Source organism: Rhipicephalus sanguineus, chromosome 8 (assembly GCF_013339695.2).
Source record: "Rhipicephalus sanguineus isolate Rsan-2018 chromosome 8, BIME_Rsan_1.4, whole genome shotgun sequence".
In the NCBI taxonomy this organism is placed as follows: domain Eukaryota; kingdom Metazoa; phylum Arthropoda; class Arachnida; order Ixodida; family Ixodidae; genus Rhipicephalus; species Rhipicephalus sanguineus.
The window spans coordinates 74,400,305-74,544,483 of NC_051183.1; the positions used below are offsets into that span (position 1 = coordinate 74,400,305).

Here is a 144,179-nt window from a genome sequence, read left to right on the forward strand (position 1 = left end):
AATGTGCTGACAGACCAAGTCGCCATTTCTTGCTCCAGCGTCACCATTGCGTCGGCCCAGAATTCAGTAGAACTGGAAGGTGTCGCTGAAGGCGACCAGCACCTGTTGATCAAGCGCGAGAGGAATAGCCGTCTGCGTGGAGGGAAAGCAACAGTGATGCTCACTAATTTCAGCAACGAGTACGAGCACGTGAACAACGGCACGACGGTGACCTACATCGAAGAAATTATGGAAGCCATCATGGCTTTCGCCCTCACCGATTCTACTGAGCCTTCTCCGACGAACGAAGCTCCTAAACTTGCTTTCAACGTCAATCCAAGACTTTCGTACGCATCTGCATCCATTCGTGGGAGAGGGCACACGAGGCAGGACGTCTATCCGACGGATAGACGACACCCTGGATCGACTCCGCAACGCGAGGTACCTTTCGTCGATGGACCTCACGACCGGCTATTGGCAAATAAAAGTCGATGAGAAAAATCGAGAGAACTGACTTTATAACACATACGGCGTCTTCGAGTCACAAGGTCATTCCCTTTAGTTTTTCCTCTGCACGTGCGACTTTCCAACTTATTATGGATACAATACTGTCAGGAATTAAGTGGCAGACTTGCTTTGTGTACCTGGACGACGTCACTGTGTTTGCCTTAAACTTCGATGAATACATTCAGCGCCTTGACGCTGTACTTCAAGTAGTTGTAGCGAAGCCTTGGTACACTGTAAGGGGTCTCCCTTTCTAGCGCCTTCTAGTTGGTCGTCCTCTTAGGAATGCTGCCAGTACTGGGAGTCCATGCTCTGCCTACTGTCGCCTGTACGCATCGGTGACAGAGGCGTAGGTGGGTCGGTTTATGGGCCGCTCTACTGGCTGGTAACGGGCGACGAGAATCGGGGCGGCTGCATGCGATTGCAATAACACGCCACGTGTCCGGTGTAACCGCATGCGAAGCATATGGGGCGGTTGTCAGATGTGCGCCATAAATTAGATGGGGCAGGGTCCACCATATCGCAGGACGCGATTGACGGGGCAGCCGCTGATAGCACTGCATGGTGGGCTGCAGTCAGGGCCTACGGATGACGTCGGCGTAGGTAGCCGGCACACCCTCTTCGAAGAATGGAGGTCTAGCGGCGGCTTCGGAACTGAGCGGGGCAGCTGCAGCAATTACTGGGGCCGCCCTTGCGGCAACTGAGCCTAACTCAGTGGTCCAGCAGCTGGAGGGCGCTGGTGGTTCTCAGGCATTGCGTGCGCGCTTTTCTTGCTCAGTCACTAGGTGGGGGGAGACAGAAGTGTGGTTGGCGACCTTTGAACGTGCTCCAGCGAAGTACGTCCAGGGGAGAAAACTGGCACGCGCCTTCCTCGCGCACAGCTGTCTTCGCCTCCGCTAGCACCGCGAAGTAGTCAGATATGGCCTCTGCCGGCGCAGCGCAACGTAGATTAGGCACATCATTATGACATCTGCCACTGTACTGGGGTTTTTGGCAAGCAGCATAGTGAAGGCATTATAGTCGATGCCTTTCATAATATGCCTGATCTTATCAGATTACGACATGGTGGCGTTGCCTTTCTTGCACAAGTCGAGGATGTCTTCGATGTAGCTCGCGAAGGATTCACCGACCGGCTGCGCTCGTTCACGTAAACGCTGTTCGGCATGCAGCTTACGGATGGCAGGGCGGCCAAACACGTTAATAATGGCGGTTTTGAAGTCGGACCACATTGTGAAATCTGATGCGTGGTTGGTCTACCACTGGCTTCCCACACCCACGAGGTAGAAAACCAAGTTGGCCGGTGTTCCAGCCTTGTCGCATTTATTGGGGACGCTCACGCGCTCATAAATTGCGAGCCAGTTCTCCAGGTCGGAAACATCCGCGCCAGTGAATACAGGTGGGTCGCTGACGCGAGCGAAACCGGGACACAAGTTCTACGCGGGAGGAAAGGTTTGCTGGGCGGAGTCTTGAGGCATGGTAGATGGCAGGGTACGGGATTGAAGCGCCAGGGGCATTTATTGGTGACCGAAATTGTGGTGAGGCCACAACACTCTCCACCATTTTGTAACGGGTTTATTTGATAGCACTCGGCGACGACTTGCCCAGGCGATAGTCAAGGCGGATGGAGAACAGCTTCGCTGAAAAACACACTTCATTAGGCCTAGAACCTCGATGACACGTCAAAACTGCTTAAATGGCAGCACTCGTGATAATTCGTGCTCAGATTTGCAGAGTCGATCGCCTTCCACAGTGGCTTACATTTTTACAGAAGTGGCACACAAGTAAAACAATGAATACTATAGATGTTGCATCAGTACTGCGAATAGCGACCTCAAGCTTTACTTGTTTTGATCGCACAATTGTCCTCTTGTCCTTAGTGAGTCCGAAAGATCCAGAAGGACACGTCGGTATTGCGTGTTTACACATTGTCCTAAAATATGCTACGAATTTCTTATTTGAAGAATAACATCGCGACATTTTTTTCCTATAGCAATACCTTCGCGAATGTAATTTTCTTCACAGACTGAGACACCTACAAAGTTTAATTCTTACCCCTCCAAAATAGCTTAGGTGTTCATACACCGTGAGGTCTTCAAAAAAGGCGTCGAACTGAGGGCAAAATCCCATATGCTCGAAGCCGGCCGTTCTGATATCTCTACCAGAAAGAAGCACTGATCCGCTGTTCGGCTTAAGGAAACCTAGAAAAGGAAAATATTACTACAACTCCGAACATCACTGCAACGATATTACAGTACAAATAACAATTAATCAAAGCGACAAGCTATATATACCAAAAATACCGAAAATTTATACGCTGCTACTGCATTCGAAGTCAACTGTCTTTCAAGATACTCAGCAAACGTTATATAAATCTCTTCGCCGAAATAGTATAATAACGCCCAATTATTAAAGTGTCTGCACAGCTTGACCAATTTACATGTCTGCATCCTTTGAAATGAGTTTGCTGTCGCAATTTCTAGTGAATATGAAAGGAGCAAAGGAGTATGAAGGATTGAAAGAATTGATTATGTGTGGTTTATGTTTTAGAAAACGGCACTTAATGACGCGCAAAGGCTGGTTTTCTTTTCGGGGACCCTATTTTCCTTCTATTCACAGGTCTAAGTTGTCAAAACACAAATAGCATCACTGGAGTCTTAGCGCGTGTCTTATTTTCGGTCTATCACAGGTTGTAATTCAACTTACATGCATAGCAGCATTTGAGAAACGTTCTTGACGTTCTGCTCACGTCACATTCGGATAGTTTCTCTTGTCTTTCTCCTATTGGTGTCCTTAGTAATCACACCAGTATTCATACTGCGCTTCTTTGAGAAATGCTTACCAAAAACTAAACTTTTAAAATAAATATTGACTCTTTATGACAGACTCGGTCTCGCCACCATGAATGACGATTTCACAACTTGTAGCGAGCTTTCTTTACTTACGATCAATGGTCGACCGACTCAAATTGGTATCTATTCAGATTCAGGATGAGGGACTTCAGAAAATTTCACAATGCTGCAATCACCGTGAATAAAATATCTAATTCTCGGTGATTTTTCTCCATAATAAAACAAAGTAAGAATACAAATAAACGACTGTTTAGCACCTCCATGCAATTCAACTAACACGTAGCTTGGGGCAAGCATAAGTGTAAAGCCAAGGCATAGGCGGCGTTATTAGCAAAAGCAATGCGGAAATACGTTTCTACTACCTTACTGAACACGCTCCGAGGCAACCGACGTCACCTTAAAAAATTGTGAAACCTGACGACAAATCTACGTTTTATTTTGGATCAACATTGTCGAATGCAGTGTTCCGTCTGCTTTCAACTGTACATTTCATTGAATTTTTCCCAAGAAGCCTAAGCTTTCCAAATGAAGTAGAGCCAAATTTTCATTTTTTTGTAGGTTTTTTTGTGTTTTCTTTTTCTGTTTCAGTCTTATATATGTGGTTTGTGAAAAATAAACCTTCAGTTGATAGTCTGCGCTTGTCCTTGTGTCTTCTTGTCGTCCGTGTTTACCACTGCGCAGTATACTTACGTCGATCATGAATCACCAACTCGCCCAATCGTCCACCTTGATTAGTATATGTTATGGCAGGTCGCACACACAGTGCGAATCTGTTTCATGCCAAGCACTCCCACTGAACAAGTCTTCAGAGGTCGTTGTGCATTTTGAGTAATATGCATATTTTGCTCTTTGCGTTGAATGTAACAGCATTTAAATGGTAGCTCATTTTCGTCACTCACGCTACAGCACCGACGACAATTGTATTTAAACGAAGTGTAAGGAGCGTTTTTTCGCGTTCTTCTGCGGGAACGAGCAACACTAGAACATAGCTTGCTCATCATTAAAAGTACATATGTAACCTTCTGCGTGCTAAACTAAGACGGCCAGCTATGACAAACCGCAGGTTTTCCACTTGCATAATACACGAGGTGAATGGCAACGTTTCAGGCGTCAATTTTCGCCGTGTTGTGTATTGCAACGTTTGTCTTGCATTCTGCAGCGATCCTAATGTGGATGTGCGCGCATCAATAGAACGCTGTAGCACCTTGCGCAGCGCAGCACCTTTTTGATATTATCAGGCGTAATATAATGAGACTGTTTGTTCATATTTATTTATTTATTTATTTATTCATTCATTTGTTTATCTTTTATTATTTATTTATTCTAAATACCTTACAGGTCCAACGGGGCATTGTGTAAGGGAAACATCAAACGATGATGTACATGGCTATACAGGACTTAAAGATAATAAAAAGATGTCGATGATTACATAATCTAGAATAGTTACAACGGTACAGAAAATGCAATGGAAACTTAATAGAGAATATGAAACATGCGATATAGTGACTATAAAACAACACGCTAGAAAAAAGAAATACAAATTCTAAAAAGGCATGGAGTTACACAAGTCATAAAAACGAAAAACACTGCTCTAGATTATACATGAAATATGAAGTGCATGGTAGTAGTCAAACTTAATCAAAATCACGAATAAAATGAAAGAAGAAAGCATTGATAGTTAACTGCATAATTACCAAACGAGATATGAAAAAAGCGAAAAGTTAATTCTGAAAACGCCTGTTGAGTTGGTGTCGAAATTTATCTTTGTTGCGTTCACCTACCATGTCGTCTGGAAGGTCGTTCCACATGCCGATGGCCCGTCGTAGGGCAGATGAGTTGAAGAAGTTTGTTTTGCCGTAGATGCGCCTGAAGGAAAGATGATTATTCATTTATTCATAATAAATGTATATTCATCTTTCCTTCAAGCGCATCTACGGTAGAACAGACATCTTCAAAACAGACGTCTTTCTGACGTGAATGCAGATACTTTCAACATTATTGGTGATGGCCTTGCTGTGTGCACGTATTTATGAAACAATGATAGGAGTATCATGTCACGACGACTGCTCAAAGGGAAAATTGACAAGTTCTTCTTAATTTGGGTTATGCTTGCGCTATGATCGTAATTTTGAGAGATAAATCTAGTGGCTCTATTCTGAATTGGTTCAAGCATGTTAGTGCCATTACTGATCAATGTTGGTTTTTAGAATATTGGTTGAACAGTATTAAGCGTTCCTTTCCAGCTGTGACATTTGAAATGTTTCTTTTTTTCGTGATACAATAACAAATGTCACCTTGCAGTAAAGAAAACATTGTTTAAAGAGCAATGGTACCTGCGAGTATGTTCATCAACGTTGTCTTCCCGGCTCCGTTGTGTCCTAAAAGTATGGTTACTTGGGAATTGTAGATCGTCATGTTCACGTTATGCAGAGCAACAGTGTCCCCGAAGACCTAGAGTCAGGAAACAGTACAAGAAAATGTGTCATTGGCACTGTCAAAGCGCTCACCAGCGTTGCAGAAATTTCGGAAAACAGTGACAACATCGAGAACATTGAAATTCGCTTTTATGAGGAGGGTAGTATCTTGCCGAAGTCGTGTCAATGGAGCAAACTGATTTAAGAAGAGCTTTGAGTGAGTGAGTGAATAAACTTTATTAAAAGTCCGGACGAGGCGGGGGGAAGAGGGGATTAACCCCTGTCCCGTCCCACTCTCCGTCGATGATGGCGTCAGGTGACGGCTTGAAGCCCTTGCACCCGGGCGGCATCCTCGGCTTGCCGGACGGCCCAAAGTTGGTCGGTCAGCTTGTCGCTGGTGAGTGCCGCCTCCCAGCGGCAGCGACGCCGACGCAGCCGATCCTCAGCAGTGACCACAGCCGCGGCGGCGGTCGGCCCCTGCCCTCGCGCGGTGGTAGCAATTCGCCCCTGTCTAACATGCGTCGCGAAGTGAGCGGCGGCAGCGACATTAACTCTCCCGGCACATTCCCAAAGCATGTGCCGCAGAGCTTTGAGGCGAGTTTTATAGTTGAGTTATTTTGGGCGTCAGAGCTGTTTAAGCTTGGAGTGAGACTGATGTTTTAGACATAACCATGTATTATATAGTCTAGCAAGTGGGTTAGAAAGAGAAGTGAGGGTGATAAGGAGTGATGTTAGGGTGACGAACAAGAATAGAGGAGGAAAGGGTAAAGCATGACACAGCCTTGTATTGTGTAGTTAGGACTCCGCGTTTTCAGAGTATGTTTCTAGAAATTCGAAAGGTGCCTTTCGGAGTTTTTTTTCGAGGAAATTCCGCGTTTATTAATTTTATTTCCAATGAAAATGCGTTGCGTTGTTGCTGATAATCGCCTTTCTCCATCCTTTCATTTTTTTCTGACTTCCTGTTAATTTATCCTGTTATTTAGGCTGTTGATGTTCACTGCTGTAAACTCGCCAATGTGTATTTTGGGGGAAGTGGGGGGCAGAAGATAGTCAAGCTGCTTCCCAGCTTTTTCTCGCCCCCCCCCCCCTCTCCCTCATCTTCCTCATAAAAAATGAAGGACCTGTCTTTGTTCTCGATTCTCCGAAATCTTAAATGAAATGATATCGGAAACGAAAACATGCGAAGACAGTGTATTTTAGATGTCTGGGAGGTTTGAACGCCCAAACACATACATAAAAGCACAAATACTTGAATACAAAACACCATCATACGGTTGTTCGTATTACAACCTTAAAGCTTGTTGTAATAGACACGCATATTTTACGAGGTTGCTGCCGCTCGTGGAGGTGTGCTCATTTCGGTTGACGATTCTCAACTTTGAAAATGCCCTTTGAACGTTCAAAATTCCTTTTTAAAATCGGAGTTTATTGGATAAATCCGAATTGTCAAACATTTTACCGGCTAGTGTTTATCTGATTTCTTCAGATTTATCCGAAAACACGGAGCCCAAAGTATATTTTAGTAAAGGGGTTGTAAACGGAAGTGAGGATGAGGACTGATGCTAGGGTGAGGAGAAAGACATAGGAGGCGAGAGGGTAAATCGTACTATACTCATGCACAATATCCAATAGCCAGGGTTGGGAGAGAGGTGATGTGAGGGATATGAGGAGGAACACGAGGGGAGAGGGCAACATGTAAAGAGATATATAAAGAAAGATGAAAGAAAAGAGAAAGTTGAAAATGTAGAAAGAGATCAAGAAAAAAATTAAAATGATGAAGTCCAAGACAGGTGAAGTGAGAACTCCATCTGCCTTCGCGAATTGGTGGCGCACGCTTTCCAGCTCCGCTCTTACGTTTCACAGGCCTGGAACTGGCTTCATTTCTTATTGTCAAATAACATGTTTTACTTTCTCATCTCACCTACCTCTCCGTGTTGCCAATTTCTGTTTCGCTTTTTTTTTTAACACGAAAGTGTTTTATGCCGGGGTCCACCAAGTACATCCGTCACGGATATGACGTTGATAAAATGGACGCCAACGGGTGAGAAAGACCCCGCTGGGAATCGAACCCACGACGCTGCGGCCGCGACGGCAAGCGCCCGACGCCCTACCAACTAAGCTAACTCGGGAGATGCTAGACACGGCGCGAACGCGCCTTATATCTTTCACACATTCTCTTTCGCGGCTGGCGGAGCGGGGCGGTGCCGCCGCCTGTGAGATGTGAAAAGAAGTAATGCTCACGATCGACACTTACTAGCGCTTACTCCGAGATTACACGCGATATCGGAGGTCATTGTTAAAGCGTCTCGATACCAGAGAGGTAGACTGGCCGCGCTGGCGTCGCCGAGGCACCCTTGACGCAGTTACGTTCTTTGCCTTTGGCTTCGTGTTAGCGTGCGTCGGCTCATCGGAGTAGTGCAGCTTCCACGTGCACCAACGGGATTTCTCCGCCGCCGACTGCTTGAATTACGAGAGCACCGACTAACAAAACTGCTGCAATATGCGTTGCAGAATGGACGCGATTTAGACAGGCGAATGTCGTGCCTTGGTGGAGCGACAGCAGCGCCTGCGAGACAGAGGCCAGCGGGACGCACGCGTTTGCGGCTTAGGCTACGAGCCTCTACCTCCCATGTTGCTGAAGCGTAGTGTGTGCTATGTATGCATGAGCACAGGCGTCGGCTACCCATTACTAGAAAGCGCACACCGTGCCGTTTCTCTCCTTAATTGACGACGCTTTGAAGAAGTTCATACCGGGTACCAGTGTTGATTATGAGCTTGTTGATATCATCCTTATGCGGGATTCACGATTCGCTGTGTCCAAATATATGTTCACACCGTCAGCTACCACAACGGTTTAATCATAATCATGGGCGTTAGTCGTCACGATAGAGACATGCTGTCAACATGGGTGCATCCACGTCAAACGGTGCTATAGCTGCCAAACACGAATAGACATTGTACAAGCTCTCATATATCACTACACAATAAGCACTACTTCTGTGAAGACACGTTTCACTTTCGTGTTATACCGATTCCTATGACGGAGGGATCAGCCATGTTTTTTCGTGCATGCGCGTTCTAGTATATTCCTCAATTTTTCTGTTTCGTATTTCTACAGCAATCAATACATTCGCCTTTACAGTATCACTCGCTATTTCGGTATCTTGCGTGTCTGTATTGTTTTTGTCGTGCCCTTAGTAAGCGCTTTCTGTATATATTGTGACGCTATTATACAAGGTAAGTTTTCTTGTGGTATTAGTGCGAATACTTCTGAAGTCATTCTCCACTTTCGTCAGCGCTGCACAAAATAAATTTATGTTCTCCGTGATGTACAGATGTAGTGGCTTACGTTAACGAGGGCTTAAGAAAATTCGAGATTCCACGAGGCTTTCCACTGCCAGCAGGAATCCTTGATCGATGTTCGACCTTCATTTGGATCTTGCTATTTACGTACATGTTTGTAGCGTGCCTCAATTATATAATAAGCCTGACCTTAATGATACATTCATTGTGTGCCTTGGAAGAATAATAATGTAGTCATTTGTTTTTCCTTGTGTCCCGATGCGCTCCCTGGGTGCTTGTCAACCAACACTTTCTCAAATGTGCATGCACCCTTACTGCACCTAAACAAATCGATGAGCCAATAGCTTAACGGAAGATGCAGCAGCATCTGTATAAACGGTTTTCATAAGATAGTACCAATCTCAATTAGCCAAGATTCTTTGACCTAAGGCGCATCTAAACTTTTCATTTTGGTGCCACTCTTGACGCTTTCTAAAGTCAGTCGATTTCTTTTCACTTCGTCAAAAGTTTGGGTACACTGCCAATCTTAGAAGTCATTGTTTTTATCATTGCTGTATGTGATAAAGAATATAACTATTCTTCGAGTTATTGCGCAACATATAATGCTATAGACACTTGAACGGTGTAGCATGCCCCGATAAACAACCCAATTGAGAATACCAGGCATGCTATTGAGAATGGACATTTTCAGAGTTTGTCATGCGCCTAAACTTACCTTGACGAGATTCTTGCACTCAATTACAACATCCAGCTCTGGCGAAGGCTCGAAACGCGATGCGTTGATATTTTCCTTCGTTTCAGTATCAGTCACGGTAAGGGTAGGTGGAAACCAGTAACCGGGCTGCAAAAAAAAAGTACACTCGACTCACTAGAATACGCTTGGTTAGCCGGAAAGGGAGCCAATGTGAAATACAGGTGGCGAAGCTGTTTCAAACATTCCACACAAAGTCACCGTGGCGTCAGCAATTTTAAAAGCATATGAGAACACTACGCGATACATGAGCTGTCTGTTTTGTATAAGGGAGGCAGAGACATGATGTGACAACTTTTTGGGGTGGTATTGACTGAATGAATTGGAAAACGACGCCAACTTCTTGAAAATTGCTAACGTAACCCTTGTCAGTTTGACAATTGTTCCAATGTTCGAAGAATGAACCAACTTGTCTAGTAGAATTGCCCGCAAAATAGAATATCACACTTTTTGGGAATTATTGCTCAATTTCAACGCTTTACTGTCTCACATTTACGTCATTTCAAGCCTATAGCAAGCACAACCTTCCGTGTCCTGCCAGAGCATTCGGATCGTTTTATTCTTGTACAGCCAATTTAACCGAGTGGTAAAACTTTATTTTGACAATTATTGCGTGTTCTAAATACTTCATCTGGCAAGATCACATGAGAGCGGGGAAATTGAGACCTCGCAAACTGCAATGTACTACTCGTAATGTGTATTGCACTACTGATATTCATTTGGTAATACACGGCAGCCTGAGAGACTGCGCACCTAAGAGCGAGGCTTGGGCTAAAGACACCACCTCGCGCTCTAAAGCTTTGGCAAAATTACACTTCTTTCAGAAACGCGCCGAATGGGATGGCCGCAGCAACGTTGTGACGGCACGTTACCGGAGGTAATCGCATAGGTCATGCATTATTCATTCTTCCGCTCCCAATTGCGACACCGCCCCGCGAACCAAGAGCACTGTAAGAAGAAAGTGTGAGAGATAAAAGGCGCGTTCATTATAAAAGGCATGAGGTAGAAGGCGCGCACTAACTGCGTCACCGTGGTGCACTCGTTAGAGCGTTCGTTACTTATCAGCGCGGACCATGATCTCGTGGGTTTGACTCCATCTGAAGAGCTTCTTGCTTTTAGTTTTGTTTTCTTCGCCGTCTCATCATGCGCATTTTGCTGGCGTATTTCCGTGACGGAAATACGTCATGAAAGTCTTTGGTGGATCCGGCATAGGACAATTTCATGTGAAAGAACGAATTAAGGCTTTGTTATTGCGCTCAAGCTGTAAAATTGCCACAGCCACATCCGCAACATCTTTACTGCCTCCCAGTACACTAACCAGGCATTTTGATGGACGCCCAGGCCCTCGAGGACATATTCTGTAGCTGCCGCGAATCCCGCTTAACTACGTGCCAGCCGCGAATTTGAATTTCAGTGTCGTGATGAGCGCTGCCTTGTGGAGATAGGTTTGCACTAGGCTTACCTACAAGCGCGACCGTGTAGGGACACAACGTTCTCCACTGCCGCTGCGTGCGGCGACGCTGCGGCCGGGTTCGTCGTTTTCTCCGACACGGCGCAGAAACCACGCACGAGGCAGGGTAACAACAACAACGGGTTTATTAACCCAAGATGCAGCACAGTGCGACACTCACGGGCTTGCAGGCCGTATAAGGAACTCCGCAAGACCGAGCAAGTACGCTTGCCTACGGCGCGACGACTCACGCACGAGGGCCGAAGTCGAACGCACGAACGAGAAGCCGCCTGCTCAGCAGCGCGTCAACCTCTCGTCAAGGCCTGAGAGCATCTGACGCGGGCAAGCCCGCGCCAGACAGAAGCGAGCTCAAGGGGAAAGGGGGTTGTCACTGGCGGCTAATGAGGAGAGGCGTTGCGCAGTGACGTAAGCTAGCTTGGTGGCGTGAGCATGTGAGCATGCCGAGGCATGCGCGGACGTGTGCCTGCGCGCCGGGAAGCCGACGCATGGCTCGCACCAGACAAAGAGGCCGGGCGCTGCCGCCGTGGTCGCCATATTGCCGATTAACGGCGGTCTCCGGCGCTCGAGCCGCGCGGGGCCCACACACGCGCTAGGTGGGGAACGAGGCGCCAAAGGGGAGGGCGCGCTCAATTCCCACATTCACCCCTCCTAAAGACCGAGGCCAGCCTGTGAAAGAGGCTGTCCGAGGCCAAGTGGCAAGGTCAGCTCAGCCGCAAGGGGGCTGGCCAACGGGGCAAAGTCCAACAGGGTGTGTCGTCTTCCTGAAGGTACAAGTCCAAAAGTTGGCCAAGGACACACAAAAGCTCCACCACAAGTTCCACCAACGGGGAGAGCCCGCCGCCGGGAAGAAGGTCCACAGCCCAGGAGGAACGGGGGCAAGACTGCACAAGGGCGGGCAGCCAGCCCGCTTGAAGTTCGCCGGACTGGAGAGGATGGCAGCCGGGAACGTACGAGGCGTGGCTGCAAGTTGCGTGCGGCAGCCAACCGCCCAAAGTCGCTGGGACGGGGGCCTCACAGGAACAGCAGGCCGGAACAGGAGGCAGCCAGGAACGGAGGCCGGAGCGACCACGCTCGGGCCTGGGCCAAAGCTTGAGTGGGCGAACCAGTCGCCGAGGGCGGCTGCCGAAGCTGCCAGGTGGGTAAGGCTGGGTGGAGGTGGTGGCTGCAGGCCAGAAGGCAGGAACCAGGCCACAGCTGGGAGGACCAGGGAACAACAGGCCATCAGGCCTGGAACAGGCTGGTGGCACGGTAGAGCCAGGCGCAGGGAGCCGACAGGGCGACGCAGGGGTGGACAGAAATGTCCCCGGCATAGCCGGCTTGCCAAAAAGGGGTGCCTGCCTGACAGTGCTGCCCAACAAAAGGGGGCGCTTGCCAGGTTATGGCTTGGACAACACGTCAGAGGGTATTTTCGGCCAAGAGGCCCTTCTACCACTTCCATACGTGTGCCGCCGCACCTTAGCGCTTATTCTCCATTCACTGTCATGGTATCGAAGAAAGTCCAGCTACCTGTTAGTGGGAGAAAGGTTGCTTAAGTGCGTTTCCACAGGTTCTACCGGTGGCGTGACTTGGGGCCAGCCTTACGGTTTTCCTGCGGTTGTGTGACCGCCTCCCCCCCTCCCAAGTCGCTACTGCGGGCAACGAAAGGGTTTGAGGGCGGCTGCATGAGCCCGGGGGGCTTGCCCGCACGAGACTGCACGCATTGTCACACGAGGAGTGAAGAGAGTCACGTTTATGCCTGGCCAGGCAGCAGAGCGGCGCAACTTTTAGAAAGTCTTACGGCCCCTCGCATGTCCGGCCAACCGCGAGTCGTGGAACTAGCCGAGGGTGGCTTTCCTTAGACTGCGCGGTACCCCCACCTTAAAAGACTCCTTGGGAGCTTCTTCCGGTGGGATGTGGAGCGCAGGAGAACTCCGCCGGCGACAAACAGATGCGAATCCAACGTGCCCGCAGCAATACCAGACTGCGTAAACGGCACACGGCGCCGACAGCAATACCAGACTGTCAATACGCGCCCGCTCCTTGGGAGCACGGCTCTTGGAGCCCAAAACGGATCGCACTGCTGTGCCTTTGGTGTCTCTTCTCTGCTTAAGAGGATACCAGCTGACGTTACGTGCTCACCCGAGGCGATCGACTCGAACAGTCACTTCGCCGTCGGGGTTCGCGCCTTTCGACCCATTGGAGCCAGAGGCCCCGGAGTCTACTCGATGCGATTGCTCTCGGGAGTGGCGAACACAAGTGTCACACCGAAACGGGGGCACGCGGCAAGGCGTGAGCCACGACGTTTGAACTCCCTTTCCGGTAGCGCACAACGAAGTTGTACCGCTGCAAAGTCAAAGCCCAGCGCGCGAGGCGGCCCGAGGGCTCGCGCAAGCGCTTAAGCCAGACGAGCGCCATGGGGTTCGTTTCCTCCACCAATGGCACTCCATTGACATAGCAGACAAGCTTCCGGCGAGCGAAATCTCGTGTGGCGTGCCGTGCTTAAAGGCAGCGGTAGCCACTACGAGGGTTGCAAATGGTTGTAGGGCGCCGAAAGGGACGACCCTGTAGCCACCGCTTGGGAAGTCAATCGCGATACCCGTGCGCGCGAGAAAGACGCGACCGAGAATCACGGGCAGCGAAAGACCCGGGAGATGCACAAAGCGCTGTCGGCGCGCGCGATTCTCCCAGCGCACAACCAACCGCGAAGCGCCGCACGAAACAGCGGTGCTGCTCACGAGATGGAAGGCAATGTTTTGCCTGGAGCTGTGCCGCAATTGTGTGCAGCGGCTCCGAGGCAGGCGCCGCCGTTCGAGGGTCGCGCGCCTGTTCTCCGCCATGCACGCTAGACCTAAAGGGTCAATCAACGGCACAGCGAAGAGTAAGGTTTCCGCACCGACGGATGCATGATGCCTCATGCGACAGGCAAACGAATCGACAACGGAGCACGGTGGCTCACATTTGCCGAAGGCGTCGCCAAGGCGCGCATGAGGAAAATGATCGTCGGAAAACGCGGACGACGGTGTCGCCTATGCGAGCTGGCTCGCGGACGACACCGTCAACCCTTCACGCTCGTGACAACGACGGGCCAGCGAGCGTGTGAACGCCAGCACCATGTGGCCTAGGAAGGGACGCTCCGGTGCGGCGGTTTGGTCACTCAGCTGCGCTGCTAACATTAGAAGGCCAGCGAGCAGAGACGACGCATTGGAGGGGCCCGAAAGCACGTGCTCCGCGTGTGTCTCGACCAGCTGAGAAAACCCGAAACTGGCGAGGCAAGGACTGTAGTCCACATTCGAGCGGTTATCACCAAAGGAGGCCCCGAAGACGGGATCTCTCCCGGTGGCCGAAAGCCGAGGGCCGCGAAGGCGAGCTTACCTCGTGCTGCCGATCAGGATCGAGCAGGAACGAGCGCCTCGAGAGGGACTGCTCCGCTGCCATGCCGAAACCAAGTTGGGCGCCAGTTATGTGGAGATAGGTTTGCACTAGGCTTACCTACAAGCGCGACCGTGTAGGGACGCGACATTCTCCACTGCCGCTGCGTGCGGCGACGCTGCGGCCGGGTTCGTCGTTTTCTCCGACACGGCGCAGAAACCACGCACGAGGCAGGGTAACAACAACAACGGGTTTATTAACCCAAGATGCAGCACAGTGCGACACTCACGGGCTTGCAGGCCGTATAGGGAACTCCGCAAGACCGAGCAAGCACGCTTGCCTACGGCGCGACGACTCACGCACGAGGGCCGAAGTCGAACGCACGAACGAGAAACCGCCTGCTCAGCAGCGCGTCAACCTCTCGTCAAGGCCTGAGAGCATCTGACTTGAGAAAATCTTGAGGAAAATATTACTGCTGCGCAAAAGATTACTGCTACGGTCTTTCTGCTGCGATAGACAAATATTTTTCAGATCATATCTACTCACTGCTCAAATCTAACCCAAAGAATTTCTGGCAAATCTTGCGTCCTGAGAGAGAGAGAGCTCTTTATTGAAAGGCAGAGAATTTAGCCGGCGTGTGTAAATTCGCTGACTTGCTGCTCTGCGTGGGGAAGGGGATTGGGGACTGAAAGACACAAAGAGAGAGGGATAAAAAATATTAAAAATTTAAAATGGAATAAAAAAGAGGTAAAACACAAACTGAGTTTTTTTGTCTCGTGGGCGAGGACGTGTGCTGACAGTGACTTATTACGTGCTTTCAATGTTCCATTAAAGTTTCTCGAGCAGGTCGATGCTCTCTAAATATCTGAATAGTAGTTTCATCGCATCCCCCCCCTCCTGATGATCACTTTATTCGCATTGTGTTACGCGATGGTAACGGTGCTCCTCTTCAGGACAATGAGTCCTCATCAGCATTCAGTCGTTTCTTTTCATTCATATTCACGAAAGAAAGCCTAGATGATCTGCCCGCTGGTCACGGATCGTGACTACTAGTTCATAACACCCATATCTCAATCGAAGGTATCGCGTGCCTAATTGATAATCTGAAGCTATCCACTACAGCAGGTATCGATAACATTTACTTCAAATTTCTAAAAAAAACGCGGTGGCCGTTTCTAGCAAGATTTTATTCCACATTTTCCAGCGATCTCTGAACACTAATAAGATTCCCACCAATATTGAAAACTGAAAGGCCATTGGCTGAGCTGGCAGGTCATGTGATCTCCCTTTCACCAATCAGGCGTCGGCGCGTATTTCAAATATAGCAGCGTATTTGCGATATATATCGGTAGCCAATCATATAGGCTCACGCGATTTCCTAACCGAACGTGACCTCGCTAGCCAATCGTATATTCTCGCACGTATAGGCATCGCCGTGCGGAAGGAGCGGTGTTGCAAGCTTGCGAAGCGGAGGCGGGCGTAAGCGGATAGGCGACGCCATGGAACTGCGATTTCACGAAGCCGAGACAACTGGGCACTGGAATACTTGCCGTCACTACTGAGCGTAGTAAGGGTCACAAGAAAGAATTCCGCAAGGGAGATCACCACAGATAGACAGCTTGGCTATACAACCATCTCTCAAGCAGATGAGCTGTAGATTTATCGCTATGCACGCAGATCCATGCAGCTAAAAAGTTCTAATTCGATCAGCATTATATGTGCTCAGCAAACAGATTTCACTTTTTAAGCATAACTGACATCTGGGATTGTTAATGCATGGTCACCGAAAATCTTTAAAACGCCAGTTCTATTTTTACCTTTTCTAGCAGTTTCGCTACTTCAGAACTAAAATTATGGGGCGATACTCGAGTTAACTTTGTGCAAAATATGCGTCAATTTAGAAATTTAAACGAGCTACCAATACTACTTTCTCAACTCACCATTACAGGAAACAGAAGTGGTTGCGGTCGTGATGTAGTCCAAGGCAAAACATTTGACAGGTAAGCAATCAATATGGCTAGTATAAAAGTTGTGGCTATTAGGATGATCAACATTTCAGAAATGGTCACGTTGTCCAGGTTCAGTGCGTGCTTGTCGATGATGTCCCAGCCGGCCATTTCTTAAACGAGACATTTAGAATATGGCATGTTATAAGTAGTGTGCTGAAACCGAAGAAAGGCGCACTAGACCTAATGAGTAACATAGTGCACACATATTTTGTGTGCAAACTTGGGACTTGGAGCAAATCACGAGCTGAAGAGATGAAAAAATTAAGACAGCTTCGCAGTAGTGATGCCAAGACTGAAGGAAGAGCGCAGCTGGGTGACCTTACTCGTTTCTCTGTATTTTGTTTTCTTTGTTTTCATTCGCACTCTATTTTCTTCCAATGTTTTTTTTTCTTTCTTCCTTTCTTTCTTTGTCTTTCCTTTTTATTGCGATAGCAATTATATGGACAGTCTCGGCTGGATTTTGCCGTTAACGTCGCCGTCATGCACCGTATATGTATAAGTATGTATATATATATATATATATATATATATATATATATATTTATATATATATATATATATATAAGCCCCAAAGAAAAATAGTTCAGAAAAATGCTTCCGAAGCGCGGAATCGAACCAGGGACCTCTTGCTCCGCAGCGAGTGGCGCTAACCACTACGCCACGGAAGGCAGGTCCTCCACGTAGCTAACGGCGAGCGTTATATACACACCCTTTACCGCTGGACGGACTCAGAGACGGCCGGCGCTTATAAGCGCTTCTTCATTACCAGCGAGACGGCGCTAGGAGCGCGACGGGCGCATTTAAAAGTCGTCGGCGAGCTCGCTCGCTTCTTCGTCTATTTGCGCAGGGAGAACCTTGCCCTTCCGCTGTCTGCTCGCACGGTTTTCTCGTGGTGAGCGGAAGAGGGATGTTTCAAGCTTTCACCGTGATGTCCGCGCTCATGTTACAGAGCGTACGAAAGTCACTCGAGTTCAAGAGACGCCGCTAAACGAACAAACAGAAGATGAGCGCGAACTATCAAGTGTCACAGCTCGAGTCTTGAAGCATTCTCGTTTCCTTCGCTGCTACGGCCGCCTTTGCATCAGATGCGCTGTTCAAGCTGAGAGTATCCATTGGGGAGCCTCGCTTCGTATAGCATTGGTTTCTTGCCATCGCATCTTGGCCCTTGCGGCGAAACTGTGACTTTTTTCTCTTTTCTCTGTTTTTGTGTTACGTCTTTTTTATCGCTGTTTATTTCTGCTTCTTTCTATCTTTCTCTCCATCTATGCATTTATTTCACTTTCTAGATCATTTTGTATTTCTTTCTATTTCCTTTCTCTCCGCAATAATAACGTTGGAGCTTAACGTCCGAAAACCACCTTATGATTGAGAGATGTCGCAGTGGAGGGCTCTGAAAACTTCGAACACTCGGGGTTCTTTAACGTGCACCTAAATCTATGTACACGGGTCTCAAGCATTTTCGTCTCCCTCAAAAATGCGGCCGCCGCGGCCGGGATTCGATCCCGCGACCTGCGGGTCAGCAGTCGAGCGCCTTAACCACTACACCACCGTGGCGGATCGTCCTCTGTGCAAGACAGCTGAAAAATTTCCTGCAAGCTGAGCAGTTAAACGCATTAGGGAACGAAAAGTGTAGTTTACTCATCTTGTTATTGAACAGCATAAAGATAAAGAAGTCACAGTTTCGCCACAAAGGCAGCAAATGAGAATGTCACACGAAGAACGGCAAGTAGCCGGAAACTTGCAACGCGAGGCTCAAGCACAAAGAACGCACAAAACAACACACACAATTCGAGCGCGAACTGACAACTCTCACAGCTCAGCACTTGCAGCGCGCTGCGGAAACACACAGAAGGAAGCACGAAAGGAACGCATAGCTGTACAAAGGACGAGTGCGAACTAATCAGTGTCACTGTTGTTACTTCTTTGCCTTTGAGCAGCGCGCAGCAAGTGTCCGCGATGCACAACTAATTAGCCTCTACTTTGGTTGTTCTGGCAACCAGCTCACTCCTTCGCAACCGCGGCCGCTGCAGCGAGTGAAGTGACCGTTCTGCGCCCTCTACCTTCAACGCAAACTTTGCGGTGAAAACACGACATACAGGCCACCCCCCTCACGAGATAAGCACACGCGCGGCCACGCCCTGTAAGGCAATGTACAGCTGGTAAAGGCAGAAGGCGAGCGTGCATATGAATTTCGGCGAAAAACGAGCGGGGAGACGACCTTTGAAGCGCGCCCTTAGCGCCACCTCGAGGGTTTTAAAGAAGACAGTGAAGCACCTGCACGATCTGCGTACTGCCAGCGGTAAATGTATGAAATAGCTCGCCGTTGGCAGGTTGTTAGACTGTTAGACGTATGCTGCGTTGCAGAGTTGTTTATTGCGGCGCGCTGCCGAGGGATGGGTCGCAGGGTCAAAGACCGGGTGGCGCGCTTCAAAAAATAGCACCGCAACGTCGACACCGACGGCAAAAAGTCGCGAGTATTCCAGATAATTGCTATTGGAAGAGAACAAACAATACCACGCCTTGGTTAAAAGTAGAGACCTGACTAAAGGCACGTTCACACCAAGCGCGGATCCGGAAAGCGGAGACGAAGATCCGGAAAGCGGACGCGGATTTTCTGCAAAAGCGGAAAATCCGCGGCGGCTTCCCTGGATTGCGCCCGCACAGATTTTCTCCGTGCAGAAATGTTGGCCGCTTTGGCCGCAGCTAATCAGGGCTGAGATTCGCGCTCCCAGTATTGCGTAGTGCCGCAAGATGGCGATACGTCCAACATCGATGGGTGAATTGCTCCGCCCGCGCGGCGGAGCATGCAGAAGGCAGCGCGGTCGGTCTGTAACAGCCGCGCGCCATCGCTGCCTCTCCGCTTTGAAAATCTGCTTTCCCGCTTGTGTGCTCCACATTCGGTGTGAACGTGGCCTCAATTTCCTCAGTTTAACGATTAACGGGGTAGGCTAAACACTGATTCAAAACGCGCACAACTACACTGCTATGAAAATTTGTTTCATCTTATTTGAGATAAGCGAAACACCATAAATTCAATGTGAGCTCAGTGATGAATCAGCTGCAAGAGCACTAAGTGGTCATGTTACGAGCATTTCTTAGCAATCTAGGAAATACTATGCACTACATGCTTACTAAGACGTGTGTCAAGTTCCTGCTACTTGACTCTTACACTGCCCACCATTAAAATGTGCTGTAACGAATACAGCCCTAATGTTTTCTAGTTGTGAATTACGACCTGAAATCTGTAACATTTATTGCATATGGATTTCGGCCTGCGTAATATATTCACAATTTTGGGATTTTCTTTTATGTGCTCATATTGCGAGTACCTAACACAGTAAGTGCTTCTAAAATTTTCAAGGACGCAATTACATTGACTACTAGCGCCCACTGATGTAATGTTTCAATTAAAATATAGTATTCCTTGTTGTATTGTGAAACGACGTTGTTTAGGTTACGTTTGTGCTGTACCGTGCGTAGCCAGGAAGAGGGGAGGGTGGAGTGAGAGGGCTCAAATCTCCGCCCCCCTCCTCCCGAAATTTTTCAGTTTTGCATGCGTATGGACGGCCACGCGCGCTCCATTAATTTTTTTATCTAACCGGCCCGTTAAACGTATCACCCCCCGCCACGGTGGTCTAGTGGTTATGGCGCTCGACTGCTGACCCGACGATCGCGGGATCGAATCCCGGCCGCGGCGGCTGCATTTTCGATGGAGGCGACAATGTTTGAGGCCCGTGTACCTAGATTTAGGTGCACGTTAAACAACCCCAGGTGGTCGAAATTTCCGGAGCCCTCCACTACGGCGTCTGTAATAATCATATCGTGGTTTTGGGACGTTAAACCCCAGATGTTATTTAACGTATCACCACTGCCTTGCGCGAACCGCGCTCGTGTGTCTTGGAACCTTCCAGATTATTTTGGAATCTTCTGGTAAGCTTGAGCGCGCAACGCGAGCAGTATAGCTTTTTGAGAACTAACGCGGACATCAACGATAAGCCTGGGGTCATCGATGCCACATGAATAAATGCCGACGCGCCTTAGCCCTGGCCACATTATTCGACGACCGACGACTGTCTATCGTTGCCCTTTCAGCGACGTTCTCTTTCTCGCACAAGTTCGCCCAAAGGAAGTGTCATCTTTATCGGTTACGATTGCTTTGCTGAGCGTCACAGCACGTGACAATATACATGCCCAAATAAAAATGCATTAACGACCATACATAAATTATGGTTGAAACCTCGCCCGAAAAAAATTCTGGCTATGCTGCTGGTGTTAGATATGAGCTACTTACTATTGCCAATATTTTGAACGGACCAGGAGCCTCTGTCAGGCATCGATGGCTTTAGTCCTCGCCATAATCTATGAAGATATACAGAAAAATAAAAATTATTTCTTACCTTCGAAGTCGTCGAATATGCCGATGATCTTTATGATTCTGCTGAAGGCCACATTTGGGTAAAAGGCAGTGCGCAGTTTGTCTTGCCTTGTGTCGGTGAGGTATCGGAAGAGACTTGCACCATAAAGAAAACTCAATTTCTCAGCATCACACATAGGAAGGATGAAAAACAATACGAATGCCACGACCATCGCCCACCAACCTGAAATGCGTACAAATAAAAACAAACGTACTTCATGAGCGTTCTAAAAAAATTCAGAGACCCCTAAGCTTCGCCTTTATGAGTTGAACGCGATAGCGAAATCCGGCTCCTAGAGCGCACTTGAACCACTAAGTGCCTACTCATTATTGTGTGTTGTTACACACACACGCATGCCCACACAGACACACAAACGCGCGCGCGCGACGTGGTTAGGCCAGGAAAGCGGAGGTCAAACGCCAACAACGCCATGAAGAGGCCTGAGAGCCAGGGAAGCTGAAATGAAGCGTCGTCGCCGTGATATAGAATCCCCAACTACGAGCGCGGGAAGCCGAGCACAAGCGTCAACGACGCCAAAATGACGCAGAACTTCGAGCTCGAGAAGCGGAGGCCAAGCGTCAGCCTCGCCAAGTGTCATGAGTAAAGGGGGCACGGGGCGCGTGCCGGACGGTGGAATGCGTCGATGGTGTGCGGGGAATGGAAAAGTACCCGATGGTGTGCACCCCCGGCACGTCCACGCAGGCCATTCACCGGAGAAAGGCGCATGCCACGCGACCCGAGCTGAGGTGAGAGATTCCGGAAGAACAAGCAGTCATTGTTCGGTATAGTTGGCCAATAGAAAGGCGGAGCAAGCCAGCGTCGTGCCCGCGACGAGAGCAGCAGGGCCGAGTTCTGGAGGCAGCGTTGCGTGAGTCCCGGGAGGGCGGCCGTCGACCTTGGTGTCTACCGAGCGAGGCTTCCCGGGCTTGCGCCCTCATCACGCAGTTTCATGGCCTCTGCGGCACTACCCCAGCTCGACGAGACGGCAACCCACCGACAATCACCGGAGCCACGTCGGTAGTTAGACCCCGTGGCACTGAGGAGAGGCCGACAGTTAGGCCTAGCTGGGAGGGACCGGTGTTCTCCGAGAGGAAGGAAGCATCGGCGAGGAAGAGGATCAGCGAGGCGTCTGATCGACGACGACGGCCCTGAGTCGTCGACAGGAGCTGCGACGAGGGGACTGGGCGTTCGACTTTGGAACTGGATCGAGTCAGCGGACTCCACGAACGAAGTAAGAACGTTCGATGCGTAGCGCGACTGACGGAGACGGCCGTAGTGGCCGGACTCTCGAGCCAAGAAGAGCTAAGCGTAGCTCGAATGTTGTCTAATGTTAGTGAGTGCGCACTAACTTATCATTTTTGCACTTATTACCCTTTGGTGTAAATTTTGAGTGCGTGTTAGCGTTTGGTTTGCCGTGGTGTGTGACATAAAAGTGTGTTTGCTGTGTCACCACGGTCTCTCCCGAGTCTCTCGTCTATCTCTCTCGCAACTGCACTCCGCACTGCAAGCGCTCCCGAGATACGTGACACCAGGACTACTTGACGTGAATTTCCCGCCGGCACTCATAGATGAGCAAACTGTGCAGTGTGGCCACTTCCCTGTGCTAGAACGGCGGAACCATACAGGCTATGGTGTAGTCGAGACAGACTCTGCTGTAGTCGAGACGCTCGCCATCTCGGAAGCCATGGTCGAGACAGCACATTGTCACAATGTCTCACAGATGGCAGCACATTATCTAATGTTTGCTGTTTTTTATATGTTTTCCGCTAGATGGACATCGTTGTCCCTTCTTGGAGCTGTTTATAAGTTGTGTTTTAGTGGCGATGCCTGCACTATACCGGCTTTTTTGAAGCATGGCGTCGCGCAAAAAACGTAGTTTGAGAGCCTGGCATATGCGCCTACAAATCGCCGAATGGGCTCAATTTTGCCGTCACACCTGTCGAACAAAATAAATAATCCCTCAACGTTGTGCTTACTTTGCAAGGCACAAGACAAGAAGTCCGAGAGCCGATGGGAGTGCGAAAGATGTAAAATTGGTCGTCATATGCCTATGTACTTTAATGTTTTTCACACACAAAAATCGCACAGAAACAGTTGATGCAGTTAAGCGTCGCCTTGCGCGATTGTGCACTTGTGTTAAGGAGACTCCTTCCACTACATGGCATTTATGTAGTGTTTTTTTTCTTAAGCAGTTGCAAATAACATCGTGTGGTAGGACACCTGCTTGCGAGGTTAACGGCCCGGGTTCGATCCTCAATGTGACCGAAGATTTTTATTCTTTATTTGCGTCCTTTTCGATTTTTCGGTCACCGACGATTGTTTCCTCACAACCAGCGACACCGACACCGGAATTTCTGCGACACGAGCTCTCTATTGCTACCGCGTTAAAAGTGCGTATAATCTGTGTGCCATTAATGTGTCATATAAATGTACCCCTTAGCCTAATTGCGAAATCGGAGAGTGAGACCAAAATTTTGCGGTCTCGTGGCCGTTTCGTTACCATAATATATACGAAAAATGACACGACTTTATATGGGTGTATGACGAACACAAATAACAGGTCCTAGATTGAAAATCGTGGAATGCCTGTCATACGCATCATGATTTACATGGTAAGTGTTTGGGAAGCGCGAAGAAAACGGGGACGTAGCAGGATTTTTAAATCGGAAAATTCAGACATTTTTCCCTACAGAACTGCACAAAGCATTTCTGGTAGCACATCAGTGCCCATAGCGAAACCACATGAGAAGTCAATCATGAAAATGCAGAAAGTAGCGATATTTCTTTGTCTAATAGGGCAATTCAAGGACGACTTACACAATCATCTTTGTGCTGTGAAATGAAAGATGATTCATTAATTTCTCTTCGATGTTTGGTTATTATGTGTAAAAAGCGTGACAGTGTTATATAGGCTGCGGGTACACTCACATTTCTTCCAGTGAACGGCTTGGTTTGTGCTAGAACGTCCTTCTCAGCTCGTCATCTGTTCTCTTAATCTTATGTTCACACACCTGCCAGTCTGTCCTACACACACGCGCCCACACTTCGCAAATACCCTATACACAACCTTATCCATGCACTCAACAAACTGGTTTTTGTTCATTAGAGTGCACTGTTTACCACTTTTTTCGGTTTTCAAATTTTCGTTTCCCCATAGAGCACACACTGTCGATCTTGCAGTTAGCTCAAAAGACCAATTTGACACCATAATTACTTGCAACCTTTTTTGAACCTATGAGATGGGCCATGTACATAGGAATCTTAGACACCTTTGAAAATGAATCATTTTGCCCGCTCATTTCACTTGCTGGTTCCTTGCCATGTTTAAGCTTCTTCCGAAGCCTCCCGCACGGGGTCTGCAAAACAGAGTGGGGGTATCGAGGATCCTTCAAGTGTTCAACATGTGAGGCGAATGTACAGTGCAAGAAGTGAAAACCAGATTTTATTAAGGCAGACTGAAAGCAGGAAACCGCAATAGGATTCTTCGCAATCAATGAATGACTAGAAGCATAGTTTAAAAGTGGTTTCCCGGTATGTGGCGAATATGACCAACAAATGTGACCCTGCTGGAAATTTAAGTTCACGTCAAGGTGCTGCAGCTTATTATCAAGCGGATTTTCTCAAGTGGAACATCAACCCTTTGCCCATAGAATTCAACTTGTATAAAACTCTGTTTCTGAAAAACAGTTATCCATTTGAAGCAAAAATAAATAATCATCATCATATCGGAACACCTTGGTGACCGCACCATCCTAATTTTATTTCTAGTTCCCTATCAACACTGCCATAACGCTGTAAACACTGACACAATTCCTTGTCTTCTACATTTCGGTTCAAATGTAAAAGAAGAGTTTTTGTCACACATTTTCAAAGGTGTCTAAGATTTCCTATGTACATGGTCCATCTCATCGATTGAAAAATGTTGCAAGTTGTTATCGTGTTAAAGTGCTCTTTCCGGCTAACAACAAAATTGGCAGTGTGTGCTGTACAGTGAATCGGAAATCCGGAGATCGGTTTCGGCCCATACTCCGATATACCGCCTCGTAAGACGGCACTGGCAGACGGCCCCGAAGCGCCGCCATTACCGGACGCCAGCATTGTTATCGGAGACATGCTGCGCCCCTGCCTCGGTCGGTCGTGAGAACGTGCCGACGATGCAGTTCCCAGCTGACGAGGCAACACTCGAACAGCTGCCACTCTCAACGGCAACCGGCGATGGTCAAAAGCACAGAAATATTCACGTTTTCGGCACTGCGTATGGCGAAGAAAACGGAACCACGTAACTACGAGCAGACGAGCTGTCGGTGAGACCGGAAGTGCTAATATTAATGTTTGTTCGGTGTTTTTAACGCGATAACAGAATATAAACATACATATTATCTACCTATTGAACTCAAAATTAACAACAAAAGTAATAATGAGGGTGTTATCATGATTACAACATCAGCCAATGATGGAACTGCCGACAATCGCGTCATATTTTGCGGACTAATACATCATTTGTCGAGAGAAGAGGGAGCGATTTTCAGCTGATTTTGAGAATTTATTGTAAATTCCAGGCCGTGCGCATCGCTATAATATTTGGCTCGCGTGTTCTCGGGAGCCTCGACTGCCGATCGGCATCACATTTTGAGCATGCTCGAAAAGTGTTGCAGGGCCCCTTTAACGAAGAAAGCGTAATCAGAGAACGAGGTGTGATAGCCAGAACAGGGTCGCATATTGGACGCAGAACTTGGTCGCCATCCCGCGGCATGATAAAATGTGATTGACCACCACGGCCGGACTAAAGGGAAACGCAAAGCGCGTCGTGCAGCCCCGGTAGCCCGGCCGCGATTTTTCTCGGGGCGAGCGCGTGAGCGTGGAACGCGGTGTTACAGCCAGATGAGGCAGGCGCGCGTCGCAGTGGATTAGCGTGATGCTATGAGTGAGGCCGACGCTTTTATGACGCTTGCGCTAAGGTCCCCACCTCGCGGTGTGTTAAGGCATTCACAAAATTGAACTTCTATTGAAAACGCGCCGAATGGGACGGACGTGTGACCCGTTGCAGGTGCTAATCGCGGAGGCCACAGTAATGACGAGTTACTTTACCTTACCGCTCCCAGAGGGCAACACCACCCCGCCGACCGGGAGAGCGAGTGGTAGGTATAAAAGGCGTGTTTGTAAAGCCTCTAGAGTCTGTGGCGCAGTGGATAGCGTGCCCGGCATCTCTTGTAGCGGACCGAGCGGTCGTGGGTTCGACGCCCGTTGACGGAACCTTTTTTTCTTTGCCATCTGATAGTGTAAATTTTTTCGACGTCATTTCCGTGACGGAAATACGTCACTGAAGTCTTGGTGGACCCCTGCATAAAGCACTTGCGTGTTAAAAAAGAGGGGAGTAGGTGGGCATTGTGGCAACTAAAACATATTCTTCTATTGATGCATGAAATTTTGCCAATTTAGCACAGGTCTGTAATCCTGTGTGCTGATGTCAATACTTGTTATGAAGTTTTATTGCATTCCAGTATTCATAACAATAAACGTATTTCTTAAACTAATCGGATCTAACTTCTCGCTATAAAGATTCAAAATTTTTATATTTTCGCACACCCCTAATCTATGCCGAGATTAGTGTCATTTCGTGAGTGCATGCCGAATCTAAATGACAAGTTTTGAGACGAAAGTAATGGTATGGTTCGGTTACAACAAATTCATATTGCCACACGCGCTTTTTCTGTCTTCATGTGACCGACTCGTTGCAGGTATAATCACTGTCTTGCGCGCGCCGCGGCGGAATGTCAGAAATTCCCGTTTGTTTTGGCCAGTCCTGATAAGCTTGAGCGCGCAACGCGAACATAAGTTTGTGGATTGACTACTCGACTGCCGACGACTGCTTGAGGCCCGTGTACTAAGATTTAGGTGCACGTTAAGGAACCCCACGTGGTCGAAATTTTCAGAGCCCTCAACTAAGGCGTCACGCAGAGTCATATCGTGGTTTTGGAACGTTATACCTCAGATATTATTATTATTATTATTATTACTATTATTATTATTATTATTATTATTATTATTATTATTATTATTATTATTATTATTATGTTCTCGCCGCTACAGCGCACAGCATGTATCGCCCGTGTTTTGAGTTTTCATTTTCCTGGCACAAGTTCGCCCAAATAAAGAGTTGTATATTACCCAGCTGTGCTGCTGCTTTCTTCACCGTCACAATCCCGCCACAATGCAAATGATTATTGGTCGGTCCCGTCATGAGTGTATCAGGAACTTAAACACAGCAAACACCAATAAAAGGTCACGCATGCTTCATACCCGAATGTACATGCGACACTGAACGAAGTGTGGTGAGCCGGGCGATCCGCTCATTTTCTTCAATTATTTATTTTTATTTAAAAGTACCTTACAGGACCCGTGGGGAGTAATAAGTAAGGGGAGCATCACAGAACAAAAGAAAACAAAAGAAACCGATGCATGAGTGCGAAAAAAGTCTGCAATATTAATGTGCTGGCAAAAGAAGCAAATGGAATTTAATGGCGAAGCAATACTAAGAACACCCAGAAAAAAAAAGTAATACTCATGGTTGCGAACGGAGCGGAGCATTGGCCGCGTAAACAGAAAAGAGCAGTAAAAAAATGCACATTGCTTCAGCACACATACAAACAACAAAGCATAAACTACAAAAGACTGTTCGCGAAGCAGTGCTAAAATTAGGAGAAATACAACAGAGATAATGAGAAACATCCAGCAAAAAAAAGATAAGAAAGAAAGACATTTTCATGGTAACACACAACTTGGCACATTTCTCCCAAGAGGGAAGGAAAGGTAAAAAAAACAACAAAGTTTGCATTACACATTACAACGAAATGTATAACTTGATGAATGTGAATATTTGTTACGATGAGAACTGTAGGAGCAGGAGTTTCCTAAATTTATGTTTACGTGCTTGCGCGACAGTACTGTTCAGCAGCGAATTCCATAACCGAATAGCTCGTGGCAATGCCGAGAAGTTAAATGCGTCAGTGTTCCCATAGATGGCAGACGTTCCCATAGACGTCAGTGTTTCCATAGTGTTCCCAGTGCTGTGTCACGTCGACTACTTAGCGTTAGAATTATTGACTCCGCCTTGGCTGTATTACACAAGGAGCATGGTAAACATTATGAACTTGCAAAAAAAGGTAATACATACATATTTTACAAGCATTTACATTTCATCATACTACCGCAGATATACACAATTTTGATCTCTTATGCACGCATAAGAACATACAAGCTCATAAGTACACACATGTAACACAGAGAGCAGAAATAGACAGAGGCTATTGAGTTGAACATGGTCAGTTTCGTGGTGCGCAAAGCATTTGTATGTTATGCCGGCCATGCCAGAAGGGAGGCTGTTCCATTCTAACACCGTACGAAGAAAGAATGATGCTGAAAATGTTTTTTTCACGAGCCCGTGTTCGTGACACATGCCACCTGTGTCTTTTCCTGGGTGGTATCCACGATGCGGGTTTGGTATAAGGTGGGTAATGCAGTGTAAACTTGTGAATAAATTATGTAAAAACAGAGGGAAGACATGCGCCAACCCCGAGGGACTGTTGCAAGAATTAATAGCATGTTTAGTGACGTGACGCTAAAGCCGTGAGATTGCGTGGTTTTTAACTGATCGCATGCTGTATGGTTTTGAACTAATTCATAGGCGATGTACTTGACATCGATTACGGGCAGGTGCTGCGTATTCTATGTCAGGAATGCCTTGATTTCTCTCAGAAAGTGGTATATGCAGCCGCTCGCTGATAGTTTCGCATTACGTCGATTCCTGCAGTTCTCGGGATCTTCCTGATTTTTCAGAAGATAAGGAAAAAGTGTACAAACGTCTTTCAAAAGCCCTAGGTGTGGAATGGACACAGGGGCACACAATATTCCGTTACCAGAGTTCTTTATATTCGCTTCTGAACGTTTCCAATTAGTGAAAAAGCGCCTTGGCGAGAAAAGGTTTCCAAAGTTGAAAATAATTAGTCACTATGGGGTAGCGGCCACAATCGAAGAATTCGACATGCGTCTTCTAGCGCCCCTCAGACTGTTAGAAAGAGGACACCATAAAGCTTGATTTTATGGGCCATTGGCTTCCATGAGAAAACTAGCGACACAGTCAGGTCTTAACGCTCCAAGGGTGGTAAGACAAGCCATATCAAATTTTTATGGGAAATGTGTCATCAAAATTATATGTCGGAAGATACCTCTTCGTGTATCCCATTTAGGAGTATTGGTGTCACACATGTCTTTGAAGTACCTTAAAGGATTCTAACATTTCTCTCTATGATAGCTGAGCTGATCCCCAACAGACCATTTTAAGGTATCTGGTTGAAGTGCGCAAAAAAATATAATTTTTTTCATGGCGTAAAAAGCGATAGATCGCAGCGCTGATGCGTTTCATAGGCAAGCGACTTCACACAGGGGATCAATATGGCTGTATATTCCATATACGTTTTTGGAAGATTGTTTCAACTTAATTGCGAACGAATATTGTTATTAATAGTTTAAACAATATAAAGCTAGTTGTAGTGAGAGAGCTAACCGCAAGATCACATTTTAACAGTCCCAATATTCTCCTACAATCGGGCACTTCCGTAGCACAGCGAACGTAGTCTGCCTGTTTTGGAACTAGATACATGTTGAAGTAGGCTGCACTGCCAGTCCTGGTCTCAATATTTTTACAGCGAAAGCTGTTATGAGCTAGTTGTCCGCGTTGTTGTCCGCCACCGCTGCGCTGTCTGTAATCGCTATCGAAAGAAATAAGAATAAATAAAATGTGAAAAAAAATCACGCCATCTCCGCTAAAGGGGACCATGAGGCGATGCGAAGCAGCGTTTCGGAATGTCGAGCCCGCGTTTCAGAGGGGAAGGGGAGAGGGGGAGGGGAAGTGGACAGGGAGAAAGTGGGAGAGGGGAAGGGGAGAGAGGGGAGGGGGAGGGGAGAGGGGATGTGATAGAGGGTAAGGGGAATGAGAGAGGGGGGAAAGTGGGAGAGGAGGTGTGCGGATAGGGTTCGCGCATGCGCAGCAAGGGTGGTCACGCCGCACACCACCACCACCGGTTTGAACTCCGCCATAAGATGCTTCGCATCTAAAAATGTCGAGGCTTGAATGGAATTTCAACCCGGGCCCTGTGCATGGAAGTCAAGTATTTTATCACAGAACCACGCTGGTGCTGGAAACGCCTTCGCGAAATACCCTATATAAGTGTCATGTTGGGCCAGGAATCGCGTTAACACACGTAATAGCCTGGTAAAAGAGTAAAATAACACCTAGTTGTCACACAATGCGCATTGCGCAACCAATCGGTCGTTAAAGGCTTCCGTCCCCTTGCAAAGGGCTCAGCCGTAATTCTTTATCTTCATCAGTCACAGCACAAACACAGTGCAGATAATGTCTTGCAGATGCGTAGCCGGTACCACCGACATCCGCAGAATGACGAAAAATGGCATAGTGGGTGCCTCCCTACTTCGCGAAAATACGGTGATTTATGGGGTACTGAGTACCTTGAATGCGAACTTGTAGTAGGTGTCCCAAGGGAGTTCTAAAATGCCGCTCAACGAGCTCTAAAAATGCCGTGCTTCCAGCTTTCGCTGTGGCTGTGCTGCACGTTCTGCTCAGCCCTGGGGTGCAACGCAAGATAGCGCGAGTTTGGCGAAACTCCAAATCTCTTCGAGCTCTTGCAACACACCCTTTTGAACGAGCTAACAGAACACAAAGATCACATTCAGCCATCAGCGCGCGCTGCATTGCATTGGCTACGATGGAACGCGGCAACACGTCAAGGCCGGCCGAAAAAGTTGGGTGGCGTCTTCAAGCCAGAGTCACCTTCTATCGTTTGTTTCCGTTGCACTGAGTGCAGAAGTGCATCTATGCAAGGAACGTGTCAGAAACTTTTACAAACGATATTTCGTGGAGGTGCGTGCTGTTTAAATTCATTTTGAAGCGTTTAATACCTGTACTAAGCATGCTATTGAATAATCAGCACCGTCGCCTCAGTGATCAGCTATGACCGAGCGCCTTAAAAAAGAGCGGCCAGAGCTAATCGCCGAGGCCACGCGTGTAACCATCACGCCTGTGCTTTCTAGCGCGTTGCTCGGCCGGCGCGCGTCCTCTTCGTCCTCTTCATTGTCTGCTCGCTCCCCGAGCACATGCGCTCGGCAGGATATGCTAAAACCGAGATAATGAAGCCGCATCTTACTAAGTCCATACCAATGAAGCCGTGGCCAGCTGAGACCGAGTTACTTAAGGCCACACTAAATAACACGACGCTAATTAGCATCGTGTAAACTAGCTCCATACTAATTAACGCATTGCTAATTCAAGCGGAGGCAATCAATATCGTGTTAATTGTAAATTTACCAATTAGAATAGAACTATTCAATATTATGTTAATTCTCACCTAGCTAATTATTACCATAATAATTGAGACCGAAATGACGCGATCTCCACTCCGAAGCAGAACGAGCAGGCTGAGTAGACGTTAAGCCAGGTAAAAAATCACGCCATATCCACGAGAGAGAGAGAATAAACTTTATTACAGAATTAGAGTACGTGGCTAATCCCGGCGGAGCCCTCTAGTAGAGCCCCAATGGCCACGGCGGCTTGCCGGGCCTGCTGTATGGTCACCAGTTGGCTCCCCAGTGCCAGCTCAGAAAGCCATGTCTCCCAAGACCACGTTGTGAGTATTTGTAGTGAGCACACCAACCTAGATACTGCATTGGCTGGCCGCTCGGTACATTGGTAAGTCATGTGTGTAAGTGTGGCTGTGTGGTCACTACACCAGGGGCATACCCCTGCTGTGTATACCTGTGGAAAAGTTGCGTGTAGTTTTGATATGTGGGGGTATGTGTTCGTGTGGAGGCAGCGCTAATCCCAGGCTTGCTGGCTGCTTAAGTTGGGATGTGGAGGCGCGTACTGGCGTCTTGTAAGGCGTTGGTTTTCCAATATCTGCCTCCTTGTTACACTTTGCTCTTCATGGTGCCCTATGAGATGTCCTGAGGAGGGTGCTGCGTCTCAGCTAGTAAGTCCGCGAGCTACGCAGTTTACCTCCTCGTTCTCCCTCAGGCCGCCATGCCCTGGGCACCAAGTTACGAAGTGAATGATGATTGAGGAGTTAGCTCAGATATAATCGCGTAAACCGTGAATGCTCCGTACAATTGCTCTACTGTCATATAAAGACGTGACACGTCGTTATAGTAGCGACTGTGGGGAGGTTGTTGTCGAACCACAAGCGGTCGCAGACCTTGCAGCTGTGGCTGAACGTGGGGTCGAGGAAACTGCGCTTGAAGCGTCCGTCGGCGCCACCAGCTTCAGGTAGCGACCGCTTTCGGTGCTTGGCCGCTGCATGCCGCGCCCGTACCTCTTCGAGGTTCTCTTGCGCGCCACGCGCGCACATCGCGCCATCTGTGTAGCGAAAAAGAAAGCATGCTGAAGGAAATGGTATATATAAATAGGTCGCCGTTAGCAGGCTGAAAGACGGTACTGTTTGTGGCGTAACCGTCTAACGCCGCTCCCTGGAAAGCGTCGGAAAGTTTTTCCGAATTATTTTTCTTTGTGGCTTTTATATATATATATATATATATATATATATATATATATATATATATATATATATATATATATATATATATATATATATATATATATATATATATGTCTTTGGTTCCTCCATTGCTGACGACCTTACACCGGTCCAGCGTTCCCAGCTTCTGGGCCTCTTGAACGAATTTCGCTCTTCTTTCGATGTCGCTCAAACTTCTCTCGGCCGCACTTCCGCCGTTAAGCATTGCATCGACACTGGCGCCCAGCCGCCACTGCGGCAACGTCCATATCGCGTATCTCCCACAGAACGCCGTGTAATCAACGAGCAAGTCGACGACATGCTTCGACGAGATGTTATTCGACCTTCTAACAGCCCCTGGGCGTCTCCTGTCGTTCTTGTTGCGAAGAAGGACGGTTCTGTGCGGTTCTGTGTGGACTACCGACGACTCAACAAGGTCACTCGTAAGGACGTGTATCCACTACCGCGAATAGATGACGCGATTGACAGCCTGCAAGGAGCAGAATTCTTTTCATCTCTCGATTTGCGCTCAGGTACTGGCAAGTACCCATGGCTGATGACGCTCGACCGAAGACCCCCTTTGTCACGCCCGACGGCTTGTACGAATTCAACGTCATGCCGTTTGGGCTGTGTAATGCGCCCGCCACTTTTGAGCGCTGATGGATGCCGTTCTGCGCAACCTGAAATGGCACACATGCTTGTGCTACCTCGACGACGTCGTTGTTGTTTTCGCTCCGGACTTCTCCACGCATCTTCAACGCCTGCGGCATGCTTTGACGCGTTTGAGCGACGCCGGTCTACAAGTGAATCTAAAGAAGTGCCGATTTGCAGCACGGCAGCTGACAATACTCGGTTACGTCGGGTCCAAGGACGGTATTCTTCCCGATCAAGCCAAGCTTCGGGCCGTGACCGAGTTCCCCAAACCTACGTCCGTCAAAGAACTGTGCAGTTTCGTAGGACTGTGTTCCTATTTTCGGCGCTTCATTCGAAACTTCGCGACCGTCATATCGCCGCTGACGAAGCTCCTCGAAAGTAACGGGTCCCTCAATTCATGGTCGTCAGAGTGCGACGACGCTTTCGCGAAGCTCCGTCGTCTGTTGACGTCGCCTCCCATACTACGACTCTACGACCCTACGGCCCCTACAGAGGTACACACAGACGCCAGCGGTGTTGGCCTTGGCGCTGTCCTTGCGCAGCGCAAACCAGGGTTCCCTGAATATGTCGTGGCATATGCAAGTCGTACGCTCACCAAAGCCGAGACCAATTACACCGTCACCGAAAAGGAATGCCTGGCGATCATCTGGGCCCTTACGAAGTTCCGACCTTATTTGTATGGTCGCTCATTTGATGTCGTCACCGACCCATGCACTCTGCTGGTTGTCATCATTGAAGGATCCATCAGGCCGCCTCGCCCGCTGGGCACTTCGCCTACAGGACTACGATATCCGCGTGCTGTACCGCAACGGACGCCAGCATGCTGACGCCGACGCACTCTCGCGCTCCCCCTTGCCTGACGACAATACCTACAGCTCAATGTCTCACAATGCCGTTTCTTCCATCGACGTTCACACTATCGCTACCGAACAGTTCAAGGATTAATGGATCGCTTCACTACTAGACTTGCTCACTGATCCTTCGGCAACACCATCCACTCGCGCGTTGCGTCGTCAAGCCCACCATTTCGCCATTCGCGACGACCTCCTCCACCGACGCAATTACAACGCCGACGGCCGCCAGTGGCTACTAGTGATACCCCGCAGTTTGCGTTCTGAAATATGTGAAGCGTTCCACGCTGATCCGCAGTGTGCGCACTCTGGGGTATCGAAAACATACCACCGCATTCGCCAACGGTACTTTTGGCGAGGCATGTACCGCTACGTGCAGAAGTTCGTTCGTTCCTGCATCGATTGTCAGCGCCGCAAAACTTAAACGCACCAGTCACCAGCAGGTCTGCAACCTTTACCTTGTCCTGACCGGCCGTTTGGGCGCGTTGGCATCGATTTGTATGGGCCACTCCCTCTGACTTCGGCTGGTAACCGCTGGGCCATCGTCGCTGTAGACCACCTTACGCGATACGCCGAAACTGCCGCCCTCCCAGCGGCTACAGCGCGCGATGTAGCCTCCTTTCTGCTCCGCCGGTTCATGCTGCGCCACGGTCCACCCCAGGAGCTGCTCAGCATTCGAGGCCGTGTCTTCCTGTCGGAAGTCGTCGAAGCCATCCTCAAAGAGTGCAACGTTGTTCACCGCAAAACTACTGCTTACCACCCGCAGACGAATGGGCTCACGGAACGCTTTAACCGCACGGTCGGCGACATGCTCTCGATGTATGTCGCCGCCGCTCACTCAAATTGGGATTCCATTCTATCTTTCGTCACCTACGCCTACAATACCGCCCCTCAAAGCACCACTGGTTTCTCACCATTTTTCCTATTGTACGGCAGGCACCCGTCGCACACAATCGACACAATCCTTCCACACAAGCCGGATCGATCTGAGTGTGCGCCTATTTCTGCCACATTCAGACTTGCTGAGGAGTGTCGCGAGCTTGCGAAGACCTTTACTACGCAGGACCAAGAGCGGCAGAAAAGCATCCGCGGTGAGACCAACACTTCTGCACCCACGTGCCTACCTGGAGCACTCGTATGGCTCTTGGTCCCTACTACTGCAACTGGCCTCTCTTCCAAACTGCTGCCCAAATACGAAGGCCCCTACCGTGTCGTCGAAGGCACATCCCCGGTCAACTACTTGAGTGAACCCATCGACCCATCTTCCGACATGCGCCGTCGAGGGCGTGACATTGTCAACGTGGAGCGCCTCAAGCCCTACCATGACCCGCTCATAGTGACCAGCTGCTAAGTCGCCAGACGGCTCCCTTTTCGTACCCGGGGTAATTGTAGAGAAGCATTGGAACGTTGTAATGGGCCGTCCTCTCCAGCGCCTTCTAGTAGGTCGCCCTCTTCGCCTCTTCTCGGAGAGCACGCCCCTCGTGCTCGTGAGATTATGCGCTCCGTCGTGACTGTTGTGCATCGTCGCCGTCAATCCAGCCGTCAATAAACGCCTTTACAATATATATATACACATATACATATACGGTGAATGACGGCGGACGGCGACGGCAAAAATCAGCCGAGAATGTCCATATAATTGCTATCGCAATAAAAGTACGTAGCCCACACTGGCCATTGTTACAATGATCGATCGAGACAGCCCCGCCTCAGTGTCAAGAATATCTTCGGCAGCATGATGGCAGCACAATGTAAATTGTGCGGGTGCTATGCGAAATTGACTGCGACGAGGTTTAATGACAGGGCGAAAGAGAAAACTGCGATGCAAATGATCGAGGCATTCTCCATCAAGCAAAGTGGTGTTAGCTCTGTCAGCACACCATCCTTATCCCTTCAGCATAAGGAGCTTGGCTATCTCTGCAGGGCTCGAAAGATTTAACAGCGAAGTTGTTAATGCTCGCAGAGAAACGTCCTTGCTGCGCAAAACATTATCATTATGAACGGGGTATGTGCCGCAAAACTTAGGCAAATCCTATCTACTCACCACCGGGCGAGGTATGTAATAACCCTGAGAAGTGAGAAAACGACTACAGGGAGAGAGCGAAAGATATAAAACAAGAGAAAGATAAATTTTTACGAAAAAAAGTCACAGTTTCGCCTCAAGGGAGAAGCAGTGAATGCGATAGCAAGTAATTGGAATGTCACAGGCAGAACGGCAAGCAGCTAAAAACTTACTGCGCGCTCCTCAAGCACAAAGGACGCAGGAAAAGAAAAAAAAACACAAGGCGAGTGCGAACTAACAACTGTCACAGCTCAACACTTCCAGCGCGCTGCTCAAACACAAAGAAGCAGGCACGAAAACGAAAAGAACGCATAGGTATACACAGGGCGAGCCTGAACTGTCACAGTTATTACTTCAACTAACCCTTAATTTGTCTCTTCTAGCTAGCAGATCACACGTTTCGCAAACGCGGCCACTGCAGCGAGCAAAGTAGCCTTCGAGTGGTCTATAGCTTCAACGCAAACTTTGCGGTGAAAGCACAAGACGTACAAAACTTCTCCTCAAGAAATAACCGCGAGCACTGTCGACCACGCCCTGTATGCCAAAGCAAAAATCGAAGGCGCATGTCCCAACTTCGGCGAAACACTAGGCCGTTTTATAATTCGGAACCAAAGAAATTTACGAGCCGCAAAGACGCATGCGCAGAGCTACTCTCGGACTCGCGCTCGCATTGTCTGCAGCGCCTTTCTTTGGGCGGCAAACAAGACCACAGAACGTGCGACCTCAAGAGAAGAAAATAAAGACAGCGCTTGGCAGTGGCACATGAAGCCATGGCTAACGTTCCCTGAAAGCGTCGATTCTGGTCCCTAAGATAAAACTTCATTTGCCTCTAGTTGGTACATATTCCTGAGGCTAAACCTACAGCGCAAATGCACTTCTTTGTACTTCTTACTTCTTCTTTAGTTCTTTGTCCCTGTCCCATCTAAATATAATTTCATGTGTTCGCGTGTCTAATACACTATCATCATTGTTACACGTTTTGGTTTAGAGCTAGTGTGTGCGCATATGCGGTAAGTTTGCTTTGAGCTTATATATGCATCGGCGTATGAAAGAATGAAGCAGTTGTTAGTCAGCGCTTGTGTCGTACGTTTCTTATCTTTGTGGGTGTCTTGTGCGCTGGCGCTGTAATTCTAGCCTCAGGATCCTGGTCGCGGTGCAACATATGTACAGTGATTCTGGTTCAGCCGTCTTGTTTCTTCCGTACTGAGGCATAAGTCAATGAGAGCCAAAGCGTTCCTACTAGCTGGCGCCACCATGAGCCACGGGACGCTCTGCTTTTAGGGGCGTAGCTCCTCTTAGTCTAACCTTGTCCCATGTCAGGCGTAACCAGCAGTATCTCCCTAACAGTATAATAGATGGCGCTGTCTCATAGAAGTACATACAAACTGCAGTTGACTGATGATATTCTAGATGGCGCTGTACACAATCTGTGTTGGTCCAATAGAAGTGTGTCCAATAGTGCGCTTGTGTGAATCGCCACTAGATGGCGGTGGAAGTGCCGCTACTCTCCGATCTGCTGCTGCGCGGGCTGTGCCTGGGTTGCGGGGAACGAGTGCCTCTCTCAGTCTCCTGGATCGTCGCCGTACGTGTCGGATCGTTGGTGGGGCATGGACGACGCGGAGCGGCGGGCGCGGAGGGACGCGGCGGCTCGTGCTCGTCGCCAGGATCCCGCGGTGCGAGCCCGAGAAGCGGCGGCGAAGCGAGCGCGGCGCCTGGCAGACCTTGATGGTGCTCGTGCGCGGGAAGCGGCGCCAGCGGTCTCACATTCAAGGAGCCGACGCGCGGTTCGAGGGGGAATTTCTCGCTCATTCGTTTGGCCAAAGTTGCCACGTGTGTGATCGACTTTGGTTCGATAATAACCTCACCACGGTGTTTAACACTTTATATGATGTACTGGGCAAATTTCACGGAAGAGTTTCACGGTTTACCGATGATTTCCTCCGGAGCTTCGCCCGACTCATCATCATTCACCCCGTGGATATGCCGTGGTTTTTTTCCCTGACCGACAGGCCACGAGTGGCGTGGAGCTACAATACCAGAATGGAAAACTAGCGTGGGTCACAAGCGATGCGAGGCAGCCTGGGCAACGATGCAGCATGGCCCGCGTCTCGCATAATAATAATTTTGCCATGTGTGGCTTCCTATGCGTTTCACCCGCCACCGCGTGCGTTTGTATTCTGCCGTTAATATGCTCGAGAACGAATGAGGCATGGCGTAATTGTTTAAGGCAGCGAACTGCGAAGCGAGGGGTCGCAGGTTCAAAACCCCGGCCGAGTGGTTCAGAATTTTTTTGTTTTGTGTTTTTTTATACATACATGCATACACATATCCGGGACATGGCGGCTACGGCGAAGGCGACGGCAAAAATCCGCCTAGAGTGTCCATATAATTTCTATCGCAATAAAATACAGGATGTTCGCACTATGCCGCGCAAAGGTTGGCACAGCCAAGCACAGGCCTGTCGCCACACGCTGGGCAACCTGTTTATCTATATTTCTCTATAGAGCCCTTCTTTGTTTTTACATTTTCTCTCCCTCTATTTTTCTCTTTTTTTCAGTTGTTTTTGGGGTCTATTTATTGCTATTTCTTTCTTTCTCTCTCTTTTGTTTTCTATTTCTTTTTCTTTCTATCTGTCTTTCTCTTTGTTTCTTTTCTTCGTATCACTCTCTCTCTCTCTATTTCTCGCTTGCTTAGTCTTTCTATCTTTTTCTCTCTATTTCTTTCTCTCTCGTTTTCTCTTCCTCTCTTTCTCTGGATTTCTTATCTTTATGTCTCTTTTCTCCTTCCTTATGTGCTATGCTTTGCTCTCTCCCCTCCTCTTTTCTCTCCTCCTCACTCTCACATGTCTCCTCTTCAACCTCACTTCACTTTTCAACTGCCTTGCTATACGACACTATGGGCACACTGCGCTTTGGCAGGTGGCACCACCGGCACGGCGGGTTTCAGCGCCGCCGCGGCCGCTTCCGCGTCACCGGTGTGATAACATTCCCCCCCATATAGTTCGTAAAGTGTGCTTGAGCACAAACCATCTGCACGCGTTACGCTACAACTGCTCGCTGGGTTTAGCCATGTTGAAGCCTTGCTTGGTCATCGTTCAATGGTTTGCATGAGCATCGTTAAAGGCAGCCTACTCAAGAAAACACGCCCTGTCCACAATGTTAAGGAATTTACTCCATGGACGGATGCAAGAGCATTGAAACCGATTTGTCTGCCAAACGCAGATCAACGTCCCGTCGAAAATCGTAAACGTTAATAGTAACGAAGTGTTGTAATTTCCTAGATTTGTTAAGCTACATCCTGATTTCTTTTACGGAATCTCTCTGAAAACAAATGCATCATTAACGCGACTTACCAGACCAGACAAAGCGGGCAAGTGCGAACACACCGTGGCATTTGCCAGTCGTAAGCAAGCCATCCGAGGTATGACGATTGTAAGGAAAGAATATTCGAAAAGCTCAAATATAGCCAGCTTTAAAAAAAAAAAAGCCGGGAAAGGCGAGGCTTGCATTCATTATGCAGCTAACCTGCACACTTAGAATAACAGAGAGCTGAGCTAGTTAGTAAGTATTCATTCTAAAAGACAGGGCCTGCAAACACGGACACAAGAAAGAAGTCAGGACACCACCATTAGCATTAACCAGAGATTGTTGGAACATAAGATATCGCTAACAGGAGGCTCACCTTCGAATCTATCTTTACATTGTCGAGATTGTAAGTGTACGCCAAAATTCGATGAATGCGCAATGTTGTACCGGCATAGAAATGAAGAAACGCGCCTGATGTTGAAGCATGGCATATTGAGAATAGGGAACCCAAGCTCAAGTTTGCGCCGCGTCGACAGCGCCGCGCCAGCCGCGCTGCGGCTCTGTCGGAAAACTCTGAACCGTCGCGCGGCCGACTCAGCCCCTTTCACGGTAGCGGTAGCGCACGTGCGCTCGCGTTCTTCTCTCGGTGCGGGTAACTGTGGGGCCGTCAGCTCGGCACGTTGAACCGAGAGGCTTGCTGTGCGAAGCTGCGCATTTCCACGATGGCAGAAGCGACCCCGCGGAAGCGCAAGCGTGGTCCGAAGTATTGCGGTTTAGTGGCCAGCCACAACAGTGCAGACAAGGCACACGATTCACGTGTTAAACTGTATCGGTTCCCGGGCGTGTCGCACGAGAAATAAAGGCGGCAAGCGTGGATAGCTGACAGCGCTGTCTCGCCTTCTATTTTGGCTGTCTGAGTTCATCGCTTTCGTTCGTTCCGACTACCTGAATCGGTAAGTAACGGGGCGCATGCACGCAGCGACTACAGTAATGATTACTCGCTGTCTTCTCGCATTGTTAAAGTCCAGTTACGGTTGTAGGTGAAGCAACTTTGTGTTTTGATTCCCCGTGCTCGTGAGACCTACCCGTCGTTGTTGAACGTTCACATTCGCGTTATACCGTTAGCGTTGCGCGGTTGGTTGAATTCAACTGAACTCCGCACATTGTCAGAAGTTCGGCGCCTGCATTTCACGCGTCGGGAAGGCTGCTTTATCACGCCGGAACGGACGTCTGTGCATTTTCAGCAAGCTTTGACATCGTTCCGCAGGTTTGCTTTGTTTTTGTCACTTTATTGGGGTGATATATATTTAAGCCGCTAAATATAACTGGCACTTGATACATGCTTTGCAATTGCAACCTTGAATTAACCACCTTCTGACTTTGTGCGATTTTCTAGCCGCGTTCACGCAACAGGTTTTATACGCCTGTCAAGTCGGTATCATAAAAAGAGACTGTAAGCATGACGCGAGAGCCGAAAAAACGAGGCGAGCAGTTCATCTTGCTTCACAGTGGTTGAAGCTCAGCTAGCTGCCTCGCGTCTTAATCGGCGGGTGATTCTCCAGCGGCACGGAGGACTTGACTCTAACCTTCTCAGGAAGCAGTGCCATGGCCGTATAATCTTTTTTTCGCACGCCGCAAACGTTTGTTCACGAAAGTACACGGCTGCTAGTAAGCATGCCATATCAAAACAACAATCATATGATTCGTAGTCCACGCCGCAGAACATCGATAGCGTGTACGGCTTCATTTCGGAGCGCATGTGGACCATTATTCATCTTTAACGTGACAGAATGAGACTTACCTCGAGGTATACGTCCTACACGGTGTAATCGCGACTTGGGAAATGCATTTCGCTTTGAGTCGGGCGTGGTTGTCGTCGATCGTCTGCTCGTCACCGTTAACGTGATTGACGAGCCTTCCTCATTTTATCAAGTTCGCTTTGCGGAAGTGCCAGTCAAGCTTGAAGATTCTTTTGAAGCCGCACTGCACGCGGTACATTGTGAGACGCCGCAAGTGCACCGCGAGAGCTCTGCACGTGCACGGAAGCGAGCGGCAACGCGGTGGCGAGAAGGGAAAACGCTCGCTGATCACGCCCCAGTTTCTCTTTTTCTGCCAGAGATGGCGCTGCCTGTCAAGAGCAGCAGCGCCGCTAAGCGTTGCTTGGGAAGCCTATAGGGGTAGCGCATGCGTGAGCCAACCGTCGATTAACATGCATAAAGATGAAATCAAATGCCTTAACAGTTATCTTCCACGTAGACCACCACGCGTGCCGGATCGATAGGTTCGCCTGTTGCATGGGCATGCGCAGATAAGTTTTCGTGGCTTCTTTCTTTTCCGCTGTTGTGCGTCTCTTCAGCTGTTAGTTGGCGTTTGTGGTGTCCTGACTTCTTTCTTGTGTCCGTGTTTGCCCGCCCTGTCTTTTTAGAATGAATAACTTGCACACATATTAGACATGCTTTTGTGCATTCTGGAAATGTAAGCGGTGCAAATTCAGTGGAATTCAAAAAATTCACTGAAGCGTCTAAGCCGCTAACCCAGTGGTTGCAAAAGAGACGCGAGCCAGCTGTTACAGCCTCCTCGTAAATAAACGAAAATATTGAAAAAAATGTTTCAGCAAGCAGACTATGTGCTCATCAGTAATGGTCCGTGGGTGCTGCATGGCCCACGAAATGCTGCTCTGGATTCCTTGTATGCTCTAGACTGTTATATGAAGGTTGCGCACGAAAAATAAGAACGATAATGCAAAAATATTCCCGCAGCTCTTGGTCGGTGAGACGTCACACCGCGTTTTAGAGGCTATGCGGCGATTAACAAGTGCATCGAAAGTATGGCTGATCTGGCACAACGCTCTAAGTACTGACCAGCTGACCCTACAATAACACTACCTGTCTAATTAAAAGAATTCCGCGACAAACATCTTGAATCCAACGTTGACGTCTCTTCTCGGAACGAGCCTTAAAAAGCGGTAAAGCATAGTTCCAGGTGAATTATTGTAAATGTTATGGAACCCCTGAGCGCAAATATTTATGCTCCTTCATCACGGGTCCGTAAAATGATCGCGGAAACAGGTTCGCTTAGCAAAAAGTGAGCAAAGACGCACGCATGCTGCCGCGCAGATTGCCGCCGGCCCGTGTGCCCAAAGCTGCTATCACCCCAGCGATCTGCGCGCCACCGCTAGAGGCGCTCTCATCAGCGAAGAGTTAGACGCGCCGTCAGCGTGCTTGGATAGCCGAGTGGTTAAGACGCTCGCTTTCGGATCGTTGGTGCGAGGGTTTGAATACCACTGCCTCGTCAGGAATTCGTTATTTAAATGCGAATGCATTTCTTAGTCGGGGGTTGTCCTACGTTCCTGGCCGGCGTGCGCACAGGTGTAATCTCTCCGCGTGCGCTCCTCCTCGCCCCTAGCAACAGCTGCGCCGCGCCTAGCAACCGGAGCAGGTGGTGAGCGGCGCAGGGTAAGGGAGAGGAGGAGCGCGTGGGCGTGTGATGGCGCTCGCATCGCGGAGCAGCGGAGGGTAAGGGAGAGGAGGAGTGTACCCGGTGAGGGCGCTCGCATCGCGAAGCTCGCTTGGCGGAGAGAGAGCTCGGGCGCTCCTCCTCTCCGCGCTCGGACCTATATATATTGTTACGGGGATGATTTATTCAGTTAATACTGATCGAGTTAATGCTGCACAGAGAGGACAGGATCGTAGGACAACAGGGCAGCCTCAGACTCAAACCCACAACAACAACGTTGTCGTCTTCCTCCATTGGGTGTCATTTCAGCACCCGTGCCTGAGTCACCTTTGCATACCCGTGACATTACCCCGGCCGGCAAAGCACCGTCCCGGTGCCTGTTATGGTTAGAAGGGCGTGTCACCGTTGTAGGGCTTCAGGCGAGAAACGTGCACGATGTCAGTTCTAGGTGTAGCAGTCGATGAGTTTGTGGTCGGGGAAATCTCATAGGTGACAGGTGTCAGCTGGCGCAAGACTCGGTAGGGCCCGACGTATCGCGCCAGAAGCTTCTCGCAGAGGCCAACACGACGGGATGGGAGCCAGAGTAGAACGAGAGAGCCCGGAGGGAAATCGGCATCCCTATGTCGGCTATCACAGAGGGACTTCTGTGCAGTCTGGGACGACGAGAACCGAGCGCGGGCTACTGTACGTGCGATGAGAGCACGGGTGATGGCATCTTCAGCGTACTAAGTGGTGGAAGGTGGGTCAGACGGAAGCAGGGAGTCGAAAGGTAGTAACGGATCACGGCCAAAAAGAAGATAAAACGGTGAGTAGCCGGCTGTGTCATGACGCGACGAGTTGTAGGCAAAGGTGACGAACGGGAGGGCAATGTCCCAATCGGTGTGGTCGTCAGATACATACATGGAAAGCATGTCTGTCAGGGTGCGGTTGAGGCGTTCCGTTAGTCTGGGGTTGGTAAGACGTGGTGAAGTTGTGACGAGTAGCACAAGATCGAAGTAGGTCATCAACCACACGAGACAGGAAGCAGCGACCACGGTCTGTGAGTAGGTGACGAGGAGCGCCATGCTGGAGAATAATGTCGTAGAGGAGGAAATCTGCAACGTCAGTCGCACAGCTGGTCGGTATCGCTCGAGTGATTGCATACCGAGTGGCATAATCCGTGGCTACTGCAACCCATTTATTTCCATTTGTCGAAGTTGGAAAGAGACCTAACAAGTCCAACCCCACTCGATAAAACGGCTCGGCTGGGACTTCAATAGGCTGAAGGCGACCGGCAGGGGGAACCGTAGGTTTCTTTCGGCGCTGGCACAGGTCGCAAGCTGCAACGTAGCGGCGAACGGAGCGATAAAGACCCTTCCAGAATACCCGTCGTCGAACGCGGTCGTAGGTTCTAGAGACGCCTAAATGTCCGGAAGTTAGAGCATCGTGAAATTGTTGCAGAACATCCTTGCGCAGATGGCTTGGGACGACGAGTAAAAGTTCCGCGCCGGCGGGATGCAGGTTGCGGCGGTACAAAACGTTGTCTTGAAGCAAGAGCATGCTCAGTGAAGGGTCGGTATTGCCGGATTGAAGGCTGTCAATGATGGAGAGTAACGATGGATCTCGACGTTGTTCATCCGCCACGTGTAGAAAGTCAGTGATGGCAAAGACGCAGGCATCGGCTTCCAAATCGATGGAGTTGGGTGGATCAACAGGGTGTCGGGATAAGCAGTCGGCATCGCTATGGAGCTTGCCAGATTTGTACACTACCGAGAACGTGTACTCCTGTAATCGCAATGCCCAACGGCCGAGTCTTCCTGTAGGGTCCTTAAGTGTTGACAGCCAGCAGAGCGCATGATGGTCTGTGATGACTGCGAAGGGGCGTCCGTATAAGTACGGACGGAACTTCGCGACCGCCCAGACGAGAGCTAGACATTCTCGCTCAGTAATGGAATAATTTTTTTCCGACTGCGGCAGAAGGCGGCTAGCGTAGGCTATTACACGGTTTGTGCCATTCTGTATCTGAGCGAGTATAGCACCAATGCCATGGCCACTTGCATCAGTGGGAAGCTCTGTTCGAGCGGCTGGGTCAAAATGAGCCAACACAGGTGGTGATGTAAGGGCGGTAATCAGCGACGCAAAGGACTGTTCTTGGTCCTCACCCCAGGAAAAAGCCACGTTCTTTTTGAGGAGATCAGTGAGGGGCCGAGCAATGTCCGCGAAGTTGATGACAAAGCGGCGGAATTATGAGCAGAGCCCAAGAAAGCTGCGAACTTCTTGCGTGGAACGCGGAACCGGGAATTCGCGGACAGCGCGGACTTTGTCAGGATCAGGTTGGGCACCAGTAGCGTCTACAAGGTGGCCAAGTAGTTTAATCTGCCGGCGTCCAAACGTGCACTTCGACGAATTGAGCTGAAGGCCAGCAGAGCGAAAAACGTCAAGAATGGCCGAGAGACGAGGAAGGTGGCTTGCAAAAGTGGGCGAGAAAGCGATGACGTCGTCCAGATGACAAGGCAGGTCGACCATTTGAAACCGCGTAGGAGAGAGTCCATCATGCGTTCAAAAGTGGCAGGAGCATTGCACAACCCAAAAGGCATGACCTTAAATTGGTAAAGTCCGTCGGGTGTGATGAATGCCGTCTTCTCACGGTCGCGGTCATCGACTGAAATTTGCCAGTATCCAGATCGAAGATCAAGCGATGAGAAATACTTGGCACCATGGAGGCAGTCGAGCGCATCATCGATTCGAGGTAGAGGATAGACGTCCTTCTTGGTGATCCGATTGAGATGGCGATAGTCGACGCAAAAGCGCCAGCTGTTGTCCTTCTTTTTAACTAACACGACAGGTGATGCCCAAGGACTAGAGGAAGGCTCGATAACGTCTTTGCTGAGCATTTTCTCGACCTCCTTCTGTATAACTTGGCGCTCAGCGTGAGACACACGGTAAGGGCGTTAGTGAAGTGGACCGGCGTCACCGGTGTCGATGCGGTGGGCTACGACGCTTGTGCGCCCCAGGGGACGGTCGTCGATGTCAAAAATATCCAGGTAAGAAAACAGAACACCGCGGAGTGCTTCAACTTGGGAAGGTAACAGGTCGTCGGATATCATTTTGTCCAGGAATGCCTTATTTTGCGGAGCTATGACAGGTTTGGCTACGGTCTTGGAGTCAGGGGTGAAAGATGAAATCGTACATTCCTCCAGAGTTGAAAGGTCGGCTAAGGTGATCCCTTGAGGAAGAACCTGGGTTGACGTGGAGAAGTTGAGAACAGGAAGAAGCGTCCTGTTGTTGGCAACAACTACTATCGTATGTGGAATTGCGATGTTGTGGGTAAAGGGGGGCGTCCAAAATAAGCCGGCGATGGAGAGCGACGGCGCTGAGGGGAGCGTGATTGGCGATCCTGAGGCGACGGCGAGCGGCTCGACCAATTTCTGTGGGCGACGACGTCTGCGTAGGATCGTGCAGGGCGCGGAGACGAACGGCGAGGTGAAGGGTCCTGAAGGTGGTCATCCGGAAAAGTGGGCTGAGAATACTGTCTACGATCCTGGCGGCGGTCATTTGAAAAACTGGGTCGAGAATACCACTTGTTTCGGCAATGGCGGGAAATGTGCCCAACACGAGAGCAAGAAAAGCAGATCGGTCTATCGTCTGGTGTGCGCCACTCAGATGGATTGCGGTAGCGTGGGGTGAACCGAGGACCGGAAGTAGCAGCAGCAGCAACAAGTGGAGCGCCGTGGTGGTCAGCGTTATGGGTTGGCGTGTAGATAGGCTGAGGCGTGTGGCTGTTGGTTTGGACGCCCATGTTGGCAAACTCTTGGCGCACGACGGCTTGAATGAGCGAGATTGTTGCCAAGTTCTCTTGCGCAGGGGACTGATAGGTAGCGGGGGCCATGGCTTCCAGCTCCTGGCGAACAATCCGTGCGATGTTGGTAGAAGCCGCGAGTGGACGTGGCGTCACAGGATCTTCGCACGAGGAAGTCGCAGCGGTGTTCGGAAGTCGGTTGAAGCGGTGGGTAATCCGCCTGCTTTTAGCCTGTTCGAACCGCCGACATTCAGATATGATGGAGTCGACGGTGGTGCAGTTCTTACACATTAGGATGTTAAAGGCGTCGTCAGCGATGCCCTTCAGCACATTGCTGACCTTGTCCACCTCTGTCATGTCTTTGTCAGTCTTACGGCAGAGGGCTAGCACGTCTTGGATATATGCGACGTACGACTCCGTGGACGATTGAACTCGCGACGCGAGTTCATGCCTGGCAGCCATCTGACGGGCAACTGACCGACCGAACAAGTCGCGAAGCTTCTGCTTGCACACGTCCCAGCTCGTTAGGTCTTCCTCATGCGTCTCATACCATGCACGTGCTGTACCCCTTAGGTAGAAAATAAGATTTGCCAGCATAAGCGTCGGATCCCACCTGTAGTGCTTGCTGACGCGCTCGTATAATACGAGCCATTCTTCGACGTCAGTGCTGTCGGTGCCGCAAAATGTGCCAGGGTCGAGAAGATGGGGAGGGATGACAGGGGATGGAGCTGGCGCGGACTGCGAGGACTGCGCGCCGTCTTCAGGCATCGTGGCTGGGCTAAGGTGGCGGCCGCTGCGGAGATCCAGAGCCGGTTGTTGGAAGACCCGCAACCTCCACCAAAAAGATGTTACGGGGATGATTTATTCAGTTAATACTGATCGAGTTAATGCTGCACAGAGAGGACAGGATCGTAGGACAACAGGGCAGCCTCAGACTCAAACCCACAACAACAACGTTGTCGTCTTCCTCCATTGGGTGTCATTTCAGCGCCCGTGCCTGAGTCACCTTTGCATACCCGTGACAATATCATGCAGGGAGCGCGCGCTTTGGTGTCTTGATAGCGATGGAAGTAGGTGAAGTCGAATCTCGCGCGGCAACGATACCACTAGGGCGAAGTGTAACACAATGCAACTCGAGCATTACGCCTCTACGTGCACACTCTCGTCTCTCTTCATTAATTAATCGCACAGTCATCGGTTGCACCCAAATGCATTCGCATTTCCGCACGATCCCTTTCGGGGAGGTGCGGGGTTTTTTCGCCAAGATCTTCTCTTTCTCTTTTTCTGTCTCTTTGTTTCTTTCTCTCTTTCTTCCATCTCCTTCCTCCTCACCCTCACATCTCTCCTTCGCTTAGTCCTTCCCCCTTGCTATACACCGGACAAATCGGCGCAAGTGTTCTGAGAGCGAAGCAGAAGAGAAAGAAAAGAGAACGCGCCGGTTCATGACGACGAGAATTTTGGGTCACGACATCCAGCTTCGCAGTTAAAAAGCTATTCACGAGGGGCGACTTGAACTCGCGTACCCTCGATCCGAAAGGTAGCGTCCCGTAACCACTCTGCTATCCATGCACGCGAGCAGTGTATCCCCCCCCCTTGTAAAGTGTCGCAAGACGGGGGGAGGAGAGGAGCCAGTGTGAGGAGGAAAAATGTGATGGTGAGGAGAAAGGAAAGGACCAGGGGTGAGGGCAAAGTGTAGCACAGAAATAATGAGAAGAGTGAAATAAAATGAAATGCAGAAAGAGAAGATCAATGAAAGAGAAAGAAATAGAGAGGGAGAGAAAATAAGACAGACAGGAAGCAAGGTTCGCCTCGTGTAGCCACCAGATACCGCGCCACCTGGCGAAGCTGCGCATGCGGATTACCTAAGCCACAAGAGAGGAAGCAAAGTTCGCCTCGTGTAGCGACCAGATACCGCACCACCTGGCGAAGCTGCACATGCGGATTACCTAAGCCACGCCCAACAATCGAGACAATGCGCTAAACCTTCGCTCCACAGTGCATAGCCTGGCTGCACCCGATCGTGCCGAGACAGTCATGGGTCGTCCTAAGAGAGTGCGTACTCCCTAGTAGGTAGCCGCGTCTCTCAAAGCTAGACGTGTCGATCGACGGGGAATACGAGTGGCGACGGGCCTGTGCTTCACTGTGCCAAGCTTTTCGCGAGTCAGTGCAAGCTTCGCGCATTTCACTTCGACTACCACACGCAGATAGTTGAACAGTTTGACGCACATGCACACAGTGGTCACGCGTCTTGAAATATGCTTGAAAAGCGTTTTGTCGATTCGAAGTAAGCTCGTTCAAAGTTGGCACCAGTCCTGTTCTTTGTGTTCCATTCTGTCCGTGTTTCAGGTTGAGCCGAAAAATTCCGCGAAAGATGAAGGGAACGCTGCGGGGGTGGAGCATATGCACATGTACGCCAACGCGAACTATTGCAGTTTGGTTGGCGTTTCCTACCGCTGTGGAAAGAGATGACTGCGCGCAATTAGCGTTGCATTTCGGGAAAGACGCCCTCTAGCGTTTTAGGTATGGGTAAGAGACACGACTTTTTTCAGGCCCGCAAGAACGCAAAGCGAACGAGTATAAAGTAAAATAAACACAAATATTTCACTGGTGTGCGCTGCGTCCTGCCTAACAGAGCTACATGTAGAAAATGAAGTATTTCAGGTGGACGAAACTTCCGGAGCCCTCTGCTACGGCACGCCTAGATCACAGTCTAATCGTGACTTTGCCACCCAAATATTGTTACTAGCATTTGTTCCAAGCACCGCTTTGAGAGAAAAATTGCATTTGGCTGTTGCGGACGTTGCGAGCTGACGGCCCATTGCTCCAATCGAAGCACACCTTTCGCCTTCCATTCTTTTTCGTGTTTTCACTCACATAGACTTTCCTGGAAGAGGCGAGCATGGGAGCCGCTCTGCGTTTCTCTAAAGTGTACTCGGGATAAGGCAGAAGCTCAAATCATTTGGCTGAATTTTATCGGCTAAGAGTTCACAGGCAGCACAGAGTTCACGAACTGTTCGCAATCAACAGGCATAGGGGAGTTCGGAGAAGTCTTATCTTGCATGAAGACCGCGCGACGTGTCAGCTCGTTGCGCAGGAAATAAACCACACCGGGATGGGAGACGACGACTCTGGCCTGCTGCTTAACACCTACGGAATGCACGTTACTAAGACACTGATTCAAGTCTCGCAGCGGTCACATATGGTCGCACAAGAACAAAATTTCCTCCAGTGCGTCGAGAAGAACGCGGCGCCAGAGACAGGCAACGCGCGAACAAGGTCACGTGGAGGGCCACGAGGGACGCTGTCTGCTTTCGCGGGGTGCGTAGGCAGTGCTGGTGGACGTGAAAGCGGACGACAGTGGTCTATGATCCGTAAGGATGTGAAAGGCACGTCCCTCGAGGACATGTCGAAAGTGCTTCACAGCCAAGTGGATGGCGAGTAGCTCTCGGCCGAAGGTGCTGTAGCGGCGCTCGGGAGGGGCAAGCATCTTGGAAAAGAAGGCGATGTACCAACCGCCAGCAACGGACAGTTCCAAGACAGCGCCAACAGCAGTGTCAGATACGTCTACCATGACGGCTGTTGGGGCGTCGCATTTAGAGTCGGCGAGAAGCCTATCACCGGCAATGCCTCCCTTAATGTCTCTAAATGCACCCGGTGGGTGCACTTAGTGCATTCCCAACCTGTTGGGAAGACATATGCTTCGTAGAGCGCGCGCCGAGTTGTCCTTCGGTAGGCTTAACACCGTACGGTTGAATCGCATAAATTACAGCAAAAAGTGCGCAATACAGACTATGAGCGCGTGAGTTCCTCATCTGGTCAGAACACAGACGTCGCGTTTCACAGCGGAAAACTGCGCCTTACAGAAGAAAGGGCAGCAGCAAAGCAAACATGCATCCACCAAAAGGTGGCATAGCGCTAGCAGACACTGACAAGGAAGATTCAACCGGGGACGAGTGCTCGTCCTGTTCTGTCTTCCTCGTCCATGTCTGGTAGCGCTAAGACAACGTTTGATGCATTTAACCAACTGATCTAAATAACCACGTTAGCATGCGTCCTTGCTGGCCGCTATGTTGGGCGTAGCAGCCTAGTGTCCAGCGTAGTATGATACAAGCGACAATAATAATAATAAATAATGGCCTGTCAGTCGTGAACACCCTGAAGCAGGAGGGCCGTCGTTGCCTTTACAGACACATATTATAGTGCAGTACAAATTACCATTAGTTAGTCGCAATGACACTATTTTTTTATCATCGTCACATATTTCAGTGTGGACACTTTTGAAAACGCACGAAATGATTGATTCAGTTAGTGCTTGAAGAGTACCACACCATACGAGGTCACTGAGCAATTAAGAATAATGGTGCACAGAATAAACTGTGACCAGACAAGTATCTAAGGATGCAAGCGAACAAATCAATTATGCCTAAGTAGCTACAGAACTGTCGTCACTAGAATTCTCGAACGAGGACATAAGATGTGCCCTTTTGTAACCCGGCGGAATGTGCTGGAGCAGTGCTGTTCATCAACCTTGAATGATTGAAAAGACTCCTCATTTATATTGTACTGGTATCCTTATGCCCAAATGTAGATTCAGGCTAATGCACTGTTGTTCGTCAATATATCAGATTTGGCACCGATAATTCAAGTGCGGCATCCGTAATTAGGTTCCACAGTTGTGCTATTATATCAGTAACGAGGTGAAATAAAATTCAAAATGCATGTTTAATTTCTAGCGATATAGTTCACGAATTCTGATAATGTAAGTATGGGTAAATAAATATGCGAGCAGTTTGTGTCCCGGAAGGCTGGTTTAAAAAAAGCTATGGTTCAAAGAAATACAGCCGCTCCAGGGAATAAATCAGTTTTCGAGCTGTCAGTTCTCTAAAAGCGAAGTTAGCGCTGAGAGCACAGCAAGCATAGGAGAAGTCTTCTGATTCCTGTCGAGGTAGCGCACGCGTGCCAGCGACCGCATTCTTAGAGTGACGCAGCATCCCCTCCCCTCCCCTGGTGTCCTTCTACGCTCCTTACGAAAGACGGGCGGGCCGTTTCCTTTTTGCCCAATGAGCAATCGACGGCAGGCGTCGCACATGGGAGGATGTTATCGTAGGCGCCCCTCTTGTGGCGGAGACGGCCCGCTCGTTTCATCTGCGCTTCAACCGCGTTCGTCACCTGCACTCGCGAACTTTTAGATGCGAAGCAGCTTATGGCGGAGTTCAATCCGGTGTTGGTGTGCGGCGTGACCACCCTTGGTTTGCACACCTTATCTCCACGCGCCCTCTCCCCTCTCGCGCGCATCATCCTCTCCTGCGCAACGCCGTGATGAGCGCCAGCGCATGCCCGTCCCCTCCCCCTCTCTCTCCTCTCCTACGCTACCCCCTCTCGCGCGCCTGTCGACCGCTTTCCTCGCTCGCCCTGTGAGAATTAACGGCCAGGCTAGAGGGAAGACACGACGCGCGTAGCGTTTCTCTTGGCGTTCCACGACGCTTTGAATGGATGGATGCAGCTTACAGCGCGGAACTTCGCCCCAGCTTAAGAACCTGGCGAGACCGCTCCTAAAAAAAAATTACACCATCTCGCGCTCAAGCGAACCATCTCCCCGCTGCTTCGCATCCAGACATGGTTCCCTTTAGCGGAAGATGGTGTAATTTTACTCGCTGGTACATCATAGGAAGCAATGGGTGCTGTAATCAACTTGGACTTTATACGGAAAACTACGGCGAGGGCAAAAATGCGTCAAGAGTGCCCCGAAAAAACCCGTCAAGGGTAAATGTATTCGCAACACTATGACTGATACCGCAGGAAAAGAACTCCGGAAGTTTTCTTGAGCGAGCGGGCGCGCGCCGCTCCACAGAAGAAAGCAATGAAAGCTGAAATTTGGGCTAGGTGGTCATACCTAAATACATAATATAGTTGAGCAAAACAAGGGCAGAGAAAGGTGCACACAGAACGACCACAAGAGTGCAACTGAAAATTTTACTGTGGACACGTCACATATTAAGTGAAAGAACAACAACATTTAAACTGATAGTAACGTCACCATTCTGCCGTCAATGGAAGCTGCACGTGCCAAGCTTCGCGTCGGGCATGCGCTCTTCCAAGAAGCCAACCTCCTTTTTCGTTAGGACAATTGAGGGCACACTGCCCCGCCAAGGTGGTCCAGTGGATATCGCGCTCGACTACTGACACGAAGGTCGCGGCATGGAATCCCGGCCGCGGCGGCTGTATTTTCGATGGAGGCGATAATGTTTGAGGCACATGTACTTAGATTTAAGTGCACGTTAAAGAACCCCACGTGGTAGAAATTTCCGGAGCCCTCCACTACGGCGTTTCTGATAATCATTAGGTTGTTTTGGGACGTTAAACTCCAGATATTGATAATATATTATTTGCGGGTACACTTACCCACCTATCTGCCTCCCTGTGTATATACATGGCCTCAGAAATCTCACGTCGTATCTGGTCATGACCCCTTCCCAACATCCGAGTTGCACCAAATGCTGGGGCACATCCACACCGCTTACAATGATCGGCCGATTGGCCCTCCGCGGCAAGCGATGAAACCGCTGTTCGATGCTCTATTAGCCGGTCATTCAAACAGCGCCCCGTCTGTCTCACGTAACATTTTTCGCAAGGCAAAGGGATGACGTAAATGACGCCTTCAACACTGGAAACGAACCTGGTGGCGTGTTTTTTTTGTGCATGCTTGCCTTCTTTTCTTATTCACAGCAGGGCACAGCCGCGTCAGCTTACCCGGTGCAGTGAAGTTAACATTGGTTCGAATGATCAAGGATTGTATTTTGCAGTAGCTAGGCGTCTAGAAGAGGCTCAGTGTCCTAATACAACACTTATTATCGTTTGTGAAGTACTTTTCAAGAAATTTAAGAACCTTCCTCAGTCACAGACACGAAACGACAGCAAAAACATTGCAGTCACCACGTATGCGTACAGGATGGCGCATGGTCAAAAGAAGATCGCTACTAAATGTTACATCCAATTTGTATCTTCCGCGAGCACCATTTAAGTAGGTTGTTCAGTCTGATAAGCAAACCTGAGCACGCGCCAACTGCCTCATAATGTATTAAGCTCACGCGGCCGTTTTTCCTGTCCTCCGTAGGCGTGGTCTACGCTATAACGCCATCGTTGTGGCTGTGGGTTAACTGGTCACTGCCTAAACGTTCAGATTTGAGGGCACCACACTGTTGTCCGTAATTCCACTAGGCCTGCCTTGGTTTCACAGTGGTGGCTTGGGCGAGTTGGTACGACATATTGGAGGGAAAGAGCGCGAAAGACGAAAGACCAGGCAGAGAAGGACACATACAACCTGGTGTCCTTCTCTGCCTAGTCGTTCGTATTTCGCGCTGTTGCCCTCCAATTTACATTTCAGACGCTCGCAATGCTAACTCCTGTTTAAGAAAAGTGCGGTTTCGCTGAAAAATAGAAACCAAATAAACTGACAGGTAGCCGACGCTCATCACATACATGTATGTTCTGCCTTGTGTGTAAGCCACACATCTGTAGTACAATGCATCAATATGAAAGACAATCTTTAACGGCTTGTTTCCCAAACTACCTTCTTTATCTGACATGCACCATGTGATCTGATTGTACAGAATGATAGCGCACGCAATAACTCTTCAGTTATGAGTCGGCGCTTACTGTTTGAAAAACGCAATGATTTTGACGTGGTGTTTACACGGGCCTCCTTTTTACAGTTGGTGTGCAATGACTTTCGCGTTGCTCATATTCCACTATTATCAACCATAAAAAATTCATTAACTCACCTAAAGGAAAAGCGCAGGCAATGAGAAGTGCCAGCAGGGTGTGACACGTCAGGAATGCTGCAAAGGGCGCCACCACGAGAGAGCTATCAGAATTTTGAAGATATTTGGTGCTCTTGGGGACGTCCTGGTAGACCCGATTGTATATACGGTCGAATTCCATTACCACCGATTCTCGTATATCTTCACTGACCGAAATGTCTTCTAATTTGTTCTCCGGCCGATATGTTTCTTTGGTGACCATGGTAACCAGTATCGCAAAAGCGGCGCCAACCCCAGAAACAAACCAGGCGCAAAGAAAATGACCAATCCAGAATACGCTCGAAGAAAGACCCATGGCTTCCTGGAATTCCTGAAACAAAATTTTGAAAAATCATTTATAGAGCAATTTCAAATGGCTAATTTTTTACCGCCATTCAATCGCGAATCACATGCATTTGATAAGGTAGTTTAGTGCAGACTACAACAACGTCTATTAAAGTTGCTAAATGAGCCTCTCCCATTTCTCACCGTATTAAAACACCTCTAAATATTTCATTGTTTGCTGGTTGCCTTCGCAAAAGTCGGGATGAAAAAAAAACACCAGGCCTGCGCGGAACACGCAGCACAGTAACAGAGAAAGTTGTAGGAGAGGCCCGTTGCAAACTCTCATGGAAGGATAACCACGGCAAGTACAATAGCAAGGTTCCCATTACGCCATAACTCATCATAATTGTGCATATTATGGACGTACTCACCATGCCATTATTCATCTTTCGGCGGTCAAGCGAGGTACACACTACGCGTCTCTGAAGCGTTATGTACAATTTCTTGATGCTGTGGCTCATGGCGAGAAAAAATTATGGCTGAGCCCTTGCAATGATTAAGAACTTTTAAACCACCTAGTCGTTGCGCACTTTCCACTGTGTGACACCTGGTTTTCTTTTACTCTCCTACCACGCTATATTACATCTCTTAACGTGATCTTTTGGCCCACATGTCTATATAGCATACGTCTCAAACCCGCTGCCCGCGGATTTCTCGCTAGCGGCCGGCCCGCACATGACTATCTTCGACCCATATTATTGCTTTACTTTACGAGCCCAAGGTTTCCGCTTTCAAGCTCCCTGAGTTCTGGTCGTCGTACTCCGAACTTTGGTTCATCACCGTAGAGTTATGGTTCCGTCGTCATCGGCTCACTTCGCACTTGACCACTTATGACTATGTCGTTGGAGCCCGTCCGCCTCACACTGCTACGGTCGTTCGCGATGTTATACTATCTCCTCCAGCCGATCACCCCTATGATCATCTTAAGACGTTTATCAAGCCCATTAGCGACACCGGACAACGTTGTCTGCAGCACGTTCTTGCATTATAGGAGATAGAAAATAGCAAAACTACTGACTTAGAGTGACGCATGCGAACATTGGCGCCCTATCTCGCTGCATCACCGAACAGCATGCACGTCTTCGACAAATTTTTCTACAACGCCTTTCAACGCAGATACGCACGATTCTGACAGCGTCTTCATCATCCCCACTGGAACCTCTGGCTCAGTTGGCCGACAGAACTATGCATGTCGATTTTTCCCTCCGTTTCCACGTGGAGGGGAAATCCTTCCCTTCGTCACCCTACAGATCCTTCGCCCAAGAACACAGCTAGTGGCAACAGCTTTGCGCATCTCCTCGCTGCTAACGAGGAGCTCACTCGTAAGGTAGAGCAACTTACAGCTGAAGTCGCCGCTTGCCGAACAAACCAGCTGCATCTTTCATTGCAAACTCGCCGCCCCATTCCCAATAAATCTGGCCGAATACTTCTCCCGATAGCCTTTGCTGGTTCCACCGTCGCTGCGAATCGAGCGCGAACTACTGTTCGTACCGTCTTGTTCGTACGTGAGAATGGACCCTGCCGAACATTGACGGCAACCGCTGTTCCCTGCCCCAGGCACAGTCGCCTCTTCGAAGCCACTGATCATATCCCCAAGCTCTGCTACTTCGCCGATACTGGCGCTCAAATCTGCGTCCTTCCTCCAACGACGCCATGCTCCCGACTCGCCTTATCTCACCGCGGTCAACGGATCGACCATCTTGACTTACGGCAAAAAGTTGGTGACTCTTGGCATCGGCCTCACACGTATCTTTAACTGGCTCTATGTCAGTGCGCACGTGCGCGAACCAATCATCGGGGCCGACTTTCTATGGCACTACAAGGTCATCGTCGACATGCGGCACAGCCGCATCCTGGACTCCAAGACAAGCTTAGCCATCCAAGTCCTTTTCTGTGGCGCTTCGCCGCTCCGGCTTCTCCAGGCGCAGTTTCCGGACGTCTCTCGACCACCATTCTTGCTATCCTCGGCCGCCCACAGCGTGACACATCGCATCGTCACGAAGGGCCCTCCCATAGTGGCCCGGGCATGTCGCCTCGCACCTGATCGTCTCGCTGTTGCCAAAAAGGAGTTGTAGTACATGCTTGACCTTAGTTTCATCCGTCCCTCCTCCAATCCTTGTGCCTCACCACTCCACATAGTGTCTAACAAGACTGGTGATTGATGCCCATACGGCGATTACCGTGCTCTTAACCAGGCCACTGTCCCGGATCGGTACCCAATTCCCATATTCGGATTTTATTTGGGCACTGCCTGTCTCCGCCATTTTTAGCAACAACGATGTGGTGAAAGCTTATCACCAGGTTCTAGTGGAACCTGCAAACATTCCGGAAACCACAATTATAACACCATTCGGCCTCTTCGAATATCTTCGCATGCCGATTGGTCATTGTAATGCGGCAAACATTTCCACGTTTCGTTGACGAGGTCTGCCGTGGCTTGACCTGCTGCGTTGCTTATCTTGACGACACCCTCATTTTCAGTACCACAACTGAAGCTCACAAATTCCATCTACGTCAAGTGCTAGAGGGACTGAGCAAGTTCGGACTCGTTGTTATTGGCCGTAAGAGCAAATTTGCGGTCGCGCGGCTGGACTTCCTCGATCCATCGCGTAATGCACACGGCATTCGTCCACTACCGACTCGTGTAACCGCCATTCGTGAGTTTCCTCGGCAATCCACCACCAGGCAGATGCGTGAATTTCTTGGCCTCGGCAACTTTTATCGCAGATTCATTCCTCGCTGCGCCGATATATTGCAGCCTCTCAACGACCTTCTCACGGGGCTCAAGACAGCGAGTACTCCCGTGCCATGGAATAATACGGATGGTCGTGCATTTACAGGCAATAAAGGAAGCATTGCCGGCGTTACGCTTTTCGCCCACCCAAAATGCGACGCGCCAGCATCCGTCATGGCAGACGCATCTGAAAATGCTGTCGGCGCAGTCTTGAAACAGTCTGTTGCTGGCGCTTGGCAGCCCATCGCCTTCTTTTCCAAGAAGCTTGCCCCTCTAGAGCACCGCTAGAGCACCTTTGGCCGAGAGCTACTCGCCATCTACTTGGCTGTGAAGAACTTGCGATAATTCCTAGAAGGATGCGCCTTTCAGATCCTTATGGATCATAAACCACTGACGTCCGCTTTCACGTCCACCAGCACTTCCTACGCACCCCGCGTAATCAGAGAGCTCGCCTTCATCTCTGAATACACGAGCGACATTCGCTACGTTAGTAGAAAATACAAAGCCATTGCCGATGCGCTTTCTCGTGCCGATATCCATAGAACACAACACGGCCGAACGAGCATCAATTTCATAGACAGGAATGACAAGGAGCTCTAGCTGCTACATAAGGGCGGCACATCTCTCCTCTTGGCTAATGTCTTGGTGCCTGACTGTGACGTGCCGTTCGTATGCGATATGTCGATAAGACATCCTCGTCCCCAACTATTTCTCCCATTCCGTCGAGCAGTGTTTGATGCCCTGCATTCTTTGGCTCACCCTGGCATTCGCGCCACACAGCGATTCATCACTTCTCGTTATGTGTGGTCGAGTAAACGTAGACGTGCGTCGTCGGTTACGTGCGCGCCTCAGGTGCCAACAGTATAAAAAGTATCGCCACACTGTGACCCCTCTTTCAAGACTTTCAAGGCTTTATTGAGGTTGTTTACGATACAGTTCATGTAAATTCACAACACTGATTAGACCCATAGCCACAGGCTAGTAGGGGGTCTAACGGAAAAAATTATATAAGCACAATAACAACTTGTGAAACAAAGCACAACATCATCAAAACAAAAATAATTACGGAAAGGAAACAAAAGTATACAAAAAAGATTTCGTTAGGATTTAAGATGAGGTAGTGCATAACTCATATGCATGATAGTACATACTCAAATGTAGGTAATCATTACAACATTCTTTTTACTTTTGTACGTCATTATATAATCAAAACGAGTATAGTCGAAGCGCCAAAAATATGTGTAAGGTTTTGTGCATGGTTATATTTTATTGTTCTTCATGGAGCAAATAATTTTTAAGTGCATGTGGGAAACCCTTTGCATCTTTTATCTGAAGTGGTATTTTATTCCATGCTTTAACTCCTGCGAACTGCAGTAAGCGTTCACCATAGACGTTGTTTGTAGGTGGAAGATTAAAATTGCGCGATGTCATGCATCTAGTTACGCGGTTGGAGGAAGAAAATATTGATACATTGAAAGGTACACTGTATGTAATGATATTACTGACGGTGACTGCTGTTTTATGTTGCCGTATATAATCAAAAGGTAGAATTTCCAACTTGTGAAACAAAGGAGCGCTGTGTTGATTATAGGCCGCATTATCTATTATTCTAACTGCTCGCTTTTGTAATGTGCGGATAGGTTCAAGGTAGGTTTTATAGGTCCATCCCCATGAGTCTACGCAGTATGACAGGTGACAGTGAACAAATGCGAAATAAAGCACTCTGACAATATTACTACTAAAAGAATTCCTAGCAGCTAGGAGCATGCTACAGCCGGATACTAGCTTAGTACATACAGAATTTATTTGCTTTTTCCAGTGTAATTGGCTGTCGAATACTACACCTAGATATTTAAATTCTTTTACCTGCTCAAGTTGGCAGTTGTTCATTGTAAGCCGAAAGGAATCATCGTTTACATTTCGGTGGCGGGAGTGAAAAATAGTATACTTAGTTTTCTGTGTATTGAGTGTTAATTTATTCACCGTAAACCGCATAAAAATATTTTCTAACTCTTCATTAGCTTTACATTCTAGGTCGGCTATGTTGTCGGCGGTAACTACTAAAGCTGTATCGTCAGCGTACATTAGCAACTCAGCCGATTTGAGTATGCATGGCAAGTCGTTTACGTATAGTGAAAATAATAACGGCCCGAGGACTGACCCCTGCGGTACTCCCGTCTTTATGTTTGATAAAGAAGACGTAAGATTTTGCATTTTGACCATTTGATGACGTCCATCTATGTAGCTAGAGAATAAATTAAATACTTTTCCGCGGAATCCGTAGTGTTTTAATTTCATAAGTAGGATATCGTGGTCAACAGTATCAAACGCTTTTTTAGGTCAATAAAAACTACTGCCACAAGAAGGTTGTTGTGTAATGCCGTGTTAATCTTCTGTGATAACGATAACACAGCAGTTGATGTGGAATGATGCGATCTAAATCCATGTTGCTCCGGGCAAAATGCACGATATTTTTCAAGGAATATGCCCATTCGTTTTCCAAGAATCTTCTCGAATATGGTATTTATAATGCTTAAAACGGATATAGGCCGATAGCTCGAAGGATCAGAGCGATCGCCATCTTTATATACCGGTACAACTTTAGCGTTTTTTAAACAAGATGGGTACGTTGATGTGCGCAAGCAATGGTTAAATACGTGACATAGCATGGGACCCAGGATATGAATATTATCTTTTACTAACCGAGCTGGAATGCCATCTAGACCACTGGCTTTATTTGTGTTTATATTGGCAACAGTGTCATTTATTTCATCATAGGTAATGTTGGGAAGAGCAAACGAATTTGATAATGAGGGTGAAAAACATTTAATTTCGCTATGAGGGAACTTTGCTGCTAAAGTTGGACCAATTTCAGTAAAGAATAAATTAAATTTATCAAGTGTATGCGCATCAACAGCGTCAGGTAATACACGCTGTGATGGTTCATTACCGACAACTTCTTTTACAATTTTCCATGTTTTTTTAGAATCGCCTTGCGCTTGAAAAATAAGACGAGAATAATAGTCCTTCTTTCGTTGCCTCATGAGAAGCACAGTCTTATTCCTCAACAGTTTAAACTGGCCTAAATAATATTTATTTTCTTTATGCTGTCTCCACTTGTGGTACCAGAAGTCCTTCTTCTTCAGCAGTGCAAGGATCTCTGTTGTCATCCAAGGAGTTAGCGGGGTTTTATATGAGCGTGCAGAGACGTTTGAGCGGCTATTTTCAATGGCATGGCGAAGGGCTTTTGTTATGTTTTCAAGCTCAATATTGACATCTTCGTCATACAAAGTTTCAAATTCAATGGCGAGAATATTATCTCGTAGCAAGTTGTAATCTATTTTGCTGGTAGCGGTGGAAAATTGCGCGTTCTTGTTTGTTGTTTTCTTTATGGAAACAAAGGTGGAAAGGTGATCTGCTATTGGTTCATCATAAACACCAGCGTTCACTTTCGATGTTACGTTGGTTAAAATATGACCAATCGTTGTTGCTGAAGTGCTAGTCACTCTTGCAGGGGTGTCTATGAGATTATAAAAACTGAATGAATTAACCAATTGCGTGTACTGAATGTAACTAGAGTTATTGGTGTCAATATTCATATCCCCAACGATGAGGGCTTGATTTTGGTACTTAGTCGATAGATAGAAGAGAGTTTCTTCCATCCTATCGAGGAAGTGCGTTGCACTAGAATTTGGTGGACGATAAAGAACGCCGATTATGCCAAAACAGTGCAGTCTGATAAAGAGGGCTTCTAGATATGGAGAACTGCAGTTCAGCGAGGGTATAAGTGTATATGCGCAGCCTTTTTTCAGAAAAAAGCGCCACTCCGCCACCACGCGAACATGAGTCGCGTTGATGTGATATGGTTTCGTATCCGGGAATTGTAACATTCTCTCCTTTTTTTAACCACGTTTCTGTGGTTGCTATCACGTCGAAGCTGTTTACATGTTTAGATAGGAAGGCAAGAAGCGAGTTTAGGTTTTTCCTTATGCTACGGATATTGCAGTGGAATATACCAGTACATTTTTCATCGAGGAGTGGACCTACTTGAGCTATTGTGAAAGCCATTTCTCTGAAAACCCTTTCAGCAGGCACTCAAGAGGAGCACCTACACTAGTTTCGCGAGATCATCCTCGCATGTAATGTGAATTACCTTTGAGTTCTCCGACTTCCTTGCCAGAATTTTTCCTTCGGAAACCCAGACAAATCTCCAGTTCTTATCTTTCTTTCTCTGTATGGCCTTAGCTAATAGGATCTTATTTTCAAGACACAAATGTTCGTTCACGAACACAGGTTGATTTGCATTGAACCCAAGCATCGACGTGTTAAGCCTGTTCTTCCTTGCTGACCTCAATATAAGATCACGTTTGGAGCGCGACAGAAACTTAACCACGACGTTTGGGACATTACTTGCCTTCGCCGGAACTCTGTGGACAACATCAAAATCTTGGCCGGTGACCTCAACACGTAAGCACTCGGCAATCTTTCCCACAATCTCCACTAGGTTTTCCTTCTCAGCATAGGGAATGCCTTTCAGTTCAATGTTGTTACGTCTTGAATATTGCTGTAGATCTATCAGTTGTTTCCTTGTGTCGCTTAGATCTTTCTTCATTTGTGCGTTTTCCCTCTGACACTCAATACTTCGAGTTCTTGCGTCATTCAATTCCTTGCGCAGTGATTTTATTTCACTTTTCAGCTCGTCAAAGCTATCACTAGTGAAGTTGACTGATGCCCTGATGGATATCAAGTCCGCCTTGATAGCATTGTGCATAGAATCAGTAGTGTTCACATCTGTTTTGATAGCGGAGAGAACGTCGAGAAGCCTCGTGGTCATCTCGAGCATTGCCTTTCCTATTTCATTTACAGTACTTGGTGTTTTTTCATCCAAAGCACTGGCAAAGTCTCTCAGGGCATTTAGGGTTTTTTCCATTTTGTGGGTCGGCTCACACTTCGTTCATAAATAATATCAACAACAAAAATGGCAGTGTCAGGAAACAATTTAAGGTTCAGAGCGGATCGGTAGCACTTGTGCTAGATTAAACAAATGAACAGATTCCTACCTGCAATGTGCAGAGTACACGGTTAGACGGTCCAACCAACGTCAGCTGCCCGATCCGCTCTGAATGATCTCTGTCGGCGGTTGCTTCTTTATATAGCCGATGGGGCGTGCCCAATGGTCTGCTGTGTCACAGTCGATGCCACGTGCTGCGAAGCAGCCGGCACGTGAAGGAACCGAGGCGGGGGCGCGCCCGCGCGTGGTCCACTTGACGATTCTGCGTTGCCACATATATGACGAGCCAGGTAATCCGGTCTATGTAGTTTCTGTGCCTGCAATGTGCAGAGTACACGGTTAGACAGTCCAACCAACGTCAGCTGCCCGATCCGCTCTGAATGATCTCTGTCGGCGGTTGCTTCTTTATATAGCCGATGGGGCGTGCCCAATGGTCTGCTGTGTCACAGTCGATGCCACGTGGTGCGAAGCAGCAGGCACGTGAAGGAACCGAGGCGGGGGCGCGCCCGCGCGTGGTCCACTTGACGATTCTGCGTTGCCACAGATATGACGAGCCAGGTAATCCGGTCTATGTAGTTTCTGTGCCTGCAATGTACAGAGTACACGGTTAGACAGTCCAACCAACGTCAGCTGCCCGATCCGCTCTGAATGATCTCTGTCGGCGGTTGCTTCTTTATATAGCCGATGGGGCGTGCCCAATGGTCTGCTGTATCACAGTCGATGCCACGTGGTGCGAAGCAGCCGGCACGTGAAGGAACCGAGGCGGGGGCGCGCCCGCGCGTGGTCCACTTGACGATTCTGCGTTGCCACAGATATGACGAGCCAGGTAATCCGGTCTATGTAGTTTCTGTGCCTGCAATGTACAGAGTACACGGTTAGACAGTCCAACCAACGTCAGCTGCCCGATCCGCTCTGAATGATCTCTGTCGGCGGTTGCTTCTTTATATAGCCGATGGGGCGTGCCCAATGGTCTGCTGTGTCACAGTCGATGCCACGTGGTGCGAAGCAGCCGGCACGTGAAGGAACCGAGGCGGGGGCGCGCCCGCGCGTGGTCCACTTGACGATTCTGCGTTGCCACATATATGACGAGCCAGGTAATCCGGTCTATGTAGTTTCTGTGCCTGCAATGTGCAGAGTACACGGTTAGACAGTCCAACCAACGTCAGCTGCCCGATCCGCTCTGAATGATCTCTGTCGGCGGTTGCTTCTTTATATAGCCGATGGGGCGTGCCCAATGGTCTGCTGTGTCACAGTCGATGCCACGTGGTGCGAAGCAGCCGGCACGTGAAGGAACCGAGGCGGGGGCGCGCCCGCGCGTGGTCCACTTGACGATTCTGCGTTGCCACAGATATGACGAGCCAGGTAATCCGGTCTATGTAGTTTCTGTGCCTGCAATGTACAGAGTACACGGTTACACAGTCCAACCAACGTCAGCTGCCCGATCCGCTCTGAATGATCTCTGTCGGCGGTTGCTTCTTTATATAGCCGATGGGGCGTGCCCAATGGTCTGCTGTGTCACAGTCGATGCCACGTGGTGCGAAGCAGCCGGCACGTGAAGGAACCGAGGCGGGGGCGCGCCCGCGCGTGGTCCACTTGACGATTCTGCGTTGCCACAGATATGACGAGCCAGGTAATCCGGTCTATGTAGTTTCTGTGCCTGCAATGTACAGAGTACACGGTTAGACAGTCCAACCAACGTCAGCTGCCCGATCCGCTCTGAATGATCTCTGTCGGCGGTTGCTTCTTTATATAGCCGATGGGGCGTGCCCAATGGTCTGCTGTGTCACAGTCGATGCCACGTGGTGCGAAGCAGCCGGCACGTGAAGGAACCGAGGCGGGGGCGCGCCCGCGCGTGGTCCACTTGACGATTCTGCGTTGCCACAGATATGACGAGCCAGGTAATCCGGTCTATGTAGTTTCTGTGCCTGCAATGTACAGAGTACACGGTTAGACAGTCCAACCAACGTCAGCTGCCCGATCCGCTCTGAATGATCTCTGTCGGCGGTTGCTTCTTTATATAGCCGATGGGGCCTGCCCTATGGTCTGCTGTGTCACAGTCGATGCCACGTGGTGCGAAGCAGCCGGCACGTGAAGGAACCTAGGCGAGGGCGCGCCCGCGCGTGGTCCACTTGGCGATTCTGCGTTGCCACAGATATGACGAGCCAGGTAATCCGGTCTATGTAGTTTCTGTGCCTGCAATGTACAGAGTACACGGTTAGACAGTCCAACCAACGTCAGCTGCCCGATCCGCTCTGAATGATCTCTGTCGGCGGTTGCTTCTTTATATAGCCGATGGGGCGTGCCCAATGGTCTGCTGTGTCACAGTCGATGCCACGTGGTGCGAAGCAGCCGGCACGTGAAGGAACCGAGGCGGGGGCGCGCCCGCGCGTGGTCCACTTGACGATTCTGCGTTGCCACATATATGACGAGCCAGGTAATCCGGTCTATGTAGTTTCCGTGCCTGCAATGTGCAGAGTACACGGTTAGACAGTCCAACCAACGTCAGCTGCCCGATCCGCTCTGAATGATCTCTGTCGGCGGTTGCTTCTTTATATAGCCGATGGGGCGTGCCCAATGGTCTGCTGTGTCACAGTCGATGCCACGTGATGCGGAGCAGCCGGCACGTGAAGGAACCGAGGCGGGGGCGCGCCCGCGCGTGGTCCACTTGACGATTCTGCGTTGCCACAGATATGACGAGCCAGGTAATCCGGTCTATGTAGTTTCTGTGCCTGCAATGTACAGAGTACACGGTTAGACAGTCCAACCAACGTCAGCTGCCCGATCCGCTCTGAATGATCTCTGTCGGCGGTTGCTTCTTTATATAGCCGATGGGGCGTGCCCAATGGTCTGCTGTGTCACAGTCGATGCCACGTGGTGCGAAGCAGCCGGCACGTGAAGGAACCGAGGCGGGGGCGCGCCCGCGCGTGGTCCACTTGACGATTCTGCGTTGCCACAGATATGACGAGCCAGGTAATCCGGTCTATGTAGTTTCTGTGCCTGCAATGTACAGAGTACACGGTTAGACAGTCCAACCAACGTCAGCTGCCCGATCCGCTCTGAATGATCTCTGTCGGCGGTTGCTTCTTTATATAGCCGATGGGGCGTGCCCAATGGTCTGCTGTGTCACAGTCGATGCCACGTGATGCGAAGCAGCCGGCACGTGAAGAAACCGAGGCGGGGGCGCGCCCGCGCGTGGTCCACTTGACGATTCTGCGTTGCCACAGATATGACGAGCCAGGTAATCCGGTCTATGTAGTTTCCGTGCCTGCAATGTGCAGAGTACACGGTTAGACAGTCCAACCAACGTCAGCTGCCCGATCTGCTCTGAATGATCTCTGTCGGCGGTTGCTTCTTTATATAGCCGATGGGGCGTGCCCAATGGTCTGCTGTGTCACAGTCGATGCCACGTGGTGCGAAGCAGCCGGCACGTGAAGGAACCGAGGCGGGGGCGCGCCCGCGCGTGGTCCACTTGACGATTCTGCGTTGCCACAGATATGACGAGCCAGGTAATCCGGTCTATGTAGTTTCTGTGCCTGCAATGTACAGCGTACACGGTTAGACAGTCCAACCAACGTCAGCTGCCCGATCTGCTTTGAATGATCTCTGTCGGCGGTTGCTTCTTTATATAGCCGATGGGGCGTGCCCAATGGTCTGCTGTGTCACAGTCGATGCCACGTGATGCGAAGCAGCCGGCACGTGAAGGAACCGAGGCGGGGGCGCGCCCGCGCGTGGTCCACTTGACGATTCTGCGTTGCCACAGATATGACGAGCCAGGTAATCCGGTCTATGTAGTTTCTGTGCCTGCAATGTGCAGAGTACACGGTTAGACAGTCCAACCAACGTCAGCTGCCCGATCCGCTCTGAATGATCTCTGTCGGCGGTTGCTTCTTTATATAGCCGATGGGGCGTGCCCAATGGTCTGCTGTGTCACAGTCGATGCCACGTGGTGCGAAGCAGCCGGCACGTGAAGGAACCGAGGCGGGGGCGCGCCCGCGCGTGGTCCACTTGACGATTCTGCGTTGCCACATATATGACGAGCCAGGTAATCCGGTCTATATAGTTTCTGTGCCTGCAATGTACAGAGTACACGGTTAGACAGTCCAACCAACGTCAGCTGCCCGATCCGCTCTGAATGATCTCTGTCGGCGGTTGCTTCTTTATATAGCCGATGGGGCGTGCCCAATGGTCTGCTGTGTCACAGTCGATGCCACGTGATGCGAAGCAGCCGGCACGTGAAGGAACCGAGGCGGGGGCGCGCCCGCGCGTGGTCCACTTGACGATTCTGCGTTGCCACATATATGACGAGCCAGGTAATCGGGTCTATGTAGTTTCCGTGCCTGCAGTGTGCAGAGTACACGGTTAGACAGTCCAACCAACGTCAGCTGCCCGATCCGCTCTGAATGATCTCTGTCGGCGGTTGCTTCTTTATATAGCCGATGGGGCGTGCCCAATGGTCTGCTGTGTCACAGTCGATGCCACGTGATGCGAAGCAGCCGGCACGTGAAGGAACCGAGGCGGGGGCGCGCCCGCGCGTGGTCCACTTGACGATTCTGCGTTGCCACAGATATGACGAGCCAGGTAATCCGGTCTATGTAGTTTCTGTGCCTGCAATGTACAGAGTACACGGTTAGACAGTCCAACCAACGTCAGCTGCCCGATCCGCTCTGAATGATCTCTGTCGGCGGTTGCTTCTTTATATAGCCGATGGGGCGTGCCCAATGGTCTGTTGTGTCACAGTCGATGCCACGTGGTGCGAAGCAGCCGGCACGTGAAGGAACCGAGGCGGGGGCGCGCCCGCGCGTGGTCCACTTGACGATTCTGCGTTGCCACAGATATGACGAGCCAGGTAATCCGGTCTATGTAGTTTCTGTGCCTGCAATGTACAGAGTACACGGTTAGACAGTCCAACCAACGTCAGCTGCCCGATCCGCTCTGAATGATCTCTGTCGGCGGTTGCTTCTCTATATAGCCGATGGGGCGTGCCCAATGGTCTGCTGTGTCACAGTCGATGCCACGTGATGCGAAGCAGCCGGCACGTGAAGGAACCGAGGCGGGGGCGCGCCCGCGCGTGGTCCACTTGACGATTCTGCGTTGCCACAGATATGACGAGCCAGGTAATCCGGTCTATGTAGTTTCTGTGCCTGCAATGTACAGAGTACACGGTTAGACAGTCCAACCAACGTCAGCTGCCCGATCCGCTCTGAATGATCTCTGTCGGCGGTTGCTTCTCTATATAGCCGATGGGGCGTGCCCAATGGTCTGCTGTGTCACAGTCGATGCCACGTGGTGCGAAGCAGCCGGCACGTGAAGGAACCGAGGCGGGGGCGCGCCCGCGCGTGGTCCACTTGACGATTCTGCGTTGCCACAGATATGACGAGCCAGGTAATCCGGTCTATGTAGTTTCTGTGCCTGCAATGTACAGAGTACACGGTTAGACAGTCCAACCAACGTCAGCTGCCCGATCCGCTCTGAATGATCTCTGTCGGCGGTTGCTTCTTTATATAGCCGATGGGGCGTGCCCAATGGTCTGCTGTGTCACAGTCGATGCCACGTGATGCGAAGCAGCCGGCACGTGAAGGAACCGAGGCGGGGGCGCGCCCGCGCGTGGTCCACTTGACGATTCTGCGTTGCCACAGATATGACGAGCCAGGTAATCCGGTCTATGTAGTTTCCGTGCCTGCAATGTGCAGAGTACACGGTTAGACAGTCCAACCAACGTCAGCTGCCCGATCTGCTCTGAATGATCTCTGTCGGCGGTTGCTTCTTTATATAGCCGATGGGGCGTGCCCAATGGTCTGCTGTGTCACAGTCGATGCCACGTGGTGCGAAGCAGCCGGCACGTGAAGGAACCGAGGCGGGGGCGCGCCCGCGCGTGGTCCACTTGACGATTCTGCGTTGCCACCGATATGACGAGCCAGGTAATCCGGTCTATGTAGTTTCTGTGCCTGCAATGTACAGAGTACACGGTTAGACAGTCCAACTAACGTCAGCTGCCCGATCTGCTCTGAATGATCTCTGTCGGCGGTTGCTTCTTTATATAGCCGATGGGGCGTGCCCAATGGTCTGCTGTGTCACAGTCGATGCCACGTGATGCGAAGCAGCCGGCACGTGAAGGAACCGAGGCGGGGGCGCGCCCGCGCGTGGTCCACTTGACGATTCTGCGTTGCCACAGATATGACGAGCCAGGTAATCCGGTCTATGTAGTTTCCGTGCCTGCAATGTACAGAGTACACGGTTAGACAGTCCAACCAACGTCAGCTGCCCGATCCGCTCTGAATGATCTCTGTCGGCGGTTGCTTCTTTATATAGCCGATGGGGCGTGCCCAATGGTCTGCTGTGTCACAGTCGATGCCACGTGGTGCGAAGCAGCCGGCACGTGAAGGAACCGAGGCGGGGGCGCGCCCGCGCGTGGTCCACTTGACGATTCTGCGTTGCCACATATATGACGAGCCAGGTAATCCGGTCTATGTAGTTTCTGTGCCTGCAATGTACAGAGTACACGGTTAGACAGTCCAACCAACGTCAGCTGCCCGATCTGCTCTGAATGATCTCTGTCGGCGGTTGCTTCTTTATATAGTCGATGGGGCGTGCCCAATGGTCTGCTGTGTCACAGTCGATGCCACGTGATGCGAAGCAGCCGGCACGTGAAGGAACCGAGGCGGGGGCGCGCCCGCGCGTGGTCCACTTGACGATTCTGCGTTGCCACAGATATGACGAGCCAGGTAATCCGGTCTATGTAGTTTCTGTGCCTGCAATGTGCAGAGTACACGGTTAGACAGTCCAACCAACGTCAGCTGCCCGATCCGCTCTGAATGATCTCTGTCGGCGGTTGCTTCTTTATATAGCCGATGGGGCGTGCCCAATGGTCTGCTGTGTCACAGTCGATGCCACGTGGTGCGAAGCAGCCGGCACGTGAAGGAACCGAGGCGGGGGCGCGCCCGCGCGTGGTCCACTTGACGATTCTGCGTTGCCACATATATGACGAGCCAGGTAATCCGGTCTATGTAGTTTCCGTGCCTGCAATGTGCAGAGTACACGGTTAGACAGTGCAACCAACGTCAGCTGCCCGATCCGCTCTGAATGATCTCTGTCGGCGGTTGCTTCTTTATATAGCCGATGGGGCGTGCCCAATGGTCTGCTGTGTCACAGTCGATGCCACGTGATGCGAAGCAGCCGGCACGTGAAGGAACCGAGGCGGGGGCGCGCCCGCGCGTGGTCCACTTGACGATTCTGCGTTGCCACAGATATGACGAGCCAGGTAATCCGGTCTATGTAGTTTCTGTGCCTGCAATGTACAGAGTACACGGTTAGACAGTCCAACCAACGTCAGCTGCCCGATCCGCTCTGAATGATCTCTGTCGGCGGTTGCTTCTCTATATAGCCGATGGGGCGTGCCCAATGGTCTGCTGTGTCACAGTCGATGCCACGTGATGCGAAGCAGCCGGCACGTGAAGGAACCGAGGCGGGGGCGCGCCCGCGCGTGGTCCACTTGACGATTCTGCGTTGCCACATATATGACGAGCCAGGTAATCCGGTCTATGTAGTTTCCGTGCCTGCAATGTGCAGAGTACACGGTTAGACAGTCCAACCAACGTCAGCTGCCCGATCTGCTCTGAATGATCTCTGTCGGCGGTTGCTTCTTTATATAGCCGATGGGGCGTGCCCAATGGTCTGCTGTGTCACAGTCGATGCCACGTGGTGCGAAGCAGCCGGCACGTGAAGGAACCGAGGCGGGGGCGCGCCCGCGCGTGGTCCACTTGACGATTCTGCGTTGCCACAGATATGACGAGCCAGGTAATCCGGTCTATGTAGTTTCTGTGCCTGCAATGTACAGAGTACACGGTTAGACAGTCCAACCAACGTCAGCTGCCCGATCTGCTCTGAATGATCTCTGTCGGCGGTTGCTTCTTTTATAGCCGATGGGGCGTGCCCAATGGTCTGCTGTGTCACAGTCGATGCCACGTGGTGCGAAGGAGCCGGCACGTGAAGGAACCGAGGCGGGGGCGCGCCCGCGCGTGGTCCACTTGACGATTCTGCGTTGCCACAGATATGACGAGCCAGGTAATCCGGTCTATGTAGTTTCTGTGCCTGCAATGTACAGAGTACACGGTTAGACAGTCCAACCAACGTCAGCTGCCCGATCTGCTCTGAATGATCTCTGTCGGCGGTTGCTTCTTGATATAGCCGATGGGGCGTGCCCAATGGTCTGCTGTGTCACAGTCGATGCCACGTGGTGCGAAGCAGCCGGCACGTGAAGGAACCGAGGCGGGGGCGCGCCCGCGCGTGGTCCACTTGACGATTCTGCGTTGCCACATATATGACGAGCCAGGTAATCCGGTCTATGTAGTTTCCGTGCCTGCAATGTGCAGAGTACACGGTTAGACAGTCCAACCAACGTCAGCTGCCCGATCTGCTCTGAATGATCTCTGTCGGCGGTTGCTTCTTTATATAGCCGATGGGGCGTGCCCAATGGTCTGCTGTGTCACAGTCGATGCCACGTGATGCGAAGCAGCCGGCACGTGAAGGAACCGAGGCGGGGGCGCGCCCGCGCGTGGTCCACTTGACGATTCTGCGTTGCCACAGATATGACGAGCCAGGTAATCCGGTCTATGTAGTTTCTGTGCCTGCAATGTACAGAGTACACGGTTAGACAGTCCAACCAACGTCAGCTGCCCGATCTGCTCTGAATGATCTCTGTCGGCGGTTGCTTTTTTATATAGCCGATGGGGCGTGCCCAATGGTTTGCTGTGTCACAGTCGATGCCACGTGGTGCGAAGGAGCCGGCACGTGAAGGAACCGAGGCGGGGGCGCGCCCGCGCGTGGTCCACTTGACGATTCTGCGTTGCCACATATATGACGAGCCAGGTAATCCGGTCTATGTAGTTTCCGTGCCTGCAATGTGCAGAGTACACGGTTAGACAGTCCAACCAACGTCAGCTGCCCTATCTGCTCTGAATGATCTCTGTCGGCGGTTGCTTCTTTATATAGCCGATGGGGCGTGCCCAATGGTCTGCTGTGTCACAGTCGATGCCACGTGATGCGAAGCAGCCGGCACGTGAAGGAACCGAGGCGGGGGCGCGCCCGCGCGTGGTCCACTTGACGATTCTGCATTGCCACAGATATGACGAGCCAGGTAATCCGGTCTATGTAGTTTCCGTGCCTGCAATGTACAGAGTACACGGTTAGACAGTCCAACCAACGTCAGCTGCCCGATCTGCTCTGAATGATCTCTGTCGGCGGTTGCTTCTTTATATAGCCGATGGGGCGTGCCCAATGGTCTGCTGTGTCACAGTCGATGCCACGTGATGCGAAGCAGCCGGCACGTGAAGGAACCGAGGCGGGGGCGCGCCCGCGCGTGGTCCACTTGACGATTCTGCGTTGCCACAGATATGACGAGCCAGGTAATCCGGTCTATGTAGTTTCTGTGCCTGCAATGTACAGAGTACACGGTTAGACAGTCCAACCAACGTCAGCTGCCCGATCTGCTCTGAATGATCTCTGTCGGCGGTTGCTTCTTTATATAGCCGATGGGGCGTGCCCAATGGTCTGCTGTGTCACAGTCGATGCCACGTGGTGCGAAGCAGCCGGCACGTGAAGGAACCGAGGCGGGGGCGCGCCCGCGCGTGGTTCACTTGACGATTCTGCGTTGCCACATATATGACGAGCCAGGTAATCCGGTCTATGTAGTTTCCGTGCCTGCAATGTGCAGAGTACACGGTTAGACAGTCCAACCAACGTCAGCTGCCCGATCTGCTCTGAATGATCTCTGTCGGCGGTTGCTTCTTTATATAGCCGATGGGGCGTGCCCAATGGTCTGCTGTGTCACAGTCGATGCCACGTGGTGCGAAGCAGCCGGCACGTGAAGGAACCGAGGCGGGGGCGCGCCCGCGCGTGGTCCACTTGACGATTCTGCGTTGCCACAGATATGACGAGCCAGGTAATCCGGTCTATGTAGTTTCCGTGCCTGCAATGTGCAGAGTACACGGTTAGACAGTCCAACCAACGTCAGCTGCCCGATCCGCACGTTCCCCTACCCCGGACGCTTGCTTGAGCCACCTGCACGTCGATATTGTTGGTTCTCTTCCTCCATGCGGGAACCATCGCTTCCTGTTCACCTGCATTCTCAGGTCCACAAAATGGCCTGAAGCGATGCCTCTTCAAAACATACCTGCGGAGTCGACAGCTCGAGCACCCGTCACTCCGTGGATTAGCCACTAAGGTGTCCCTTCCACCATTACGACTGACCGTGGTCGCCAGTTCGACTCAGCATTGCTCGCCAATCTATCTCGACACCGCGGTGTGAACCACGTCATGACTACCTCGTACCACCCCATCCCCAATGGAATCGTCGAATATTTACATCGCCAATTGAAGGAGTCACCCATGGCTTCCACCTTTCCTTCATCGCGAACCGAATGCCTTCCTTTCTTTATCCTTGGCATCCGAACGTCCCTTTGTAGTGACTACTCCATAAGCGCCACCTGACATTTGGCACCACTCTTCGTTTTCCTGGTGAATTCTTCAGCGAGTCACCCACGGTACATGCACAAGTTTCCGACTACGCATAAAATCTGCGCAACGCGATGCGTACCGTTGTTGCTGCAAGACAACGACGAACATTCCATAGTGGGTATGTCAGTCCTGACCTACAAACCTGCGCACACGTTATTGTGTGACACGTTGCTTTGTAACCTCCTTTACAGTCCCCGTATGGCGGCCCGTTTAAGGTCATCAAGTGTACGCCTAAATACTCCCTCCTGCTCATCAACAGCTGGGAAGATACAATTTCCTTCGACGTTGTCAAACCGGCGAACATGGATACCGACACTTCAAACACGTCTCTTATTAAAATTACTCCAGACTGTCATACTCGGCGCGCGCATTTCGCAGCTCAGCTGTCTCCGCCTGGCCACCTATAAATAATTGGTCCTGTAGTGCACTAGTACGCGCCACAAGAGTCCGACCAGGTGAAGCCGACGACGGCCCGCGAAGCACGAGATGGCTGCGCCTGTTCTTTTTCGCGTCTTCCTAAATGGCTTCTGACGGAATATATAATTTGTGGTGCCACAATACCGACGTCTGTTTGCCCGTTTCCATAGTCCGTTAAGCCTGCAGCTAGTTCGATGATCCTGATTGTCTTTAGCGTCATCTTCTTCATGGCTGGCGCTTGCGTCAGCACTTCGCCGGGGCGTCCAAGTCATGAACGAAGCAGCACCTCCACCAGATGTCACGTGGTCGTGACTTTGAAGAAGGCGGCAGTTTTCGTGTTCCAACGAAAGTTTTTATTCGGTTCAACCTGTGCCCAGGAAATGATAAATTAATGTAAAAGCAAAACACGTTGTACACTGATAGCGGCAAGCAATGTCGTCGTCTGTCGGTAATCTGATCATCGCAATAAAGGCGCCTGGCAATATATATCCCCGTGAAAAATTGCACATCATCTCCCCCTACGGGAAACCATGGTGGGATGCGAAAGCATCGCGGGGGGTGCGCGTCGAGTTTCTGTTTCTCTTATGTGGCTTATGAGACGGTGGTTGTCGAGGCGTTTGAATTACCGCTTGCCAACGCTGACGTTTGCGTTCGGCTTCCCGAGCCTTCCTCTGCTCCGCGGCGGTGGCGCTGCCGCTGCAACTAGCGCCGACGTTGGCGTTGTTCATGGTGTTACGGACACCGTTGCACAGAGAGAGAATGACGTAAGCACAGCGAACGCGCGCTTTCGTAGCCTCGCAGCTTCGACATTCGCTTGCCGGCGTTGCCATCTACGTTCAGCTTTGCGAGCGTTCATAGCGCCGTTGTGAAGGAGAGTGCAACGCTTGCCGGCATTGCCGTTTACGTTCAGCGTCGCGAGCGTCCATATATACGAGCGCACAGCTGTGGCGGACAGAGAGAAACGGGAGAGGAGAAACGAAGCGGAGCCCGCGCTCACGCCACCTCCTCCCACCTCCTCGCGCTCATGCGAGGAGGAACGTATAGGGGCGTTAATCATACTGTTTTAAGTGCATTGTAGTAATCATGAGAAGTGAAAAAAGTAAGCTGTATGAATAGACAACTTGCCACCGGCAGGAACCAAACCTGTAATCTTCGGATAACGCGCCCGATGCTCTACAGTTTGAGCTACGGCGGCCCTCGCATGCCACCTCAAGGCATCAACTCTGCCGCAACGAGGCCCATGCTGTGAATGAACGAAGGAAGCAAATTTTGAGGCCTCGTTTCTTCATTCGATTGAACCATATCAAAAACCAATAGATAGCTGTTCACGGCGCTCGGAAACACTATGAACGGTGCAGCACCTCCGAGGAACGTCGCCGAATTATTGTCGAGGCCAACGGCCCCTCGTCGGCTTGCCAGCGTCACTGATCCGGCTGCCGTTGCTCCATATGACAGTAAAAAGCTGACGAGACAGCTTTCTACCATCACAGCCACGCAAACAACGCCAGCTCATCCTACTTCCACATTCTACGATGGCTCATGTCATGCGCGTCGAGACTTGTGCCGCTACGTTTAAGCGCGCGTGTCTTTTCGAGTCTCTCAAACTTCGTCGTCAAATTCTTTGTGTGACCCCATCAGTCATGACATGGTATTGTAAAAGCCATATATTACATACGGCCATTGATGGTGAAACAATTGGTTCTATGAAGCTATGAATATTTTATTTCACTTGAGATGAAATGTCAGCACCACTTGTGTAGCACGGAAGGCTGAGAAATCGCACGAAAGCTGAAATATTAAAGTTTGAAAAATGAATGAACCTTTTCTTATCGGACTGATGTACTTTTGCATTGCATATGTTTATAATATGAGAAAATATGTCCACCGTATTAAGGCGTTCAGGCCCAGTATGTGTGTAAGCCAAGTTCAGTTATCTGGAAAATGCACGTACCTTGAGGCCTGACCCAATCTCCGTGGTGACGTCTCTTATGCGCCAGACCAAGGACAGGCAAAAGCCAATTGTTGTAGCCAGAAAAAATCCGCTTCTATAGTGTTCGATGTCGACCACCGGTGACGACGAAGGAATTGTGGCTCTATAGATCTGAGAGTAAGGAAGAAAGCACGGCTCATGCATGTACAGCAACGTTTCTCAAATCGCTCTAAGTATCGCGCAAATTCCGAACATCACGACGATTAGCAGCTGCAAAACTTGGCACATAGCGTCAGTAAATGATGCTGAAACACAGATACAGGCAAAATGGTTCTATGATTCCCTGTGCGCCATGGAGTATGCAATGCCAAGTCTTTATAAGGGCGGTGAACGCAATCCCACGTGGCAGTTAGCTACGTGTAACTCAAGCAATCGCGAACAGATGGCGTGCGCCCGGCCACGCTCACCATGCACGTACGTGAAAGTCATTTCTGTCAGTGCAAAAGGCGGTGAAACTGCCTTTGTGTACTCAATGTTGTAACGTCAGTGAGTGAGTGAAACAACTTTATTCGGTTCACAATAGACGCGAGTACAGTCAACGTCACCTGGCTAGGCCCACTCGGGGACCATCAGGTTAAACCTGACGGCCCTCGCGCGGGCCCTCTGGACGGCCAGGATTTGAGAGGTCAGGTCCTGGGTCTTAATGAGCCTCTTCATGTCCGCTTGGGTGAAAGGGGGACCGGCAGAGGCGCAGCCCCACAGGACATGCTCGAACTCCGCATAACCACCACCCAGGGGGCAGTCCGGGCTTGGGAACCGTTCAGGGTACATTCTGTGTAGTGCCGCAGGTCTCGGGTAATTGCTCGTTTGTAGCAGTCTCAGAGTAACAGCTTGGGCCCTGCATAGCGAGGAGTGTGGTAGAGGCAACACTCTTCTTGAGAGATAGTGGTGCTTGCATATCTCGTTGTACGAGCAGAGAGGCTCGGGTCGCCCAGGAGATGACGCGTTACCCGGTACACGGTCAGTCAAACCTCGTGCAGCCGAGTGCGCCTCCTCGTTGGGATTGAGCGAGGCACCCTCAATGGTTCCAAGGTGCGCAGGAAACCAGACCAATAGTGATTTTTGAGGTCTTTGACTTTGTGAATGATCTGTGGGACCTGGGGAGCCACCATGCCCATGTGAAAGTCCTTGATAGCGGCCTTGGAGTCTGAATAAATTGTGTCATGCACACCGTCCGTCAACGCAAGAGCAATGGCAACCTGCTCTGCAACTCTGGAACTAGAAGTGCGGATGGTAGCGCAGCTGATCACTTTGCAATCACAGTCGACGACCACTGAGTAGAAGGCTTCTTCTTGAGTGTACGAAGCAGCATCTATCTACAAAGCAGGCTCGATCCTTGTCTAAGTGGGCACTGGCGAGAAAAGATTTACCCCTGGCTCGTCTTCGTGCTTCGTTGTAGATTGGATGCATATTGCGCGGCATCCGGGGTATGGAAATCTTGGATCTTACGTCGTTGGGCAGCTTCACAGCGTCAGGACCGACAACCGCGAGGTTCCGTCCCAGCATGCCGAGTATGGCTCTACCCGCTGGGGTGCCATACAGTCTGACAAACTGTGAAAACTCTTGAGCTTCGACAATTTCTTCGAACGTGTTGTGGATTCCCAACTTGAGGAGGTCTTCCGTGTGCGTTCGAACGGAAATGCCAAGAGCCAGCTTGAAGACTCTTCTGATTAGGGCATTGATTTTGTTGCGCTCCGACACAAGCCAGTTGTGCATGGCCGCCGAATAAGCGAGGTGGCATAGTAAGAACGCGTGGATAATCCGAATCAGATTGTCCTCCCTGATTCCACGGTGCCTGTTAGCGATTCTTCGAATCTATCCTAGGGCGTTTTCGGTCTTGGAACAAATGCGTTTGACGGCGGCTCCATTGGCTCCGTTAGACTCGATAAACATTCCTGGGACCCTGATAGTGTCCACCCGCGGAACTGGGGAGCCGTTATCGGTGAATAACGTAATGTGGCTCTCTCCTGCTGGATTCCAGGGCCGGTGAGAACCGCCTCTGGGCCTCTTATAGAGTAAGAGCTCGGACTTAGCCGGCGAGCACCTTAGCCCGGTGGGGAGGAGATAACGCTCTGTCACATCGATGGCCTCCTGCAAAGCACACTCGACCTGACCCTCACATCCGCTTAGGGACCAGATGGTGATGTCCTCCGCATAGATCGTGTGGTTAATGTTCGGTATCTTGTTCAAGGCCATCGACAGGTTGATCATGCAGATATTGAACAGCGTCGAGGAGATCACTGCCCCCTGAGGTGTCCCCTTTGGCCCAAGGGTAATTTTGCGGGTCAAAAACTCGTCAATCTTCACTCCTCTGTACTTCGAGGAAAGGAAGAAGTGCACGAAATTGTACGCCCGTTTGCGGACGTGAAACTGAGACAAGCTCTTCAGAATAAAGGCGTGCGATATGCTGTCAAAAGCCTTTTCCATGTTCAATCCCAGAATTGCCTTGGTGTCGGCGCAGCCAGAGTCAATGACCTGGTGTTTGATCAACTTCATGGCGTCCTGACTCGAGAGCCCCGACCGAAAGCCAATCATGTTGTGGGTACAGCATTAGTTAGACTCGAGGTGGACAGTGAGGCGGTTGAGCATGGCGTGCTCGGCCACCTTCCCGACGCACGACATCAATGAGATTGGCCTAAAATTCTCGATGCTCGGCGCCTTACCCGGCTTGGGTATCAGTACTGTGGAGGCCGCTTTCCAGCTCTTGGAGATGAGACCACTGCGCCAAATTTCGTTGATCTTGTCTGTAAGAAACTCGATTGAGTCATCGTCGAGGTGCTTGAGCATTTTGTTGGTTACCCCATCTGGCCCAGGGGCAGATCTACTATTGAGGGATGCGAGAACCCGCTTGACCTCAGCCACGGTGAAGTCCTCGTCCATCGATGGGAGGCAACGGATCATCCGTGGCCGCCAGGTACTTGTCTATGAGCTGCTCCGTGATCGCCTCATCTGGAGTCGAGTCGGTGGCCAAATGGACAGCTTTCGCCAAAGCTCTCTTCTGATAGGACTGGCTGTTGCCATCGTGGAGTAGGTGCTTGAGGAGTCTCCAGCTTTTACCGGTCTTGAGCTGGCCTTGCATAAGACCTCGCAATTATCTCCTACCGTTTTGTTGATTTCGGATATTTTTTGCGCAGTCTTCTGTTATGGCGCTGAGTCTTGCATCTCGCGAGTAGTGCCTGCTTGGCTTCCAACAGATGCGCGAGCCTACTGTCCATCCGGTCCACCTCCAGGTCGGTTGTCACCTCATTGGCGGCGCTAGCCACATCTTCTTTTAACCCTTCGCACCAAGAGTCTAGATCCGCATCCGGTGGGAGGGCGTGTTCGGAGCGATTCGCTCGGAACAAGTCCCAGTCGATGAACTTAAAGGTCCTCGTCTCGTTACGGGCAATCTCTAGGACCACTTCGATGATGCAATGATCGCTACTGAGGTCCGCAGCTGTGTTTGTCCACTTGACGTTTTCCAGATTCTTGACAAAGGTGAGATCCGGGGTTGTATCTCGGCACGCCGAGTTCACTCTCCTGGTCGGGAAGTCCTTATTGGTGACCAGTGTAAGATCTTCCTCTGTTGTCGTGTGCCATATGTCTCTACCCTTCTTCGTATTGGTGTGGTAGCCCCATGCCTGATGCTGGGCATTGAAGTCCCCCATGACAAGAGGTTGACAGCCGACAAAATGCACTGCCTTCTTCAGAAGACCACCATGTGATCGTTTCTTGCAAGGTGATAACATGGGGTTTGTCTTTTATGCCTTTTAGGTATCGTCGCAGGGTCGCCTGTTTGCTGACGAACCCTGCGCAATTCCACTGCCATATTGTTCTGACGTTGGTTTCGTTATCCATGCTTGGGCTTGGGGATGGGTTTCGAGAGGGCCGCCGCACCTTCTGTCGGTGGGGCAATGACGCTGTTCAAGTTTGGGACTGGTGCTGTCGATGTGCTTGGCGAAAATTCGTGGTGGGTCCCCTCCAGTCTAGGTATTCTCTCGCTGAGGGCGACCAGACCCAGCTGGGGGTGCGCGATCATTTCTTGTACTTGAGAGAGGCCTGGCTGTATGTTGGAGATGGCCTTCTTGAGCTCCGAAAGGAGTTCCAGAGTCTCGTCTTCCCTCGAGCTATCCAGGGTGCGACGCTTCATTGCACCCATCTTGGGGGGAGCCTCCGCCGTGTCCATGGCCGACGAACTTGCGGCGGCCGGAGGAGCCGGCGGTTTGAGCGCCATTTTTCGTATTTAGACTATCTCGGTGGCTAGCCGACTGATTTCCTGCTTGAATTGAGCGTTTTCTTTCCTGAGACTATCATTGGCACGCCTAAGCTCTCGGAGATCATTCGTGAGACGTGGGTCGTGCGAGTCTTGGGAGTTGGACGCCTACGCTTGGTCGCCACGGGCCCTATCGGCCCACGTTAGATAGGACTTGCCTTTACCTGCGGAGGGGGTGTTGGATCTTGGCCTGTTCGACAGGCCACTCCGGGTGCGGGACGTGGAGCGGCCTCTTGAGCTTAAGCGCGCTGGAGAAGGCGACGATGGTCGTGATCTTGGGGCAGAGCGGCTTGTGGAGCCCCGTCGGCTCATGGAGCGATTTCGCGGGCGCGAGCGTCTGCTGCCCCTAGGGCTGGTGTTGGATGAGGCTTGCGAATCAGAGAATCGAATGATTGACGGCGGGGGGAGCTCCTCTTGCTGTCTGGCACGCTCGAAGCGTCGTCGGCGAACAACGTACGGAGTCTTGAATCTATGCGCACATTCTTTACCAGCAGTAAGGTGCGGACCGCCACAGAACTTGCATATTGGGGTGCATTGGTGCTGCTCATCGGGGTTTAGAAGGCCACATCCCCGACAGACGACGTCGCTCGGTGTTGGACAGACATCGGCGCGATGCCCGAGTCTTCCGCAGGCGTGGCATATGTCCACTTGCTTTCGATATAGGGAACATTTCAACAGGAGCGTTCCGTACCTGACAAAATTTGGTACCCGGTGCCCGTCAAAGGCGATGATCACAGTCTCGGTCTGAGCAATCCTCTTACGTGCCAGTGCGAGCGGGTTTTTCTGGTTAACGATCTTGCCAGCCAGCGTCGCTGGGTCGTCTTGTAACGGTATGCCACGTATGACCCCCTTGCACGTGGAGTGCGGAGCAGTCTCATACGCGCAGATTTCGTGGATGTTGCCCGAGATGCGCATTTGCTTGAGGCGGGAGTATCGATCGGCATTTTCCCGTCTAGGATTGCTGGCCACCATGATGTGTTGCTGTAAGTTCGGGCACAGAGTGTCTTGTGAGAGCTCATCGGGGCTGATGTAGGCAGCTGCAAGTATAGCGTCAGCCACCGCAGGCGCTCCAATTTTGGAGATATTCAGTCCACCTCTTGGTCTAATGATGATTATGGTGTCTTCTTTGGGAAGAACCGGCATTCGGCTTGCCCTAATAATCTTGGACTTCAGCGCTGCACCGCTAGGCTTGTCGCCACGGGATGCCGAAAGCGATGCCGCGGCGTTAGGGTCAGCTCCCCGCGATTCGGCGCTAACTCTTCTGGCGCCCACAGTTTGCCATCCCTGGTTTTGAGTGACTTCCTCCGCGGAAATATTTTCCCCCTCCACTTGATATTCCATCATGGTTACGGACGATGGGCGCCGAGCCGCCCCTGAGGCCGGCTGGGTGGCCTAGATGAGCTAGGCCTAGGCCTGGTCTCCGAAGTGCTCCTTAGGTGAGACGCCGCCGACGGAGGCACACAAACATCCGTAAATTGGTGAAAATTCACTCACTGTGGCAAAAGAGGGTATTCACGTGGTCCTTAGAACTTCGGGGAAAATATTTGCCCAAATAAACATGGACACTCGAAGACAAAATACTAGAAAAATTGGCAAACTGCAGGAGCCGACGCAAGCACGTCTTGACTCGCCAGCGTCCGTCGCCCAATGTTGCAATCGCAAGTAGTTGGAATTACTCGAAGAGTTGTCCGTTTTCGATAACACTTTTCTGCCATGCCGGCGTCAGCTAGTTGTATGGACTTTAGCAAAGGACTGCCACAAAACAAACCAAGAAACCCCGTGTCGGTAACTTTTCATCAAAACGCTCAAGATACTCGCTCTCTTGCCAATAACAACACGGATTTGCACAAATATTGCATGAATTTGCATTGTAGCATTTCTGAGACCTTTCGAAACCACGGTATAAGAATTTTCTCGAGCTTAAATAGACTCAGGTGAGATAGCAGCCGCTTAGAGGTGCGCTAATTGTGACAGCTGGTGTGAGAGACAAATTTGCCTGCAGGAGATAAAGTGGGACATATGTGTTCGGCTGTCGCACAAAGGGTTAGGCGGCCAGACAAATGGTCCTTCTTGGAAAGGCAAAGCTCTCATTTCTATGAAAATCGCCACCTCACAAACGCTTGAATGTTTGACTTACCGTTGTAGTGTTTTTGTAGTTGCCTTGGAGAAGCATGTGGTTATGGTCGATAACTGACATCCACCAAAGAATGCTCTCTGTAAAAGAGACCGAGCTACTGAAGATATATCGAGGCGGCATGGAAGCAGGTGAAATTATCACCATACCTCAGTAAAGCTAGCGCCATTCTTTACGGTTAGCCGTTAGCTACGTGCTGTCACGCTTGAATACGTTAGGCCATCTACTAGTTAGGCCGCGCGGGCACTACATGCGCTTTCGCATCCGTATACGTTTCATAAAGCATAGAGACGATCAATATTAAATAATTGTGGCTGTAATATGACACTGAATCAACATTCATGCTTCTGTGTCAGCACTGCTGCTCAAAGATTCATTTCTCTAAGATTTTTTATGTCCAGGATATATCACTTTGGTGTCATAGACGAGCTGTCGGCCAGGTCGATCACTGCTTTTGCACGAAAATGTGTAAAAGAACAGCACGCTAAATCACTATGCTATCATTACATGGGAATAAAACTGCGTAGCCAAATAACTGTTACATAATCGTTCAAGGTAAATTATACTATAGAAGTAAGCTGGGGCACTTAGCAAACATGCTAGTACAAAAGATCATCATACACACTGCAGTAAAAAGGCCTAAAATACTCAACGAAGTGGACTAATGGGGACTTGCCCTTGAATCTACCAAACAACACGACTGAGCTTTCAAAACCGTGGCCTAAGTTCAACGAAAGCGCAAACACTTCATTTAAGATTCTACTAAGTAAAGTGCGCTTTTCCTTTTCAACAATACTATTCTACTGTCAGATGCACGATGTGCTTTGTGACGATAGTTTAACAAATTCAAGCGTTTTATTCAACTCTTACATATTCATTGCAAAATGTTCATGTATAACAGCGCCTTACAAGCTCTTGCGAACCACAAGGCGGACATCAGCAAGTTCTAAAAGGGCAGCGCGTATTTGATAGCCTTTGGTGAGGTAGTGGCGTCACATTTTCTATTAGTGACTACTACGCAGTGTTTTATGCGAGAATTTCATCAAAAGTAAAGATTAATATACACGCATAGGACCCTTGTTCGCGGGGCAATATACCTCGCTTTTAAGCTGTTTTTCATGACTTCGACAAAAACATTTGCATGAGGTAGCTTCTTTAAGGCATGCTCGAGTGGTTTTGTGGCATGACGCTTAGCTTGATATTCCAGGTAGGTATGATAATTATTAAAGTGACATGTATAGTCAGCAATATGCAAGCGAAATAGAAATATAGAAGGATAAATACATACAAATGCAAGCCACACCACAATATCTGTTAAACTACTGAATTTAAGTTACATTTGTCTCTTCGAAACGAGACAAATTTTTCTTCATCATCGGTAAATTCTACCAGAGTAGTCCTTGTGGAGTATTTGCAGGTTCATACTAAGGATGAACGGATGACTTCGTTTCCAAGTCACAAACATACAGTTGCATCCATTGCTAAAAAAACCCTCTTTCGTAATGAAGCCTGAAAGGTGGCGACGGCCGCTGCCACATTAGTGACGAACATGTAAACGTCGCCCTTAGGAACGCACACTATTTTTACGTCATAGTGAAGGCCCGTGTTCTTACAAAAAGAAACGCTGGCGTTGTTTTTGTGAGAGTTTGGTGGCTTTCAGACAAACAGTTAGAAAAAGAAATAATCCGGCTTGCTCATGTTCTGCCGTGATCTCTATCGCCTGGCCTATCTGTTTCAGGTAAATGAGGGGACCATCCAGTATCGTCCTGGTATAGCGCAGCTCAGTTTGAGCATGAAGGAAAAAGGCAACAGCGGAGAAAGAAACACAGGCGACAGAATGAGCGCTAAATGCAATATTTAAATGCACTAACTTGCCCAATCTGCAGTACTTGGACCATCCAGTGCCAACTATTTCAGTGTGCATAAGCAATCATGCACACATTTCGCAAATACCTCTTCCCCGCCAGCAAAATAACGTAGTTCGGCCTTGTTCTGTGTGCTCCACTCTGACATTCGCAGCTTCAACAGAGGTTGCCCCTTCCATCATAGGTCTGCTGGCTTACGTGTAAGCGTCCCTGTGGACAATGAGGTACGTTCCTTTTACGCAAGGCTCTCGCAAACACAATTCATCTATGCCCCTGCAGCCTTCGTCTCTCAGTAGTTCGTTTTCAGTTAAGGCCGCTCGTGCGTTGGTGTCCGTAAGCATGTCAGCCAAACTTACTACTACTGAAACGACGTCGACGAGACGATGTACTCATTACTATCCATTTTCACTTTCTTCACACACTCCGTAAAGTCATAAATGATGTAACGTTCTTTGTGTGGGTTGGTGTTTTGCCCCAGAACGAAGCAGCAGTACTCAGAAAATAGTTGGCAACAGACGTAGCGGAGAGGCTGTTGATATTTACATTTGGACGGAGAGTATATCTTGAGCTTGTGGATCTTCAAAGACCCAGAAAATCCCGGCGCGGAGGCGTTACCTATGATGTTGTGATGTGGTGCGTGTAGGTGCATGAAAGAAAGAAAAAAAGATTGATGAACGACAGCAACGAAATAAGAAGAAAGCTGCTGTGACACCGGAGTATAAACCACGAGAAGAAAACGAAGAAGAGGAGCGACGCGAGAAACTCTCGTGGCGCGAGGATCGGAAAAAAAAAGAAGGAAAAAGCAGGGGCGCGTGGAGAGAGGAGTGGAACGGAGACAGAACGGCGGAAGAAGCAGCCATGGTGAGAAGAAATCCTGGCTCCTGCCGATGGTTTAAGCCTTCAAGCTTATTGCTATGAACGGTGGACGCAACGTCGTGTACGGCCGAACAGTGCACCTAAACGTCAGCGATCCTGCGAAGTACCGACGGAACGCGTTCGCAACACACCGACTGGCTACCTGATGCCGCGTGGAACCTCTAGCACCGAAACGAAGACTTCGGAGCGTCGCTTCTGGGACGCTCTGGTTTCCACAGCGAGGTGCTAACGGTGATGTGCGCACATCGACTTTTCTCTCTTCTTTTCTATTAACTTTGAAGTGTTAGATAGTACCCTTGTACTTATTGTGTAGGACGCGAGCGTTGTGTTGTATATCGTAGATAGAGCGGGTGTTGTAAGAATTTATATTCTATGTATGTGTGTGTGTGTGTCAGAGAAAGTGTGCTTCGTCCTAATTACCTGTACTTGGGAACCTGCTACGGTGGATACTTCACACCGTGACGGTACACCGTGACATTTTTGGCGTCCGCGACAGGACGAAGCAGTTCTCTGCCGCACAGGCACATAGCAGAGGCAATGGACACGCGGACATTAGTCGAACTTGGAGAACGAGTAGGCTTGTCGGGGGCAGAGTTGAAAGAGTGGATGGCAGAGGAGGAAAAGCGTCGGCGTGATGAAAGGGCGTCTGAGCGTGAAGCTGCGAAGGAATGCGATCTGCTGCCGTGGAGCGTGAGAAGATAGCGGCCGAACGGGCGTCCGCGGAACGAGCGCGAGCCGAAGCAGAGGAACGCAGCCTTCAGCTACGTATAAGGCTCGCGGAGTTAGACGCGGCACGAGAGGACCGAACGCAGCAGGGAGAACCGAATGAAGGCATACAAGCGGTTCGTTCACAGACGATAAATCCGCGCAAATTTCTCCCGCAGTTTGAGGATGCCCGAGACGACTTAGACGCATACCTCAAGAGGTTCGAGTGCGTTGCGACCAGCCAAAGCTGGGACAAATCGCAATGGGCGATCGCGTTGAGTATGTGCCTCACAGGAGAAGCGTTGAAGGTGTATGGTAGACTGCCTCCTGAGGACTGTCTAGATTACAGCAAGGTAAAGATAGCTCTTCTGCGGCGTTTCCGTTTCACGGCCGAAGGTGATCGTGAGCGTTTCCGAGCATCGAAACCAGGGAACGGGGAGTCGGCTACCCAGTTCGCATCTAGAATTAAAGGGTACTTCGACAGGTGGATTGAGCTTTCGGAGACTCCCAATACATTCGAGGGTCTGGTCGAGTTGGTCGTTAAGGAGCAATTTTTATCTAATTGCAACAGGAAGCTAGTGACTTTCCTCCGCGAGAGAGAATGTTGCACATTGAACGCTACCACAGAAGCAGCCGATATGTTTATGGATGCTCAGCAACAGAAGAACTTGTTATTCTTCAAGGAAGATTCGGAGGGAAGCAACACTCACAACCGAAAACCTGTCCGCGATGGAGAAACTACCATCACAAAGTGCTTCATATGTGGCAGACAGGGGCACACGGCTCCAAACTGCCGTGCCAAGACGAAAGCGCCATTTTGCGCGAAATGTCGTCGACAGGGGCATGATGCGAAACAGTGCACAGAGAAAGGGTCACGACGGGACGAGGCATCTTGTCTTCTCGAAAACTCCCATCCTGCGTCCGAAGATACGGTGAAATTAGGGCATCCTGAGCCTGGGTCTGGTGAAAGGACGACCGAAGAAGAAAATCAAAGGGCTTCTCTTGGTGACATGATAAGCACGTTACATGACCAATACAAAGGAACTCACCAATTTAGCAACATGCCTGTGACAAAGGGTTTGGTAAATGGGCACCAGGTCTCAGTTTTGCGTGACACAGGCAGCAATACGGTTGTGGTGCGCCGCAGCCTGGTGCCTCGAGAATCCCTTACCGGCGAACATCGGGTTGTGATATTAGTTGATGGGTCTACTCACGTTCTTCCAGAGGCCCGGATCACGTTGTCGTCACCTCATTTTACAGGAGAGACATTGGCGAGGTGTATGGAATCGCCTATCTACGATGTGATCCTAGGGAACATTTCAGGAGCTCGCGAACCGAACGACCCCGACCCCACATGGGTATGTTCTCAAGGCAAGACAACACGTGGCGTACTTCAAGTAAAGGGTTCGGCCTCGGGTGACTTACAGGCACGGGACGTTCTCGCAGTTGCTAAGGTCCCAAAGGTTACGAATATGCCAAAAGCTAACTTTGAGAAGGAGATCGTGACCAAAGATGTTCTTAAGAGAGCACAAAGAGAGGATGCTAGTTTGAAAAATTGTTTCCAGGCGATGAACCGAGAATTCAGTCGTAAAGGAAGAAAATGGAAGTTCTATCTATCGAAGGAACTTTTGTACAGACGTTACGAGTTATCAAGTGGCAAAGAATTCCAACAAGTAGTTGTTCCCGCTGCTTTTCGACAGCAGATTTTGGAGACGGCACATGAAAGTGCCTTAGCTGGACACCAAGGGATCAAACGGACCACCGATAGGATTCTAGAAGCCTTCTATTGGCCCGGAATCCAAGCAGATATTAATAGATTTGTCAGCTCGTGCGATAAGTGCCAGCGAACTGTGCCTAAAGGCAAGGTGGGAAAAGGTGGATTGGGCAAGATGCCTGTTATTGATACGCCCTTTGAAAGGGTAGCAGTCGACATCATCGGCCCCTTGTCCCCCCCCATCTTTGACTGGAAAGCGCTACATCCTGACAGTCGTAGACTTTGCCACGCGGTATCCGGACGCAGTCGCACTTGAGAAGACTGATTCAGTGTCTGTTGTGGAGGGACTAATCCAGATTTTTTCACGAGTTGGTTTCCCACGCGAGATACTGTGTGACCGAGGTTCGTATTTCACATCAAGCCTAATGAGAGAGGTCAACGATCTGTTGTCTATTAAACAACTGCGAACTACCCCGTACCACCCGACCCGATGAGTAATGGGTTGGTTGAACGGTTCAACGGAACTCTGAAGCTAATGTTAAGAAAGATGTGCCAGGAAAAACCAAAGTCTTGGGAAAGTTATTTGGCTCCCCTCCTTTTTTCTTACCGGGAAGTCCCACAAGCAAGCCTAGGATTTTCTCCCTTCGAGTTGCTCTACGGCCGGCACGTACGAGGCCCTCTCACTGTGCTGAAGGAACTGTGGACCGAGGATAACCTCGACGGGGAGGTGAAAACTACCTATGAGTATATCCTCAAGTTAAGGGAAAAGCTGGAAGCGACGACAAGACTTGCTCATGAGAAACTCAAGGTGGCACAAGCGTATCAAAAGAAACATTATGACTTGCGCACTTCACGTCGACAGCTAAAGGTGGGAGACAAGGCACTCATCTTGCTGCCGACAAGTCACAACAAGCTGTTACTACATTGGAAAAGCCCGTTCCGTGTTCTTGCAAAACACAATGACGTCGATTATCTGTTGGACCTTGGGCACAAGAAACAATTGTTCCATATAAATATGCTTAAGGCGTACAGAGATCGTGAACCAACACCCCAGACAAATGTGGTAGCCAACTTCGTGGCAATCGAAGACTCAGGCTTCCCAAGTGAAATCCCCACGCTTGAGGTGAAGCATGACGACAATGTCTGTGTGCCACTGTGTAAGGAGTTGACCAGTGCACAACAGCACCAGGTGAACGAAGTCCTGAGAGACTACAAGGAAGTTTTTTCCAGCAAACCCGGTGCGACGACACTGGTACACTGCGACTTACAACTGACCTCAGCCATTCCTCTGAATACCACACAATATCCCATACCTTTTTCCATGAAGCAGGTCATTGAAAATGAAATACAGGAGATGTTGAAACTCGGCATCATTGAAAGATCATCATCCCCGTTCAACTCTCCCTTGGTGTTGGTGAAAAAACCGGATGGCTCATATAGAACGTGCATCGACTTTCGCCGCTTGAACGACATGTTGATCCCAGACGCAGAGCCGATACCCCGCACCGATATGGTTTTTGCCGAAGTCAGTGCAAAGCGGTATTTCTCGAAGTTTGACATGGTCAAAGGATATTGGCAAGTCCCACTCACGGAGCTGTCGAAGGAGAAAACGGCGTTTTCAACAGTATCAGGTCATTATCACTTCCTTTTCATGCCTTTTGGCATTAAAACTGCATCGGCAGTTTTCACTCGTTTGATGAGGAAGGTATTAGATGGCATACCAAACGTCCAACACTACATTGACGATATCTTAGTGGCGACCGACACGTGGGAGGAACACCTGCTTACGTTAGAAATGATGTTAAAAAGAATCAAGAATGCTGGGCTTACTATAAAGCCCGAGAAGTGCCAGATTGGTGCGAGAGAAATTACATTCCTTGGACACGTAATCGGCTCAGGAGTGATTGCACCATTACCATTACCAGCGACTCTTCAGAAAGTAATTGAAGCAGAGCGACCTCAGACAAAGAAGCAGGTTCGAGCATTCCTGGGCCTAGCCGGTTATTACCGTCAGTTCATTGACCAATACGCTCAAATAGCTGAGCCGTTGACGGAGCTTACACGGAAGCAAGCGCCGAACATCGTCCAGTGGACTCCACAACATCAGATGGCGTTTGAAACACTAAAAGGGGCACTCTCAAAGCATCCAATACTCCGTGCGCCCGATTTTTCCAAGGAGTTTATACTGCGTACAGACGCATCAGACACCGCTCTGGGGGCTGTTTTAATGCAGGAACACGAAGGTAACCTTCACCCTATCTCATATGCCAGTAAACGATTACTTCCAAGGGAAACCAAGTACGCCGCTATTGAGCGAGAATGTCTAGCTCTGGTGTGGGCAATTCGCAGGTTTTCCCTGTATTTATACGGTCGGCGGTTCACAGTACAGACGGACCATCAGCCATTGAAATATTTAGCTAAGGCTAAATTAGAGAATTCACGCATACTACGCTGGGCGTTAGTACTGCAAGAGTTCGATTTTAGGGTCGTGCACATCAAGGGAGTCGAAAATTTGGGAGCAGACTTTCTAAGCCGAGTATGATGAGTACTTTACAGCCTCTTACAGCCCTTGGTTGTTTACGGTGATAAGGCATTCATGCTACAATGAAACCATGTTTAGAGCAAAATATCATTGCTTGCGCAAGATGTTCTGCATTTGTTTACCTGCTCGTAGTGCCCACTGTTGTATAGTTAGATTGTGTAGGTCATAGTGGATGTCACTTGCGTGCAGAAGTGCTATTCATGCTGCTATATACTCAACACCATCTTGGTGTTATGCATGCCTCTCATTTTTTCTTTGCCTGGTTTTTTTTTCGAAAAAAAAACTTGAACTCCGGGGTGATGTGATGTGGTGCGTGTAGGTGCATGAAAGAAAGAAAAAAAGATTGATGAACGACAGCAACGAAATAAGAAGAAAGCTGCTGTGACACCGGAGTATAAACCACGAGAAGAAAACGAAGAAGAGGAGCGACGCGAGAAACTCTCGTGGCGCGAGGATCGGAAAAAAAAGAAGGAAAAAGCAGGGGCGCGTGGAGAGAGGAGTGGAACGGAGACAGAACGGCGGAAGAAGCAGCCATGGTGAGAAGAAATCCTGGCTCCTGCCGATGGTTTAAGCCTTCAAGCTTATTGCTATGAACGGTGGACGCAACGTCGTGTAGGGCCGAACAGTGCACCTAAACGTCAGCGATCCTGCGAAGTACCGACGGAACGCGTTCGCAACACACCGACTGGCTACCTGATGCCGCGTGGAACCTCTAGCACCGAAACGAAGACTTCGGAGCGTCGCTTCTGAGACGCTCTGGTTTCCACAGCGAGGTGCTAACGGTGATGTGCGCACATCGACTTTTCTCTCTTCTTTTCTATTAACTTTGAAGTGTTAGATAGTACCCTTGTACTTATTGTGTAGGACGCGAGCGTTGTGTTGTATATCGTAGATAAAGCGGGTGTTGTAAGAATTTATATTCTATGTATGTGTGTGTGTGTGTCAGAGAAAGTGTGCTTCGTCCTAATTACCTGTACTTGGGAACCTGCTACGGTGGATACTGCACACCGTGACGGTACACCGTGACAGATGTGCAGTTGGATCGTTACTCTGCGTGTTGTTTGAAGATTTCAGCCAGGAGCTTGTTTCTTTTCCTCTCTCAAGTCGTCGTGGTTATCTATGGTGAGCTTCCGATCGGTAGAACATTCCAGTAGGTCTTTCGTTTTAAATGCGAAGCATTTCTTAGCGAACTTCTGCGATTTTGAGCGTATCTATCTATCTATCTATCTATCTATCTATCTATCTATCTATCTATCTATCTATCTATCTATCTATCTATCTATCTATCTATCTATCTATCTATCTCTCTATCTATCTATCTATCTATCTATCTATCTATCTATCTATCTATCTATCTATCTATCTATCTAGCCGCCTACGACTTTGTGCTCTCCTGGCCGTTTCGTTAATCGGATGTATACCAAAATTGGTGTGTCATAACATGGCCTTATTACAAACATAAATGACAGGTCATATCATGAAAATCATGACACACATGTCATGAAGAGCATGATTTACATTCCAGGACCTTAGGCTCTTGCGGCCGTTCCGTTAATTTCATATAAACCAAAATTGGTGCGGCGTGACAAGAATTCATGACGAACATTATGACTGGTCCTAACATGCAAATCATGACGCGCATGTCATGTGCAGCATGATTTACATGACATGGTCGCTGGGCGCTCGCGGCCATTTAAATGAAGGGATATATACGAAAACTGGTATGACGAGACATTTCTGTATGACGAACATAACTGACACGCGGTAACATGAAAATCATGATATGCATGTCATGTATGACATGATTTACATGCCACGCTCATGGCGCACTCGCGGTCGTTTCGCTAGATTGATATACACCAAAATTGGTATTGTGCTATGTGACTGTATGAAGAACATGGATAACAGGTCGTAGCATGAAAACCATGACATCCATGACATGTATGTCATGATTTACATGCCACGCTCATGGTGCATTTGCGGCCGTTTCGCTCGCAGGATATACACCAAAAGTATTATTGCGCGACACGACCGCATGACGAACGTAAGTGAGAGGTGGTAACATGAAAATCATGACATGCAAGTCATGTACAACCTGATTTGCATGCCACGCTCATGGTGCGCTAGCGGCCGTTTCAGTGGATCGACATACACCAAAATTGGTATTGCGCGAAGTGACTGTATGAAGAACATGAATATCAGTTGGTAAGATGAAAACAATGACATGCATGCCATGCAGGTATATCATGATTTGTATGCCACGCTCATGATGCATTCGCGGCCGCTTCGCTAGCTTGATGTACACCAAAATTGGTATTGCGCGCAGCGACTGTATGACGAACGTAAATGAGACGTGGTAACATGAAAATCATGACATGCATGACATGTGCGACATGATTTACATGTCATGGTCATGGCGCATTCGTGGCCGTTTCGCTTGCATGATATACACCATAATTGGTATTGCCCCACGCGACTGCATGACGAACGTAAATGAGAGGTGGTAACATGGAAACAGGACATGCAGGTCATGTACGACATGATTTGCAAACCACACTCATGATACATTCGCGGCCGTTTTCCTAGCTTGGTATATACCAAAATTGGTATTGCGTGACGCGACTGTATGACGAACATGAATAACAGGTGGTAACATGAAAAACTTGACATGATGTTATGTATGTCATGATTTACATGCCGCGCTTATGGTGCATTCGGGGCCGTTTCACTAGCTTGATATGCACCAAAATTGGTATTGCGCGAAGCGACTGTATGACGAACGTAATTGAAAGGTGTTAACATGAAAATCATGACATGCATGTCATGTATGGCATGATTTACATGCTATACTCGTGGTGCACTCGCGGCCATTTCGCTCGTTTGATATACACCAAAATTGATATTGCGCGATGTGACTGTATGACGAACATAAATGAGAGGTCTTAACATGCGAATCATGTTATGCATGTCATGTGCGGTATGATTTACATGCCACTGTCATGGCGTGCTTCCGGCCGTTTTGTTAACTGGATATATACCAAAATTGGTATGGCACGACACGAGTGCGTGATGAACATAAGCGACAGGTCATGCATTGTATATACCAGAACATGCGTTTCATTGGCATGGTGTATACTAGATTGTGCATGCATGCGTGCATGGCAAACATGCGATATATGGTGGACTAGATGCCATGGCATGAATGTTTTCATTTGGCTCAAAAACAAACAACGCGATGTATGCAGCTCTTTGCTGGCTGCTTCGCATTACATCGATTCCCACAGTGCGTGGGATCTGCCGAATTTTTTCTGCATGACGCTTCTCTGCCGCATTGAACCGCTGCGTTTCCCTCGTCAGCGTAGAAACTGACAGTCCGGCGATGTTCTCTCGTAAAAAAAATGCAAGATAATGCTGGAATACCAAATCTATTCGAGCTCTTTGACCATAAATCACCCTTCGGCCATAAGATACTATAGGTCATCATCATCATGGCAGCGTTATACTGAACTGTGAACGAAACCGTCCAGTGACAGTACAAGAAGCGGGTGGTATTTTTAGCCTGAGTGACGAACCTGAGCAACTTGGTCAATGCTAACAATATCGTGACCATGAAAAAAGTTCGTCTGTATGCACTAACACTTCAAGGTGAAGCCCACTGCACACATGGTAGTGCATTAAGTTATACAATCGGGGACCAGGCTCTTTCCAATATACAAAGAGCCGCAGTGTCAGAGACACGCAGCATTTACCTTGGCTTTCTCATTAGATTGCATTGTTCCTGCCCGTTAGTGACACGAAGCATCTATCCGCAACTTCGCCTGGGCCTTATCTCAGTACGAGCAAACCGCATACTCGCCAGCGCAGCCGCATCTCGTCGCCGCCAACTTCACTTAATCTAGGCTCCGGGCCATTTGGGTCTTGCCGGCAATGAAGCCGCTCACAATGCTGCCCGAGAAATTGTCCACCGGGTGCGTCACTCGTCATCGGATACGCTACCCGAACCCGACGAGCCCAGAAGCCTGAGTACGAGGCAGTCATATCCTAGTGGGGCCACGCGAAAGACACAATGATCACATATGATGGAATTTTGGCGCATTTTGGTCGACAAAATGGCGATTATTAGAGACCCAGACATTTCCCACATCCACGCTGTATAGTCGAATCTGCGGAGACGTTTATACACCCAAATGCAATGCGTTCAGGGCGGCTCGCGCCAACCTTGACCAAATAACCTGGGCATATCCCGCAACGACGCACACCATTAAATAAAGCCCCACCCTGGATTTAAGGTAACCACGTCCGAGCAGTGGGTGGCTAGGTTGCTCAGCGCATGCCCTAAGGACAAACTCAGTCCGGCAGGCCGAAGGCACCGCCATGACCCAAGGTCTGGCCGCCGCCTGAGGAAGGGGGGTCCGGTAGGGCTACTCTCCCGACCCCCGCCTCCGTTCACCCCACCAACGACAAAAATAGACTTTCGTCTTTCTCCGTATCTCTGTTTCTCCCAGACTCTTTCTGCACCTCACTTTGTGTTACGTTACAACCGCGGTCGGCCCACAGTTCGGCGATTTCATGTGATGACGTGATCACGTGACGTGTCATGACTTCAACATTTGTAGTCACGATGATGTCACAAATTTTCGCGGTATGTGGACCAACGATGACGCCATATGGTGACGCCACACTATGACGTCCTTAATAAAGTAGGTTACGTGGATTTTTCCGCTTATTATTTTGCCTGCCGTGTTTCACTTCAAGGACTGCGCAACGAGGAAAATACAGGCGTCCTGAATAACTTTTCTAAGTAATGTTTAAATGGCATAAGTATCGGTGCTTATTATCTCACGAATCAATTGCTGAAAAAAGTTTGACAGCCGCCGTGCGCCATTGAGCTACTGGGATTTGACGTGCGCTGTGAGCGCCTTCTCCCTTCTCGCGCCCCGACGGGTGCATTTTAAGCTTTACAGTGAGGGATGGCACTGGGCAAAGAAGATACGTGAGCGCTTGTCATGGCCTTGAGTGCACATGATAAAACGCGATCGCTGTTTCCCGTTGTGGTTCTTAAGGGCACTAGTGTAGCTCCTGTGTAATGTTGACAGACTATGGAGCGTGGCACCTGCATGTGGTGGCACACCATGGCAAGAAGTGCACGTAGTCCAATCGCCGCTCTTGATTTCTGCCGGCTGTAACCCAACACGTTATTTGCTGTTTCACCTCCAGTAGTAGGCGTGGGTAGCTCCGAAGACAGTGCGTCCTATCCACTGTATGAAAAAAGGGTGCCTGAGAAAACGACTACATCGCGTTCCGCTTCGTAACTCTCGCCACGCACGACTGCAAGATTTAACTTTTGGTTCATAGCAGTATCCGTTGTGCGCGGGGTGTTTCTTCACCAAGTCCGAGGGCAGGCCAATAACTCGCTTTAGGCTTTCGTAAAATAGAAATACCTGCAAATTAGTCCTACACTGGGGAATTCTATGTTTGCTAAATAGTCCGCTTGGACCTGCCTTTGCAACAGTTTCTCTCTTTTAGCCAAGCAAATTACAAGGGTGATGGCGGAGTTTTTCCACATTGAATTCTTCCGTACAAGAGGTAGCCTCACCATATGTGAAGACCATACGTTGGCGGAAACCGATAATCCCATGTGGCCTTGACACTCTCGTTCCAGCACAGACATCGAATTCAATATGAAAAAATGCATGCTGATGATGCCGTGATGCACGGAATCCTCGCATGAAAAGCAGTGATTGCTAGCACGTCCCAAGCGGGTCGGGCAAAGATATACTGAAAGATACAGCCAAAGTAGCAGATACACGTAGTTTGTTACTTTTTTACAGGCGCGGATAGCCAACACTACGCTACCATGCCCAACTTTCGGCAACCTTAGCCATCAGTTAGCGAATATTAGCATGTGCTAGCAAGCGTTAGCAAAAGCTTGTGGAACCTGCCATGCACTAGCAAACACTAGCCCCCTGTAAGCCAATATCAGCAAGCACTAACCTGATTTATTCACCACTAGGCGATGTTCAACAAACATTAACCTGTGCCGTGAAACTTCAAACGTACTACACCGGGCGACAACGTTCCGGGGCAGCGCAGTATATAGGGGTTACTTTTGTAACAAAAGCATGAACACAACAAGCCGCGCGTGCGAACCTGTCCCTCGTTTTGGATCACACCGCGCACTAGAGGAGTGTAGTTACTCGCTACTAGTGATACGCAGCAGCCCGAACAGTCAGAGCTGCGACCACGGCGGGTTTCAGGGCAGTGGGGACAGATACAAGTCTTTCAACTGAAGGTGTTTATTCACCTCAGATGCCAATTGCAACAATAAGTAGCAAGCACATCAAGTTAACCCCTCAGGGGCGGAGTGTTCCGCACTACTGGGGGAAACAACAAAATAGCAAGCACACGTCGAGGGAATGATAAAGGCTCATCTCACCTCGCGTGGCTGCTTTTGCACTCCTGTCCGGGGCGGTGGTTCGCACTCCATGGCCGAAGCGCTGCAGGGGTTGATGGTGGCGGTGGTGCTCACGGCTTGGGTCCGATGTGGTCAGTCACATCTCCCAAGACCGAATACGCGGGGGCCCCCAAGGAAGCGGCGCGCGTTCATCGGGGTCTCGAGAGGAGTGTCTCCAGAAAAGGGCAAGGAGGGAAAACGGGGCATCTCGACTTCGGCCAGGGAACAGGGCGAGAAGGCTGCGGGAGCGGTACAGTGCCCTCTCCCTCGCAACCCCCCTCGCCACTGCGCGTACAAACGTAGCGCAAAGCCGAGGTGCCGCCGCGTTGAAAACAGTGGGTTGCGTGTGCAACCCCACAAGTAAAAGCTACGTAGACTGCACATGTGTTACTGCGCGAAGTAGCCCGTTTGCAGGCGGTTGCTGTTTTGGTTCTGCAAATGATTCGGACGCGTCTTCCTTAATTGTACATTCTAGTGTGAGCCCTTTTGGCTTATGACTTCTCGGAATAGTTGTATAAGAAATTGGTAATTTCGAACATTGAAAAAAAATCCACCAAAGTATTGATATATTATCAGTTACAGAACTACAGGACCACAATGCTACAACCCTGAGCTCTCCCGCAAGCCAGAATGCTTCATTTTTGATGTAACGCTAATACGCCAACCTTTCAAGTCCGCATGCAAACGTGGACTGTACAGAAATGTGCATATTTTTTTCCGACAGGATATAATATTTTGCAATGCCAAGGATCGTAAAGAGAAGGTTTATTGAAACACGTGGTTTTGTTTTGGGAAAAAATACGATGGAAAACACCAACTGGGCAATAAAATATCCTACGTAGACCTCAAAAGCCATTTTCTAAATTTCGTTGCACCCAAGGTCGGTGTTGCTGTATCTCCATTTTCGCTGGCTCAATAATTTCCCAAAACTGCGCAGCTCCCGAGGAAGCCCCGGTCCAGGGATCACCAACACAAGGACCAGCCATCATGGGCCTACCGAATCCATCAAGGTGTAGCGGAAAAAGTAACGCAGGGTTCGCCGCCAGAGTATGACAGGGATAATGAGATGCTAGCGCAACTCAAAAATAAGGAGATCAGAGACAATAGTTTGACTTATGGCAGAGACATATGAGATTACGAGTGGAGGAGTCCAAGAGCCAGTTGAGGGAGTAAATAAATCGACTCAGTGAACCGAGATGCCTATAGTCGAGGGATGCGAGATGGGCAGGCCTGCCAAAAAGATGACCATAGTTTGCGAGGAAGAGAAGGCCTCGGGTAGGGCTAGGTCGGAGATTCGCGAAATGCTTTCTTCGCTTAGCCAGATCATAAAAATTAAACTATCTCCCCCTAAAGGGAAGCATGTGTGGATGCGAAGCAGCGGGGAGCTGGTTTAGCTGGGGCGAAGTCCCGCGCCGTAAGCTGCATCCATCCATTCAAAGCGTCGTGGAACGCGAAGAGGAACGCTACGCGCGTCGTGTCTTCCCTCTAGCCTAGCCGTTAATTCTCACAGGGCGAGCGGGGCAGGCAGTCGACAGGCGCGCGAGGGGGGGGGGCGTAGGAGAATATAAAGAGGGGGAGGGGATGCGCGTGCGCTGGCGCTCATTGCGGCGTTGCGAAGGAGAGAACGAGGCGTGCGAGAGGGGGTGGGCGCGTGGAGAGGAGGTGTGTGGACAGGGTTTGCGCATGCGCAGTAAGGGTGGTCATGCCGCTCACCACACCCGATTGAACTGCGCCATCAGCTGCTTCGCGTCTAAAACTGCTAAGAGGGATGATCTCGCACAACCACGGCAACATGCTAGCCACGCAGGAAATATATAATCAAAGATTTTGCAAGAGAAAATCGTTTCTCGAAAACGTCGTTGCACCCGTCGTGGGTCCGAGAGTGCTGCCACTTCCGGCGACGGGTAATCCTACGACCCAGTCGCAAGAGGAATACGATAGCCGCCCAAACTAGTGCGTCTATGATGTGGCAATGGAATTGCAGGGGGCTCCTTCACAAGAGGGCCACTGTGCAGCAATTTATTCGCTCACATTTGGTGAAACCGCGCATCATAATCCTAAAATAAACACTAACAGATAACGTCATGCTGCCCTGTTAACTCTCTGTCCTGAAGTACGAAAAAGAAAGAGCGTGGGCGAGCTGATAACAAACAAGCTGACCCACATCGTTCATAGTCATTGCTTCGAGCAAACTCGAGCACGTCGTGGCAAAAAAATGCCCGGACCCGCTAAAAGAGAGAGCATCTAAACCGAAACGTTGGGAGCATGTAGAGGACGTCAGCATCACTCTTAGGAGAGGTGAGGGCTGCTTCATCACCAGGGTGGAGACCCTCTGGGTTCTGGGTATGATGATCAAATCCAATGGCTCCAATAACCTGACGGCACCGAGAGTCGCCAGGAAAAGGGACAGTGATATCGAATTGATGACAAGGGTTGCTAAACGGCAACAGTGACTTAGAGAAGATAACCTCGTAAGGCTGGTGCACGCCTTTGTGAGGTGCCAATATACCTACGTTTCAGGCATGCACAACTCGCAGAGGTCGGAGCGAGACAAGCTCAACACGGTAATCAGGAAGGCCGTCACGAGAGCTCTCGGGCTCCCTATGTACACAATCTCAGAGAGACTGTTTCGTCTTGGCATGGGCAACAACACGTTAATACGTTAGGAAATTGTGGAGAGGACAGGAGAGCTCGCAATTCGCCAGGCTCTCCAGGTGTTGGGAATTCTACCTGCAGAAATGGAGTCTCGTTGCTGCACAATTCCTCGCGAACACCGAGAATGAATCCCCGTTGTCCCCGTCCTGTGAAACGCCCGCCCCGAGCATAACGAGGGTAGGACATGGGAGGCCAAATGATCTTTTAGACAGGGCTCAAGATCATGCCTCGGGCTGTTGCTTCGTTTGCGCGGCGCGGTATTCTATAAGGGGAAGGTGTATGCGGCAGTGAGCACCAACCACGAGGGGAGAATCACAAACCCGACGACGGTCCGGACGTTTGAATTGGCCTTGCTGGAGAACAGCAGGTCCACGATTTGCAGCTACTCGAGATCGGCAGTCACAGCATTTGCCAAGGGCACTAGGAGTCTGAGTGTGTTCACGCGGCATGGATTAATGGGAAAGATGCTTACTCGGTGGTAGATGGCAAAGGGAGCGTTCGCAATGCCGCTTCCGTTTACAGGAAAAATCCGGGGGTCGCTGAGCAGGTGGCAATTTCTCTAGCCCTCATTGATTCAGGCAGAGTTTCAGTCTTTAGTGACTCGCGATTTGTGATTAAAGCCTTCTCGAAGGGAGTTGTTGCATAACCGGCTTGCAGATTGCTGCAGGGTAGGGACATCACTTCCTATAGAGTTACTTGGTTTCCGGCGCAGATGAAGTCATTGGAGGGAGCCCCGCGTAACATCAACGAGGTGGCGCACAGGGAGGCACGAGGATTAGTGTGCCGTGCACTCCCTCAGGAGGTCGGATCTCCCACTCCTTAGTTTGGAGACCAGCTGTTAACTTATAACGAGATCACCAAGCACTTTTACCTAGGGCGCAGGGCATTCCGCTTGCCACATTCTAGATTAAACAGGCCACATGCGGTTACAATAAGGCTTCTGGAGACACAGACGTACCCTAACCCGATCGTCATGAATAAAATTAATCCGGATTGCGGGATTTCAGTCTGTTGTAGTAAGTGTGGGGTTTGCTCGATTTAGATCGCATGTTTTGGCGCTGCTCGGCGTTGGCTGGTGATGGTTCTCAAGCTGAACAGCGGTGGCAGCGAATGCTGCACAGTGACGCGCTGGCGGACCAACTCAGGGCTGTCCAGAGGGCCCGCGGGGCGGCAAAAGGGCTTGGCTTTCCTGTCCCGACGTGGGAGCGGCCCGCATCAGTCCCGGACTGAATCCTCGGGACATCAATAAAGTTATTCATACCATACTATCTCGGAACTAGCCATGCGGACCCTTCAAGACATGAACATCGATCCGCACACGCTCGTGTTGTTCGTAGCTCACGCGGGATGGATCGAGGAAGCCCCGCCAAATCTCAGTGATTCGGCCCACATAGCTGCGCGAAGACAAGTAGATCGCGTAGCTAGCGGGAGGCGTAACGCTGTTTTGGAGAGTCGGGACCCTCTCACCTCGTATAACAAACTCACGAAGCATTTTTACCTGCGGCGGAGACAGTAAACTCCACCACACAGAAAACTAAGTAAACCGCAGGCTCTGACACTCATGCTACCTCAGCGCGGGGCGTACCCTAGCCCTGCCCAATTGCGCAAGATTTGTCCGAAATACAGCGAACTAATGCACGTTCATTATACACGGATATAGCCAATCTAGCGCATATGCCCTGGCGGTGCCCCGCGTTACGCATCGAGGAAGACATCACGCCGTGCAAATGAGAGGCTGCTGTTGGCAGCTCCGGACTCGAAGAACAGCTATAGGCAGGCCAACGGGCGCGCGATGCAGCACAGAGACTTGGTCTTTCTGTTCCGACGTGCGAGCGGCCCACAATGTGCAACATCGCGTTCCCAGGGACCATAATAAAGTTTATTCATCCTTCTCACATTATTTTGGCAGATACTCGTCACGGTGGCATAGTGGTCACGGTGCTCGACTGCTGATACGCAGGCCGCAGGATAAAATCCTGGCCGTGGCGGCCGTGTTTTTGGTGGATGCGAAAAAATTTGAGGCTTTGTTCTTAGATTTAGGCGCGCTTTAAAGTACTCCAGGTGGCTGAAATTTTCGGAGCTCTGGACTACAGCGTCTTTCATTGTCATATCGCGGTTTTGGGACGTTAAACTCTAACAATTAAATAATCGAATTATTTTGGTAGACGATATGTGGCGTTTTTTTCTTCAAGAAGAGCCAAATGCAGAAACCGAAACTGTGCAAACTTTTGCGGGAGCGTAAAGCGCGCCTAAGTATCCTTAACTTCTAAAGCAGTTGGAACCAAAATGGGACAATTCCTGAGTGTAATGTGAACTCAAAAAGGCAGTTTGTAATAAAAAAATGAGCAAATGCTGGATCTGTTTCAATCAAACTTAGCCACATTCATTAAACGAGCGCTGCGTCAACAATCGTGACCAGAACAACCAACATGGTGTCATCTAATCTGTTTATTTGGTGTCTTTGTTGCTTTCCTATTGTGTTATGTTCCACAATTAATTTTTCTCGGGAGAGTTGGCACTTACAAAAGGACATGATGTTGTAGGATATAACTCGAATACAAAGAGAAAGAGGTCGACTTTCCTACTTCTTTTGGCCTCTTGGTGCTTCTTTTCGAGTTAAGCGCTACTGTGTCATGTCCTTCGTTCGCTCCAAGACGGTATATTGGAAATAAAAGATATATGAAATCAAGATATTGGGCAGCGATCTATTCTTTGAAGAAGAAGAAGTGATCCGAAACGGCAGGGCATAAAACGACCTCAGAAGAAGAAGAGCTGGAGCACTTTTCTAGGTCTTAAATAGATGCCAAGAACAAGTGTGAATTTTGCCCGAAACGACCACTCACTGTTCAAGTCTAGTCATCGCCAAAACGCGCATGTGACGGAGGACGACACCGACGGAGACACAATGATGGTGTTCATTTTATCGCAAAAGATTGCTATACCATGCACTCGAATAGCCTTAGAATTCTTTTACGAGTTATTCAAGCCCAAATGAAATGTTCCAATCTCTAAGAGCCAAATACAAAGTTTACTCTTGAATACCGATGATAGTAGGCTATATAGATTTTAGCCGCAATATAGATTTTAGGTACTTAGGGCGGTAGCATATTGGCAGTAGCAAAAAAGTGCGTTTTCTCACTTTCAGTTATGGTGCACTTGGCTGTTTTAGAAAAAAAACGCCACATAAGTCAGTATCGACAAGCAGTGCCAATCTTGGTGACGGCCGGTCAGCAGTGTTCGTGTCGTGTTTTCAGTTTCAGGGGCGGAAAACACGCTCTATATTAGCGTTGGTACAGATCACTCTTCCTGCACAGCCAAAAGCACGCTGTCAGCCGCATAATGAACGTGAACGCTAGTGGTGCCATGGACGAAAGCCAAATGAAACGTAAGGTGACAGCACTCGGTACGAATTTCTGCGGCTAGCACCATCATTTGGCATAGCGATCTGCAATCACTGACTTCTAAATCATTGGCGACAAAGAATGTGTAGTGACTGCTCCGCCCTTTTATCCTTTCGCACCTCCACCTCACATGTGCACCAGGGGAGCTATTCTCGATGTACATTGTAATGAACATGTCCATTTCGCGGAGCGCATTCAGTTAATCGAGAAAGTTGCGAGTCGCGACGTCATCGTGCTCTTGAATACGCCGATGCACCGAACCCGCACAGCACATTACTTGCGTAAGGAGAGAGAAGGTGGATGGAATTGACTGTTACAGAACATTCAGACAAGCATGACAAGCCTGTCCTTGCATATGAGCATGCCCCAGATGATTGAGAACAATGCAGGAAATGCGTACCGACCTTCCGAGGTGCGTTAGATCGGCGGCCACAATAAGCCTAATTGAAGGGCTTACGCAATCACAGAATCGGGGCGCATGGACGGACTTCAAGATTTGCGCGGCCAAAAGCGGATCATTGGAGGCTGCACTGTTTGCATTGAGGCGCATTCTGTCCCTCTCGTTTGTATCAAGATTTGTGAAAGCTCCGTGACGTCAAATGACATTGCTGAAGAAGAACCACAAACATAGGGTGCGCTGCTTGCTCAGCTCCAGCCACTCAGCGGCAGCAGAGACGGACATCCATCAGCGGTTCTAGAAACGGACACATCAAGAATACCTCCCCAATATTGTCACGTTATACCGTAACAGCAGCACGCAGAAATATGTAACTATCGGCACGCTACAACGCCAGGCTGGTCTGATCACTGGTACTACGACTTCATTGTCTTCGTCGAGTGCTTGTCCTCATTTCTTCCCACAGCGGCACGTACATGCCTGCCGGCAGTGATACTGCGTAATACAAGGTCAACTGATGTTCATGGCGATATATTTGTTTGTATTCTCTGGCACTCCTCCAAGGATGTTTTAGCAAAGATTGCCTGGGCATATTATGATTTAGTATATGCTTCGATATTAATTTATGCCCACCCTGCTATGATCAATTGCCAGATGGCGGTATCTATAAATAAATGTTTCTGTTAGTAGTGCCGTTCCGACCACTTCGCACTAGTACATTTCATAAATCGCTCAACAAAACTTCTTTGATATGAAAAATTTGTTCGCTGGAAAATGCAAATAGGTACAGATACGGATGTCACAAGAACGGAAAAATCTTGGAGTGCAAACCGATGATGATTCTGCGGTAGTAGTGCGTGACAGGTTCGACTTTCCCGTCTAAGCCTGCTAGTTATTGACCATAATTAGATTACTTTATATTTTAAAATGTGTCTCATCGTCTCCTTTTTCTGTATGATTTAGATGTATTTGTGGCAAGAAACTGCGCACATTCATTGAAATCTCTTCATCTAAATGTTCGCTCGTTCTACAGCACGGACGCAGATATAACATTTTTAATGGTTTTCATTTTTAATTTGACGCAGTAATGCTAAGTGAAACTTGGCGCAGGGCCGACTGTGGTTCATTCGAACTTTCATTTTGTCAATTGTATTGTGTGAACAGAACTAATCGTTGAGGCTGTGGTGATGTGCAGTTGGTAAGAGAGCGCGTTAACTGAGAGCTGCCTTCGAATTTTTGTGTCTGCTGTGGTGATTTTGCAAAAAAAGACAGCTTGTGTGAATGACTATATGTGTGCTGTTTGCTATAGACCCCCAAGTATAAATCCTTCTAGTTTTTTTTCCTTTTATGAGCAGCTGTTGTGCATTGCTTCAGAAACTGGCAATTAATTGGTGTCAGCCGGTGATTTCAGTATTGACTTGATGACCATTCCTCCAAACAAAAGACCATGCTAACCATGTTGACTTCAAACGCTTACGAAAATTTAACCCGTCTACTGACAAGGATAACGATTGAAAGCAAAACAATACGGGATGTCCTCAGCGCTAATATCGATTCTACAAATGCCAATATTGATGTAATATTGCATGACCTTCTTGTTCACCTTCCAATGTTTTTTGAAAGCAAAATCTTATGGCAAATGAATAGGCTCAGCACGTTTCCTTTCAAAGTAATAAGCAAACAGGTTTGGGTAATTTTAGAGCTGAATTACTGCTTAGCAATACTACGCAACTTCTGAATATGCATGACGTTGAAATAACAGTAGCTTATTGATGCGGTCTTGTATAACAAGCGCCACATCTCTTAAAAATGTTTAGATAGGGTAAAAAAATCGGAAATCCAAGGATAATCTCTGAATTGTTAAAACAATTTGTATAAACACGCTTTGTCACAACTTAATAAGACGAAGGATCCAAGCTTACTAAAAGAACTGAAGTTGGTCAGAAACAAACTAAGCAGAGAAATAAGATCACACAGGAAATGTTGTTTTCATGCTTTGTTCGATAGCTGCCCGAATAAACCAGACATATTGTGGCAAACCCTCAACACTGTCTTAAATCGCCGTAAATCAACTGAACGTGCAGAAAAGCTACTTCTTTGTGGCCACAAAATATCAGGCAATCATTTGGCCAATATATTTATTGATTATTTCGTGAGCAATTGTAATGAATGTGCATATGCTGATATTTCTTGATTGAGGATAGATAAGAATCCATCTTCCTTCTTCCTTCACCTATTTACAGAGTCTGAAGTACTGTCCGTTTTCCTTTCGCGTAAAAGTAGCTCACGTTGTGATGTTCAGGGCATACAGGTTCGTCCATCCATGCATGTGCTCGGTATTCTTTGTCCATGCCTCACCTATATTTTTAATTCGTGTTTAGCGAGTGCCACCTTTCCCAGGAAGATGCACATCGCGAGAGTTTGTGTGCTTTTTAAGAGAAGTTACGTAAACGATGTAAAAAAAATATAGACTCACTTTGATATTATCGGAATTATTGAATGGGCTGGAGAAACCTGTACATATGAAAATGTCTGCCCTGTTCTATAAGCACAATCTTATTTCTACAGCCCAGTTTGTGTTTAGCGAACCCCTGTCTACTGAATTAGCTATACATCAACAAAAAACAACTCATTATATCGAACTTTGAAAGCATGAATCCTGTACTCGCCCGTTACATTGATTTCACTAAAGCATGTAATTGTATTACTTGATTGTATTACCACGTTACCTTAAAAGCTTGAAACTTACGGTATTCGCGGGCACTGTCTAACCTCAAAAAGTGGTGCCTAACCATCGTTATGAATATGTGCACATTCAAAATGGGCGCTCAGATTGAAAACATATCAGTAGAGTGCACTGAGTAAGCAGAGCGTGTAAAGTAGAAGAAAAAGAAACTGGAGAGGCACACGAAAGCAACAGCGTAGCCAGGGGTGGCACAACGGGCCCGTGCCCCTCCCCCGAAATTTATTTCTCGCATGAGATACAGAGTAGAAAATGACACTCGACCACACTTACCACCCTGAACACCATGCCAGATAAGGGGGGTGCCCCCCCCCCTCCCAGAATAAAATTTCTGCCTACACCACTGCACGAAACGGCATGAGCGCGTGCACGAGGGGCAGAAGGCTCGAAGCGTGTGGCACGGCCGTAAACGAAGGTCGAAGTTCGATGAGCTGGCATTGTTTGTGTTGCTACGGTTGAAGAGGGTCGCATCGTCAGCTTCCTACTGGAACGGGGCCAGCGGGCATTCGGTTCCGGAGGCCGTGACGCCGGCACTCCATGGCGTGGCCGTTTACCTCGACGACGTTCGGGCGAGGCTATTCGGATGTACTGCAGCTTCTTACGGTAGTTCCGGACGCATCCGCAGTAGTCCTCCCCGGGACGCCACGTCACCACTTCGAGTAGGAGACGAGCTCGTACTTAAACCTCACCGACTGTCATGAGTAAAGGGGCACGGGGCGCATGCCGGACAGCGCAATGCGTCGATGGTGTGCGGGGAATGGAAAAATAGCCGATGGTGTGCACCCCCGCCACGTCGACGCAAGCCGTTGGCTGGAGAAAGGCGCGTGCCACGCGACCCGAGCTGAGGTGAGGGACCACAGAAGAAGAGTTGGGCATTGTTCGGTGGAGTTGTCGAGGAGCAAGGTGGTGCAGGCCAGCGTCCTACCAGCGACGAGAGCAGCAGGGCCCCGTTCTGGGGGCAGCAGCACGACAGACTCGGGAGGGTGGCCGTCGACCTTGGTGTCATCCAAGTGAGGCTCCCCGAGCTTGCAGCAGCATCATCACAGCAGTTCGCAGGGCACCTACTGCACTACCACAGCTCGACAAGACAACGGCGACCCACCGACAATCACCAGAGAGCCACATCAGCAGTTTGTCCCGGTGGTACCAAGGGGAGGCCCAGAGTTAGGCCTAACTGATGGAGACCGATGTTCTCGACAAAGGGCTGGAGGATCGGCGACGAGGACGTCTGGCGAGGCGGCGGATCGACGACGACGACCCTAAGACGTCGACAGTAGCTGCGACGACGGGGCCGAATGTCGACTTTCGCACGGAATCAAAGCGACGAACACGCGCGAAGTAAGAACGTTCGATTCGCGTAGCGAGACTGGGACGCCATAGTGGGCAGACTTTCGGGCCAGTAGAGCCGAGCTTAGTTAGAAGTGTTTCTTGTATTCTTTTGTACTACTTGGCGTTTTTGCACATGTTACTTCTGATTGTAAATTTTTTGTGTGTTAAATTTTGTTTGCCGTGGTCTGAGATATAAAGTTTCTTTGCTGTGACGCCACGGTCTCCCGCCTGTCTTTCTCTACCGATTCCATTCCGCTTTGCAAGCGCTCCCGAGATACGTGACATAATAAGTGGCGAGCCGGCCATCATGACGTTACGCCATCATGACATCACGAAGCTTTCAAACACTCTCGACACAAATGATAGGGACGGAATGCGCTTCGATGCAACAAACGCAGCCCTCAGAGATACGATTTTTTCTTCTTGTTTGTAAATAAATCATCTGTGCTATGCCTCGCAGAGTCTTCTCAGTCCATCTCATAAACGCACGCCCCCGACATCTGTGACATAGATACGTTCCTCAAGGCAGTATTCTTGTCCATTTTTTTATTAGTTTATATCAGTGGTCAACTACTTTTGTGGCAGTGGGCCGAGTTGCATTAAGCCGACGCTGCGGGGGCCGCATCGCGAATGGCGGTGGGCGTGGCGGCTTTGTAGCCAAAGAAAAAAATTCAGCGAATTTAAAATAATGATATACAAAACTGTAATAAAAACATGTTGATTTTCATCACAAGGTTGTAGTTTTTCCCACAGGTGAAATGCAAAAAAGAAAAAAAACTTGTTCAATTCGAGTTTTGGTGCTGAACATTCTTAAACAATACGCCAATGTCTACATTAGGTTGCTTACCGACGGACCCAGAAAGTCGTGGAGGTGTTCATCGTGTCGTTAGGGGAGAGAGGGGTTCTGATGTCATCCCGGGGGCAGCATAATGCTGCCTTGCGGGCCGCATGCGGCCTGCGGCCCACGCGTTGCCCACCCCTGGTTTATACAAATAACTTATTAAATATATGCAGTACTGCAAATTATGTAGTGTGCGGTGATGACGCCACCTGATATTTTTTCGTCACCTGAACTTTCTTGCCTTGCTGCTCTAAAGCCAATGCTGCTCTAAAAGTTCTCCAACAACGGTTGGCAACAAAAGTTCTACGAATCATTAAAAAAATACAAATGCCGTGATTTTTAGGCCGTAATGTAAATAGATGAGCTGCAATCACATCACCCTTCTATATCCTCATGAAACAATTGCAATAGTAAGTATTGTGAAAATACTCGGAGTTACTTTCACAGAAAATATGCTTTGGGATGCACTCATTGAATCGATTTTGGGCAAGTTATCCCATGTGGTGGACATGATAACGCGTCACAGATCCACATTAACTTTTACAAAAGCTTCTTGTTTACTATACACTCTTTTTTCTTCATAATATTATTGCTTTTTGGTGTAAGGTAAGACGACATCTCGAAATCTTGAAAGACTTCATATGCTGCACAAAAACGTTTGTACGGGCACGTTTTTATATATCATACATTTCTGATACTTCAGATTTATTTTTAAACCAAATATGATACAATTATGAGTTAGGTCTAGCGTTCAAACGAGAGGTAAAAGTAAACGAAGTTCTTCCATCACTTATCTAATCTTCCTAAAAACAGATTCATAAGGCACTCGTTACACCGAACAGCGAAAGGTGGCCACTGTGCAGACAAATTGCTCTGTGCTGAGATTATCATACACAGTGCCGGTCCTTTTAAACTAGACATTGAATTGCGAACAACTTCTGCATGAACACTGCGCAAGCATTTCATAAATCTATGCTCACAATTTAAGCTCGCTGCCAGCATTGTAAACGTGGCTGTGAAGCTCTCTCAAGCTGCTTGTATCTCAAGCGACGTGTACCATCAGCCTCCTCCAATGTTGGTAGAAATGTAGTGCATGTATCGTCAAGTGTGGAATTTGACTTCCGTAACAAAAGTTTGCTTGTTATTCGCAAGGTTAAGGTTTGTGAGAATTATAATTTCTTTCTTTAACATATGTTCGGGCAGTGTTTCTTGTGAATCCTCATTATTGTAATCTATCCCAAACTTTTCATTCCCGTACAGACCACAAGCATGCATAGCAGTCACACCAATAGAGCTGCGGGCTTTAAAAATATGAATAGTGTAAAAAACGTATGGCTCTTTACACAGCACGCTTTTGCAACACCCAGATTTGTTAATATTTTTACTGGAGGTTGTTCGGCACGCAAGAGAAGTGTAATGCTTAATGTGCGTCGTAATGAAGCAAGTTGGCAGACGTAGAACAATTGCAAAAAACATATTGTGCAAAATCCCAATCGTTTCAACCCCTTTTGGCCCATGTGACCTATGAAGAAGACACTAACACAAAATGTATGCAGTTGCACTCAATGTGAAAGCTGTAGCAAGGGCGAAGCAGTAGTTCGCCTGCCCTTCAGCTACACTCACATTCACGGCCAAGCGCGCTGGCGTTCCAAACTTGCAGCCTGCACGGCGTCCATTGCGGGAAAAGGAAACCCTTCATTTGTGATGCTGTAGCACCCTCTCCCATGCCCCTCACCCCGAATTTTCACCTCCTACAATACACGGCTGTGCTGTGATTTACCTTCCCACTTCTTATCATTGTCCTCACCCTCCCGTCTCTACTATTCAGCTTCCCCTGTCTTTCCCACTCACTTGCTGTTCGGTATTTATACATGACTAGGCTGTGCTCTGCTCTCCTTCTCCTTCTCTTCTCCAAACACTCACATCAGTTCTTCTCAGCCTCACTTCCCGCTTTATCCCCCTTTTTGCGTTTCACCTGACTATGCTATGCTTTACCCCCTCCTCCTTTCCCTTCTTCTCAACTCACATCATTTCTCACCCTTACATCCCATTCCCGAACCCTTGCAATGCAAGACAGATTTGCTATCCTGTACCGTCCCCCTCCTACTTTCCCTGCTCTTCACCCTCACTTCCCATTCTTACCCCTTGCTACACTGCACTACACATGGCTATGCTATGCTGCACCCTTCCCTCCCCATTTCCTTCCTCCTCGCTTTCACATCTATCCTCTTCACCCTCACTGCCATTTCCCGTCCATTTGCTATTCTGTAGTGTAGACTGCTCTGCTATATTTCTGCCCTTCCCCTCCTCACCTTCACTTCCCGCACAAACTCCTTGCTATACTGCACTAGACATGGCTATGCTTTACTTAGCCTCTCCTCCTCCTTCCTCCCCGCCGTCCCGTCACAACTCCACACACTGACCTCCCGTTCCTACCCCTTCCTATAATGTACTACACACTGCTCCGTTATGTTCTACCCTCTCTCTCCTCTTTTCCTTCATCTTCACCCTCACATCGGTCCTCCTCATCTGAAATTCCCATACCCACCCCTTGCCATGCTGTCCTGCATATGGCTCTGCTGTTTTCCCTGCGCCCTTACTATACCGTGGCTATACCATGGCTGTGTTCTACACGGTTTTGCCTGCGTGATCCAGTGTTGCTCCTCCTTCCTCTCCACCGTCCCGTCACAACTCCACACACTGACCTCCCATTCCTACCCCATCGCTACGTTATGTTCTACCCTCTCTCTCCTCTTTTCCTTCGTCTTCACCCTCACATCGCTCCTCCTCATCTTAAATTCCCATACCCATCCCTTGCCATGCTGTCCTGTATATGACTCTGCTGTTTTCCTGCGCCCTTACCATGGCTATACCATGGTAAGGCTATGGTTACCAGGTTACCGTGGTATAGCCATGGTATAGCCAGGTTACCGTGGCTATACCATGGCTGTGCTATACATGGTTTGCCTGCGTGATCCAGTGTTGCGGAGCTGCCACTCCAGAATTCGAATGACTTCGGAATGATTCCACATTTTCGCGAACCGCAATGAAATGCGGACACCGCTTGGAAGAATGGAATGGGAATGAAATTAAGCGCCTTTTGCACGGAGTGGAATTCGGACTGAATCACGGCTGTTTCCGAAAATAGAGCACGCTTTCGTCTACGCCCCGTTTTTCAATCTGCAAACATTAGTAAGTCAGAGCCCCGAATTTAACAATGAAAAAGTATTTTTAATACAGCTTGGTAGATTCACGGCCGTTCATACTCACAGCCTCTCCAGACGCGTGACAAAACAGCTTAGTCTTCTTCAACACTACTGTTGTCAGCATAAAATACGCTAAGTCGTCGTTTTAGCATTAACAAATTTAAGCTTAAGCAATATTAAATCATAACAATTTGTAGTGAATAGACGAAATTTAAAGGGAAAATTTTGTATGTGTGAACATTACGTCGAGTTTTGCGGACGTTTGTATGACCTTTTGTATGAGAAGGTGAGCCAGGAGCAGGTGGCACGCGCAGCGGCGGCACAAGAAGATAACAAGGAAAGCAGAGAAGAAGAGAAGAAAGAAAAGCGCGTGTAGAACGCGCAGAGGGTCAGGCTGGTCGAAGGACACGTCGGACCAGGGCGCTGTCCGTGGAGCTCCTCCTAGCTGTTCCAGGGCACGCAGAACCATTGCGCTGTCCGTGGAGCTCCTCCTGTCGTTTTCTGTTGAAGCCATGGCGCCGAGGTACCTGTCTGGTCCTCCAGATACCGGGCGTGGCTCCTGCTGAGTCGGCGTGCGGGACAGGGACAACCGGTTCGTGATCGCCGCCGCTACCTGGGACGGCGTAAGGCCGTGTTCTGCTCGAGGCCTAATGGAGGCCTTTTCTTCGTGCCGAGGCCGCACGCGGGACGTGTGCCACCTGCGTGACTTGGCTCGCCTACGACAAGGGTCGTCGCAGCATGCGAGGACTGACGCCTCCAGAAGACGTCATCGCCGAGGAATCCGTCAGACGTCGTTTTCCCTTAGATCGAACATTCCGCCGTTAGGACATTGAGTGTAGTTTATGTGTGCTTAACTCCGTGTCTGCTTGTATTTCGTGATTGTCCCTCTAGTGCCTTTTGTATTGATAAATGTTTCGAGCTCATTCGTGCGTCTTCTCCCGTTCATTTCGTTAACGATGCACACGCAAACGTGACGAACCACACTGTCGTTACACCAATCGCCCAAACATGCTGACCATGAAAATACTATAGGTGGCAGGACAACTGCACCTATGGAAATTAGTAGGATGGTTGTACTGCACGAGATCTGTCTACAAGCTATGATCCCTCGACCTTGGTAACGTGCTTCGCCTACTTTTGCAGTTATTAGTGCATCTGATGATGTCAACTTTATGGGGTATTCATTCCTAACTCGATAAAACTATCGAGATGCCTCTTCTACGTTTAGGAATTACCTTTCCTACGTTGAGGAACTGCGCGGCCATTCGCGGAGTGGGAATGGGCTAAGCTTTTTCATTCCTAGGAATTGAAAGAAATGGAATGGAGTACCTAATCGGTAGAACCAATGCCTCCACAAACGAGTAAATAGTAACATTACTCGCCAAAAATGCCACCAGGGGCGCTTGCTTTAGGGCTGCGAGTGGTACGTCGAGAGCGCGCTGAAATTTAATGCGAGACAACGTAGTCACGCGGTAATATAACTTTTAGTTCTTCGTGCGCGTGTGCATAGTCTGTGCGATTAATCTCATCGGTGAACCGTGGCACTCGCTGGCGTTGCGGCGTGAGCACTGCTCCTCGGCAAGAGCAAACGCGGTGGGGGGACCCGTACTTCGCCGCGGGCGTCTGTCAATCAAACTGACGCGCGAACTCGGGTACAAACTCGTTGATTCTGAAAAGGCTTCATTTAAAGTCGTGACTGTCATGATGCCGGTGTACCTGTCAAGCGTTTCATGCGGTGGACGCTACGCAGCAAATTCTTTGCATATAAAATAATTTGGCCAGCTTGCACTACCTGCGCAAGGCTGGAGCCATCGACGAACTTGTGATCACCTTGTTTCTTCCAGCTTTTTACGTGGCTTTTCTACTCAGTCTGCTCGGTCCACTTCAGAGTGAAGACCACGTCAGTTCGGTCTCAATTTTGATAGTCTTAATTACGTAGCTCCAAATAACACAATATTGAATAGTTATGCCTTAACTGGTAATGTTCTGATTAACACGACAATAATTACTCCGGTTTAATTAGTAAGGTACCAATGAATAAGAGGCTAATTATCACTGTCCTAATTTACGTGGCCTTAGTGGGCTGGGATCTTGGATAACTCGGTTTTAATTAGCGCGCCACTATTTAGCGTCTTGCTAGTCAGCATGACCTTAATTAGCTTGGTCTTAGCTTTACACGGCTTCACTAGCATGGCCTTAGTAAGATGTTGCCTAATTAGCTCGCTCTTAACATGGCTTGGCTTAATTAGCTTGGTCATAGCATGTCCTGGCTTGATTAGCAAGCTATACCGACCAGCCACTTAACTAATCAGCCGAGTGCACGTGCTCAGGGAGCTAGCAGACGATTAAGAGGACGCAGAGGGCTCGCACCGGCCCGTCAACGCTCTAAAATGTACAAGCCGTACATAATGGTTGCAGACGTGGCTTCGGCGATTAGCTCCAGCCGCGGTGTTGTAAGACTCTCGGCCGGACCTAATCTCAGAGGCCGTGGTGCAGATCATTGTAAATGATACTTGAATGCAGACATTCAACGCTTGAAAAGGAATTTAAACAGCCCGTACCTCTAAAAAATATCGTTAGTGAAATTTTCTGACACTTTTCTTGCATATGTACACTTCTGCACTCAGTGGAAGGACAAACAAACGAAAGATGCCTCTGGTGTGAAGACACCACGCAACTTTGTCGACCGCCCTTGACGTGACGCCGCGTTCCAACGTAAGCAATGAAATGCAGCGCGCGCCGAGGGATGGATTTGACCTTTTCGTACTGTTAGCTCGTACGAAAGGGAGTGTCGCCAGAGCTAGGAAAGATTCCGAGTATCGCCACACTGGGGGCATACTGCAGAGCAACCCAGCGCACAAGAAGCGAGAGCTGAATGGGTAAGCAGCTGAAAAGGGGAAAATTTCCGGGGTCATTCGTCGCTGAAAAAGCGAGCTTTGTACCAGTTGTTATAGGATACATAGCTAACTCAGTTCATCATGTATGTACTTCATCGCTTTGTCATTATATGTATAGCCAAATTTAACGCGTTTAGGCTATAGAGAACGGACGTCAGAGGACTTGCCTCGAACTCGATGTTGCGTGAGGCTCGCTTGTACTGGCGAGTGGCAGCGCGCCGAAATAACTAAAATTTATTTTTCATTGTGCCCACAGTTCACTTACGTGAGGTTTCTATATTCCTTTTTTTAAGCGTGGATGGGCTCCAGAAGTTATCGAAGTCCTTGATTGTAAGGAAACTGTGTCTCTAAACAAACCAAAGAGGGTGGTCTCGTGCACCCTATGCACATTGGCTTGCGGACGGCTCTTTTTGCCCTACTCAGTTGGCGCCAGAGCAGCGATGAGAGCGCTGCGGTTGGCTTTTTTTCGCAGCGCCGCCTGGGTAGACTCGGACGTCTATAGGCACCGTCCAGTAGAGTATTCAAGTGCGACTGCAGCGCCAGCACGCACAGCCTAGCGGATAAAAACGCAATATTCAGCCAGGCCTGAAGAAGATGCGAACGCGAATGCGCGCGTCGCCCCTGGCATGAGAGGGCGGACTGTGGTCGGGCATGCGCGCCTCTTTTTTCTTCGTGCTTTTTCCAGGCAATGCCAGCAACCTTGGGACGTCCACTAAAAGGTTCGTGGCTCGCCCCTATGGACAGTGGGCGGAGTACTACACAGCACCGTTTCATGCGGTGCACCCACGTTGCCTCCTGAAGGCACATCTCCATCCCGACGTCTAACGTCGATGATCATGATCCAATCTTTGTGGTAGCTCTAGTAGTTGACATACACCTGGGCCCAACATATGGTGAATCCCACGAAAGACGCCACCAACATTCATCTAATTAGTACACAATTTTCACTCTTTAAAAGCGTCGTCATTCGGGGATAGAAACCGCAAGGAGAGCGCTCCCCAGTAATGGGGGTAAAATATGGCAGTGCTCATGCATACGCTACCACAGAGCACTTCAGGAACGTCAGACGCAGATTTCATAGCTTGAGCCGAGAATGCGCGAAGGCGTTCCGCTTCTGGCTAGCGTGTCTGTACATGTACCTTTAGTGCATGTACAGACATGCTTTAGTACATGTACAGACACGCTTCCGTTGCTGTACATCTACCTTCAGTAGCTCTTGAAGTGTACATTGCCTACGCATGCCAACGAATAAATAATTTGCACTGCACTCTGCGGTGGCAACCTCACACTAGATGTCTTTTCGCTGTACGCTTGAAGCAACGGACATCTGTTAACAGCAAATTGAGTTTTTCTACTATGCTCAGGTGGCTAGCGCGTTCTTCGGTATTCTGGTCACTTGCGAGGTAGAAGACGCTGAGGGTGAAAGAAATGTTTGCCTTGCTATAGAGTGCACGGACCGATGGAGGTGACGCGACCTTCCGGGAGCTCTGGTTATCATGAGTACGAGCCTTTATAAGCAGTAAGTCGTGCTCTTTACAATTCTGGCTCGGCAGTCTACTTCGATCCGAAGAAACTTAAGCAAACACTCTAACTGCTGTTCCAAAGACTCTGTACCGCAGGCGTCAGACGAAAATCAACCTGACTCCAGGCTCTCCCATTTAAAGCAATCAACTATTACATCGCCGGCTATAACTTCCGCACTATCTCGCTCAACAGATTAGCGTATGATTCGCGCTCATCCCATGACTCGCGTGTCCTCTCTGGTTTACTTGCACTTCGTCGTAAAGTTTCCGCAAGGTTGCTACGTCGCTCGATGTCCTAACAGGTTTTAGTGCGCGTAACTTTTTGAGATTCTGCTGCTCGATTAACTGTGTTTCCAAATCGCTGTTTTTATATCTCAAGCGCATCGCAGTAGGGTGAATCAGTGCTTCAATTCCGGTGACTGCTCCGTCAAGTAGTGAAAAGCTGTAGCGGAACCGATCCGCGTTAGATAAGCTCGGGTTGTCGTGTACAGAGTGTCGGAACATGTCCCAAAACGACTGCCACCGAGTTAAACTGCCTTCAAAGTGTAAAAATTCCAGCTTGAGCAATCGGGCGCCAAACTAACGTTGACGCCGCGTCAGTTCTCTCTCTCAGGTGACTGATGAGTCCCCATCATTCGTTGCAGGTGATGCGCCATCGAAGTCATTGAGCAAATCTCGGCGTTCAGCGCAGCTAACTCCACCTTGACCACCTTTAACTGGCGTCAGAATCTTGAACTGTGAGTATTGGATGAGCTGGTTCAATTCGTGCACAATCCTCGTACTCTGAGATTGACGAGATGCCCGCTTCTGCTTGGCACGCTCCATGGCGGTCTGGTTGCAGAAAGACGTCCTAAATCATAAGTAACAGGTCGTGGAGATGAAGGCCGGCTTCCGGGTTTCCATACCAAAAACGGTATGGAAAAATCTTTTTAGAGCATTTATTGGTGCTCAGCGCGGTACCGTCTTCAATATGGCGTACGTATAGAACAGACCAAAACTAATCCCTCCTCACTCCACTACTCCTCTTCGTCTTACCGTCCGCGCTGCGCGCCATTCCCGACAACGTCAGTAAAGTCTTGCTTGACCCTGGCATAGAACACTTTCATGTAAAAAAAGTTGAGAAATCACAGATCAGCAGTAACGCGCGCGGGCATTTATACATCTGGAATGGGAAGTGGCCTTTGTATAACGCGAGGCTTGGGATGGCACGTGGCGGGTCATCCTATGCCACATATTATCCAAAGTACATTCCCATTCTCTTCTTTTTCAAGATCTGGAGCAGTTTGACGTATATTATCCCCGTGTTTTCTCTGTTGCGTACTCGCAATTAGCTGTTTATTGCACGTGGAAATCTGTGTCATGTCAAGAGCATCTACGTGTGAACACTCATGTACAAAAATTTGCAAAAGATAGGCTGCAAAGCTGATTGCCTACGTTATATATTGGCATCTCATGTAAGGCAGTGCACGATAGAAATGAGGATCTGAAAGTGTCAGCCTTGGCTGCACAATTTAACACTCATACGCTAGACTTTAGCAGCGAACTGCCGTCGTATTTATGTGGAAGAGCTTTACTGGTATACAATCAATTATAAGCGGTGGTGGTAAGCACTCACCTATGATAGTTGGCGTCACATTATCTTGAAAGATGAGCGGCCATGATTTCCTGTAGATCTCATGCTGGCTCTGCAGTACCTCTCGTGGGAAAGTAAAATTCTGAGGCACAGGAAGGACAATGTTGTATGCGAGGCGTCCCGTGGAAATGGAATTAGCGGATTCAGAGGCAAACTCGATGCAGATTATTCTTTGTATGGCGTCCTCGTATCGTCTCAAACGGTCTATTAGACCGCTGATCATTCTACAGCAGTTAGCAGCCACGTCGCTGGCATGCACAAGTGGTATTGGTCCTGGAATTGGGCCGAAGTCTGAAAGCGAGAACGGAAAACAATGGGACCAAAATGCACTGTTTGGCAGGTTACACATGCTTGATCTCGGAGCTTTCCGTTTTTTTTCCTGAATTTATTCAACAGCTAGCACTGATCACATATGGCGCTGTGTATAGTGACAACTTGTGGTTAACATTTATTTAGTGCTCGTGGTGCCGACCATTGCTGTGTCCCGCTGTCGAGCCTTTCAATATGGCTCGACAGCCACCACGATGGCCTAGTGGCTATGGCTCTCGACTATTGTCCCGAAAGTCGCGGGATCGAATCCCGCCCGCAGCGGCAGCATTTTCGATGGGGGCGAAAACGTGTGGGGCCTGTGCACATAGATTTAGGTGCGCGTTAAAGACCCCAGGGGTGCTATGCAGGATGGCCCGACTTTGCCGAAACTCGGGATCTTTCCGAGCTTTGGCGACAGCCCCTTTTGAACGAGCTAACAGTACGCGAAGGCGAAATCCATCCCTCAGCGCGCGCTCCGTTCCATTGGTTACGATGGAATGCGGCGTCACGTCAAGGGTGGTCGAGAAGGTCGGGTGGTGTCTTCAAACTGTTCAAACTGGAGACACCTTCTTTCATTTTTTTGTCGTTCCACTGAGTGCAGAAGTGCACCCATGCAAGAGAACTGGCAGAAAGTTCTACTAACTATATTTTCTATATGTTCGCGGGCCGTTTGAATCCATTTTCAAGCGTTTAATGTCTGCACTAAGTATGCTTTAGCATAATCAACACCGCGGCCTCCGAGATTAGTTCCGACCGAGCGCCTTACAACACCGCGGTTAGAGCTAATCCCCGAGGCCGCGTGTATAATCAATAATCACCATGGTCGGCCTCTACATTCTAGGGCGTTGCTCGGCGGGCGGGCGCCCTCTTCCTCCTCTTATTAAACGTCTGCTCGCTCCCCGAGCAAGTGCGGCCAGCTGATTAGCTAATTGGCTGGGCGGTATACCTAGCTAAGTCACGACATACTATGACGAAGCTGATTAGGCCAAATCATGCTAAGGCCGAGCTAATTAAGCCATGTCTTACTAAGACCATGCTGATGAACCATGTAAAGCTAAGAACAAGGTAATTAAGACAATGCTAATCAGCACGACGCTAATTAGGAGCGTGTAATTAAAACCAAGATAATAAAGACCTTCCGCACCGAGATCGCGTTAATTATTATAGTGCGAATTAAGATTATGCTAATTAACTCAGTACTATTCAGGGCCTTGCGAATTAAACCTGAGTTATTAATGTCGTGGTAATTAAAACAATAACAACCAAGGCAAGACTATTCAGTATCATGTTAGTTAGGACCGAGCTAATTAGGACCATGCTAATTAACACGACGCTAATTAGTATCACGCTAATTGAAACAAATCTAATTAGTAACTTTCTCGCCAAGTACGCGGTAAATATGATCACTCTAGTTATCTATATGTTAAGTACATTCATGCTGATGGGGACCTTGGTAATAATATCTGATTAATTAATGCCGTGTGAACAAAAACATTACGATTTAAGACAACTATTCACTGCCATGTTAATTAAGGCCTAGCTAATCAATAGCACGGATATTGTGACCGAACTGACACGGTCATTACTCTGAAGCAGGCCAAGCATGTTGAGTAGACGAGCCACGTAATAAGCTCGAAGAAGCTAGGTGACCACAAGCTCCTCCTCAGCCTTGCAAAAGTAGTGCAAGCTGACGAAATTATGTTATATGCAAAGAAGCTGCTGAGTAGCGTCCACTGCATGAAACACTTGACAGGCACACCTGCACTATGACAGTCCCGAGTTGAACTGGGGCCTTTTCAGAATAAACGACTTTGTGCCCGAGTTCGCACGTCAATCCATTTGATTGACAGATGCCCGCGGCGAAGATCGGGTCCGCCAACCGCGTTTGCTCTTGCGGAGGAGCTGTGCTCACGGCGCAACGCCAGCGAGCGGCACGATTAATCTATCAGCTTAATTGCACAGACTATGCACACACGCACGAAGAACTAAAGGTTATATTGCCACGCCCGCTTCTTCTTTTATTTTGATGTGTTCGAGTTTGACCGGCAAGGACGGTTATCAACGCTCGACGCTGGCCGCGAAGCAGTGTTCGAGAAGCTTCACGATTTTAGTAGATCGTTTTGTTAAGATTGCGCGCCGCACGCGAATGTTCCAGCTTTGTCGAGAGATAACGCCGCCACCAGCGATATTGCTGGAAAGTTCCATAGCGCCTGTATAAAAGCCGACGCGCTTGACCGCTTGGCAGTTGATCGACGGACGGCGCCCTGTTCGCCGCTATCATTGTACAGCGTGTATTGCTGTAGTTCTAGTTCTCAGTTTCTCGGCCACAAGTTCGGCCAAATAAACAGTTTCATCTCGGACGTGCTGACTGTTGTCTTCGTCGACGTCACGACCACGTGACAATATCATCACGTGGCTACGATGCCTCGCATTCAACTTAACCGCGCTCACGACGTACCACTCACAGCCACGAATCAAGCGCCCCTGGTGGTATTTACGGCGAGAAATATTAATATTTACTTGTTTGTGGAGACATTGTTTCTACCGATTCGTTACTACAGAAAAATCTTCAGATGTGTAATGTTATTAGAGCAGTAACCTGTACATTTATGTATCTGTAATATTCCAGAGAAACGAAACGAGCTGCACCAGAGTGCTGCGTGTGCAGCCTTGTTGCCTTCGACAGTGGAAATTTCCATGCTGCAGGTGGAACGAAAGAATTCTCTGAAAGAGGACAAACGCCCACGAACACGCCGATGGGAGGCGCGATGATCAGTTGGCAAGAAGACAGCGCGACAAACATGCTGACGTCGCTACACTGTCAAAATGTTGACTGAGTGGTGGCGCTGACACGTTCGCACGCGGCGTTCCTTTGAAAACCGTCGCAAATGCCGCACATGCGTATGTGACGCCAATCTCATTCTTGTAGCCGTTTTTATCAACGCTGCTATCGCGTGCTCCACACTGTCTTCCTGTCATGACCGCCGTAATGCGAGCTCGGAGCAAACTCTTGTGCCCGAGAAGCTCCGGCAACCTGCATAGCACCCCAGGTAGTTGAAATTTCCGGAGCCCTCCACTATGGTGTTCATATAACCATATCGTGGTTTTGGAATGTTAAAGCTCTGATTTTATTATTATTATTAAAACTGTGGCGCAAAATAAAACAAGGCGCAGAAAAAGCATTCAGACTATTTGCACATACTTTTTAGAAGTTCATTTGAAACTATGCAGTTCTATTAGTAGCCACTTTTGGATCATCTTGCGTGTCAGAAGCATCTCCCGTCGGTAGGAGACAGCTCTGTAGCACAGCTGCTGCATTGCAGTTGATTCAGTTTCGGGTTAATTTGATCGTACAATTTGTCAGAGTAAATGACACGCGGACAATGGTCCCACAGTCAGAAACTGAAATGGGTCCCGCTTTTAGGTTTCTCACAAGAAAAGCGGAAGGCCGAACAGAAAAGATCAAAATGCAAATGATAAAGAACACTAACAACGAACTCTCGAAACACACAAGCACCAAAATCAAATGAAAAATGTCGCACTTGTTAAGTCGTTTATTTAAAACTGGTGTAAGCGTCGCCCCGTAAATCTATCAGCGGCACAAATCACGCACCCTAAGCGCGAGCGGCGGCCAGGAGCAATGAACAGTGTAGACAGACCCTCTACATTGCACTGGAGGGCATGCCCCGCTACAGCGTTACGCTTCGCTACAATTACCCTCGGGAAAGAAAAGGGAGCCGTCCATTGACCTAGCAGCTATGAATGGATCGAAGTACGGCATGAGACGCTCGATGTTGACAATATGGCGTCCACGGCGGCACATGTACGAAGACGGCCTCATCTGGTTCAATCAGACACGCATTCAAAGCTACATAACCGCTACTTCTCTGTTAGGATAAGGTTTTTTGCAGACAACTACATCCTGTATCGTGTCATCACAATCCCTAACGACCAGGCAATCTTAGATAATTCCCTGGCCAAGACACAGTGGCCGTTTTTAATTTTGCATATTGCCACGCACGCGTCTTTCTCCGTTAAGCGCGTAGCCCTTTAGGGGTCCGGCTTGAAGTTCATCCGTAGGCGTCGTGTGGCGTGACCACGCTTAAGATCACGTGGTCAATACAGTCCTGAAATAAAGCTAGCAATGCTCAAAACGGGGTTAAAATAAACGAAGAAGGTCATAAATATTATCACCAGAAATAACCAAGAATTATAATTGCCCTAAAATTGTTCAATACGCAACGGAAACATCTGGCTGACATCGCATAGTCAAAGGCGGGCTCATCTCGGAGGCAGTGCAAAACTAAGTCAGGTGCAGAGAGCATGCAACGCCTCCGATCCTGGAGGCAGTGCAAAACCACGTTAGGCGAAGAAAGCTATCGGAGATTGGGGGACAATCTTGAACACATCGACTGAGAAGAGAAAGAACAAAAAAGGTTTTCTTTTTCAAGTCGTCTAAGGCGAATGCATAATAGACCCAGTGAGTTTTTTTTTTCGTAAAATGTGCGCTCTTCAGCTTAGACCCCGCTTCCGTATAGTGGTCCCGCTGCTCCGCTGCTGACCCAAAACGTGTGAGTTCGTTTCCGGCCACGGCGGTCCCATTTTCAATGGAGGCAAAAAAATGCTAGAGGCACATGTTCTGTGCGTTATCGACGCAAGTTGAAGAGCCACATGTAGTCGAAATTACTGGATTCTTTAACTACGGCGCCCCTCATCATCTTGTCGTGCTTTCGCCACGTGAAAACGAAGAAACCTATTAAACATTTCCTCAGCCAAACGCATGCGTCATCTAGAGGTGTACTCAAGGTTACGTGTAATCGCAAGGTACACAGCACTCACTCGGGCACATTGCGGCTAAGTGATTCACAATAACATGGTTTTGCTTCTTCATGCGAGTTCATGATGTGAGCGTGTGGTCGCCACTAGAAACAGTTGGCGCTGAAAGGAAGTACAGCAGTAGAGTTTGCTGAGTACGTTTCCTGAACAGTTTGCGCAATAAACGAAGCAGGACTGTGGAATTGTAGCAACATCACCATATCCCGTGGTCAGCACGGCAAGTATCTGTCGCACTGTCGATCGACAGAGTGACCACACCATACAGCCGAGAAAAAAAAGGATGGTAAAATTCTTACAGTGAGTAAACCAACCACGCAGTCGTCGCCTAAAAAAAGTGGGCTCCTTCAGGCACCGCAGTAACTAACCTTGACCGAATGGCCGGCTTGAGCTAAATTATAGCTAATATTAGTCAGAGTTGTCTACAGTAACAGTGATGTAAGCTACCACTCCTTGGAGGATGTCGCTTAGTGTTCACTGATGATCGACTAATTTACCGCTCCAATTTGTATTCTAGGTAAAGCGCATAAAATAGTTATGTTTACTCACCAATTTTGGGTTTATCCGGGTAATAGTAATCATATGAGGGTGCATCAGCCACGGATGTATCATTTGCACGGTTGTGCACGTCGACACCATCTGGACCGTGACTCTCATTGGTGTCTTCCAAGGGCGAGTCAATCAGCTTATTCGACGGCATTTCGTCAGTTGTATCACGGTATGTGGGTCCAAGAACATGTTCATAATCGGTATGGTTGTCGCGCACGCCGTGGATAGCTTTTTGTCGTGCATACGATGGGTGGTTTTTTTTCAGTATCTCGTTAATCAGCTTGTCCGTTCTGCTGTTACTGGGTCCGTACACCACAAATACATCGCGTAAGTACACCTCGCTCACGTCGATGCGCTCAAGTTTCCCCTCCTCCTCAAGGTAGGCGGAGTTTAACTTCCTCACATTGGCCAGGTCGACCCGGTCGGTGCGAAGGAAGATTTTGAACATGACCAGCACAAATATTATTTCAGCCAGGAAAGCCAAATAGTGACGCTTGATGGTCTGCAGAAAGAGTCTTCTCCATAAAAAAGTGCATAGTTTGCCGCAGGCTGACATGGCCCAAGGCAAAGGCAACCTCTTGACATATACCGCGCTCTGGGAAAACAACAAGAAACCATGCAACAAAGCATAAATACATAAGAAGCATGTACATGTTATAGAAAAAGAACTAACACAGAAGAAGACTCAAAATTCCGAGTACCATAATCATTCATTCATTCATTCATTTATTCATTCATTCACTCATTTATTTATTTATTTATTTATTTATTTATTTATTTATTTATTTATTTATTTATTAAACGCGAATCATTTCTTACCGAACCTTTGGCACTTTGAGCGTTTCTATCTACGTATCTATCTAGCTGCCTACGTCTGGGTGCTCTCATGATTGCCTGCTTAACTTAGTGTAGACCAAAATTGGCATAGGAGGGTAAGAGGCTTTGACCAATATGACTGTAGGGCCCTGGCATGAATAACGTGAACATCCTGTCGCATACGTCGTCAAACCCTTTCCTCCGGACACGTGTGGTACATACCCGTTTACCACGGGCCGCTGTGTACGGGTATGCGCCACAGGTGATTGACAGCTTATATCTACCCAGGAACGGCAACAACAGACATTGGTAATTTAAATGAGAGAGCGTTAAGAAAAACCGACATTTGCAGCATTGACCCGACGAAGGGAAGGAATAAGAATTACGATCCTAGCAGGAATCGTACCCAAGCATTCAGCGTGGCAATCAGGTATTCTACCACAGAGCTACACCAGGTCTCTAAACTGGTTCGGAAAAATAGCCTATGCAGGGGTAACGTCGGTGCAACGTCAATTGTCTTTGTGGTGCTGGCTATCTAATTTTACAAGAGAACAATAAACAGTAGATATATACTCCTACGATAAAGGCCTCATATCAGATTAACGTCTGTGGTTCCAGTGTTGGCTCCGCTTTAATAGCAGTCGAATAAACATTACATTTGTATTCCTATGATTAAGCAAGCTATATTGAAGCGTTGCTCGACCCCGCTGGAACACATTAATGAAAGTTACATATGATATTCAAATGATTTCACCATAAAGTGCACTTAGTTTGGATAATACTGACGTATGTACTCTAAAGTGAGGGCTGACGTTACGTCGAACCATAAGTTTCAGCTTTAAGCTTAAGCGTAAGCTTTAAACGAAATTGTTGTCGGGGTGTATGGCAAGCCCACGATGTCCACATAGCTACTACACTTACAAAAACACGTCGATCCATCTCGTAACGCTTGGATCAAAGCCATAAAGTACAGCATAGAAGTACTCGCTCACTGCTTCGCATGAAACCGACTCCCACAACGCGTGGTATCTGCCGAATTTATTTATTTAATAATTAATTAATTAAATAAATAAATTATTAATTGCACAAACGGCAGCCCGTTGTAGGCCTATAGCACGAGTGGTGGAGTACAAAAGTAGGAACACGGTTGCAGGGAACACTCAGTGGCAATTTCAAGTTACTTCTTTGTGAAGCAAGGGACTATACCGGGCAGAGCGTTCTAGGATTCAATAGTCCTGGAGAAACAACTGTATTTGAAAGGGTTAATCCCAGCGAAAGAGACCGATCAGTTGACTCATCACTGTTGCTTGTGACTAGGAACTTTGCACGCGATAGATATATGTTTTAGATGATGAGTAATTGGGTGAGTGAAACGGCTAGTGCAAGAGTTTCACAGGTGCACTGAGACGGTGGTGAGAAAGAGGAGTTGAAACAAATAAAGCCAGGTGAGATGATGACGAAAAATTTACACCATCTCCCGCTAACGGGGACCATGAGGGGATGCGAAGCCGGAGCACTTGCACAATCGCGTTCCCTTGGCGTTCGTTGGGCATGCTACCGACCTCGCGTCGTGGAACGCGAAGAGGGACGCTACGCGCGTCGTATCTTCCATCTAGCCTGGCCGTTAATTCTCACAGGGCGAGCGGGGAACGCGGTCGACAGGCGGGCGAGAGGGGGGCAGCGTAGGAGAGGAGAGAGAAGGGGAGGGGACGCGCATGCGCTCGAGCTCATCGCGGCGTTGCGCAGGAGAGAATTTAGGCATGTCTAGCCCTTGTTTCAGAGGAAGAGTGGAAAGGGGGATGGGAGAGATGTATGGGAGAGGGGGAGGGGTGAGGGAAAGTGGAGAGGGGAAGGGGGAGGGAAAGTGGAGAGGGGAAGGGGAGAGGGTGAGTGGAGAGGAGGTGTGTGGAGAGGGTATGCGCATGCGCAGTAAGGGTGGTCACGCCGCACACCACCACCACCACCACCACCACCGGATTGAGCTCCGCCTTAAGATACTTCGCATCTAAATGTTCTATCACAGCGGTGGTATATAAAACGAACGGCATTCTTATGAACGGACTCTATTCTGTTGTCACGAATTTTATAAATGTTTCATACAGTAGCTGCATACTGAAGAGTAAGTCGTACGAATGTTTTCTACGCATTAGCACACAGGGTTCAGCACAGCTAACCAAGTATTTTTCTGTGCTTTGTAGCACGTTATCTCGAAGGGAAACGGAGGCCTGAGAACTGTGGCGGCGCTTGTAGGTACAGAAGACGAGATGCTCGGGGGCACGCGCTTGCAATGGAATGGCATTCATTTGAGCCCGGATGGCACACAGTAAATGTGTCTTTTTTAAAGACGATAGTCTTTCATGGGATACTTAAACGGAGAAATTTTGGTCTGTATTTCGGTCGTCCTGTTTGTCGGCACGTCACTAGATTCAACCACTCGGCCAAAGTTCAACCACTTGCCCGAGGGCCAGCCATCTTGAACGGCTGACTAGGTTCATACTTGTATACATTGTCGATCAAAAAGCAAACATTACGCATATCTGAGGCGCAACATCACTAGGTAAGTATTAGGTGGTGTGTTCTTTTAATAGAAAATGCATACATACGTAATTCTAAAGACCCTAGTTTCTTAAGCTGCGCTGAAAGGCGACTGCGCTGAAACTTTCCTTCCTCCGTGCCCTCTGCACGAGCTCATTGTTGTGTTTCGGTTTCGGTTCTGTATTGCACTGTACGAATGCCATGGGGCGCCGTTCTGGCATTCCTGTTTTACCCAGGCGACGTGTAAATAAAAGAATGTGTGGAGAGTATTCGTTGAGTGCGGACGTTTCTTCTGCTTCAGCGCTTCGCGCCAAACCGCGTGTTCGGGCTGGCTGGCATCCCCGCCTGTCGCGTTTGTCACCGCCGGTCTTGGCCTGCTGCTGCGCCGGGACTACCAGCCCGCAACACAGCACTCATGTTTCCCGACGTATTGCCAGATGGCGTCCATATCTCACGCAGCGCCTCTTCTATCGTCTTTAGATGACATTTGCAGCAAAACACGCAGATACGCGGCCAATTTTCTTGTTCGGCCTCCGCGTGTTTTCTGAGGGCTTCAGCCGACTCTTGGCCCTGAGCCCACATTTGGCGCCCGTAGCGTGGGGCCGGCTGGTAGTTCTCGGAGATGAACACCAAGGTCCTCTTGTGGCTGGCTTAGTTTTTTGTTCGGGAGCATCTTTGTTTTTTTCTTGTTTGCGATTGTGGTGTGTTTTAGGGTCTTGTTTGCTGTCTCGTCTTGCATCAGTACGTGGTGGTCTATTTGTTGATTTCCTTCTGGTCGCTGTTTTCTGTTTCTCAGTTTGTCAATGACACCCGATCGACACGCCAAGCAGCATGGAGGACTGACGAGGACGGGCCTGGAGCCGAGGACGAAGCGGAAGATTGTGCCGCGGCAGAAACAGGCGGTCAGCAGCCATCGCTTAGCGAGACGGCTTCATTGTCTCGCGATCCGACCATGGCTTTTAGCGAGGCTTTCAAGGCTGGGCTCGAGGACATTGCTGCTTCCATGCACGCCGCTCACGAGCGTACGCAGCACACGGCATTACCAAAGATGCCGTTAGACGTTCCTACGTTTACCGGGCAAGCCGCCGGGAAATCGGTCATTGATTTTCTCGACGACCTTTCTTTATACACGGCCGTCCATGGCCTCTCGGAGCTCGATGTGCTCGAGCGGGTTCTTCCCGTTGCCCCGAAAGATACCGCAGCGTAATGGCGGCGTCTCCAGCCTCCCTTCGTGTTCTGGAACCAGTTCGTCAACGCATTCCGAGGAGAGGTCCTGCCGGTACACTATACCTACCGTATCCGGCGTGAGCTTGACGCCCGAACGCAACATCCAGACGAGGGTTTGCGAGAGTATGTTTGGCCATGCAGGAGCACTTCCGTCGCACTGATCCCAGCGCTCCTGAGATCGTTAAGGTCTCGCACGTTCTGCGGCGCTACCACCCACCCTCGCTTTAAGCCATACCTAGTTGGTAGTTCGTCTTCCTCCCTTGAGGAACTTGCACGCTTCGCTCGACAGATTGCAGAGATTCTCTTTTGGAAGCAGCACTATGGCCCCACCCCTCCCCACCTGCCGACGTTGCCCTCGAGCCAGCCTGTGCCTGAAGGAGGACGAACATTGGGACAGTGCCGTCGCGCTGTCTACAGCAACAACCTTCCGTGGCTGGCCAGCACAGAGACCTCAGCTCTCTTGGCTCTACGGGTGGATACTCTCCGTGGTGGCAGGAGTCCTGGATTTTGAGGGTTCCCCCGAACGACCATTTCCTGCCACCAAACCAGTCCACTCCCTCAGATCGGCAACTGAATCCTCTTAACGCCGGAGGCCCCTCTCATGCCGCTTATACGCTGCAGGCACCGAGAGGCTATTGAGAAGACATGAACCAGGCTAGCTGATGCTACAGATATGGTCAGTGGGGAAACTACAGGTGCTATGCCGTCTTCAGCCCAGTGCGTTTCCAGCCAGGGAAACGGCCAAGGCCCGCAGTGGTAATGATTTCCCCCACATCGCCCAAGGCCGCACCTAGAGGGGGTGAGCGCATCAGACGCGCTAGCTCTGCTAGCTGTACAATACCCTCTACCAGGGTACATGATTTTTGCATGGACGTATTCACGCTCTTCGACATCGGTGGCAGCGTCTTTATCATTTGCGATGATATTTTCCGGCTGTTCAAGATGTGCAACGTGCAAATTGTTCAATGCAACATTCGTTTGAGAGGTGCTAACGGAGCATTAATAACTACGCCAGCTGCAGTGCATCTCCAGCTCATGACCTTTGCGAACAAGACCTGTAGACAGCGTTTTATTTATTGCCCTGGATTGGCAGTAACTATGCTACTGGGTCGGGACTTCATCGCGCGTGAGAACGACTTTTTGGAATTAGCAGGTGTCGGATTCCGAATTACCGCACAGGCGATTTGCATCAATTCGTTCAAGCATCATTGTCCCTTCACACGTGCACGAGTCGGTCGCGTTCCTCTGTAACACCGCATTGCCGTCAAATATATTTGAAACTGTCAAAAAAAGTCAATTACATGATACGCAGAAACTACAGCTCGTGCGCGCACTGGAGCCGCTTGCAGCCATGTTCACGGAGAAGCCTGGACACACTTTTGTCTTGTGGCACCGCATCAAAACAGGAGACACGCGCTCTTGGAGCTGCAACCCAAGGCCACTGAGCGTCCACAAGCCAGCACTACTGGATGTTGCCCTACAGGCGATGACTGACACCGGTAGGGTGAGGCCGTGAAAGAGCCCTTGGGCGTACCCTATTCTTTTAGCACCGACAAAAAGATGACACTGCACGACTGTGCTTAGACTATCGCCGTCTAAACGACGCGACAGTTCGGGATGCTAATCCGTTTCCCTCGGCTGAATTAATGTTGTCAAGGCTTGGTAGGACACGAGTGTTTACAACACTCCATTGCCCTTGAGGTTTCCTAAAAATCGAGATGGAACCTAGCGACATCACTAAGACCGCATTTACTTGCTATGAAGGACAGTTTGTCCGCATGCCATTGGGCTTGAAGAATTCGCCTAGTTCTGTTCAAAGCCTCATGGATCTTGTTCTCGACGAAGTGCGGAACACGTTCGCAAACGCATACATGGAAGATATCATTTCTTCACGAAATTTTTAACAACATTTAGAACATCATTCTTCAAAAGATGCAGAAAGCAGGACTCACTGTAAATCCTAAGAAAGTTCAGCTAGCGTGCTCCAAGGTTGACTTATTTGGTTTGATCGTTGACGACTGTCACTTTCTCCCTAATGACGCGAAGCTCCGTGCCATTGCGGAATACTCTTTCGCTATTGACGTTAAGAGTTTGCAGCGTTTTCTTGGAATGATTGCGTTTTATCGAGCTTTCACCCCACGCCTCGCGGATCTCACGGTTCCTTTGAATCAACTAGTTCGAAAAGGCGTGAAATGGAGTTCAGTTGAACCTCAGCAAAATGCATTACAAGCTTTGACCAGTGCGATTGCGGACACCACAGCTCCAAAGCTCCCCGACTTAAACAAGCCTTTTGTGCTGCAAATCGACACCAGCGACTACAATCTCGGCGCTTGAGGGTGTGTTAGGACCAGTTGCGTTCGCAAGCCACGCTAACGCCAGCAGAAAGCTATACTGTCACTGAGCAGGATTGTCTCGCGATTGTATTTGCACTCAGGATATTTGACATGTATTTGGACGGCGCCTCTTTTACAGAACAAACAGACCACACAGCGCTCACTTGGCTCCAGCGCCTACATAATCCCGCAGGCCACCTACCTCGCTGGATATTTACGCTACAGAAATATCATTTCTCTGCCGAGCACCGCAGTGGTGCGCAAAACAAAGTTGCTGATGCACTCTCTCGTGCGCCTTTGCCCTAGCCTCCATCACAGGAGACTGCCTCCCTTGTTGCTGCCATGGACGCAGATCCTCAGTGGGGTACCCTGATCAGCAGGAAGCGTCTCATCTAGGAACAGCCAAGAGACAGCCTGTGTCGACGGATCCTCAGCCACTTAGCTGACCATAACATGCAAGCAAGCGGTGAGTGCGGTTCTTATGTCCTTGCTGACGACGGCCTCTTCCTACGTCACATCTCACAAGCCGATGAGCATGATGGTAATTCTCCCTTCCGTGTCTTCGTCCCAAGGAGAGTCAGGAAGAACTTTATTCGATACTTCCGCGATTCCGGTTTAGCAAGTCACAGTTCTGCCAGCAAGACTTATGATAAGTTATGTCCGACTGCCACATCGCCATCTATGAGGAAAGACGTGATACGTTACGCACGCTGTTGCTTAGTCTGCCAACGGGTGAAACAATGCGGCAGACTCCTACCCAGCTTGATGCAGCCATTACTTAGCCAAAGCCCCTGGCAAATCGTCGCGTGCGACGTAATGGGTCCTTTTCCCCGTACACCAAGGCACAACTGCTCCCTATTAGTACTTACCGACCACTTTACGAAATGGGTCGAGTTATACCCCTTGCGCGTACTAACTTCGCGCAGGATTCGACATTTTCTTCTCGATGTGTTCTCGCGGTTCGGTTTTCCACCATATAGTTGATAACAGACAATGCCACGTACTTCACTAGTACAATTGTGAAGCAAATTCAGCGTTAGGAATCAAACTCAAAAATACATCTTCATACCACTCACAGGCAAAGATCACCGAACCCGTCAATCCAAACAAGAAAGCAATGCTCAGGGCGAACACCACAGACCATACGCAATAGGATGTTAACTTCTCAGAAATGGCGTTTTCGACCCACACTCACACCGAGGTAATTAGGTCCACGGGTTGCACACTCGCATTTCTTAACTGTGGGAGGGAACTTTAATTTGCATTACACCATACCCCGGTGCCATCGCATCCCTTTTACCGAGACAACCATACTTTTACAGAAGCTCCAAAAAATCGTCTTTCAAATGCCGTCGTTGCTGCTCGTGAACAAGTGTATAATAAAGGCTCGAGCAAGCGCGTCAGTACAATGCGCACTGTCATCACATTCAGTACGAGCCCCGTAATTTAGATTTGCGCAATCCAGACTACTTGAATAACGCAGCTAAGGGTTCCTCAGCATCCTTAGCACCTAAGTGCGAATGTCCATTTAGTTTTCCACAAAAGTTTAGCCACTTATCGTACTGCTTGAAACACACAACAGGAAAGTTAATGGCACCAATAGATGTATCCTAGCTTAAACCTTCCAACGCTTAACTGCGCACTAGCTGGCACATTCAACATTGGAAGCTGCAAGATCTCAACTTCACGCTTTCTTCATAGCACTGCACGGTAAAAACATTGCGAGTGGTACCACATGATCCCATGAACTCTACATCTAAACAATGTAAACGCGCACGCATGCACTGCTAACCTCAAGGTAAGACTGTAACCAAAATTATTCGTGCGGGAAAAACCTCTCACATATGCCCATCGGATCGGTAAGAACACGAACTAAAAAAAATGCAAGCGCACCATTGCAACAGAGTACACAAAAAAAGGCTGGTCAGTAGCAGGTGGCCGATTAGAATAGGTAATAAAGTCCGAGGACACATAAGAGAAGTCAACACGTGCCTTTACATAAGACAAGCGCGTTCAATACGGCTGCACGGGTACAATATTCTATGCTCGAATACAACTGACGAAAAACGCAGTTTTTCGCCGTCAAAGGACCCCCCCCCCCTCCTCCAGCCAATGGCGTCGCTGGATCATCGTAATCCCGCGGCAGGCCGCGTTCGCGGCGCGCTCACGAGAGGAATCAAAAAGCAGCGTGTCAAAGCGTGTGACAAAGAGGACGCGACACCTTTGGCTGAAAGAAGGTCCTTTGAAAGCCGTTTTTTTTAGTTTTATTTAAGTATAGAAGGTTTAATGCAGCATGCGGACACTGGTTGCTCACTGCGATGATCTCTGCCGAAAACAGTGCCGGATCCCTGCCACATATCGGTCTCACGATTTCGGCTTTCCGTAACATGTGTCCACACAGCGACACGTCTCGAAAAATTCAGTTGGACGGAGTGAAAAAAAAAACATACTGTTGCCCCTTATGTCGGGGTTATCCGGATTTTAAGCATGTCCTGTGGAGCTGCCTTTCTGTAGTCCCCCTTGCCCCAGGAGGAAATTAAGCTCAACCTTTCATGCAAGTAAGCAGCGTAGAAAGTTGGGTATGTTCCTGAGCATTCATTTTGGTCAAACTGCGTGGAGGGACGGGATCCGAAGGAAGAAATGCGCCTGTTTATCTCACTTCTTTCACGTGTCCCGTCCCACGGCGCAGTTTGACCAAAATGAAAACATTTCATTCAAGTGGTAAAACAGAGGTCCGATTCATTCGTTCAAATCGTTCATTCAACGAAGCTATCATTTCGTTATGCGGTGTGAGTGAGAGCTCTTTCTTTAGTTTTTTCACAGCTGCTTTGAAGATGTCCACTCCGGATATGTAGCACAAATTTCCTTTATTTTCCCTCCTTTCAATGCAAGCCTACAGAAATGCAATGTGGGCAAGTCCTATAGCTGCAACTTTACCAATTGTTTTGTAGCGTTAGCTACACTAGCCTAGCCGAGCGAGTTGCGTTGACTCTCAAGAGCCGTCCTGCGTATGCGCGAGGATCAGTGATGTCACGCACCGGAGCCGGTACCTCTCGCGCACTCCGCCGCCGGTCTGCGCTTTCCAGAGGAGTGACGTCGTAGCCTTGGCAGACATATTGGAGGCGGCACGCGCGTAGCTATTTGCCTTCGCTCTGCAGTCGCCGTCTGACACTGCGCTGGAGCTGCTTGATAGCGCCTCTGACTGGCGTTTGCCAGTGTGGTTTAGCCAAGGAGAAGGAGAGCGCAAATGCTGCTCAACGGCGCAGAAGAGCGGAGAAGCTTAACTCATCGGATCCCGAAGAAGCTGCCTGGCAAAATAAATATGCATGTGCCACATAATACGTATACCGTGCGTGTGTCATTAGAGCAGCAGTAAGAATGATAATCAAGCTAATTCTAGACAATCAGGAAGGCTAAGAATAATTAGCTGAACCTTTCTAACGCTACGTTATCCTGGCAAAGCCGAGCTGATGCCACTGCAACATTTTTTTCAACATCCTTTACAAAGTAAGGTCCTCAATTGAATGTCTACAATTCTGAATAACCGCATGAAAAAAAGGAATAACATAAACAAAAGGTACTGCTTTGTAAAATGGTAGGAATTCCTGATGGCTAAAAAGAACCGTAAGCCAGTGACGCTGTAATACCTGTCTAAAAATCAGTTTTTTATAGTATGGCTTCGTTCACGTTCAATACGTGCTCCCGGGGAATGAACAGGAAGCAGCTCCACCACCATCTCTGCTATGAAAAATTATACCAACGCTCCGCGAGCGCTGCTTCAATTAGAGCCTCGAATCATGGTCATATCTTCCAGTGGTATCGAAAAGAACACTGAGGTAATCACAGTATGTAAAAAATAAAAAAGAGACACATAGTTTCGACACACGCGACGTGTGTTCAAAGTACGACAGCACGCAGGTGACCGCCGAAAACAGCCGTGTATTGTCTCTACTTGGGAGCGTATACATAGCAACTAAAGGGGGAAGGGGGAAAAGAGAATGAAAGTAGCAAACAAAAGGCGCATTCGCCACCAGTGCTTCCAGAGCAGGTCGATAGGGACTGACGTCACCTTACAAAAAAACATTCATAAAGAAATCAATGCGCTTGGCCCAAGTACCTTGAAGCTGTTTTTCGGGATTTATATAATTCAAGCGCATGGACGCAAATACTTCTTATACCACACGTACAACGTCTATTGACTGCTGCATCAGTTCTGAAACTGGGTTCCGCAGAACCCAGGTGTTCCTTGAAGGAATTGTTAGGGTTGTGCGAGCGGCTAGAAAGTGTGCAAACCGCTCCTGTTTTACCCCTTTACCAACTAATGTACTTATTAAAACAAGCAAATTTGCATTGCATTTTGCATTTAGCGAAGCCATCGCACGCCGCGTCTCCGCATCGGGTGTCTGCGGATAGGGAGAGACCCACGTGGGAGCTGCACTAAAGGTTCCTTGTCTAGTGCGCCCCATGGAATTCACAATTTGCGAACCCGCGGTGACAGAACGCTCGAAGCACTGGTAATTCATGCTAATCTCAGATGCCACGTTGCTGCTTATTCGAGCTTAGTGCAGAAATTGAACACTTGTAAATGAATTTAACCTCTAAAGCTTCTAAAAAGTACCTATGAAAATTATCGTTACTAAATGTTTCTGACACTTTTCTTGCATGGGTGCACTTCTGCCCGGAGTGGAACGAAACACAAATCAAAGGAAATGCCTGTGGTTTGAAGACATGCCCCAACTTTGTCGACCGCCCTAGATGTTACGCTTATCGTGGTTTTGGGACGTTAAACACCAGATAATAAAAATTAATTAGATGTGACGCCATGTTCCATCGTAACCAACGGAAAGCAGCGTGCACTGAGATATGGGTTTGGTCTTTTCGTACTGTTAGCTTGTTCAAAAGGGGATGTCACCAGAGCTCGGAATGATTCCGAGTTTCGCCAAACTCGGGCCATCCTGCATAGCACCCCAGCATCTCAAAAGTTTCCACAGCCACCGTACTCCTCAATAAAAGCAGGAAATTTTGATCGAGATTGGTTGGTGAACGCGAGGCGTTCGCAACACATGACCGGCAATTTGATTACCGCGATCGCTGAAGCGGAAATATAGAACCATTTCATTTTGCCAGCGATAACGTATGGGGCAGAAACATAAATAAAGAAGCTACTGCCGGTGACTGCAAGAACATTGCGAGTGGCACCGCAAGGTCCCATGAACTCTACATCCGAACAAAGTAAACGCGCCCGTATGCAGTGCTAGTCTCAAGGTAAGAGTGTAACGGAAAAAAATCATGCGTGAAAAACGTTCCACGTGTACCCGTTGGATCGGCAAGAACACGAGCGAAAAAAATGTAAGCGCACCATTGCAACATTATACACAAAACGTCTCGCTGGTAATGAAGAAAAAAACTTCGACCATCTTTCCGAAGGGTACCCTGATGGGATGCGAAGCAGCAGCGGTGCGCACGGCGTTGACCCGGTTGAAACGGGCGTCGATGTGGGTGCCGGAAGAACGGTTTGAAGCGAAACTCGGTGTAGCGCTTACTCGAGTAAACGTTTGTTTGAAACGAAAAGACACGAGAGGCGGGTTGGGTTTCGTGTAAGTTTCATTAAAGCGTTTGGCAAGACTTCGTAGTCGTTGTTTCTTCAGAGTCGAGACACGGGCGCTGGACCGGAGCTGGCGCGCATTTCACCTTGACTACCACGGGTGAAGCGAGAGAGAAGTGACACGTTCAGAGGTGCTGCGAGCGGGCGAAGCAGCCGGCAGCTGCGGGCGCTACGGCAAGCATGCTGCGGGTGAGGGAGAGAGTGACGTCAGCGCGCACCTGCGAGGGAAGCGTGCGAGGGGAGCGTGACGTCAATGCAAAGCTGTGGCGTGACCTACTTGGCAACTCTCCAACACCTACGGCGAGGGGAACGCGTTGCGGCGCGTTCGTACGGACGCACGTAACGTATGGCGTTACACACGTGAGTCAAAGAGCTGCTTCGCATCTAAAACGCTTATAAACGCCTGCCGTCTCCGAGCCCTGCCAGCGGTAAAGGGTGTTGTGGCGAAGCAATTGGTACTGTTTAACGGTTGCGCTCTCCAGCGGCTCCTAGTGGGTCGTCCTCTTCTAAACGCCGCTCGCGCTCGGAGCCCGTGCCTTTGCCTTGACTGTCGCCATAGCTCATTGTCGCCGAGTGCTGTCCAATAAACAGCTTAACAATTTGGTGGAGGTGCTGGGTATCGATCCCAGTACCTCGGTAGGGGCCTTCGTATTTCGGCAGTAGTTTTGACGAGAGACCAGTTGCAGTGGTAGGGACCGAGAGCCATACGAGCGCTCCGGGGAGGAACATGGACTCAGAAGTGGTGGTGCCACCGCGAAGGCTCTTCTGACGCTCTTGCTCGTGCGTTGTAAAGGACTTTGCAAGACTACGACATCCGGGTGCTGTACCGCAACGGACGCCAGCATGCTGACGCCGACGTCCTCTCGCGCTCCCCCTTGCATGACGACAATGCCTCCTGCTCAGTATCTCACATTGCTGTTTCTTCTATCGATGTTCACACCATCGCTACCGAGCAGCGCAAGGATAAATGGATCGCCTCGCTGATAGACTTGCTCACTGATCCGTCGGCAACACCAAGCACTCGCGCGTTGCGTCGTCAAGCCCACCATTTCGCCATTCGTGACGACCTACCGCACCGACGCAATTACAACGCCGACGGCCGCCAGTGGCTACTTGTGATACCCCGAAGCCTGCGTGCTGAAATATGCGAGTCCTTCCACTCTGATCCGCAATGCGCGCACTCTGGGGTATCCAAAACTTACCAGCGCATTCGACAACGATACTTCTGGCGAGGGATGTATCGCTACGTGCAGAAATTCGTCCGCTCCTGCCTCGATTGCCAACGCCGAAAACCTTCAACGCACGTGTCTCCAGTCGGTCTGCAACCATTACCTTGCCCTAACCGTCCGTTTGGGCGCGTGGGCATCGATTTATATGGACCACTTCCTCTGACGTCGGCTGGTAACCGTTGGGCCATCGTCGCCGTCGACCATCTAACGCGATACGCCGAAACCGCTGCCCTCCCAGCGGCTACAGCGCGCGATGTTGCCTCCTTCCTGCTACACCGATTCATACTGCGTCACGGTCCACCCCAGGAGCTTCTCAGCGATCGAGGCCGTGTCTTCTTATCGGAGGTCGTCGAAGCCATTCTCAAAGAGTGCCATGCTGTTCACCGCAAAACTACTGCTTACCACCCGCAGACGAATGGCCTAACCAAACACTTTAACCGCACGCTCGGCGACATGCTCTCAATGTACGTCGCCGCCGATCACACAAATTGGGATGCCATTCTGCCCTTCGTCACCTACGCCTATAATACCGCCCCTCAAAGCACTACTGGTTTTTCACCCTTTTTCCTGTTGTACGGAAGGCACCCGTCGCACACCATTGACACCATACTACCCTACAAGCCGGATCCATCTGATTGTGCGCCTATTTCTGACACAGCCAGGCTTGCTGAAGAGTGTCGCGAGCTTGCAAAGTCCTTTACAACGCACGAACAAGAGCGTCAGAAGAGCCTTCGCGGTGGCACCACCACTTCTGAGTCCATGTTCCTCCCCGGAGCTCTCGTATGGCTCTCGGTCCCTACCACTGCAACTGGTCTCTCGTCAAAACAACTGCCGAAATACGAAGGCCCCTACCGGGTCGTCGAGCGAACATCCCCGGTCAACTACGTGATCGAACCCATCGAACCAGCTTCGGACATGCGCCGTCGAGGGCGCGACATAGTCAACGTGGAGCGCCTCAAGGCCTACTATGACCCACTCATAATGACGAGCTGTTAGGTCGCCGGACGGCTCCCTTTTCGTACCCGGGGTAATTGTGGCGAAGCAATTGGTACTGTTTAACGGTTGCGCTCTCCAGCGGCTCCTAGTGGGTCGTCCTCTTCTAAACGCCGCTCGCGCTCGGAGCCCGTGCCTTTGCCTTGACTGTCGCCATAGCTCATTGTCGCCGAGTGCTGTCCAATAAACAGCTTAACAGTGTGTATATAATGCTCGCCGTTAGCTCGCTGGAGGATCTGCTCTTCGTGGCGCAGTGGTTAGCGGCACGCGCTCCGGAGCAAGAGGTCCGTGGTTCGATTCCGCGATTCGGAAGCATTTTTCTGAATTATTTATCTTTAGGGCTTTTATATATATATATATATATATATATATATATATATATATATATATATATATATATACGGTTATGACGGGGACGGACAAAAACCAGCCGATACTGTCCATATAATTGCTACCGCAACAAAAGAATGGTCAATAGCAGATGCGCAATTAGAATAGGTAATAAAAATCCGAACACACATAAGAGCATAAGAGACACAAAGAAAAACGCGGTTTTTTGCGGTTTTCGCCCCTCCAGCCAGTAGCGTCGTTGTGTCATCGTGACTCCGCGGCAGACGGCCTTCTCGATGCGCTCGCGATAGGAATCCCAGAGCTGCGTGTCAAAGCGTGTTACAAAGCGTGAGCTTTGGTTGGAGGAAGGTCCTTTTAAAGCCGCTTTTTTTAAGTTTTATTTGAGTGTAGAATGTTTAATGCAGCATGGGGACACTGGTTGCTCACTGCGATGATCTCTGCCGAAAACAGTTCCGGAACCCTGCAACGTATCTGTTTCACGATTTCGGCTTTCAGTAACATGTGTCCACACACCGACACGTCTTGAAAATTTCGGTTAGACGGAGTGAAAAAAAACCTACTGCTGTCCCCTGTGTGGGGGTTATGCGGATTTTGAGCATGTCCTGTGAGCCTGCGCTTCTGCCGGTCCCCCTTTCCGCAGGAGGAAATGAAGCTCATTAAGGCCCAGGACCAGACCTCTCAAAACCTGTGCATCCAAAGGGCCCACGGAAGGGCCGTCTGTTTTAACCTGATTACCCCGGAGTGAGCAAAGAGAGCTGACGTTGAGTTTACTCACGTCTATTGTAAACGGAATAAAGATGTTCACTCACACCCGCAACAGTCATTATCCCCTCCGCCGTGACAACCACACTACCCTGCCTGGTCAGGCGATTTTCACGACAATAGGGCTGCAAGGGGGTAAAAGCTGAAAGAGAGGATAAACTCTGCCTTCTTTCGAGCATGGCTCAGACTTCGACAATGGTCTGCGCGACCCCCAGCATCTCCTCGATGGGGATACACTTTCAGAAGGCATTCGTCGAATTTTCAGCCTATAGGTTGTTGCAACGTTCCACTGCATGAATGCTTTGCGAACACCGCTTTGGAAACGCATTTTCGCCGCACTTAATGCGCGACATTGATATAAATGCAACTGTATTGAAGAGCAGGGGGAAACACTCGAAGGACGAGATTTTTACTTGAGAAAATAGGTATGATGCCAAAAGGACGGGGACGACGTGAACGCACGAGCTAACGAACAGGTAGCAAACACGTGCTTGTCAGTTCGTGTGTTCACTTCGTTCCCGTCCTTTTCGCTCCATACCTATTTTTCTCTAGTAATGAACCACCTGGCTACCAGCAAGCCTTGTTGTGATTTTTGCTACTTTCACAAGGAACAATTTGTGAAATCCCCGAAGAAAATGCGCTTGTTGCGCTTGACCGCAGAACGCCTGCGTACTAATGCGTGTGCACACGTGGGTACAAAACTATCCGTGTGGTTCCGGAGCACTCTCGCTACACAGTAGGCATCTAAAAGGTTGTAAGGGATGTCCCGTTTTAAACATAGCGTTAGGTTCAGTTTACGCCCTCAACCAGGATTCACAGAAACTTCATAGCCTGAAAGAATTTGTACGCGAGTATTTCGCCGAATCCTGATGCTAGATATAATATAGTGAATTCAGCCGAGCAGTGGCGAAAATACTTACAAAAAAGGAGTACGGTCAAGTTGGTTCATGAAGCAAACGGGGAGGTGTTAAAAACTTTCACCATTTATAGAGCGTTGAATAGCCTCTAAGAATTGGGCATCGAATGTGAGTGTCAGCAATTGTTCGGAATATCACCTTTTTGGGTAGAAAAGTGACTGTGCTAGTGACGACTGTTACTGATTGTCATAGGAGAAAATAAAGAGAATAAAAGCTATTCACTCGGCAATACGTTGCGCCCCAATCATACGTCGGGCAGTAGCACAATAAAATACACACTTTCTTAATTGTGCTACTGCAGAAATCGACGTAGCTGCTATCTGCAGAATAGTAAACAAACAGGAAAGCGCCTAACGCTCTATTGCAAACACGTGTGAAGGCTTTTATTATATACGTGTAATGGTCGTTTCGACATATACTTTTTTGTATTCTGCATTATGTTGAGGCCCGTGTACTTAGCTTTAAGTGCACGTTAAAGAACCCCAGGTGGTCGAAATTTCTGGAGCCCTCCACTACGGCGTCTCTCATAATCATAGTCTGGTTTTGGGACGTTAAACCCCAGATATTATTATTATTATTATCCTGCATTATGAGAAAAAGAAGCACACGTACAAAGCTACACAGAACCGCGCACTCGTAATGTTCCGATTACGAAACGCGTACGTTGGACGCTCGCTGTCTGACTGATACATCATATAAATAAATGGAATTTCGTTAATGTTTATCTCAATCGGATCTGGCTTATAAAGTCGAGCGCCCACGGGATATAAAAATGGGCGAATATCACCGGTAAAATACTGCGGTTGAGCTATACATTCATCTTGAAAACAGCGCAACAACACGAGGACAAGGAAGGAAAGAACGGGACATGGCTCGACGCCGTTTGCTTGTTCTTCATCACGTTGCTGGTTTGTTTGGAATCTTTAAGATGAATCTGAACCAAGTAGCCCAAATGTCGCTTCGGCGCTCTACATTGTCTGAAGAACGGCAAATGTGGCCCAATATTGGCCGATGAAAACCAAGGAAACAGCCAATGTAGGCTGAAGAACGGCAAAACTGGTTCAATATTTGTCTGTAAATGTATTTAGCTCAGTCGATATCGGCTGTGCAGTGATAAAGCTGGCCCAATATTGCCGGTAAAAACTCAACGTTAAATAAAGAGCGGCAAAACTGGCCCAATATTACCGGCCAATATCAACGACTCAGCCTATTTTGGCTGACTCTAGGCAAAATTGGGCTATGATTGGCCCTCGCACAGCTACCGTAAAACGAGTATCAACGCAACGTTGTGTACTACCTGGGATGTTTCTCCGACACGGACAAGTGTGTTCCTATCAGTCTTTAACACTGGTTTGATCACGTTGAGGTACACGGGACATATATGTCCCCATAACTAAATGAGATTTATTGGGCTCGTTTAAGCTGGCTTTAGCACAATATTATATTTAGGTCGGCATCACTACGTTACAAATCCCACCAGAAGTGCCGTTTGTGACGCCGGAGGGCACCGTTTTTCGCCCGACAAAGTAATTGCAATTTTTAAACTCTCGGTGTGTTGTCATTGGAAAACTCAGATCATTAGTTTTGGTAGGCTTCATAATAACCGCGACAGTAGAATCAGTTGTTAGGTCAGCACGAATTATACTGTATTTTGTGAAAAACTGGCTGGGGCACATGTATCCCTATGTGCCGTGGCGGAACTTCGGTTCTACCTTGAATGGGCGGACGTGAACACAGGTGGTGCAATCCTGGCTTGAAAAATGCCGCGAGAAAAATTTCCATGATGCTTTTGTGTTTTTATTTGTGCGTCCGTGAGCTATGATTCGTAATTTGACTGACCTCAGTTTCTTGCCTCGTAGGAGTATGGCTGGAAAGTGGCGTAAATTTTGTGTGTCAGAATAAGAAATCCACCAATCCTTTGCCAATGACAGCGACGAAGAAACTGCGTTTCAACTTGTCGTTTGGTATGCGTGAAGAGAGGGGTGGAGGCGCTGGCAGTTGTCAGCAAGTAAATCACTGGAAATTTTTGTAGTGAATCTACCAGCAAGAACAGATGGAAATGAAGGGCAGCCTGGGGCGCGCTTGCGCTCGCCAGGACAGCAGGCAGTCTGGGCGTGGCTTCTGACTAGTAAAGGTGCCTATTCTAGATGGCCTCCATGTTCTTACTGAGGGCTCCGTCTGACTGGTTGCCCGAAATCTAAAACGTTGACAATTTGGAACTTATGAACGAACACGTGCCTAACTGGAGCCAATCGTTATAGCGCGAAATCCGGAGCAGATCGATAGAGAGTGACGTCACCTTACAACAAAAACATTTTATAGAAAGCAATCCGCTGCGCCAACGTACCTTGAAACTGTTTAACTGGTTGCATATTATTGCAGCGCATGAACGCGAAAATTTCTTATACCACACGTCGAACGTCTAATGGCTCTCGCGTCAGTTCTCAAACTGTTTTCCGCAGAACCCAGGTGTTCCTTAAGGACATGTTAGGGTTCTGCGAAAGGCTAGAACGTGTGGAAGCTGTTCCCGTTTTACCCGCATTAGCAACTAATTATTTAGATAAGCAATTTTTCATTGCATTTTGGATTTAAGGGAGCCATCTAAAGCCCATCTGCACATCGGGTACCTGCGGGGAGCGAGAGACCCACGTGGTAGCAGCACTAAAGCTTCGTCGTGTAGTGCCCTCTATGAAACTCACGATTTGCAAACCTGTGGTGACAGAACGCGCGGAGCACTGGTAATTCATGCTCGTGAGCGTTCATACGAGTTTTAACGACATTGACGGGGTACCTCGGCGCTTTATTCGTGGCTCGTGGCACATAGGCGATCACGTGGCACAGTTGTCATACGCGGTGATTTGCCACTGCTCCATGTCGGGTTTGTAATTACAACGCGCAACGAGCCCTTGATACGCGTAACACGCGTCGCTTCGAGCCGGCTGTGTGCTACACGCACATTTAGGTTCAGCTTTACGACTGGTGTATCGATCGATGGAAGTTTGTCTGCACGACTGGTATGCCCGCTTTTTTGTTTTGCAAAAAAAGAAAACAGACCTCTGCCCGTCCCACACTTCGTTTGCGTCTACACATGGCTTAGTCTTCGCAGTGCCTGAAACATGCAGTGTGAGGACGGCAGAAGCTTTAAGCAACTCGCGGAGCGGCTCGCGCGGAAATCGCAAATGCGTGTATTATCGGGATTTCTACATCAACGGCGACGGCCTTCGATGATAAAGGAAGGAGAACAGGTCAACGCGGGCAGTGTTCATAGCGTGGTTGAGCGCGTCGAGAGGCGTTATCACCTACACCATCTTCACGCTCAAGAGATGGTTAGGGGTTCCGCAGCACCCTGGAAAAGCCAGTTCCTCAAAGGTAGAACGTTTGAGAACCCTTGGCTTACCGTATTCCTTCATCGAAAAACAAACCACGCAAAGGGGAAGAGCTATGAAGCACTACGCGCCCCGACTCTTGTCATGACTGGCAGAACAGGGTACGCTGCGGTCCTTCCTAGGCGCGATCAGTATGTATCCATCACTCGCGTCTGTTTCGATTAATGCACTAGCCGGTTATTCTTCGAGCGGAAGTTACCTTGTAGAAGTAGCAATTGCTCGTCGACCTCTTGGGAGCAGCTGCTTCAAAGGGCCTATGGATGTCCGATGCGTATATGGCGATGATGATAGTATCACTTGTGTAGGCGCATACCCACTAAAGCTATTTTCTAAGAGTGAACAAGCATTTGCAATTTTTGAACGTTATCACCATTAAATGAACACTAAAAATATCGAGCCAGTGCAAAAGTGTTTTTTAGCACTACACAGAACAGTTGGCGGCGTTTGCTAAAGTGTAATGTTTTAAATGAGGGTAAATCGTGTAGATACGCGCAGCTCGTACTGTGGGTAAATAGCCACGCTTAAATACTAGCCCTCATTCAACATTTGAAGGCCGAGCACCCATTTCGCGCAATTACGAAGAAGTTTGCGAGCTACAGCTTCCTTCGGCACGTCAAAGCTGCCGGCTCAATGAATGGGCGAGTTAACTTGGCTGTTTAACGGCGGCAGCTAGTGAGTGATCTCTTGACCTGAATGTGCCAGAGTAACCGTCTTTGTTATGCTTCAGTACCGTTCAAGGCAGACGGTATGAGCGGCTACCTATTGGCACGTTCATGCGCAGCAAAAACGCCGGAGTACTCGACCAGCACTTTATATCATTTGACGGCGTAACACGATGTAAATGCACTACACAATTGCGGGGCAACAAAACACTATGGACGAGGTTAACAAGGACAGGCGCACCCTTGAAAACCTCGTCTTCCGCTGCGACGAAATTTTTATTTTTTTATAACCCAACTAGCTCATCAACCTATATTGTTGTGCTGTATAGATACGTCCGCTTTCGGTTGGCCTTCTACGAGCGATCACGTACTTCGGCCCCAATACCGGACGGCAAAGGTATGCGGTCGCCACTTTCACACAGCGCCGCATCGTTATGGCGAAACAGTGTTGTGACGCGACGACAGTGTTCAGGCGGCGCGTGACCATGCTGCGTCTTTGCTTTTTACAGTCACACCGCCTGCTACTGTCATTTCACATTGAAATTTAGTGACTATATCCTTCAATTTTTTGTGAGCTTCTCGGTTTTGCGCCTCGCTTAAGCCTTCATTCGCACTTCTTGCCGGATTAAATTACGACACACTCCAAACGATCCATCACCTGCAGTAAATCTTGGACGCGTGAGGGCACGAACCCACTGAAGTTTAATGCTTGGTTAAACTAGTTTGTTTACAGCAGGGGTCTCAAATTCACCTCAGCTAGCGGGCCGTAGTCACAAAATTTAGTCCCGCAAGGACCGGGACATTGCGTAAGGTTAAAGCAGGGTGAAGGGCGGCGGGGACAGAGGTCCACTGAAAGAGCGCATTTCCCATACAGAATATATGGATTATTTCTGAATGAAATTTGGCGTCAAAATTTGACAAACGACGATGCTGATCTCCAGAATGATTCCAATCTGGACGCCGATT

At 49.2% G+C, this 144,179-nt stretch overlaps 1 protein-coding gene across 1 annotated transcript; it reads right to left on the minus strand.

Moving 5' to 3' along the window:
- Window positions 1–77,354: 77,354 nt before the first annotated feature.
- LOC119403325 (uncharacterized) lies at window positions 77,355–78,074 on the minus strand. Its single transcript, XM_037670268.1, has one exon. The coding sequence runs from the start codon at window positions 78,072–78,074 to the stop codon at window positions 77,355–77,357; it is 720 nt and encodes a 239-aa protein (XP_037526196.1).
- Window positions 78,075–144,179: the final 66,105 nt, after the last annotated feature.

Bases quoted from the DNA above. Each gene is read 5' to 3' on its own strand.
- LOC119403325 (XM_037670268.1), bottom strand. From the start codon at position 78,074: ATGATTGGCTTTCGGTCGGGGCTCTCGAGTCAGGACGCCATGAAGTTG.